At 31.5% G+C, this 141,742-nt stretch overlaps 2 protein-coding genes and 1 pseudogene across 4 annotated transcripts in view; all 3 read left to right on the forward strand.

Moving 5' to 3' along the window:
• Positions 1–4,424, forward strand: part of LOC107444658 (uncharacterized) — a 26,729-nt gene extending 22,305 nt beyond the window's left edge. Inside the window, exons 7-8 of the mRNA XM_071185281.1 lie at positions 3,049–3,081; positions 4,153–4,424. Of these exons, the coding sequence (XP_071041382.1) occupies positions 3,049–3,081; positions 4,153–4,424 (305 nt within the window). The remainder of the gene's footprint in view (positions 1–3,048; positions 3,082–4,152) is intronic.
• Positions 4,425–13,160: 8,736 nt separating this feature from the next.
• LOC107444664 (transcription factor vestigial) lies at positions 13,161–82,836 on the forward strand. 3 transcript variants are annotated; one of them, XM_016058875.3, is made up of 5 exons: positions 13,174–13,449; positions 37,163–37,502; positions 69,943–70,434; positions 72,820–72,885; positions 82,150–82,836. In XM_016058875.3, the coding sequence occupies exons 1-4, from the start codon at positions 13,312–13,314 to the stop codon at positions 72,876–72,878; spliced, it is 1,029 nt and encodes a 342-aa protein (XP_015914361.2). In that variant the 5' UTR covers positions 13,174–13,311; the 3' UTR covers positions 72,879–72,885; positions 82,150–82,836. The 3 variants fall into 3 exon arrangements, 2 of the variants coding, with proteins under 2 accessions (XP_015914362.2, XP_015914361.2); XM_016058876.3 differs by lacking the exon at positions 72,820–72,885 and having other exon boundaries at positions 13,161–13,449; XR_011637666.1 differs by lacking the exons at positions 72,820–72,885; positions 82,150–82,836 and adding an exon at positions 70,752–71,467 and having other exon boundaries at positions 69,943–70,625.
• Positions 82,837–101,256: 18,420 nt separating this feature from the next.
• On the forward strand, positions 101,257–105,326 carry LOC139426423 (cysteine sulfinic acid decarboxylase pseudogene; annotated as a pseudogene).
• Positions 105,327–141,742: the final 36,416 nt, after the last annotated feature.

Here is a 141,742-nt window from a genome sequence, read left to right on the forward strand (position 1 = left end):
ATATATAAGTCGAATTTTATGCAAATTCGAATTTTTCTGAATCATTTGATTCGAATCACGTAATTCGCAATTAAGTCGTTATTCGAATCAGTGATCCAAATTACTAGATTCGAAATGAGATCTGTGTATCTTGATTCGAATTGATCTAATTCATTCGATTCGAATTGATCTGAATTATTTAATTCGAATCAGTGATCCGAATCACATGATTTGAATCATAGATCCAAATCATTTGATTTGAATTGTGATACAAATTGCATGATTCATAACAGTGTTCTGAATCCCTTCATAAGAATCATTTATTCGAATCACATGATTCGAATCACTGATTTGAATCACTTGATTCGAAAAATGATCCGAATTACATGATTTGAATCAGTGATCTGAGTCACTTGATTCGAATTTGTGATTTGAATCTCTTGATTCGAATCACTGATTTGAATAACTTGATATGAATCAGTGATTAAATCAATTGTTTCAAATCAGTGATCAAAATTACTTGATTTTAACAAATAATGCGAATCGCATGATTTGAATCATTGATTCACATCATACAATCAAGGGTTCGAATCATTCATTAATCCAAATCATTTGATTCGCATCACTACTTTGAATCGTTCGATTAGAATGACTGCTCTGAATCCCTCGACTTGAATCACTAATCAAAATCACATGATTCGGATCAGTGATCTGCGTCACTTGATACGAATTCGATCCTCTCACAGCATTACTTTTGTGCAAACGGAGTGTTTCATTGTAATTTGTTTTATGTAACAATTTTGATTGAAAAAAATATATATTAATTGTATAGTCGCAAAACTATTACAGATATGCTAACAGTAGAAACACGTAAATATTTTTTTTTGTAAAATGTGAACCATTAAAGACAGAAGTATAGCTTAAGAACAAAAAATTTTAGTACATAATGAATTAAAGACAAAAAGTACGAATCATCATTTTTTCTTTGTTAAGCAGCGCTTTCAGAAAAAAGAAAAGCAAAACAATTGAAACATGGAAACAGCAATAAAATCTCGACCGTCATTTAAATTAATGCACCCCCCCCCCTTCTTCGAAATTTAATATTCTTGAGAGCTGGGAGGCTGAAGAAAAAGAGGAATATTGATTATTTGTGATAAAAAAAAAGATTGAGAATATGTACTATTAAGTTGGAAACCACACCTTCTTCTGAGGAAAAAAAGATCAATTTTTTTTTCTAAATGATTTACACACGTATTCTAGAGTTTATTTTACTTTATTTTCCTTATTTATTTACTCATTTATTTATTTATTTCACAAAATAGGTGAAAAATAGGTAGTGTTTATTTCCTGTATTGTAATAGTTTGCTTCCTATAGTGTAATTCTGTAGCCAAGTAATTTTGTACTCAACACAAAACAAGGGAGCTCCAGGATCAAACTAGCTTTCGTGGTGAGCGTTTTGTTGAAACTAACCCGTATTTGCGTTACATAGAGGAAAACCACGAAAATCTCCCGTAATTAGCCTAACAGCAAGAGGATTCTAATCCAAAATCAGCCATGCACTGAGGATATTTTACGTCAGCACTGTGGTCGGTGCCTTTTAAGCTATTATTGGTGCTAGGAATGCTTAATTAAATTGTGATTATAGGAAAATAGTGTACTTACACAGGCACTAGAGCAACACGGGAGTTGGTGTACGCTCCAAACAGGGTCTAATCCTAACCTTTTTTGCATTTATTCGTATCAAAATAAAAAAGGTTATTTTGAATCATGCCTTAAACAAAAAGGCAAATACGAGGAATAATTAGAATAGCTTTTTTTGAAAAGACAATAATATGATATTGAGGCAGTACTGCAGAAAAAATTTAAAAATAAAAAATTAAAAAAAATTTAGAATCAATTGTATAATAAATAAATCACTTTCATCTCATTTTTATCAATTTCATTATCGAATCATTCACTGATTCGAATCAACACGCGAATCGAATCTGTAAGTGATTCGAATAATCAAAGTGATCCGAATCACTTTGATGATTCGTTTTGCCCAATTCTACTAGGTAATAGAAAACAAAAGTAATGATATTTATTTGTTTAGAAGAGCCGTAAAAACTCATCATTGGCGACAATGAGGCTTAATTAATGTTGTTAATATGTTAATTGATGTAAAAAAAACTACTGTACTGAAAATCAAAAATAATAGAGGAAAGATAATTATTCAGTTTGAAGAGCCGTAAAATATCTCCATATTATTGTTGATATTAATGCCCTATTAATATTGCTAGTATTAATTGAAATGAAATAAGCTATATGTAAAAAAAAGCAGAATTAAAGGAGAAAAAATATTAATAGAAAATTCGTTTATAAGAACCGTAGAAAATAGCCATTCACAGATGTCGCTTAATTATTGTTCACTACAGACGATAATAAGTACTACTGGTAATTGGTGGGGTTTTTGTAGGAACTCTAACAATGGGTGTTCCGTAGTTTCAGAAAATATTTTTTCAGTGGTAGCAAAGATAGTATATTAATTTTATTTAAATAAATTAGAATTAAAGAACTTTATTTTACTACTATTTATAAATATTTCAACAGTAAATTAAGGTCTGGCAGAGAAATGATCATGCTTCAAAATCCTTATCAAGTTCTAATAGGAATTCCATTTAAAAAAAAATTCGGTTTTAGCTGCCTGACAAATGTAGTTTTCACAAAACTAAAATTTTGAAGGGTTATGTAATGAGTACCAAATATGCTAATGTAAGGTATAAAATATTATATTGATATATTAGGTGATTATTTAAACAGCACCAATACTAAGCAGTTTTAATATCAATATAATATTTTATGGTCCCTCGAAAGGAATATGTACTGGAGAAAATTACTTGATAGTGGCAAATTTTAGCTATCGTGAATTAGCCGTAAGTAATCACATCATGCCAAGTAATGCAAAATCCATTTTATTTTTATTCTAATGGGATAAACTACAAAAAAACGAGCATTGCTTACTTCAATAAATCAAAGCCACTGAAGAGGGCAACAAATAATATTAAATTAAAAATTAGAAATTATTTCAGCTAGATTAATTGAAAACTTGGTGGAAGAATCAGGTAAGTGACATTTTCAGAATGAAAAAGTTTTATCCGAACTGCTTTATTATCAATTTATTAAAAGGTGGAACTAATAATTCTTTGCTTCATTTTATTTACCACTGCCTAATTTGAAATAAAAATCATGCAATGGTACTAAAAACTAATGTGGATTGGTTATGTTAAGATCAGTTCTGTTATATTAAACATACTCATATTGATGCAACTACTTTTTATTATTTTCTCTGATTCATTTATTCTCTTAAAAATTTCACTTACCTGGTTCTTCGATCAAGCTCTTTAATTCTGCCGCTTTTCAGTTTTCAGCTTGATTTCGTAGTATTACTCAGTGCTGATATTTTGATTATTTATTTATTTTTTACTTACCCCATGCAAAGAACGAATTTTCAGCTAGCTCTTAAATAAAAATCTGGCAAAAAAATTTATTTTGAATATATATAACGAAAAAGCAATTAAATAAACTCAAAGTAAAATTTGGAAAAGCGCTAAAGCAGCATTACCCTAACATCTGTTTTCAAATAAACTTATAAAAAGATTTTAAAATTATATTTTTATCGAAAAAGAAAAGTAAATTTTAATAGAACAAAAGAAGTATGAATGCAATACAGGACTTTATCAGGGTACACCCTGAATTCATGCATTTATGTAGGAGCATTAAATAGTTCGCAACTATTTAATGAATCAAAAGCTCTATTCGTGATTTGAAATTTACATCTTCAGCATTTTATGTATTTTTTCGAAATGGAGCTTCTGTACACTAAGTCAAATAACGCGTCTGTTTTATTAAATAGTTATTAACAAAAAAATCTTCAACATGAATGCATGCTGAATGATCCCTGATAAATTCCTGTATTGCATTCATGCTTCTTTCATTTTATTAAAATTTAGTTTCCTCTTTTGATTTGATTATCATCTCTCTCTTCTTCAGAGCAGAGCATTTAATTAGGATAGGACACACATGAATCGCCTTTAAGTTTCATCAAATTGCAACGAAGCAGATGATTTCGGGTCAGATGATAGTAACCTTTCGATTGATTAAACCCATTGATTGATTGTGTGTATTAATTTCAGAGTACACTCTTTGTGTGATGGATGCTCATATACCAGTCATCCTTCTCAAATGTCGCAAACTGCTGGATTCAACTAAGGTGGTAAAGACTGTAAAGGCTACCAGCGAGGATAATAAAAACGCCCTCGTCTTGTGCGGCTCAAAGACGGCCCTCCAGAGGATTGACATGGAAGATGCTGGCGATAGGGTTATCACAAGAGTAAACTTCACATGCGCTGAATTGGACGCTGAAGAACTGGCTGACACGAGCTTGGCTGAAAATGGAGTTGGATAAAACCCTATTCATTCGATGTTCACAAGACCAATTAAATCTTGAGAGAGAAAACTTTGATTTTTAGCAAACCTCATTTTCATTGGCATTCGCAATTTAGAGAATTTTCGCATTATAATATCAGCAGAAACCGCAGCTTGGCAATTTTTTTGAAAAGTGGGAATATTGGGTCGACCAGATAGGTCACGCAAATTCAGTAAATAACTTTACTGAATTTGCCTGATATGCCCTGGGGAAATGTATTCCGCAATTTTCTGCAATCTTTACCTGGCTTGAAAGTAGCATTCTCGATCATTGCGTTATTTCCAACATGAAGATACGATGCATTGCCTGTATACCAGTAAAAATAACAGACTCCGTAAAAAATTTGTTTTATACCTTAAAGCGATGGTAACTGGTGGATGTTAGATCTGTCGGGTCACAAAGTCCTCTATGTTACCATAACAAATTATACCTCTGGGGGTACTGGATTGGAGAGGGATCGTTTTCAGGTTCAGGTCAAAATTACGATCTGTGGATGAATGAATGGATGTATGAATGGGTCTGCCCTATAAACGAGTGTGAAGTATGGGTGTGGCAGAAGTTGAATTATTGGCCATAGATGGCGCTACTGTAAAACACGAACAAATGGTCCCCATGCCTTAATGCCTAATAACCGCAACATACCTTACAACTCAATTGGATGTGCATGACCATGCCTGTATATTAAAACTGTTGAAAATTATGTCATCAACAATGTTATTTTTCTCTCTTTTATCACACAAAACATATTAAAGTCTGTTTCGTAGCTTTTGAGATAGTCGACGAAATCGGAAAATTCTCTTCATTTATAACACCAATGTAATAGTTGGAGTTATTTATAATGCTCCTGTTGCTCTATCTATCGTTTTTTTAAATGGTTATATTTTTTACGCATGTGTTCAATTAACTTATTTAACATAGAGTTGTTTTTTATCGACTGTTTTCGCTTATTTGCAAATGCATATGTAGACTGTAGTTTATTTCATATAATATTATGAAATTATGCATGAAGATATTTATTAAAAGTTTTAAAACAGAAAAACGAATGCTGTTTAACTACCTTTCAAAAACTGCTGATTTCTTAAACAATTTACTTATTTAACATAGAGTTGTTTTTTATAGACTGTTTTCGCTTATTTGTAATATAGACTGCAGTTGGTTTCACATAATATTATGAAATTATACATGAAGATATTTATTAAAAGTTTTATTAAACAGAAACATGAGTGCTATCTAACTACCTTTCAAAAACTACCGATTGTAGAATTGTGATGGTATTATTTTGGCAGCAAAAATTTGATGAGAATCTAAAATTCCGCACATTTTATGTCTCCAACCTTGATAGGATGGCATGTATTTTGCATGCATCGGAAGATATTGATCATTAGAGCAAATATCCACTTTTCTTTCTCAGTATCTTCCAATACATTTCATTTTTTTTTAAAATTTTATAACCGTCGTTGAACAGCCGACGCAATTTTTTGGATTTACAACTACTAATGCTCAACTCCGTAGACTTGTCATTTTAAACCCAATCCAGAAGATAAGGGAACTCCTGGATCAAGTATTGGGAGAAATTTTGCCACAGTGGAGAAATTTTTGGCGAAACTAACCCGCATTTGCGTTACATGGAGCGGAAAACCGCGAAAAAAAACACGGTTAGCCTGATGGCAGGGGGACTCTAATCCATGATCCGTCTACCATTGAGGATATTTCACGTCAGCGCTCTGGTCGGTGCAAGCCCGGTGTGGAATTCGTATCGACCAGCCATCGCTGGGATTCGAACCCGGTTCACCTCATTAGATGGCGAACGCTCTATCCCTGGAGCCGCCGCGGCTCTTTCCCATACATTTGGGAAAATTAAATAAAACAGTTTAAAAAACATAATTAGAATTCCTCCAACAGTAAGATTCCACATTGAAAATTAAATTTTTTCCTGCTGTAATATAATTATAATAGATCTGTGATACCATAGAATGAAACCATTCTAAATAAAAATAAATAAACCAAAATGACTGACTCATTGCGAAATGAAGTCTAGTTTCGTTCCAACATTGAAAACTAAAAAGAAATCAACGCATTGGGAACAAAACGTTAACCGAAACAAATTATAATCGTCTGAAGATTGGTTTGTGTTGCCCATTTTCACCTGTCGCTTATTCTAAGGGAAGAGAAGAATGTCTCCGTTGAAAGGAAAATATTCCAAAAATGCGTGACAGAATACATCAACTAGAAATGCTTTTCCCAAATTTAGAGCCTCTTTCCCGATTAACTTGGCAATAACGCTTAATCTGCTTTAGATGTACGGTTTACCCCATCACTCATACGGCTCTTCATTCCTGGCATTCTGCAGTCCCCTCCTCTTATTGGTTGCATTCAGAAGAATGACGTTCTGATGAGGGCGTGGTCGAAGGATGAAACGGTTACGCCTTACGTAATGTTCATCTATCAACGTAACTAAAGTCGGGTTTGAAATATTTGGCTAGAAAGTGCCTGCTCTCACAATGTTTAAATAAAAATCTTTTATTTATTTTAAACACATTAAGAATCTAGTTACAATGAGAAGAAAAACGTTATTGTAACAATAATACTTATAAACATAATTAAAACAACGAGTAATAAAAACGTATAAAAAACGATGATGAAACGTAAATAAGAGTTATTAGAAACATCAAGATCTTTTCAAGGTTCGATAAAAATGTTGCGTATAAAGAAATTTTTTTTTATTTATTTTATTTATTTGTTTTTGCATATTTACTTACAGTTACTAAATGAGCTTACAAATAATTTTTCACTTTGTCATAATTTTTCACCTTCTTGCAAAGTGTGACTTTTGCAGGAAAGCTGAATCATGCTTAAAATAAAAGAGCAGTCAATATTATTTAGAATTTTATCGAAAAATAATAAACAGGATAAATCTTCTTCGATACAATTTTTTTAATATTATTATAGGAGGAACTGCATATATAATACTTCAATATTCCGAGACAGGGCGAATAAAAGTAGAAGAATTTTTAAGGTATGTTCATTTTTAAAGTCTAAGGTTTTGCATTTAATAAAACAGTTTACGACAAGCCTTGGAAACTAAATTATTAATATGATAGATAAAAAAATTAAATAAATAAATATTAGATTGAAAAGTAACTGAAAGTATAAAATATTTAAAATTAACTTAGTAATAAAATGAAGTCGAAAAATCTTATTCTCATTATCAATGCTATAGAAATAGTAAATCCGTATTTATATATCCTTATTTATATATCCTTATTTATAATCCTTATTTATAATCCTTAATTATATAACAATTGTTATTATGAAGTACATCATACAAAATGACCCAATAAAGTAAAAGACCCATTTTTTTTAAATTATTAATTTCATAAATGCGAAAAATTGCGGAAAAAGATTGCTTTGGGCAGTTTTTGTTTAGCTTTCATTTATAAGTCATTTAAAATATGAAATTGGTAAAATATAAAATATGTGAAAAAGACAACGATGATTTCATTAATACACAGTAAAAACTGTGATGTAATTTCTCTCCGACCTTAAGTTAAACAACTCTTAAAACACCCCTTTTTTCCAAGTTAACGCCAACTTGATCTTTCATATACATTTTAAAGAGTATATGAAAGCTCTAAACACCAAAAATGGTAAAAATTTACACCGAGATAACTCGCTTTTCACCCCATAAATTAAATATTTTCACTTTGGAGATCTCCCGATGTTGGAGCGTTTTTATTTCTATAATAAGTTGACGAGTGTTTGCGACCAATGCTGCTTTCCATCTACTGTTTATATGTTATTAGTTGTGTCATCACGACATTTACATTTTAAAATTTTCAAGTTTTTGTAAAATGCATTAAATAATTTTATAATGCATATTTTCTAACCGCTTCCGCTCCATTAAGTCTATTTCGAATTGGTCTTAATATTCTCTTTGCTGCGCGTATGTTCGATATACAAACTCCTTGTATTTTAAGAATTAGAATGAGTGTATGTATGGCAATCTGAATTGCTGATTTTTACATTATACTGTTATGCAACAGAAAAAAAACTTCACTGATTCTTATGCGCATCTTATTTTACTGCAATTTCTGTAAAATTTTAGAGATAATAAATAACAAACATGGCTGTTGGGGGATACGCCAAGTTGTTTAAAGGAACATTCTAGGTGTTTCATAGTACCTGGAACTATCCTAGGATAGTGGTGTAGTAGAACAATTGTAAAGTAGTTGCCATCATTTTTGGTGTTGAGGTGAATTAAAACTATTTACGGTGCATATAGCCACATTTCTGATTTACTTTTTCAATCTTATAGTTATATTTATTTGTTCATTCTTTTTTTGTTTGTTCGCATACAGGCAACATGTATTTTCATGCTCATTAGAATCCATTGACTGGCTTCTTTGGAAAAACATTTCGCTTAAAAAACGAGCTGATGTTAATATCTGGCTTACGAAGAAAGACAAAATTTCGAATTTAATCTACCCTAAAAATCAAAGGACTTACTAGATTAATATTTTAGTTAAACTGTCTTAATTTACATTTTCTTAATTCATCAAAAACAGTTTTTAATTTAAAGACGCTTATTTGATTAGAAAACTGCGAAATAAAATATTCATTTGAAAGTTTGTAAGAATATGTGTCCATATTACTTGGCAATGTTGATTACTTTCCAATTTATCAGGCACTCTCTTGCCGTTTATGCAAGTTCACAAATTCTTCTCAAAATGAATTGTTAAAAGCTGAATCGAAATTAGAACTCGAAAGGGTTGAACATCGTTCATCGATCCCACTTTTTATTGTTTGATAAAATAACTATCTTTTAGCTATATTATTTATAGTGAGACATTCCTCTCTATTTATTTTTCAGTGCATTTGAATTCCTTTTCAATGTGTCTTATTAACACCAGAGATAATTCGTCTGTCTTATCTCGAAAAAATCTGATATTGAAGAATCTAAAATATTTTATGAATGAACCCTTTTAAAGGGTGTCAATAAATTTTCAAACTTTTATGATGGGAAAAGTTTACACCAATCTTACGCCCTCTTCCACCACACATTAAATACTCTCTTTCGAAAATACGAATGTTGACGCTTTGCCAAACACATAGAGCAAATTGGAGTCAGTAAATTTTTTACACAAATGGACCCAAAGTTTTTAAGGCCAAAAATTTGCCCAAAGATAATTCCATCCCGAAATTAAATTTAAGTAAATTTTTATTATTTTATTTATTAATAGTCAAGAAAAGTTTGAATTGCTGGGTATAATTCTTTTACATCATTTTAGACTATTCAATTTTACATGGCAAAATACAAAATTTGAATGAAATCGGTTGAATAGTTTCTGAGAAATCAAATTTCGAAAAAGTCGTTTATATCAAATTCAATTTCTCAGGATGGAAATATGTCTCTTTTGCCACGTAAAATCTCTTCTGCTGTATGAAATTAAATGCTTTAAAATTATGTTGAAAATTATATACCTTATAATTTAAAATTTTTCGGACTATTATTAAATAAAATAATAAAAAACACCAAATATTTACTAAAATTTATTTTTTACATTCATAAACTTTGCTTTGGTTTAGCAAATTTTATTGTTATGTGCAAAAATGTTTCACTTTTCTTAAAAAGTTCCCCAAATACGGTAAAAAAACGCAAAAAATAAAGCTGACACGCTCTCCTGGCCATACTATTGAAGCTATATTTCCCAGATTGTGGCTGACCCCCATAATTTGGGGGTCAGAAATCCGAATCCGTTGGAAAAAAAAGTATTTTTTTCAATGGTCTCCTGAAACGGATAAGCACTGAATATAAAGTCAGACACCTTTTTTTAAAAAAAAATCTCCGAAAAACACTAGATTTTATAAGAAGGCAATTATGATTTCATTAAAGCCTGTTTTGACTCTGATCTTAAAAAGCACTGATTTTGTAATCCAGTGATTTTCTAAGTACCAACACTGTTCAAAATGTCGCCGTTAGATTAGTATCAATGATCGGTAAAAGTTGCTTAAGACTCGGATGATGTGTTTTTCGTAGTACGGTAAACTGTGGAACGAGTGCAGTATTGCTATGTGTCGAGGAGTGAGAGAATTACGCTTTCGTTGTCATGGTCACCCATGGAGAGGTTCTTAGATGCCGTCGTTCTGTTCGCAGACTGATGCACCCGAACAGAGTTAGGAAGCTGCAATAAGCTGGCTGCTTCGCTCAAGTTCGTGACAGTTACTGGCACTCAACTTTTATCTCAAAGAATTCCGTCTGAATAAATGACAAACACTGAAGCTAGGCGTATAAAAAAAACTGTCAACACTTCATCTGGCTGTATAAATCAACGGCCAACTGTCAGAATTTTACGAAAATTTCTTAGTGAAGGGTTACTAAATTAATTTTCTCTATGGAGGCTTACTCCATATTTAAACTGATCTTAAGAATCTACACATAAGTTGAAGAAAAATATAGAGTATTAGGTAGCAACTGCTCTTAATTTACATTGTTAGGTACCTTTTCAAAAATGAAATCAAAATTGTTAGGGGTCACACATTTAAATAAGGGAACAACGAAAAAGCAAAAACGTTATTAAAATCAGACGAATAACTGTGAATAAAGGTGAAGTTAAAAACATCAAAACAAGTTTGCTTGACGGATTAAATTTCAAAGTGGTTTCTTATAATCGTTTTTCACCATTTCTCACCCTTCACGTTTTTCACCTTCAGTCATCAAACAGTTTTAAATGTTGTCCACTTCTTGAATTGTGGTTTACAAATTAATGTTCGACTCCTAATATGCATTTAAATCTTTTTGGCTAAACCTCTAAATGCATACATTGCAAAGACGGCCATGACGCGACACGTCTTCATAAAATATCATATTTTTCAGATCATAAATCTGTTTCTATTTACAATCTTAAAAAGAGACTTTGCTTGAATAAGTTACAAAGTAATTTATCATCTTAAGAGAGGTTTTAAGAATTAATATGCTATGAAGTTTGAAAACATTGAAATCTTAAGAACTTACACAACATTCGCAAATTCTTAAGTAAATGACAAACGTTACAAAAAAACTGTGCTGTATCGTAATAGAGGCGGCCTAAGAATTATTCTAAAGCACAAAAACCAGTGATTCTGCGTTTTATCCGATACATTTTTTTGAAATTTGTTTTAAGCCCACGTCATTTTACTTTTCTTAAATGTTAATAAAGCTATCTTCATGTACAAATCTTCTACTGATTTCATTTTTGAGACTTCTAAAAACATAGACGAGAAGCGCGCTATTCGTAAAAACATCACTTTCAATCATATAGTTTGAAGTATAATCGTTAGTCATATATAACTGATTAGGAGAATTATTTTGCGAAAACACCGATATTGGCTAGCTTTGAATATCATCTGTAGATTGTTTACATATTTACATTTGAATTCAAGTTGGGGAGAAACAGTAAAAGTTTTCGACGCTGTTACGCACTGATCAAAACAAAAGGTAGCCACAAAAATATGTTTTTAATTGTGTAATAGGGATAATTATTAAATCTCTCTGAACTGCATCATCCATATTTTCTATCCCCTTCTATTAAAACATCTTTGTATTCTCTCTGTGCATATTTGACTTAGAAATTAATTTTATTTTAGGAATTAATCTATATATGCTTTCGAAATTAATGTTTCTTACTTCATATCGTAACATAAAAATAGCTTTAATGTCTCTTATGTGTACCATGTTTTACTGTAATTATAAATATTAGTGTTATTAAATATAAAAAAGAAGGAAAAAAATTATACCCCAAGTAGTGAAAAAGGAATATTCTTGGTGTAATGGAGCATTTCATTGGTGTGAAGCAGTTGCCGCCACTTTTTATGTTAAGATACGCGAAAATTTTTTGCAAGAAATTCTGGTACTAGGAAACTGTTACAAATATGCTGCATAGGCTTGCATAGCTCTTTAATTAACTTTTCAAATGAACTAAATAAATAAGGTTTTATATTTTATTTATTTATTAATTTAATCAAACATAGGCTCAAAAACATTCAAATCGGATGAATTAGATTTGAAGTAGGTATTAATTATCATACTATTCATTTGAATAATATTTTGTTTCCATACCAAATTTGAATAAATTTCTTAAGACCAACAGATTTGTTTCTTCTAACCGATGAGAACAAATTTTTAAGTAACAGAAGTCGGAGTCGAAAAAATTTGCCCATTTTACTGACTCCAACTCGTGCAAAATTTCTCCGATTCTATAGCCTTAATACCGCACAGAAGATTGGACTCAATAATTAATTGCGATTTTTTCTTTTAAATTGGAGCATTTCTCTTTAATAGTTTTAATTATTTTGATCGAATTTTCTGTGTATTAAATATAAATCAACAATTATACAACAATAATGTTGAATCTATTTATTTTGTTCGATCGTAGGGTGGAAATTGAGATACCTTTTTTATTGAAAAAAAACATATTTACGAAACAAAGCATCTAAAGAGTTGAAACGCAACTACTAATCGTTGAATAATTTGCGTCACAAAATTATGCGAAAAATGTCTGTCCTTTCCTCAAAAATGTGTGACACACTGTGATACATTCATTGGATTCCAATTCATCTGTCAAGTTCTGCTCAAGTGACGGAAAAACGATGGCGATAGTTTTCCAACTTTGGCGAGAGTGGTGGCGAAAAGTTTTCTGGTAACCCATTCCTCCATTCTGCGGGATCCGGGGGGCCGTCGTCACCCAAAAATGACTCCCATCCAAACCAAAAACAGAAGTTTAAGGTGCAAGAAGTTTCCGGATCCTGTGGTGTACTCGAATATAGAAAATTTGTGTCGTTTGAATTTTTTGTTCTGTGAAAGATTCTGCATGCATCGAAAGGGTGCACCATGAGTTGCGCGGATGTCATGTATCAGCCGTACTCGCCGTATTTTCCGTATCATCAGAGATCACAAGTTGCCGTGTCGTCCACGGGGGCCGTCGGACCCCTCGCACCCATACCTACTCAAGTGTCTGCGGACTATCGAGTAAGTTAAAGATTCTTTATTCCCAGTGGCAAACTCAAATCTAAACGCAAACCGATGAGGATGACTAGCATAAACAATTATTATAAACTAGACACAAAAAATGCTTACTCATCATGATTTTGAATACACTTTGCAAATTTTTTTATCTTTATTTTCAGAACAAAAAACAGCGTCATAAAGCCTAAATAAAAGGACAGAAATGGACACGTTCTGTTGAATGCTTTCCTCGGTGTTTAATACCAAATGACAGTTTCTTTTATGCTCCTTTTTTTTGGTGCTTTAATGATGTTGTTTTTTGCTTTAGTCTAAGTAGCATTAAGTATACTCTATCCTCCTTTTGGATCAAATAAGTAAATTTTGATGTGCATTTAGAAAATAATAATAATTTTTTTCCTTTTAAAATAAAAGTGTTTTTTTTTCAAGGCTAGCCTTATGCCAATGAGCTAGTTTCGATATATCTTAATACTAATTATTTATTCTATGCTTACCTAATCTTCTCTACTTTGTGAAGTAAATTGAAAATGGATCCAATTTCAGCCTAAGAGAATTTTGTTGATTAAATTTTTTTTACAATATTTACAATAATTTATGTTAAAGCCTAATGAATAATAAACTCATACTTTCCTGCTTTAACGAGAGATTCGCCTTAAATATTTTAATGTGGTAACAAACGTTCAACTTTTTTATTTGTTTTTATATTGAATTTGATTAATTATGATTCGGCCTTCACAACAAATATACAATTTTAACAAGATAAATCTTCCACATAATTATGTTAATTTTGTATCAGGGCTCCGGTACTAAGAAACATTTAACAGTGGTAGCAACCAAAATGCAATAAACTTCGATCATTTATTACATTTGTAACCACCACGTAACATAATTTTGTTAAAGAAATACGTTGTATGAGATTTGCGACCTAACCATACTTTTTATTGGTATTTTTGAACTAAAAAAAAAGAAAAACAACCCATGCTAGGATTAACTTAAATTCACTAATACTCTTAAACTCGCGGCATATTTATGTGTGCTCGTTTACATATTTATACTAGACCCCTGGAGTTAGTTGTTAGATAAAACTCATTAAGTAATAAGCATATTCATTCATAGTTATTGTTAAAAACGATGAATTAAAAACTGTTCTAAAATGGCAATTAAGGAGAATTTGTCTTTCCATTATAAAGACCTAACTTTTTTTTGTTAGTTATCTTATTCACTATCAAGTTTTATGCCGATCTCTAATAAATAACAGTCACCAGAGCAAATAATTTAAGTAGCCTTCATTTGTCTGCAGACAGAAGCATTTCAGTGTATAGCATTTCAGTGTAACTGCTAGCAGGTAATTTTGTTAGAAATCAATAACCGCAACGTTTCCTTAAAAACTTAAAATTCTGAACTGTATTATGAATGCAATCAAAATGCGTAAACAGCCCAGGATTCATTTTTACAAGAAACATTTTCCCGACCTCACCATTAAGTATTTAAATAACGTTTTTAACAAATAAAATGGGTTTACTCAAACCCTAAATTTTGTTATTGAAAAAATGATATCAAATAACATTTATGTTAATTTTATGTTAATCAAGAAACAAAATGTATTCATTTCAAATAAATCTAAAATATTTGTAATTGATGACATTATAATATGAATACGAGAAGCACGTGTTTTGTAAGGTGACTTTGTGAATAATGATGCAGATACGATGTCTTCTATCCTGTTTAAATCGTTAATTTCACCCTATATCAGACATCAAGACTAAGGCGTGTAAAAAAAGGGATTATGATGGAATTAAAAAAAATTTAGCTCTCTGTAAAAATTGTTGAGAAATAAGCATATAAGCCACTCTGCAGGCCGCAAGAATGCAACTGCAGACTAGAAATTTGGCCCTGCTGAAATAGAATGTTTGCTTATGAACTGAATTTAAAGTTTTTTTTTTTTCTTTCTTACGAAATTTCAATTTGTTTGAATGTTTTGCCATTCTAAGTGCTTCTTTCCGAGTTATTTCTCACACATTTTTTTTTTTTTTGTTGCTCAAAACCTATAAAACTTAAAAACTTGAAAGTACGAAGGGGAGTGGGAAAAAGGGATTATGATGGAATAAAAAAAATTCCATTTAACTTTCCAATTAATCTTGTGATTAGAAAACAAAAACATGTTGGTTGTTCCATTGTCTGCTGAAATGCAACAGAGCTGAAATTCGAGGTGCTGATAAGATCATTTTGAATTATTTTTAACGGGAGATTTTTGTTTTTAGAAATTCTATTTATTCCGATTATAAGTACTTTTTCGTGAATTTTTAAAATTTTTTATTTTTATTTTAAGCATTGATTATTTATCTATTGTTGCAGAAAAAATATTTTTCCCTTACGAGATCATAATATTTTTATCTCATAAGCTCGCATTCGAGTAGATATCAATCTTAACATTCATAGAGAAGTAAACTTAATAAATAGCGAGGAAAACCGTTTTCTATTTGAATTGCTCTAAGTCTTCGCATTTATTTTCGTTATTTCCACAATGTGTATTCCTTCAATTGATTTTTTTTATTCAAGTACAGATAATTAGTTTTAAAATCTAGGTCATAGTTCATTGCATTACAATTAACACATTAACGAAATATTCTTACACAAATCTAAAAAAAAAAAATATTTAAAATCGTAATTTTCAGTGTTTTGGATAGAAATATTTACGTTTAAGAAGAAATGAACAATGATAAATGAGAATAAATTATGGGAGTTGAAAAATGGAGCGAGCAAGACAAATTTTTTAAAATAATTAAAAAGAAGTACTGTATTTTGATAATATCTGTTTCACTGCAATTTTCACACTTTCCATTGACTAAAAACTGAAAAGAAAATCAGATGCACGAGTATTTTCTTTTGCTCTCAGTAAGTCATCGTTCATTGCTAATTCTACAATTCATTTTATTTACATTTTCACCTCATTTCATTACAAAAATAAGGAGATCTTTTTTTCTTTTTTTTTTTTCGTCTTGTGCCGATATGACGGACAGCTTTTTTTTTCTTCCAAACATTAGTTGGGTACCAGAAATAGATTATTTTCGATTATTATAAAAAATTACTATATTCAAGTCAATTTTATTTAACACTTAAAACATTTATCTTAGATCTTGTATTACTCTTATGACGTCAACAGCCTCTTATCATTTGATGTTTAGCTTTTTATATCATACTACATTCTTATTACCCTCTGCTTTTATAGCACTCCTATCATATTTTACCCGTATCATTCATAGGACTATTATGCGTTATTCATAGGGTCTCTCTCATATTTTTATCACTCTTTACGTTACATTATTTATACATTTTACAATACTTCACAGGCTCTACCGGTTACTCTTTGCTCTCATATTTCTCTTATAGTATTATTCTTGTATTATCTTCACTATTCGTCTTTCTTGACTCTTCTTATTTTTATCACGTCTATTATTAAATGCGAACTTCTTTGTAATTAGAGAGATTGAAAGTATTCAGGTGGCACTATAAGCAGTGAACACAAAATAAATATGACACTTTCTTCACAAATATCATTAAAAGAAACGTTTCTAAATAGTAACAAATTGTTTGTGATAAAGAAGGGGAAAACGGGAAATGTTGAAGTGGAAAAAAAACTTTATGCTTTGATTAATTATCTAATTTTGAATACTTTACTGCTTCAGTCAAGTTTTTGGTATCACCTTAAATATTTAAGCGAATTTTGCATTATTCTCGCACGATATCCTTTTAATTTTGTTTACTCTTTAGCAGCAGAAAACTTACATAATCAAGAAAATTTCCTTTTTATTTTTGTTCCATTGATGGAAATTTTTAGAAATATCTGTTCTTTAATTCCTTCGCACAAGGTTCTTCTTAATATTGCACTGATAAGGGAAGTGTTGTCATGAAAAGGGTGATAGCGAAATCACACTTTACTCTAGTAGATATTTTCTTATATCAACTGCCGCTCAAGTTATTTAAAAAATTATTTTTTCATGATTATAGATTAAGTTAAAACTCTTATATTACCACGATGAACAGGTGTGTTTTGTTTTGAAATGAATAATTTCACGATTTCTTCTTGAGTCGATTGCCAAACATTGAGTCTTCCCCTCCCCTAGGATTTCTATCTTTGGTCAATTAACACATGATGCTTCCTCACATCCTGTCAATCCTCTTTTGCAATGATCTTCCTCTATGTAGCTTTACCTCGCCTGTCTTAATCTTCCTCTTTTTCTTTTCTCATCATGTGACCATCTACTTTAAACATTTGCAAGATTGGATCTTTTTGCTCTTTGCATATGGCCGAGCCCTTTCCGTCTTTGTTTTTTTTAATTTCTTCCTTATTTGTATGATATTATATTGGGTCAAAGGATTTTTGGTATTATTTTTAGACATTTATTTTGAAATGTTTCTAGTCTTTCTTATACTAATTTCCTGAAGCTCCAGCATTCGTAACCATACAAAAGAATGGAATGCACAATAACCTTGTATGCATTTTCTTATGTAGATATGTATACTTAGTGCTCTTCAAAAGTTGTAGATTTCTAAAAGCATGATCTAGCTTTCATGACCTAATGGGAACACAAATAATTATGCTTTTTGTTTCTATGGTTTGGAAAAATAAGAACTAGCAAATTTTTGTCAAGTTAAAAAGAGCATTTTCAAGACAATTAAAGATCTTTCTGATCAATATTCTTAACGTATTGTTGACCGGTCACGAGTTAACTCGTGTTTTCATAGCAAAACGTTGCCACCTGCTACGAATAAACTCGTGACGTGCGTTTTTTTTCTCCCTCGTCACCGTTGTTTTTTCAGTGCGTTTTTGGAGATCACACAGTATACAATTGTTGGTCAGCAAACCTCAAGCTGTTTCTCTCGGTTATAAGACCTGGCGGAATACAATTAAGCCTACGTGCATATTACAGTACAATAAACACATGAAGGGAATAGATCTTGCCGATCAATATTTGTCTAATTACAGTATTTTATGAAAACGTTTCAAATGGTTAAAAGAAAAAAATTTAGCCTTTTTTTTCTGAAAAACTCAACTTTGTTCAATGCATATGAACTTATGTGTATACATGTAATGTATGAACATATATACAATGAGTTTTGTGCATTATATGTACATATGTACAATGAGTTTTGTGTATTATATGTACATATGTTCAATGTACTTATCTGCCGGAAAATAAAGCGAGAAATTTCTACTGGATGTAACTAGAGAATGGATAACTGTGGATTCCAAAGAGTGCAGTATAGCAACTGACACTTCCTGATTTTCTAAAACAGTTCCTTATGATGATTCACCCTTATAGTAACGAATATGTCTTAATATAATCACTGGCAAAAAAAAAAAAATCAACTACAAAATTAGATATATTTGTAAAAGCTTTCGTGTATCGTTACTCGTAGGAGATTTTTACACAAGAAAAAGAAATATTAAAATTGAATAATGAATACAATTTATTTATGTTGTTTAACTTTCACATCCAATCACGAAATAATATCTGGAGACATGAGATAAATTCTGAGTACAATTGCTGGTCAGCAATGTGTTAAAAAAGAGAAGAAATGGAAATTTTACAACTATTGACCAAAGACAACTGACGAAGTTTTGATTTCAAGAAAAAAGGAGTGCACTTACGATATCTCTCAAGACGAAACTTAATAATAATTCGCCCTTCTGAATTGTCACTTCAAAATTACTATAATTGATAATTTATATTAAAGCTTCATAACTCAAATACAAAGTTTAAATTTTTTTTTCAATTCAGGCTGCGGACATAAAAGTGCTCGAACTCAACTGATTCTAAAACATATCTCTCTCGTACTCCATCGACATAAGTGACCATGGATAATAAACACTCAATTCTTCTCACACTATATTTTTTAATTTCCTCAAGAAATGGAGAATCTGTACTGGAGTTGCCTACTTCATTCCGTTCTTTCAAGAAAGCGTTGTTTTCCGTTTTCAATGGGGATTATTTTTCGTTTTACAAGCTGTTGTTACCGTTTCTAATATGGATATTTTTCGTTTCACGCATGGCTATTTTCAGTTCATGTGATATTACAGTTGTGCAATTCCGTCATGGCGAACGTAACATTCACAGACTCTAAATGCACATGACTAAGTTTAAACTAAAAAATAAAGCTATGAATTTATAATATAGTTTTTGATAATTTACACTTACACTAGTTTTGATTAAATTTGGTTGTTAGCGATATATAATTCATGTGCTGCATCCATAACAGTAATTTGTTTTTTTAAATTTTAGAAAAATATGTTAATCAAGGAAAATTAATGAAAATTGGAATAAAAGTAGATGACACCAACAGTTTTTTAAACATAAAATATTAAAGCTGCTTTGTTTTGAAATTGCACGGATTTGAAATCTACAAACGTTACGATTGTTAGACGGAATTTCCCAGCTTATACTGATCTACGACTTTCTTCTCCGTGCAGTAACTATCTTTCTTTTTTTCTTCTTTTTTTTTAAGTCATGCGCAATCGCAACTTTATAATAAAGCATAGTCGAGATTTATACTTAATTTAAACGCTTGTGTGTTTTAGGATTGAACACTGGGTAACAGAAACCTTTCAATAATTAATAATAAATTCTAATTAATTTGAAAGTTACTAAAAAAATAAGTTACATTATACTTAGTTAATAATCATATGAACTACTTTAGTTGTTTTAAATTTGAAACAAAACATATAGTTTCAGAACATATATTTGGTTATGTGCATATTTTCTTACATTTTACGAAGCTATTAAAAAATAAATAAAACATTATTTAAATTGCGATGTTTATGAAGACAATTTAAATTATCTACCAGGGCAGACATTATAGTAATGGATATCCCTCAAGTATTTCTTTTGAAATTATAGTTATTTATAGATATAATATTTCGGTTTTCAATTTTTTAAAAAAAAAACAGCCATAAGTAATCTAAAATGAATCCTATGCATTAACTTCTTGTCTTAAATTACGGTCTCGGAATATTATTATTATATATATATATATATTATGTGTGTGTATCTGTGGGTGGGTGCAAGCAAACAAATTCTACAGCGGAGCTACTATTCTGTTTTTGAGTCATTAGATTCTCTTAGGAAACTTTCTATTCCTTCGCCAGCAGTGAATGGAAAATTTCAAGTAATGTACCATGTAAAGTTCCATCGAGAATGGAACTAGTACACTGTACCGTAAAATTACAGGTAAACATCAGTCAATAACACAATGCAATTTTACAATACACTCTGTTACAGTACACTATCGCATTAGATTATTTCGTCTCGTTCCACCGTTTGCCTTGATTCGGCAAACAAATTGAATTGTCCGAATTTCAAACAACGTGAAGGACCGAACTAAAGATAACTTATGAGCACAACGTTGATTTACGGTCAGTGGTCATTCAGTTTTTGAGAAAAAATACTATGAATTTATTTATTGTCAGTGACCATAAATTTATTCATGAATTCCAACCATACATTTATTTATTATCAGTGAATGCAATACTTGTTGTTGGTCACTGACCGTAATCTAACGATGAACAACAAGTTCTCTAATAGTTGATAGAGCCAAATGAAATGTATAGCTACTTTCAATCGGTCGAAGAAGCTGTACTATCCATAATATAAATTGCATTAAAACAAGTTGCACTTTTCAGGTCCTTATGCCTCAATTATTAAATTGAGAATTTTATCAAACTGACTTAGTTCCTTTAAGTGTATACATCATCACAGTGATTATAATGAAATATATTTATCCTGTAACAAGAAAGGATACTTAAAATTGTTCACAATGTTTTAATACATATTCTTACCTTACATTAGTCACATATTTTAATAACGTACCTATTTGTCCTATCTTTTAAATTTTACATAATTTTAATAAAATGTTTGGAATCTTGTTTTATTCATATGAATGTTGATTTCCTTGTTAATGACATTAGTTTCTTACCCTCTCTACCTAGCGGGTGTGAATGCATTTTACATTGACTAGCCCCTCTGGGCTACTGCGGTTTTTCTGGTTTTGTTTCTCATTTTTTTTTTACTCTCTCTACTCCAGTCAATTTTTTAGCTTTTTTCTAATCATTATTTTCTCATATTTCGCAACTTTAACCTCTTTCATTTCAAACTACTTTTGTTCTTTCTCATTCACGTCTCGCAAGTCTTGAAAATGTTGGAATATTTTTGAAACGCTTGAAATATGTGGACAATTATTTCCTATTTGTATATTTCTGAAGTGAATGAAGTTTTTAATCAGGTAATATTTCTCCGCTTTCAGTTTCGTGGGATTATTCATTTAACGTATGCATTTATCTTATTTTTATTAATTTTATGAATTTTTTAATCACATTTAAACTATTAATAAAATGCAAAATGTTTTGTAATATTTTTCATTTTATAATTCAGAGATACTAAAAATAATCACACTTTTGAAACTATTACATCAGTTGAATTTTCAACTTGTGACAATTTAAATGTTTTTTTTTTTTTTTTTTTTTTTTTTTTTTTTTTTTTTTTTTATCTTTAACGAATTTGAATGTCATAAAATTGATTTTTAAGTAGAATTATTTCTTGAATAACGTTTTTAACATTTGCTGTTAAATTGTTGTATTTCCTATTATTTATGCATGGAATAATAATCACTCAAAATTATTATGGATTTTATAAAATGAAGTGGGTATTTTGGGATCTATCTATTACTATTCATCATCTCATTAATACATTGTAAATAAGGTTATCGTGTATCATACTTTTAACTGTGCAGACATATTGTTGTTTTCTTTGAACTTGTTGATTAGAGCGTAGATTATTATTTCTGAAGTGAAAATAGGTATTTTTAATATAATAATGTCTCTAAAGATTAAGAACAAAATGCTGACGAATAAAAATCTTCTTTGAGTGAATCATTTTATAAATTTAGATCATGAAATATGAAGTTTGTTGCCTGTTTTGCGTTTTTTTTTTTTATGGAATTTTTTCTTCTTTTCTCTGGGAAGTCTTTTTTAGAAATATTCCTTTTTAGTTAGTCCTCGGTTTTCTTTGAGAGTGGTTTAATTTTAATCGAAGTTATTAGACAAATTTATGATCGAAGACTGAAAAAAGTAGATTTTAGCGGAACTGCACTATGGTTTTCAACCGAATAATTGTATCTAGAACGTGTAGATTTCAGCGGAACTATACTGTGGATTTCAGAAAAAATAATTATATCTAGAACATATATGATTTCAGCGGAACTGTACTGTGGATTTCAAACGATAATTGTATCTAGAACATATAGATTTCAGCCAGTGGAACTGTACTGGGGATTTCAAACGAATAATTTTATCTAGAATATATAGAAGAAAAGTAATCCTAATTTATAAACGTGTTCCTGATTGTAAACGTGCCAAATATGCCTGTGTTTTTATTTTATTTCATTTTTTTACTTACTTTCCGCCATTTTCCCAGAAGAATAAAAATTTTCATGAGAATTTAATTGTCTGAGAACAATTTCTCAAAGCATATAGTAAAATAATTCTCATATCTGATTATCGTAAACTGAATAATGCATTACGAAAAAAAAATTTTTTTTGAACTATATCATAAATGTAAACATAAAAAATGTTTTATAATAATGTAAATAAACATAGATAAATAATAATAGATAAATATGGAAAATATAGTTAATATAGATAAATTATTCAAACATTTTTGATAAATAAAATTAAATGAGGATTTTTTAAATAAATATTAGAAAAATAAATATTGTAAAATAAATATTGATGATTGAAATTTTTTGAAAAAAAAAAATTGTTAAAATATTTTATAATAAATATAAATTATTGAAATATCAAAATTCATAAGACATGAGTTCAAGAAAATTCTAAAAGAAGGTGTAATGAATCTAATTAATTTGACATAAATATAAATTCTTGACGCATTTTATAATCAATGAAAATTGCTGAAATATTTTATGTTAAATGAAATTACTGAGACTTATAAATATAAAATATAATCAGTAATAGATATAAATAATTGAAATTTGGTCGAATATTATACACATTTTATTACGGAAAAGAAGAATAAAAAGTCCTATTTTTTTTCCAGGAAACTAACCGACGGTTGTTGAGAAAAAGGATGGCACAAATCAGAATAGAAAAAAAAATGTAAATAATTGAATTGGAATAAATTGAAATTGAATAAAAATTGAATGATTCGAATCAAATTTAAACATTATATAATAAATATAAATAATTGGAATTGAGCATTGAATAGCTAATGTAAACAATTGAAATTTAATAATTTGAATTGAAATTGAAATATCGTATATCTAATGTTAATACTCAAAACATAATAAGGTGAATTTGAACTGAAATTTAGGAACTGGAATTGAATTAAAAAATTGTGTAATATATAATTGGAATTGAATTGAAATATTGAATAGTTATTAGGATGCCATTAAGCAATATTATTATTGTTTGCAAAAAGAAGAGCGTTATCTTTTATTCTTGTTTTCTCAAAATATTACCGACACATGTTAGCGAGAATGGTATACAGAACCAAAAAGACAAGGTTAAGTATTATTACAAGATAATCACCTTTTGAGTAGAAGCTTGTTTTCTTTTTGAGTTCTCGTTACATCTTAAGAGTTCATCTGGGGTTATCTTTGTGCCGGCATCTTATGAGCTCCTCCCCCCTCCCTCTTTCTTATAACTTATAAATGAGCTCAAATTTGCACCATAATATCGGCACTTAAAACCATGAAACAGTGCAAATTTTATTTAAATTTAATGAAGCATTAAATTCAATCATGTTTCCTAACAATTCAATAATGTTTCCTATAAAATTGTTCATAACTTACCTTTTCTTCAGATTTTCACTCCATAAGCATTTTTAAAAATTTCTTATTTCATGTCTTATATTTTTTTTCTTGCTTAATCTTTAAAAAAACATATCAGAATATAAATTTTCTTTTATCTCATCATCGAGCAAACTTTTATATCCTTTATTTAACGCAGTTGAAGAAACACGAAAAAAAATTATCTATCAGAAAAAAACCTAATTTAAAATTACTAGAAGTTAAATGAAGGGGTCTAAACTGAAGCAATACGCGTTATTTTTTCAGAGAAGAATATAATAGGACTAATGCGCATAAAAATAGTAAGAAATATGAGGCTTAACATGCTTTTTCGATGGCTACAGTTTTAAGATATTGATAGGTTAATAAATAATTATGAATAAGATATTTGTAAGTTAATAAATAATTATAAATAAATTATAATAACAAGCCAACCCCTGTTCACCATAAAACAGCTCTCACAAGGCCTTAGGGATTGTTTTGGTATTCCAGCTTACTTTGTTTGCGCATTTGATAAATATTTTTTTAAATCTAGCTTTGAATAAGTGGTAGCGGTCTCATTAAAATGAATTTTTAAAAAATATCCAATACATGCATCTAGAGCAAGAGATGGCTCAGGTGAAAGAGAGTTCGCCTTCCAATGAGGTGAACCGGGTTCGAATCCCAGCGATGACTGATTGATACGGATCCACATCTGACTTGCACCCACCACAATGCTGGCGTAAAAATATCCTCAGTGGTAGACGGGATCATGGGTTAGAGTCCCCTTGCCATCAGGTTAACCATGAGAGTTTTTCGTGCTTATCCTCTCCATGTAACGCAAATGCGTCCCGTAGTGGACTGATCGTTAAGACACGGTTCCCGCCAGATCACCGAAGTCAAGCATTACTGGCTGCGGTCAGTGTTCGGGTGGGTGACCACTTGGATCAGTCTGCGTAGGGACCGAGGGTGTGCGGTATGGGTCCTCGTTAAACTGTTCTACCGTAAAGTGCTCGACTTCGCGTGCAGGTCGTCGGGCTACCAAAACAGGGGAGCCATCCCCTCTGCAGAGCATCAAAATTGTGATGATATGTTTTCGGATCATCCTCAGGGATGTTTCCCAGACCGTCGCCAATAGCCCATTGTGCAGCTCTAGTGCGACGTAAAGGAACTACAACAAGTAACGCAAATGCTGGTTAGTTCCATCAAAAGGCAAATATCTCCCAATACTTGATCCAGGAGTTCCCTTGTCTTCAGGATCGGGTTCAAAATGAAACAGTTGAACATGAGTAGTCGTGAGCCCAAAATATTGGGTCGGCTGCTTCAACGGCTAGTTCTAAAATATAAAATAAATTCTATGCATCTTTTGAAACTTTTTAGCGACAGACCTTTCTTTCAATTAAAATACGTTACGATTTTAATTGCATGCATTTCCCCGGAACACGGAAATAACATTTGAAAAAAGTAATTCACAGAATGTCCCTACGTATACGAAATTACAAAAATCAATGTTCGGAGACGCAAAACAGTTCGCAATTCAGTTTAACATAACCTCGTAAAATGTATAAAATCAAAAGAAAAGGGTTACAGAAAAAAATGCATATCTGGCTGAGATTTGTTGATAAAAAAATTTTTTCACCTGTGTTAATTATGAAGTATCATTAAATATAAAAAATAAAGGATTAAATTACAAAAGAACCTGCGTACATTGACAAGTAAAATTAAAATAAAAATATTGTTCAGTCTGTTTTATTCATATGAATTGTTCGTTTTTAACCATCCATTTCTGCTCTTCCTAAACCACAGTTTATTTTAGTTTTTCGTTGTCTATGCGAGAAAAGAAGATTCAGAAATTTGCTAACATGTACTTTTAAGCGTTAATTCTTACGACTTCTCACTCACTTGATATTTAATTCTTTGTTGCCTGCAAGAAATCGAAGTATTATTTTTTTACAATCTACACATTATTATTTTGTGTAACTGCTTGCTGTGCTCGCCAACCCCACACATCTCTTACAATTGCTTTGCAACTCATGCTCATTAGATATATGATACATTATTAAACTTAAATGCAGCTCTTAATTATTTTTGAACTATCGGAGCGTAACAAACTAATTAAAACCCAAAATTGCCTGTACTTGTAAGTTTGTTTGCTTTTTTTTAAATTGAAATTATTAAAACTGAAATATAATTGCGAATTATTATTAGAGCAGTTTCTTTATGGAAGCAGTTTTATAATATTTTTGAAGATAAGATAGTTGATGAGCATAATAAAATCAAAGTTATAGCTCTGTTTGTTCGCTTAAAGTTTGCTTAAGCATTGTTCCTTAATATTTTGTTCTCTATTTTCATGTTTATGACTGCTCATTCTCTTGATATTTCAGACTGATACTCTTTTTTAAGCAAAGTTCTAAAAATTAGTTGTGCTTGTATGAGTTATCCGCTTTTTACTCTACACTACAACTCAAATCATAACAAATCAGTTTGTTTTACCCTTTCACATAACATGCAAGATTTTCATCGCAGAGATAAAAAATAAAAAAAACCTGACCACTTTAAATAATTTTTGATCTAATTGGTTGTCCTCAAATAAGCTAATTAATTACAGCAGAGAATATTTTAAACTTCGAAATCAGAAACAAAAACGCTCTTTCTATGAACAAACATGCCTTTTTTTCGACGGATTCGAATTTCTGACCCCCAAAATATAGCCGGTAGCAGCAATCTGGGAAATATTGTCCCAACAGTTTGGTTAATATAATAGGGTTGAAAAGTTTCCCTATAGAGAGGTAAAAAGTTTAGATCCCTTAATGTTAATCTTATTTTTTGCGTATTTCGCTAAATGTCGAGAAATCTTAAAACGTAATGAAAAATTTCTGAACTCAGTTATAAATTTTGTATTTCCGAAGATTATTCCTGAAAAAAATTAACTTTCAGTATCTATAAAGTATTTTTTTTTTTCATTTTATTTAATAATAGTCGACAAAAAATGAATTGTTGAAAGGTATTAAATTTTTTGCATTATTTTAACGAATGTAATTTTTGCAAAGCAAAACACGAATTTTAAGCGAAATCAGTAGAATAAGTCCAGAGAAATCGAATTCAAAGTATCTAATTTGTTTTAAAATTCGAAAAGAAATTTCATTGGCTTTTTTTAACAATCTACCAAGCAATGAAAAATGTAGGGTATTTTATTTGACAAAATGAGTGGTGAATTTGCTTCTAAAAATGGATATCTTATTTGGTGTTATTTTAATCAAATAACACATGGCTCAAATTACACTAAAAAGCACATAACATAATCAAATAACACATACACATAAAATAACTATTTGGCTCAAGGCGCGTTTGAAGGATGACAAAACAAATTAGCAGCTTTGTTAAAATCAAACTTTGGATTTGTCTGCTATTATTAATCATCATTGCTATCATTAATTATCTTACACATTGTTATTGGTTATTAAAACGTTCTTTTACTACTGAATTATTATTTGTAAAGGATTAGCCAAAACGAAGGAAACTCTTACTGTTATATCTAAATTTCATTAGGTTAAGAGAATACACGAATCTGAAAGAGTAAATGAGACATTTAAAAACATAAAGATATTAGAACAATTTTAAAAATATTCCATGGGCAAAAAGGTAACCTTGTTATTTTACAAGTGTCAAACAATTGTCTGAATGTGTTGCTATTAAATTTAAGAAAAGAAGAAAAAAGTAGGGTCAAATGGGTTAATTAATATCCATGGGATAATTATGACCAGAACCATTTTTTAAAAACCCATTAAGGGTTATAATTTTTAAATATATATTTTATGCATACATTTTTTCAAGGAAGCTTTAAGTTGTTCTTAGTTAAAATTATTGAGTTAATATTCAAATTAATCTAAAAGAAACTATCTAAATTTTTGAAAGATACTTTTGGTGCGTATTGATTCATAGTGCTTTCAAACCCCAAAGAAAAACCTGTTTGTATCTAAGCTCAGCAATTTTTTTCTACCTACGATAATTATTTATTTAAGCTTATTACCTGAATGTAAATGGTCATAAGTGTCTCTATTATTTTACCAGAAGCGGGTAATTAATGACAATATTTAAAGTTCAAATTTATTGACCTTTTGTGCTCAGTTGTTGAAAAAAGCAAAAATGTCTAAAGCACACAATTTTCAAGAAAGAAGAAAAAAGAAGAAAAATGAAAGACTGCAGTAGGCTGTTGCGATGTTAACAGAATCAGCATCCAAAATCAGATACAAATTGGTGCGAAACTTAGTTCAGAAAGTCAAGAAGCTGTCTAACTGAGCTGGAACTTGAAAGAAAAACAGGAACTTGAATGTTTGTTGTCAAGAACCAGGTTTGGTGGTGAAAGTAAGAGCTTCTGTTTAAAAAAAAAAGATTCGAATTCTAATGTTTTCAAGGATGGTAAACCTGGGAACATTTTCGCTTGATCCTGAAGAAAGCCGAGCACTTTCAGTAATGGGTCCAAATCTATGTCCAATTTCAGAAAATGATTTAAAGTTTTATAAAGAAAGAAACTAAAAGCAGTACATAAATAGAAAAAGAGGAACTGACATCGTCAGAAAAAGTCTACCTTTGTCTTTAAAGCGGAGATTTCAGTGTGCGCTGAAGATGTGAAAAGCGCTGGTTAGAACTTTTGAAAGTACTGATTATGAGATAACGGCAGTATTAGGAGGATATGCATCAGCTGATAGTCATTTCTCAACATGTGTCTTCTGATTTAACGATAGTTTTCATTTATAAGAGTTTTGATTAAGAGATAAATTATGGCCACCTTTAAAAAGCTTCGGTACGTAAGTTTGATAGTGAAATGCTTTTTCGTTTCTTTACATTCTTAAATAGTGAAAATAAATCTCCTTAAACCATTAAAACAACCTTTTTTTTCTTGTGGAGGTTGTATGAAGTTTAAAATAACAAAAAACGAGTGAAACGTGGTCAATCTGACCCTACACTGAATAGGGTCTAAACTGCCAGAATATGATAAAACTTACCATGATTTTGGGCTCGAAGGGAACACCAAAAGCACGATAATTTCTGAGTCAGTGCATTACTTAGAGATTTTAGTAAAATTAAGAATAAAATGTTGCTTTATAATACGTAATAATATTTGGTAAAATTCGATCATTTTATCATGATATCTTAGAACATGATATAAAACCATTTATTTGGCTAAATTTACTCGTCAATTTTGTATTTGTTACGAAATGTGAACTATTTTGATATTTCGATTTTCTATAATCGTGAAAACCAGAATTTCTGGTAAACCGTTACATTATGAAGGGCTTAAATAGCGTATATTTTGTGATTATTACCAAAGTTATGTCTTTATTTTCCTTTTCGTTCTAGAAATGTCTCTACTATACAGAGACAGAATCTTATACAAAATAGTTCATGTAAGCAGATGATGCATTCTAAACTATTCTTAAATGTCTTAGATATTTTGCTCAAATCAAGATGTTAAGACTATTTCTGTGAGTGTCATTGTTTCAGTTTGTTTTGTGTATCTCTGTAGCAGGAGGTCTTCTACGGCGGCAATGTTTACCGTTCGAAATATCTGTTTAAAAATAAAGAGATGGAGGTGTGCTTGTTAATACCCCTCGCAAACGATGTTCAAAGGAGTCTTCCGTCCCCAGGGATGAGCTGTTTTGATGAGCCGTGACATGTTCATTCCCCTTCTCCCTTTCCATGAGATCGTGTGACCATTTCCGATCAAAGACTTTCAGTGTCTTTGCCCGAAATTACACCATAAGTTACGCCGACTGATGGTCCGTTCTGCTTGCGGCACAAAGCGGTGGCTTTTTCACGTTTTGAAATTAGTAATTTAAGATAAATCTGAGATATAGATGGTTGCATTGTTGGTAGACACTCATTTGTCCTCAAGGCCGATATCTCTATCTCATACCCCAAACAATCGGTTCACAAAGAAGGTTGCTTTATCCCGAAAGCATCATAAATTTCCCTAAATTCATATAACTTTTCAAAATATGTATCTCTTCCTCGCTTTTTTTTCTTATTCCCTTAATGTTATTTCGGATTTATTTTTAATAATTGGGTCTGGAATCACTAAAAAATAAAAATAAAAAATACCCGTGTAAATATCTCCTAAGATCTCAATGCAAAACTGACCCTAAAATGGGTGATGGCATGTTTCCTTTTAGAATTTTATGTGAGGTCAGTGTGGGCAAATTAAATTATATATATGTATGAAATCCGTTATTTTATAATTTTATAGAATGCCTAGTTATTCCATGAAATGACTGATCGTGTCCGCTAAAGTGTAAAACTGTCTTGTATTTCATGGTTTAACTAGTTATTTCATGGAATAACGATCTGCAACCCGTTAAAGTGTAAACAAACAGTATTAAATAATCCCATTACGAAAGTATGTGTTGTCTGTTTAAAGGAATGCAGTGAAGATATAGTTTGCTTCAAATGTATGGAGCCTGTCCANGGGATCACTAAAACATAAAAAAAAATACCCGTGTAAATATCTCCTAAGATCTCAATGCAAAACTGACCCTAAAATGGGTGATGGCATGCTTCCGTGTGGGCAAATTAAATTATATATATATATATATATGTATGTAAAAAAACTCAGATAGATACATCTTAAACAAAAATGAAATTAATTTCAAATTATAACAAATCTTGGCATGTTTTGATTAAAATAATAGTTTATAATGGAGCATTTCTCTACAGTAAAAAAGCCGTTAGAGCACAAATAAATTTATTTAAAAAGATTGATTTATTTGAAAAAAAATTGAAATTTATATCTTTCCTTTTAAAAAAATAAAAATAATTGCTGTAGGATAGTGGCCTGTTTGCTATAAATAGGTATTAAGATGCAGTTCAGGTAGTTATACCAATTATTATCGATGAAAGTTTGGTAACTATTTCTTCTCCTTCATCTGAAAAAAAAAGAAAGAATCTTGAGTAGAAGAAATGTGTACTTTTTATTCTCTGAAGAATAGAACATCTTAGTCTCTCTAGATATAAACAATTTCCACTCTACCAAAATAATGTACAATACTGTTTTTTTCTTCTTGACTGGCAGAAAGTGATAATCTCTCATAGAGTTGTCAATAAGTTTCAGTTTTAATTCTCTCCATCAAATCCTCTGAAAAGAGTGAATTTAGCTACTTTTCGGTTGCGATATGTTTTTGATATCTTATTTCTGCTTCATTGACAATTACAAAATCAATTTTAAATTGAATCACCCATTTTAAGTGGATGATGGACTGTTTCGAACACAAGGAGTGTAGCCTGAGCGGTATTTCCCTCACTGATGCATAGGAGAAGTTTGCTCAGATTTAGTTTAATGAAATACAAAAAATTAATATAATTTAAAATTATGTTTTCTTCTTTAATTCATCTATGATGAATTCAATTGTTTTAACAAACTTGATAAAATATCTTCTTTAAATTTCAAAACCTTTAAAAACTGGATGAATGCTAAGGTTTCGGACTCAATTTTTATTTGAAATTGAAACTAATATTTGCAATTATTCTGCAAAATCATTCTCATTTAGAAAATAAATAATGCTAAATATGTAACCAATTCATATTTCTTTCACTGGAAGTTGAATGGAAATCGATTTGGATACGTCCATGTGTCTATGCTTACTCTTACGGAGACGACACTTTAAGTTTTTGATTGAAATGATACAGAGCAAAAGTTAACTTCAAAATAGGTAAAAACAGTTTGATTTATAACAGAGTATCACATTTTGCTGAATTTCCGAGAATAAAATATGCTAATAGCAGAGTAAAGAGAGCATTTGAAAATTACTTTTGCACCATACAAACCTTTTTTTATTTTTACAAATTGATTGTGATTATGTAACAAATAATTACATGATGCAAGTAATGTGCATATTGCTTCGCAAAATTTAACTACACATGCAAGTGCACAATGAACATTCAAGAAGTCAATCTATGATAAATCACAGATGAGATTTGACAAGTAAATGAAAAAGCTGTTTAAGATGTCGACTTTAGTCCCGTGTCTATGCTACTGTAGTTGTTGTTGCCGTACGCTATTAAGACAAGGGGTATGCTTGTTCTTGTTTTTCAGTGGCGCTATCTATGGCCAAGAATTCGATTTTTACCACACCCATGTGCCACACCCGCTAATGGGTGAACCCTTTCATACATTCATTCATTCGACCACAGATCGTATTTTTGACCAGAATCAGAGAACGATCCATCTCCAATTCAGTACCCCGAGAGGTGTGATTAGTTATGGGAGCATGGAGGACTTTGTGACTCGACAGATTTATCGTGTACCAGTCACTAGAAGTCCTTGACCGGCTGTATTTAAACTACCGTTCTCACGAACGTGAGTCCAGTGTCCAGCCACTCAGACTATCTCGGCTATCTATACTACTGCTACTGTACTATGGAAATAGGTGTTTCATTGTCTAGTGAAAGGGACGAGTACCGATGAAAACTGCTTAATTGTGGTTATCACGAGATGGTCTTTAGCTCATGCCAATTGCTACTGATTACATTATTTTCGTGCGATGAATTTCCAGAAAAGTGTTATGCTTAATTTCATAACGTAAAGCCATCACTAAGAGCAATAAATAAATAAAAATTGGAAAAATTGTATCTTTATTATTGCGTTGGTCTTCCAGTTTGGTGTGTGATTTCAGAGCGTTGAATAGAGCAATGGAGTCGACGGTTACGATATTCGAAACTAACTCCGGACGTTCCCGATTCTAAATTATATTCAATTCCACCAAATTCCTGGAATTGTTACGATATCATCGTTTTGTAATCGTAATTTAATACTATAATTTATCTGATAATTTGATTGATATTCTATTATTCTAACTCCAATAAATCTTTAGTTTATTAGTTAATCATAATAGATTGTTTAAAAGACGACGAATCTGATGAGGATGAAGAAAGGATTACAAAAAACTTTTCTATAGTATTGCAAGTAAAAGTATTATATTTATTGAGTATAACTTAGTAGAATAGATTTTTCAGGTATTATGCTTATTTTACATAAATTTTATGTTAAAATGCATTGTAAGAATTTCTTATAATTTTTTTAGAGAAAGCAGAAAAAAAGTTGGTTTTTTTCGAATAACACTATTAACCTCAAATGAACCGCAGACATTTCATTTGTTTTCTTTAAAAAAGTTGATAAGAAGTTTTTGCCACATATTTTAAGATAAACTTTATATAAGATGAACATAATGCCCGGAAAATGAACTGAGACTATATCAAATTTATTCTAATAAGTTACACTCAATATATATAATTGTTTTATTTTTTCGTGCAAAACCATCGAAATGTTCTTGTTTTTTTTTTGTTTTTTTTTTTTAAATTGAAACTTTTTCATTATAATTAAGCTTATCAATTAATACAGGTTGCATAAGGAGTTAGAGCTTTTAGCTTCAATGATGGCTGATTTTTCTATATAAAACTCTAGTAGTCATTACGAAGTATTATTAAAACTAAAATATAGTTCTGAATCAATAAATGGAAATGGCCTAAATGGAAAAGTTTAGTTAAAATAAAAATCTAGAACAGTTTATTTGTTGATACTTGGTTTTAATATTTTATTTCTGCCCAACTAAGTGCGTTTTAGCTTCCCAAATAAGAAAAAAAAAAATTTTTTCAAAAATTCGTGACTACATATGTTTAAGAGACCATCTTGGATTTTAGGTTAAATTTTATGTGTTTGTTTTCTTTTCTGTACCTGATTTCTATTGATAAATTGCTATTCGAAAGCTACTTAAGAAAGGAGGAAAATAAAAGTGCTGCTTAGATCAGCTTTTCTTAGGGATCAAAAAAAATAGCAATTTTGATCAATTTTGTAATATTTATGGAAATTTCGTAAAACTTAAAATCAGTATGGTTACTCGATTTGTGTTTTTGAATTCATCATTTAAAACTACACTCGTTTGTCAGACTTTATTTTATTTATTTTTCCTTTAATTTAATTTTATTACAGTTTAAACTGACAAAAACTGATTTGGATGATGCTAAAGATTTCGTTAACGAAAAATTGCATTAATGCAAAAATATTTATCAAAAGTCTGAAAGCAGACAACTGTATACTATTGTGACGCTTATCGTCACTCAAAATTAAGGGCAAGAGGAAGGGCTAAATATAGATTTCTAGAACATCTCAAAGTTTTCGATTAAATAAAACTACCGTGGGAAATCTCCATCGGCGAACAGTAACTTAAATACGGATAGAGTAATTCAAGTGAACAATAAGGTTAAAATCTCACAATGGGCCCCCATCATGGGACTCATTCGAAATCACAAATAACTTTTGTGCTCATTCTCTAAAACTTTCCGCAAACTTTTCATCGGGCCAAAAATACTAATATTAAAGCAGCCGAAGGAAAGGAGAGCAATCAAAGTGATTCTACTCTAGACAGATACCGAAAATTAGTAAGTCTCTCCAACTATTCTAAAACAATTTAAGTTATAATGCTAAGTTGATTTAATTGTAAATGGTAAAATGGTTTAATTGTAAGTAAAATATTATTTCCTTAAATTTAAGAGAGACGAGCAAATTTCCTTTATTTAAATTAATTATAATAACTATATGATATGGCCTAAAAGAGCCACACTATTTAACTACTGTTCATGAATTGAGGATTTGGAGAATTGTATTTGTATAACGTCATCAGGTAAAAGTAATAAAGAATCTGAAATACCGCACAATTTATATCTCAAATAGCCTTTTAAATGTTCATGCTCATGACTGCTCACTCGCTTGATATTTCAGTTTTCATATGTTTGTGGCCGACGTGAAAAAGAAATGTCATCCATTTTTTCTTAACAATTTCCACATGAGTGTTTTACAATCTAGATGAGTTGACTTTGAACTATAATAACTACTTTTATTTCATTTAAAAACATTTCAGCACATTTATACAGAAAAAAGAATTAAAAAAGACTTTAAACTGATATTTTATGGATAGTTATCGCATTGATTATGTATACGTATTTCTTTAGAGATATTATAGGCATAATTACAAGATACTGCATAAATTATAAGAATAATTATAACAATATTTATAATAAGATTTGACGATATAAAAGCGAATAAATATTATATTTTAAAAGAACAATGCTGATAAAATAAAGAAAAACTGCACGTAGTCAAATTTTTATTGAATACGAACAAATTGATTTAAAAACGAGAAACTTTCGTATAAGTCGTAGACGAATTTTAATTCGTATTAAGCAGAGTTGAACATGTTTATGGGAATGTTGCAGTCATCCTTTAACTTTAAGCTCTAAAAATCTTTCTCAAAAACAAATTTAAAAAAAAAAAGCATCCACATTAGGGAGGGGCTGTCACAAATTAATATTTTACTGAGGAAGGAAAAAAATTGCTTTCGAAGTCTCTCAAACCCTCATTGAAAAAAGCTAGACAGAAAACATCAAAACCAGTTTGATTGCTTGATGAGTTCAATTAATTACCTTTCAATTCTTCTTTGTTTCCTCCATCTGTCAAACTGATTTTGATGTTTTCAGTCCCGGCTTCCTGAGTACTGATTCCTATGACTTCGATAACATCCTGTATGTCGGTACTATTTAAGATTTAAGAGGTGATGCAAGAGGTGATCGGGAGACTCAAATTTTAACTGAAATTTTAGCTGTCTTGAATCCTTTTTTTGAAACTATAGGAATTGAAAATTGTTGTGGAAGATATTTGTAAATTATTAAAATGTCATATACTCAGTTTTATGAATGATATTTTGCAAATTTTTCAAGTATTATATTTTTCTATCACATATTTCTGAGGAGCCCATTTCTTTCTTCCATTTTTTGACGAATCTTTTGGGATAAATTATATTTTTTGATTGTTACTCTGAATTTTAAAACAGTCTATGCATTCTAGTTCTCAAAATTAGAAGCTAAAATGGAACATCCAATATGAAATACCATCTGACATTTTTACAATAAGAAATTCTTAAATAAAATTCTTTATTAACTGAATCTCCATGTCTATACACTATATAACTTTAAAATAAAATTCTGCATAGAAACAATTCTCTAGCATTTAAACAGGACGAGGTCCATAAATTAAAATACTACATGAATATAAAAAAATTAAAATACTACATGAATAATGGATTTCAACAATTTTTCTTGATTTATGCAAGCATTTTAATTGTTTTTACATGTTTTGAAATATTATTTTTAAGATAGGGAAAGTTTCTGAAAAAATTCCATCTTTATTCAGTTTATTGTTTGCTTAAATACTTAAATTAGCATCACTACTAAATTGTGGCTCATTTAATCGATATCTAATTAATCTGTATTAGTGGAAAACTATTGCCACCCATTAAAATTTATAATTGTTAGTGCAATGCATTATTTTTTTTTGCCATGAATTACTGAAATTTTCAGTGTTTAAAATAGTTTTGATGTTAATAGAATGAATGTCGTATTCTTTCGTGAAACGTACTATATTTTGTTTTTCAGTTTCAGTTTTGGATTCTTAAATAATATTCTCTAAATTATTCTATAAGAGCTCATCTGGCTGAATTATTATTGTGAAAGAAAGTCATTCGATCCTTGCTTCAGATCGATGGGGTACCACTTTATTTGGGAAATAGGGGCGGCTTGTGCGTCATGCTAACCCTATTGTCACCGTCATTCCAATTGTCATGAAACTGTACCAACCTTACCTCCAAGACATCTTGACTTCGAGCAGACATTTTTTGCGGGAATGCTCGATGGTTTTATATTGTCCAATATGAGATTCCCAAAATAAATGAAATTGAACAAATATCTAAATGTAATTATTTTTACAGATATCTCGATACATTTATTATTATTAAAAAAAAATTCATTTATTTATTTTTCGTGGTTCTCTTTTTAGAAATTTACTTCGATCAAATCACACACAGACACCAGTCCGAGCAGCCTCGATCCAACAACACCCGCCGCTTCTCCCATCGATTGTCGTTCTTCTCTTCCATCCGCCGCCTCCATCCGGAGTCCTCCGGCCGCCGCCGCCGCATCTTCATCTGCCGCCAGCAGCACTTCTGAGGGAGAGAAAAATGATAAGGCGGAAGCCCAGTATTTGTCTGCCAATTGTGTCCTCTTCACATACTACAGTGGGGACATATCATCCGTTGTGGACGAACACTTTGCCCGGGCACTCTCACAGGTCACCAGTTATTCACCTCCTGAGACAGCCAAAGCAATACAGGCAAAAGGTAAGCATCATTCGAATCACGGAAAAAAGGCACCTGTAAAAAAAGTAAATGCAAGAACGCACCGAGCGAGAATCTATAAAACGAATTATGAGGGGGACAGGAAAGTAATGTCGTTTCGGTGCATTTGATATGTGTTATCAAGATATAATTTTTAATCAATAATGTATTCACCCTCGCTAGCATCAACCTTTCAATGACGGATCGAAAATGAATCGAAATGGATCGAAAAAGAAAGGAATTGGTCTAATGGATATTTAATGCACCAAAACGACATTTCTCTCCGGTCCCCCTAATAATTTGAAACCCACAGTAATTGAAATAAAAATAATAAGTTATGTATTTAAATGCAAAATGAATAGAGAAAGAGTGCTAATTCGTCTAAGAGAAATGTAAAAAATCGTAATATTTACTTATTGAAGCCGATGATGCTTGATTAAATTTGTTATTGGGTAATAATTTGATTAAAATATAGTTCTGTTCAAGGAAACAAAATGAATAGAGATTATTCTTTTGGGGGAATCCTGAAAAAATCGTCAAACTATTATTGGCTCCAATGAGGCTCAATTAATTTTGGTTATTAGTGCCCATTGAAATAAAAAATAAGCTGTGAGCTCAAAAGAGAAAGTAATGGAGAGATGGTCACTATTATAGGTGTCAAAAACGCTTACATAAATTTGGTACTTAGCGAAATTAAAAAATAGATAGATATTCTATGCACTAAAATGAAAAATTAATAGAAAAAATGTAACAAATTGTTTAGGAAACACGTTAAGTCGCCATTTTATTGTTGGCGCTATGGATACTTATTTAAATCTGATAATAATAATTAAATGAAATTAAAAAATAAGCTATGTTAAAAGCAATATTAATGGAGAAATGATTCTTATCTATTTAAAAGAAGCGTGAAAAATAGCTAAAATATTACTAACACCAATAATGCTTAGTTAATTTTGAAATAAAAACTGAGGAAAAAAATAAGCTATTTGCTCTAATTAAATATCTCTCTAGCAAAATTAATTGCGAAAAGGCTTTGACACTCATTTGTCTAGGAGAGATGTAGAAAATCGTCATATTATTATTGACACCAATAATGCTTAATTCATTTTGGTAATAGGCTCTACTGGTATTATGGTCACCTGTAATAGGTACCAAATGTTAAAATATAGGTACCACACATTATAGTAGTATATTTGATACCTATTGAAACTACATCGATACTGGGAAGTTTTATTATAGATACAGTTTACAGTACCTCTAAAGGGTACAGGAAGTACCCTTTAGAGTATAAGTACAGGAGAAAATTCCGTGATTGTTATAAATTTTGACTATCGTGCGTTGTTTTCGAGCATCTTATCAAATAATTTTGACGTTTGTTAATCCTTATTTTGCTGAGTCTTAAAGCGTGTTGTGTTTACTCTAATAACGTGAAGCCACTGGGAAAGACAAAATATAATAATAAATTTAAAGAAAATGGAATTATTAATTGTACATGTTTGTTAGTTTTGTGGCCGTTCAGACATTTATTGATTGTTCGACGCGAAGAACGAGTATTCAGTTAAAGCAGCAAATTATGAAACTTTACTTAAAAAAATATCTGTATATTTTTGCAGCATAACCGCTTGAATTAGTGAATTATGAAATCATTTTATTCTTTTCCGATGGTCCGCAGAGATAATGATTAGAATCAAACATTGACATCATTTGATCGAAAACTGGTGACTTAAATCAATATATTAAAGATTAGTATTAATTGATTCCTATTTGTAGATTCCAATTAAATTAAATGATTTAGTGCAAGATATCCATACTGCGAACAGTGTGCACTGAATCTGTTAATTCTTATAAGCTCACCCATTTTTAAGTGACTGTTAAATTTTTTTACATGCATGACACCTATAATCGGTTGATTTCAATTACTTAGTCAGTTTGAAAGTGTCGAATTAAAGACTGATATCACTTCATTGGGTTCGTGATTCAACTCCTAGATTTGAATCACTTCAGTGATCTATACATTTGCTTTGAATTATTTAGATAATTTATGTTGTTCTACTCCTATGTTTACAGCGTATTTCTCAAAGATCACCCTTAATCTGTATTTTTTAAATCTTGATTAGGAATGAAAACAGAAAAAAGAAAACTTGCACATTTGAGAGTCTCAAATTAATACTTAAGAGAGCAAAAATCAGGAGCGCTGTTGTTCTATGACGAATAACAGTAAAAGAAGCTGAAAGTAAAAAATATCAAAACAGGGTGAAATTTGAAGTTAATCTGTCTTGTTTTTTATTCAGTTTGCCTCGCTGTCCTGTGATTTTCTAAGTTCAGCAGCGTTTACTTTCCGCCACTTTAATATTAATTTATGACCCTAGATGTGTATTTCTGATAAGGTTTATGAAAAATATAGATTAAGGTCAGAAATACCCTGTATAAATATGAACTTTTTTTTTCTATCGATAATTTATCGCAAGGGCAATCGCTGTACGTCAAAAAGTTATGTGGTCAACTCATGAAATTTTTCTCTAATGGCAACAATCGAGTACAGAAGTATATCAATAGAGCTATCAGAAAATATTACTTGAAAGACAATATTTTTTTTTAAACTGATCGAAAGATATATACAATTATATTGGATTTAAATCATGATATAAGCATAATAAATGATGCAACTTGTTTTCTTTGTCTTCTCGTAAGTCTCACTCATTGAATCGGTACCTTTTTTTTCCCTTCAAAAATAGCTTAATATATTGAAAGAAAACTTATCGGAGTGTTAATATGTATGTAAATGTAATATGTTTTAAAAAGAATAATTTCAGAATTTGAATCAAATGAGGAACATGTCAGATTTTAACAAACACTTGTAAACAATCAAGTTTAAAAGTAATGTTTATATTTTGCTTATTCTTAATGCTAATATTTTTTTATTATTATGATTAATATTTTCCTTTATTTTATGCTATTTGTGCAACTGTTGAGAGTATATAACAGTTATTCATGAATATTACGCTAAATTTTGTCCATCTCTAGACAGCATCCTCTAATCGTCATACTTTGACCCCCTACGTGACAATAAGAAGTATGAAGCCACAGTTCATAAAATTAAAAACATTTCTATAACATTAAAAGCACCTGTAATTAATTCTTTTTCCCTTTTGATATTTAAAACGCTTTTCCTATATTGAAATGTATAAGCTCATAAAAATATTCAAAAAATGAGAAATATTTTTGATTTTCATAATTTTTATTGAGATAGAAAATTTTTTCAAGCGGGTGATTTTTTAAGAAAAATGTTTACATACTTTTTGTAATAATTATATTACAAGTATATGAGTAATTAGTATATGAGCAATAACTATATGTAAGTAATAAGTATATCATTTTAAGTGTAATATTAGTCCGTTTCAGAGGTCTATCCATATAGTTTAACGCTGTTATTGTTTAAAATTAAAGCCTTCTTTCGATAATTTAAAAGTTTGTCCACATGTTATCTTCAATTTTGCCGACATTTTAAAGTACTGTTTTTTATTTTTAATTTTATCTATTTTACTTATTTTTTGAAAAGAAATTAAATAATACCCTTAAATAATAAAACCTTCAATGAATGCTTGACTTTTTGATTTGAAAAAACTCGGAACATTGTTTCGGGGTATGTAAACAATGCAATTTGAAAGTCTTTAACTTTTATTTGAAGTTCGCAGACAAGTTTTAAATAAACAAAAAAGAAGAGTGATTCGAATGAACGCACGTTAAAGAGAGCAGAGTTGCTGTTAAAATAAAAAAGAACAGGATGGGATTTCTCGCATTCAATTCTTTCACGTGCTTTGAAGATTTCACCATCCGACATAAGTTCGTACATTTGCTGAGGGGAGGCGCTGCTTGTATGTTTTTAAAAATATTATGATTTGTGTCGCTTGCTTGTTGAGTTTCTCCTTTTCCATCTCAACTCAAATTCCATTCACATCAGATGAAAAGAAAATGAATTCATCGCACGTCTTCCTTACGAAAATTACCTTTTTTTTCTCAGTTTGATATTCTCTATTCCATAGTTGTAAAGGAATTGGAAAGTTTTTATTTGTCATGTGCGTCTTAATTCGTGTATGTCGTAAGCTAATTGAATAACATTGTTCTTTGTTAAACATTGACGTCATTTTGAAATGCTCCTAGCAAATTGAGAAAGTATCTTCCATTTTCTAATCAGCACGATGTTTTCTAGACTTATTGAAGTGACTACATATCTATATATTTTTAAACAAATTAGAAATTAGCACAATCAGCCTGATTTATTTCTGAAAATTCGTTTTTAACCCAGAGTGGGGAAGAATTGTTATAAATAACCTAATAAGCGGTTTTTGTATGTTTGGTAAAAAAAAGTGTAATTTTGTATACTTTTAAACTAAATATATCATTCATTGCTTAATGATTGATTCAATGCCTGACATTAAATCCAAAGTGGTGAGGTGCATTGTAAATAAACTTATAAAATGTATAATAAGTAATTAGGATTAATTGCAAATTAAGATTAATTAATAAATTTTGCACTCTATTCCTGATTAGTCTACAAGCATATAGGCTGATAATGTAATCCTAAAAGTATAAGGCAAGATAAAAATTTACCTAAGAATTTCCAATGTGTCTAATTGTTTTTCCATAGGCAAATGTAACTTCAGAGTCCGATTCTGAAGATAAATGAGATGAACCCAAAATAAGCATGGAAAGGCAATAATGGCGAGTTTTCTTTTGTCTCGGAATCCACTCTGAATGAAATTTATAGTCACAAACAGATGCTCCTGAAGACAGTGCTAAAGAAGCCTTCTTATCCAGGAAACAGATACTTATTGCATTCCCACAAAGTATGCGAGTCAATAAAGCTGCTCCAGTTACCCTCCCAAAATAGAATCTCCAGAGATTTCGACATGAAATTGCGTCAAAAAAGGGTTGCAAGTAACTGGTATTCGACTTCTCAATATGTTATTGCTTTCAAGTGCCTTGCTAAGAATGATTTTATGACTCTAAATTACCAGCATTCTTTTCTTTAATACAACAGAGGGAAGACTCTGAATATATTTATATCAAGTGTTGATTAAGGTACACTAAGACAAAAGGAGAGAAAGAAAACCTCTTTAAATCGCTTTTCTACTTATTTTCTAGATGTTCACATTTTAAAATCAAATCTGTTCACTCCGGATGAGATATTACTGAGATAATTATGAAATGACGCGCGTTGCATAAGGTCATCTTATTAAAAGTCCAATTCGGAAATTTCTTAAAAAGCGAAAGAAATTCGGAGTTCTCTTGTAGTGTTAGTTTGATTGGCAAATTTTCACTATAGTCCGTTATAATGGCCCTCAATAGACAGTTTTAGATTTCTTAATAATTCTAAATCAGAATATCGTCGGTGCTAACTATTTAGTATATTTGAGGTCACCATTAAGATTGAGTTCTGAATCGTGAATATCCGATCATTAAATCAAAAGTTATTCCGGGTGGTCCCTTTTTTGCGCATCGCACAAACTGTAAGGGTTGAAATATTTTTATTCTAGGGAGGGGGGCAGTGTGACTGAAAGATCTTTTATCTATAATTTTGTTTGTATTTGTATCTTCTCTGTTAGTTTATTTTCTTTCAAAAATTATTTTTCAAGTAATTCTTGAAGTACAGCTTGATCCGAGAAGGGGAAAAAATGTAGAAGATTGCGAAAATGCTGAAAAATGTTGAAAAAAGTGAATCCTAAAACTTATTTCTTATGGATCTTCCACAATTTTTTTCAAATTCAGGCAATTTAGAGTTTTATTTCACGAAAAAAAAATCAGCTACTACTCACAACACATCTACTACACTTTAAATCTTTGCAAAAATAAATAAAATATACTTCTACACCAAGCATTAAAAACGTGACAAGGCAGTTATACCACCGGACGTTTTAAAGAAGACGGTGGCTGTAAAATACTATATTAAAAACTTTTCTTCTTAAGTTAAGCTTTCATCTTCCCTTATCACGCTTCAGCAAATCAAATTTAGTGCAATTAATTTATCATGTATTGAATAATTGTCTTCAAAATTTGCTAACCTACCAAGTGCAATATTTGAGTGCTAATATTTTTCCGACGCTTTGCAGCCAGATTTTAGGCTTTGCAGATAGATACTGAGGTTCTGCTTTGGGATTTTATCTGAATTTTAATATTGAAAATGATTTCTTTCTCAGCTGTAGCGCTTAGTTCCATAAAGAAAAAGAAATCTAAGAAATGAAATAAAAAGTGCATAATATTTCAGAAATTTCAATTAAAAATACTATCGTATCATTATTTATAAACAAAATTAAAACAATTATTAAAACAAAAATTCCAATCTCTAAGAGATTTACAAAATATTTTTACGTTAATTATAATCAAAACAATATTTCAACATATATCTAATAATGTTTTATGCAAGCTCTTATTTATAAATAAAATTTAAAAAAAATTCTGGAATCTGGAAGAACATGAATATTTTAGAATGGAAGCTTTGTTTGTTTACATCCAGAAAATTTTGTAAGGGTGAAGACCATACAACTAGAGAATATCAAAAGAAATGAATCACTTATAGCTTATATGGAGGAACCCATAAAAATTTAAATTTCAAAGCAAAACCTAAAATAAAACTAATTGGATGCCTACATCGCGGGAATGGATCCTAATTTGCTGTCTGTTAAAACCTGTTTCTTGTTTATTTTAGCAGCTATTCTTTCCATTCTATTTCGAGTACGCCTAGTCCTACAAATATGTATTCTCTTGTGACACATTCTATATTCTTCAGCAAAGAAAGATTTTTTTGTTTCTTATTTAAGACAAAAACTGGCAGGACGCCATATAGAGCTTAAGTGAGTTAATTATGCAACAAAAATGCCAGTTACACAAAACAAAAATAATCACGATTATGATAAAATGCAAATTATAATTCTAGGTTAAATTAAAGACTTAGATCAGGAGGGGTTTTATTTTAATCAATTCTATATGTGATAAGTCGTTCTATTAAAGTAACATCGCGACAATCTAACTTTTAAATTTAGCTCAATCTGACCCAAGTCAAAAATTTTTATGATTTTCCATTGATGGACCAACATAATCTTGATGGTAACCATCAATAACTTCCATCATGAACCATTATACTTTTAATGGTAACCAACATAAGTAACCATCATCCCAATGTAGGAATTCGGACTGATTTATGATGGTTCAACATATGAATAGCAGCTTGTTTTGATGGTTTGTTCCTGTTAAACCATCAGAAATTTCCATTATAGTTTCTTAAAAATCAGATGTTAGAACGATCATGAGCAACCATCATCCCACTCTAGGAATTTGGACTGATTTTTAATGGGCCAAAATAAGAATAGCAGCTTGTTTTGATGGTTTGCTCGTGTTAAACCATCACAAATGTCCATCATAGTTTCTTGAAAATTGAAAGTTGGAACGATCTTGAACAACCATCATCCGAGTGTAAGAATTCGGACTGGTTTATGATAGACCAACATAAAAAAAACTAAATTGTTTTGAAGGTATATTTCTGAGAACCAACGGGAATTCCCATTAAACCATCACGGAAATGTATAGTTGGAACCATCATGGATCATCATGGTCCATGAGAATCAAACTTCTCTTGATGAAGAACCATCATAGTGTATTAAAGTAGCATCATGGGATGTTGAAAGTTTGTTGGCATATGAGAAACCACGAACTAATAATGGAAAATGTTAGATGATGGTGGGCATCAAAAGATGTTGGACCATCATGAATCGCACTGAAACCAACATAAACCACCAAAATGATTTGATGGGACCACCAAGAATTTTGACATCAAAAAGGTAGACAGAATTTTAGAACGATATATTTTTTTATAAACAACTAGCTGATGCTGTATTGGTTGTCTTTTGCTTCCCGAGTATCCATAGTGTGACATCACAATTTCTTATTTAAATGCATTGTTCCATTAGCCAATAAAGAACAAAAATCTATTCTAGAATGGACGATCGATGTGACAATTTCTCTCGGAGACAGAGAATCTTATTTAGAGAGAGAGATAGAGAGTAGATATCGCATCAACGAAAGAAGAAAAAAAAGAATGAGTTGACGTATTAGTGATCTCTACAAAAATGTCTCATTCGGGGTCTTCTTTTTCGATGACATCGCTTCATTTGTCAAAATGTCTCTTCTTCAGTCCCCTCCCCCTATATTTAGAAACAATGGTGGGGGGGAAGGGGTTCTCGACAATTGTCTGGTGCCCTCCGCATGAAAGGAGATTCCATCTATAATTAGTAAGAAAGTAGAGCATTTCTACTGTTCTTTCTTTTCTTTTTCTTTTTTTTTACTATTATTTCATTAAAATTCTTTTTCAAGAGTGGTAGTTAATAAAAATATAAAAAGGATGGGGGATGAGTTAGTGATGGTTGCCATGAATTTAAATCCAAAAAAATGACGTGCATGTTATGGTTCGAATGATTAATTATCCATTTTGCATAATCACTCTTCATAACCACATAATAATCACATTAGCTGGACAAAGTAAGTAGTCATTGTCTAGACCTTGAGCGTAGCCGGCCTCAGCCTCAAACGTGATCATGAGTGATCAATGAACTGAACTCTGCCTTACGATCAAAAATGAATTTCAAAAACTACATGACGATGGTGAGAAATTTTACAAATGTTTTTCAAGCTAATTCTAAACAACTGAATTAACTGAAAAGAGAATCTTAAAATTCTAAAATGTAGAGGTAATAATGCAAAGTGCAATTGTTTGACATTTTGATTCCATTTTGAGAAAATTTTATTTACCTAAAGATGTTCGAAAGTAACCAAAAACAGACGCATAAAGAGTATATATTATTTTAGTACCACACTTCTCTCAGCTAAAGGTAGTTCTTACGTAGCTCTAAATGCTTCATAACTTATTCAACAAATTTTATTTACAGTAATCATAGATGCATGCTTCTTTATTTGAATTGATGTCTTCTCTTAAATCTTCTCTTTCTTCAAATTCTTCCGATGCGTCTTTTAATATTTTGGATTCTTCCTAATAAGTTCAAAATTATTGACAATACCAACTAAATTCTCGTAAACTTCTCTTCATTAAAAAATGATAAGCTCTGTTCTGGGTGTTTAACTTCAAAACTTGAAAGAAATTTCAAAGGTGGATAAAAAAAAATTTTAAGAAATCTACAGGGAGTACGATGAATTTAAAAAATTTAGCGTTCGAGAATTAGTTTGAAAATTTTTATCTGTTCAATTTGCGAAAAATACTGCCACTCTACGGGGCAGCAGAAATGTAACTTCATAGTAGATCATAATTGTAGAAATTTGAGATGTTGAAAATGCCATATTTGTTTTTTCAAAATTCCAATTTATTCAAAAGTTATTGCAATTTTTAGTTCCTTTTATAGCGATATTTTTTCTGATTTTTTTTCTTCATGCTACATTTGTTTTGATGCGCAGAAACTATACAACTTGAAATTGTGGTGAAATATAGAAAATAATTACAGTGCGCATAACGGAATAAATAAATTTTTCTTTTGGTTAATACTACTTCGAAAATTACGTACTGTTAAACAAATAATAAAAAATAATGTGAGAAGCGATTAACTATGATTTTGAAATTTGAGATGCTGAAAGAGCCATTTTTATTTGTAAACTTAAAGAGTGTTCTTTTTTGCGAAATTTGAATTTGTTTGGAAGTTATTGAAATTTTCCGAGTTTTTGCTGTAATTTTTCGAATTTCGTCGGTGAGCTTTTAAATTTGGACATAGCTGGAAATGAGCGTTTTCATAGATAATAACAAAAATGGACATAGCATTTAATTCCGCTCTTTAGACCAGAGTTGGGCTTCGATTAAAGTATCGATTACATCCGTAAATAATTTGAGATAATTATTACTGTATAATTTACTAATTTGTAATTACAATTATAGGTTATCGTAATTACGGGTAACTACGGTTACAAGTAATCATGGATCTAGTGATCAGTACAAGTAATCTGAATACATATGGTCATAAATAGTTGCAATCACATCAAGAAACGATTACAGGTAATCATGATTGCAAGTAATTATAATATATGATTACAGGTAATCAAAACTACACGCAATCTTGATTACAAGTAATCAAAGTATACAAATTATGAATTCCAATTGTGAGATGTATGATAGGACATACATTAAAAGAATGTATAAACATTGCACGCATGTACAGAGTGCAAAAAAACGGAATATCCAAAATAACTTTTGATGTAATAATCAGATCTGCACGTTCTAGTACTCGACCTTAATGGTTCGAGGTGTTAACATCAAATAAGCAAATTTATTTATGCATACCATATTTTAAGTTACGAAATCAGACAGAAATACATACTTTCTCTGAACAAACATAAATTCTTGTTGTTGACGGATTTAGATTTCTGACTCCCAAGATGGCTGCAGTCTAGGGAATATGGTCCTCATACAGTTTGATCAGGAGAGATTTCCAAAGTTTAGACACCTTGACGTTTACTTTATTTTTTGCCTGTTGAGCATCTCGAGAACTGTTTAAGCTAATTAACAAATTTTTGCATCCAAATGTAAAATTTTTTATTCAAAATTAATTTCATGCAAAGAAATAGCTTTTAATAAATATTTATTATTTCTTATTATTTTACATATTGACTAAGTATCTAAAAAATTTTAAACTTAAATACGCAAATTTTTATATTATTTTAAGAACCATTAAGATTGAGGCCTATAACGTGAAGATCCGATCATTAGATCTAAAGTTATGCAGGGTGGTCCACTTTTTATTTTTCACACTGTACATATGCACTATATATGTATTTCCACTATATATATTAGCACTATATGTATATATATATATATACACACATTTACAATATAAGTAAATATATTTTATGAACATTCTATCTACACCATATTACGTACATACTTTGCATGCATGTGTATGTACATACGTGAATATTGTATACAGATACATTCGCATATAGCTTTTAGGTACTACATAAAATATACATATATTTTAGGTAAATGCATATCTTTACACCTAGACACATCCTTACGTATGTTGTGTTTAAATACGTATAAAATTTATCATTATACAAAATGTATTGTATGATACACGCAATATGCAGTCGCATTTACTTGTAATTGTATATTTTGATTGCTTGTAATCTTTTGGCAAGTAAGGATTATTACAGGTATCATGATTACTTGTATTTAGATGACTTGTAATCGCTGTCACAGTAGTAATAAAAATTATGCGTAGTTGTAGTCAAGTTACAAGTAATTCGTTATTGTAATTCATCTGGTGTAATCATGATTACAGTTTTAATCAAAACTGTTTTGAGTTGTAATCATGATTACGAGTGAATGATTAATGTAATCAATTGAGATAATCGATTACATTTTTAAAATCTGTTTAATATTAGTACCATTAATCATTAAGAATTCCTTATTGTCATTTAAAATCCACTTATTATATCAAGTTATTACGGCCTTCCGATTCTTTTTATTTTGCCTAATGTATAATATATATTAAAATTTTAAAGTTATATAATAATTATGTATGAAATTAGTAGTAGCCTAATATTCAAAAGATTTAGTATTTAAATTGTAAATGACAATTTATGCATATTAAAACATAAAAATTTAAAACTTCACTCACAGCTTTTTCTTTGATGCGTTACGGGTTTTGTTACAGCATCACAATTCTGAACTTATTGGTTAACATTGTAAGAGCGCGTTTAGAGCCTTGTCCATTTTCCTAAACACTTATTGTGAGCTGTGTCCATTTTCGTAAACACTCATTGTGAGCTGTGTCCATTTTCGTAAACACTCATTGTGAGCTGTGTCTATTTTCGTAAATGAGCATTTCTAGCTATGTTCATTTTTGTAAAGGCGCATTTCGAGCTATAGTAATTTTTTTAAACGCACATTTCGAGCTATGTCCATTTTCGAAAACGCGAATTGCGAGATATGTCTATTTTCGAAAACGCTCATTTTGAGCCATGTTCATTTTCGTAAACACGCATTTTGAGCCTTGTCCATTCTCGTAAACGCGCATTTCTAGCTATGCCTATTTTCGAAAACGCACATTTCGAGCTATGTCCATTTTTCTAAAAAGCGCATTTTGAGTTATGTCCCAATTTAACAGCCCGCCGACGATTGTTTTTTGCTTAAAGGATTGATTTTTGAGCCATTGTGGAAAAAAAAATTTTTTTTTTTCTTTCGAGATCTTTATTTTATAAGTTTGCTCTTGAGTTGATGTCAATCGAAAATAATTAAAAGGGAGAGAAATTAGATGCGACCAGTTCAAATTTTTATGCGACCAGTTCAAGATTCAATTAGATGCGACCAGTTCAAATTAATTTCAAATTTTTAAATCAATAACCGAAGACATGCCATCACACACGAGATAAAATCCGTTCTCTATTTAACAGCCGCGTTAACGAGTAAAATTACTACTCATTTATTTCTTCTCCTAATGAATCACACAATCTTTAAATCAATTTTGTTTTCAAGCATAGTTAATTGATTTTCTTATCCAGGTAGTATTCCTTCATTTTATTACGATTAATTTTCTTACATAGGTTAACATAGGCATAATAAAGGTTTTCTAGTTTGGTGTAAAAGTTAGACTTTTCAGAAGAAAAAATGATTAAAAGAGAAAAAAATACGGGAGTTGTTGAGTGAAGAGATGCGAAGAGTCAGCTTTTCATTTAAATTCATTGAATTAGAAATCCATTAATCAATTTTATGCGCCGATCTCTTATGCGCCGATTCAATGATTCTTTTTTTTCCTTAAAAAATATTCAAAATAAGTTTTTAAGATGATGGGTAGGAACTTTATTTACCTCACACTAGAGTTGCACAATGAGCTATTGGCGATGGTTAGGGAAACATCTCTGAGGATAATCCGAAGAGCTGCCATCACAATTTTGATCCTCTGCAGAGGGGATGGCTCCCCTGCTTCGGAAGCCCGATGACCTGCGCACAAAGTCGAGCACTTTACGATAGAACAGTTTAACGTGGACCGATAAGGCACACCTTCGGTTCCTACGCAGGCTAATCAAAGTGGTCACCCACCCGCTTACTGACCGTAGTCAGTGATGCTTGACTTCGGTGTTCTACTGAGAACCGCGTCTTTGCGGGACAAGTTTTAAGAACTGGAATACAAGAAAGCATTTAAAAAATTTTAGAGATAATAATTATTATTACTGTTACTCGTAGCAAAACGAACCTTTCAAAGCATTGCTTATAGAATAATATGTGATGCTCAAAGACTAATATCATTCTTTGCCTTCAGGTCGTCGGGCTACTGAAGCGGGGGTGCCATCTCCTCTGCAGAGGATCAAAATCATCCTCAGAGATGCTTCCCAGACCGTCGCCAATAGCCCATTGTGCAGCTCTAGTGCGACGTAAATGAACTACTACAACAACAACTAATAGCATTCAAACAGTATTTGTCTTAAGTCGGTTAGGTGGCAGAGCGGTTAGCGTACCTGCCTGCGAAATCAATTTGTTGCGGGTTCGAATTCCGCTCAGGGCATGGATGTTTGTCTCTGTGTGTTGTGGTGTGTGACGTGTGAATGCGGCCTACCCTATGAATGGGTATCTGTGGCGTGGGTAATGCTACTCGCCTCCATAACTTTGGTTCACATGCGTCCACCGGGTAACGTTATATGAACTACACTTTCGGCATCTTCCGAGGGGGAAAACGATAGCTGCCGTAATACATATAAAAAAGATGTATTTGCCTTAAATCCGGCACAACGAAAAAATAATAAAATGAGTTTTAAAATTCGAAAAACTTGTCGTTAGAAAAGTCTCAAACAATATTGACCGGATTGTGTTTTGTCAAACTATAAACTGGTTATGAACCTAGGATAGAGTGTAAACTTGAGCATTCATTTTGTCAGTTTTATCGGTACCTTAGTATGATACAAATTCTCTGCAATCCTAATAAGGAGTTAATTGAGGCAGGTTATACGTATTGTGTAATTATGTTTAAGAAGTACGATCATAGGGTTCAACTTGAAGGCGATGTTAAGATTGCAGCCTATTTGATTGATATTATGGTTTTATTTTTAATATTGTACGTAGTTTCTAAATAATAAAATAATAAATCAATGCAAAAAAAATATGAATATTTAAGTCTTATTTGTGGCAATTAAGATTGCATCACAAAAAAATANTGGACCGATACCGCCCACCTTCGGTTCCTACGCAGTTAGAAAAGTTAAGTCTCAAACAATATTGACCGGATTGTGTTTTGTCAAACTATAAACTGGTGATGAACCTAGGATAGAGTGTAAACTTGAGCATTCATTTTGTCAGTTTTATCGGTACCTCAATATGATACAAATTCTCTTTCAATCCCAATGAGGAGTTAATTGAGGCAGGTTATACGTATTGTGTAATTATGTTTAAGAAGTGCGATCATAGGGTTCAACTTGAAGGCGATATAAGATTGCAGCCAATTTTATTGATATTATGGTTTTATTTTCAATATTGTACGTAGTTTCTGAATAATAAAATAATAAATCAATGCAAAAAAAATTATATAAATATTTAAGTCTTATTTGTGGCAATTAGGATTGCATCACAAAAAAATATAAATAAAAATTGTGCATGCTTGGAGGTATGCATGTACTACAGTTTGAAGAGCCCGATAACGCAGTTGAGGAAGGCGTCACTTACACTGCTGGTGGCAAGCTACAAGTCGTGAGTTCGACCCTACAAAACAAAGTATATGCAGCAACGTGACCGTCAAGTCTGTCGTGACTGAAAGTTCTGTCGTTGATTGAGGTGTGAAAGATTAAAGAAGGCGCTGTACCGGCTAAGGCGCTGTCCCCGTCGTCTTACCAGAGACAAAATTACGTGGTCATCATTCCATAGTTGTTGAAAAAGATCTGGAAAACAAGGATAGGTGCTTGGGCATGGTTTGGTGTTGTGTTCTATAGTTTGAAAAATTGCAGAGTGAAGAACAGAGAAATTTCTTTACAGCAAAAACTGTAAATGAACATATTTACAGCAACTGCTTTGAGTTTTAAAGGGAGAGGCAAACAAATCTCTTTGAGTAATTTTTATACATTGCTTTTCAATTTATACGCATTAAACCAATATACACTTCTTAAAATATAAATTTTACCACCACTTTAAAAATTTTATGAATGGGCGTAGGAGAGTTTCCCGAGTGCTTAGGATGAGATATTAAGGAAAATTACCCACCATTTTTACTTTTTAAAACTCCAGGAACGTCAAAAATATCCACACTCACTTGATAAATTCACCCCCTCGTCATACAAGGCACAGTAGAAAATGAAACGATGGGGAAAAAAAGAGGGAGGACGGAGAAAGAAAAAAAAATATTCAAAATACTTCATTCGCATTTTTGTGAACTGTGAAGAAGCAAAGCTCTTCTCTAATTGGCCATTAATCTTTTCATTCCTCCGCGATAAGATGTCACAGGTGATGACGAAGCTCTTCGTGGGCGAGCATCTACTCAACTCTACACAAACGAAATGGCGTAGAAAAAGAGTTCCACTTTAAAAACCATATTGGCGCGCCATCTTGAACTGAAACAATAGTCGACATTGTTTCTCACTTATGGGGGCCCAATAGCGAAACAACTCACCTGGAAAACCAAACGAGCGGATGTGTCGTTGCCATTTCTTAAATTAGAAACTTGGTGTAAGGAATTAAAAAAAGAAGTGTATCTCCGACGGAATGTGGTCTTTATTAGAAAGACGTCTTTTCAGCACTGTTTGTCTACTCTTCTCCACTCTTTGTTGCTTTTCAGTGGCTCTTTCAAGAAGTCATATTTACTTTTCTCCCTCCCCCCTCCTGTTGTTCATTCAAATGGAATTATGAATACCCATCTTTCCTTCATCCGAAGAATGAAGCATTTGACGGGAAGAGACTGTACCCGTAATGTTTCGAACATTATTTTAGAACAGTTCTTCTTTGCTTGTTGTTTGAAGCTAACAATTTTCATACACTTTACAAAATACGCGATTAAAGCGTAAGATATCTCTGTATTTAAAACCATACATTCTTAAAATAAAAATCAGTTTTATGTTAGAGAGTAATATGGTTACCTTCAATGATACAAACGAATTTGCTGCTTTATATGTAAGGCTTGTTCCCATTCAAGTTGGAACCATACACTATCGTTACATAGAGTTTAAGAATCGCCATGCTCAAATTTGCCCCTTATTTAAATTGCAGCGAATTCGAGCGATGTTTTTGCTCAGCATGCAACAAAATTCAGTGTACATACTCAAGCATTCGTGCCTTTTTTTTTTTTGCTGATGTTACGAAGATTTCTGATTATGTGTTAATAATTTTCCTGCACGAAAAATGGCATGCTTTCAAAATACGTTTGGTCTAAGTCGTAGACACTATAATATCTGCAGCTTGAACCGCAATAGTTCAACTGAAAAGAAGGAGAAACGGAGTCATTTTTAGTTATCTTTTATTATTGACTAGCTGAATAACAGTATTCAACACGGGGTGTTAAAAAAAAGAAGAAGAAAAATTCAATAAATCAGTACTAAACGACACTACGAAATCATGCACATAACTGTCAGATAAATACAGACACAAATAATGAAACTATAATAATTCCGATATTTTTTATGTATTACTACTTTTTGCCTTCTCAGTGGCTTTACGTTATTAGATTAAGTAGAACACGTACTTATTCATTCATCCCATGAAAATAAGATTAACTGTATTCGGTATTAACCGGTATAATGCTGTTGTTCGAGGCAACTCGTGATATTTACCACAATCAAGCTACTTACTTTCTCTTGTACTTATGTCTTCTAGGAGCCGTAAAAATGTAAAGTATTGGTGCATCCCAATTAAATCTTTACGACAAATAATTCTTGCGCATCTGCTGTGCCTACTATGCTGAAATGTCTCGAACTCACACTTACAGCGATTCTTGTAAAGTAATAGCAGCAGGGCAGATTTTAATTAATTATTAAAATTCAATACAAAAAGAACTGTGACACTATCGTGGACATATTAGACAGTGAAAAATTCTGGTTAACAGTAACGTAAATAATACCCCAGGATTCAAAATTAATACACTACATGTTACAGGGAGGAATGTACAACATGCGGCCAGCGTAAACATCTGAACATAATAAAAAAACTATTCGAATTCTTTTTTCTAAGAAAAAAGAAACCAAAAAATTTTGAATAGCGCAAAGTTTTTGAACGCGCCAAATCTAAATCAGGGCAGTTTCTTGATCGTTTTTTTCGGTGGTTATCACTACGAATTTCCAAAGTTTTAAAAATCCCGACAATTTTAAAACGACACAATGATGATGCGTGAATTCCGAATTTTACTTATCACTTTTAAAGCTCTTTGAGTTCATTTCATAGTGAATCCAAGTGATTTTTCGATAGCGTTTTCGGGATTTCCACGTGTTTCTTAAAATCCTGACCTTTTGAATCGTGCAAATAGTCATCACCTTTGACGTCCTTTATTTGTGTCAATTTTATCCGAAATCTAAGCTATTTTTCTATCATTTGTTTTCGGCACTGCGCATTTCCTCATGGTTTTGAAAATACCGATATTTTTAATATGTATTCATACGACTCTCGAATCGTGGATTTAAATGCATGCGCTTTATTTGTGCCAATTTTGTCATAAATCTAACAGATTTTTTTATCGTTTTTTTTCAACAGTTATTGCTGTATTTTCTACACGGTTTCAAAAATCCTGATATTTTTAATCCGGTATTAAAACGACTCACGATTTTTAATCACGCATTTTAATCATTCATTTTTCTTCTGATTTCATTGTTATTTTACAATCCTTTTTTTCACGTCTCAATTTTTTTAACACTATAATATAATTACGAAATGCAAAATTCAACTTTGAGTTTTAAACTGCTATCTATATTTTTAGTTTTGTTTCTAATTTTTGGTAGTTTAAAAAAAAGTAATTAAAAAGAAGGTTTAAGACTTAACATTCATAAATTATATTATAATTCACTAAATATCAATGTCCCAAGGTTAAAAATAGAGTGAACTTTATTTCAACTAAAAGTTGAATCTTATTTTGAGCTATAATGCTTCGTTTTATTTAAAACATTTTAGATTCCTAATGATTTCTTTCATTAAAATATTTAATTTGCAGTTTTGTTGTTCAATAAAACGTTTATCCTTTTTTATTTTTGCTTTCATTCATGAACATTGCAGTTAATTTATTTCAAAATACACTTTTGTGTTTGCGTGATGTGATAAAAAAAACTCTCCTTTTTTCCCCATATTTATATTTTTCGAAAAATCTTTTTTTCTTTAAAAAGGAAATATTTTTATTTCGAAGAGTATCAGTTTTGTTTTCGTCAATTTTGAATGTATATGTTTAAAAGAATTTAATTTTATGCAAATATATTACTAAGTTAACTGATAAAAGGAATTAATTAAAAGAATTCAGATAATTAAAAAAAGAATCATAATTATTTAAAAGGATTTAACAAATAAATCACTAAGCTGAAAAGAACAGCGTCTAAAACACTAATGTTTACATTATAATTATCATAATTGCCGTCAACATATCTAAATACGTAGTCCTTCATTTAAAAAGGTTGTGCATCACCTTACTATATGAATTTCAATAAAAATATTTTATAAGATATTTTAATTTACTTTATAAATAAAAACAAATCTTAACTAAACTTTGGATATAATTATTATAAAATAGTGAGTTATTTCCTTGTATCAAAGTTTTTACTCAATAAGTGTACACAATGTTCCAATTTATTACTTTCTGCAAATTCCACCTTTTCATCGCGAATATTAATTCTTTAATAAATTATATTAAAATAATTTAAATTAAAATCTGTATATTAATTAAAATGAATGATTATAAAATGTCTCTTTATAGTGTTCTTGTCTCATATTATTATTATTTTAAAGAAAATTGTGTTATGTCTAAGATGGGGCACATTTAAAATTCTTGTAGGGGGCGCGCCTAAGTTAAGGTACACCCCTGCTGGTTAATACATTTTTTAAAACTAATTAAGGTGTTAGGATTGGAGGAAGGGTTGAAGAATTAGAATAATTAAATACAGTAGTGCTGCGCATTCGGCTTGGTTACCATTAAAGTTTATAAGTTGCGCAAGATGATTTTAAAAGGTTACCAAATGGGTCACCAAAGATAACTAGTAATATTAAGAATTTCATAGAAAAATAATAAACAAGACCTACGATATTCCAATGATAAAAAATACATCGCAATGTTGAAAAATTATGAGATAATGCATAGTTATTATCTGATGTCGAAAATTATTTTTTACTCTTTCAATGCAATGCTTGTTGTTGTTGTCGTCTGACAATAAGGCAGAGAGAGTACACGATTGTTCTTGTATTCCAGTGGAACCATCTATGGCTAAGAGGTCTACTTCTGCCACATCCATGCGTCACACCCGTTTATAGAGAGGGCCCATTCATACATTTATTCATTCATCGCAATTTTGACCGGAACCAGAGAACAATTCATCTCCAATTCAGTACTCTCAGAGGTATTGATTTGTTATGGGAACATGGAGGACTTTGCTACTCGACAGATTTAACGTGCATCATGCACCATTTTACTAAACGAAATGTCTTCAGTTGGCAGGATTTGAATTCCAACGCCCTGCCAACCAAGCTATCCCTGCCAATACAATGTTTTTTACTACTATTTTAGAAACTCCCGATAGTACAACAATCTTCTAAAGTAGAATGTTATAAAAAAAGTTTTGTGTTTATTTGTGAAGTCTTTAGAGTTTGGCGTATTATACAACTTCGGATATTCTTGAGACTTCGTTTGAAACTTCGGAATACGGATTCGTTTGAGATATTTATTCGATTATCGTCACATCGGTTTTGCAAAATGCAGAATGTCTGAAAATTGCATCAAGTGTTAGAGGTACTGGATAACATCCAGAGGCTCCCGATATGTGAGCAATGGGGGGCGTTTATCCTTCGTTCGGTAAACCAGGCACTCTTAACTAATTAAGTTAGCACAAAGTGACAGATGCTCGGGCATCCCTCCAGAAGTGTATCCAACTTTTGGTGTGCGAAACAATCATTCCCCGAATAACAATGGAGTTTTAACACTGAAAGAAAGCAACAGAATTCATTTTGGTGATGTGAAATAGCAAAACTAATGGGAAAATGATTGTTTTAGTCGATAAACATCCCATTGTTCAGACAATTCGAATTTTTAAACAGACTAAATGAGAAAAGACAATGAAATTGTTCTGCGATGAGTGCGTTCGTTAGAAAGCATGCATTTAAATTTTAATCTAAAAATTGTGGCGTATTTTACCTGAAACGCATTCATCAGACATTGACTCATCGGAACACTTAGGAGTTTTGAGAGAAGAAAGTTTTACTTTACAAAATTATAAAAAGAGTGCTGTAAGCGGGGTAATTTTATAATTAAAAAAAATGATGTCGAATAATCAAATAAAAAATGTTGCGTCCTAATAAACAATGCTTCAACTAAACCATTCAAATTTTGATTTATCCCTAGCAGCAAAATAACGTGGGAACTTATTGGGCCAATATTGCACCGATATAGAAATGTACGATTCACCCGATATTTTATAGTCACTATTCAGTCAATGTTTACCCTACATAAAATTGTCACATTTTATTGCCCTTATTTACCCAATATTGGAACCTATACAGAAGTTCACCCGATATTTTATAGCCGTTATTCTGCCTATGTCTGTTTGATACATTGATCTTAGAATGACTTTCAATAATGGACCCATATCATTTTCTATGCAGGACCCTTATACCCTACAAACAAAATAACTTGGGCCCTCATTCAGGAATCTTGACTCAATAATTGTTCAAAGCGCCGTTATATTCCGATATTGGCCCTACATGGAATTTTCCGATTCACCCGATATTTTACATCCATTATTTAGCCAATATAGGTTTTATACTGGTCAATGTAGGCCATTCTAGGATTCATATTAAAAAATATAGACATTCCAATAGAGGTCCCTCGGTGCATGTTCTTATATAACTCACATTGAGCCAATTTTGAAATCAACTGGGGACAAGGTAAAATTGTTGTTAGAGGGGTGACCGCTACAGTGTACTCAAACTGAAGTTCTAATCTTACGAGGACACCATACCGCCAGAGAAACTTTTTTTTTTCGCAAATTCTCTTTCATCTCTATAACTAATTTAAAATTTAAAGTGAAGAAAAAGTGAGTTCAGAAAAGCATAGAATAAGTCATAAAGTTTCAATCACTGAAAAATTTTTTCTAAATATCAAAATGCAAACAAATTATTGGAAAAGAATTTTTTCATTGACTAATCCTAAATTATCTTCTCACGTTATATTTTATTTTGATATTTTAAAAATTTCTTACCAGTATTTGAAATTTTATGGCTTACTCTAGGTGAGTCTGAACTCAACTTTTTCTTTACTTTAAGTTAGTTATTGAGTTGAAAGAGAATTTGCGACGAAAAGTTTTGGTATGGCGAAAAAGGTGAAATTTTTCCTGATAAAGTGTTGCACTGCGTCAGTGTGTCATAATTTGCTTTCAATGTAATATTTTTTTTAAAACTTTTCAGCATTAGAACTTCATGGTTTATCTAAAGTTTAAATTACTAACGGAAGTGAGTGAGAATTTGCCATGAAGAATTTCTCTCGAAGTCATAACGTCCTCTTAAAAATTAAAATTAATTTTTTCCGGTATTAAAAGAACTATCAGTATCCGGTATAAAACGATTCGTTGCTAAACCAATCAAGTGTCTGAGGTAAAATTTCTTATAAAGAATGAATAGAGATTTCCCTCCAGCCATGTTGACGAGTGCTCCTTAATTGAATGAGCAACATCTCCTCATTCATTCATTCAGTTATGACTTTCCTTAACTTCATTTGATTTTTCATTCAAGTGTGACATTCAATCAGTTCATCGAAGTTCTCTTCAATTATGACGTTCATTCAATTTATCTAAAATTTCAGTCGATTGTAGTGTTCATTAAAATCATTCAAAGTGACGCTTATTTGAGTGTTTTAAAATAACACTTACTAAATCATTCAAAACAAATTGGACGTTTTTCAGATTCATTCAAAATTTAATTTTATTCTGATGTTCATTCAAAACGCCAAAAATTATTCAAAACGTTATTCAATTGTGACGTTCATTTCATTAAGACAAGAAAAATTTCAATCCATTCAATTTATTCACTTGTGACGTTCATTCTGTTAATGTATTTCATTCAATCGGAACATCTATTCAATTTATTCAACTTTGACGTATATTTAATTCTTTCTATTGTGACATTGATTCCATTCATTCAAAACATCATTCAATAATGTCGGTCATTCAATGCATTCGTAATTCCATTCAATTGTGGCATTTATTCGAAACTTCATTCTACGGGGACGTTTATTTCATTCATTCCCAACTTAATTAGTTCATTTTTTCAATTCACACCAAAATTTATTCAGTTGTGGTGTGTTCATTCCAAATTTCATTCAATTCTGACGTCTTTGTAGTTCGACCTATTTATGGGAAGAGATATCTTCTTATAGGAAAATGTTTTCTTCCCGGTGGAACTGCGACGACCCGTTGCCACAATACCTAATGAAACTACTGAATTCTGACTACAATGCTCGGGTGCATTGTTGTGAAATATACTTTTTTTTCTTCTCTTTGACAATTGCGTTTGAAACGCTTTTCTTTTCTTTTTATTTATTTACTTAAAATGAAGAAAAAATTAACCATTAAGCGGGACTCAGACAGAGAGAAGGAGAATTTAAGAGTCTAGATTAGCCAGGTGATGACGTTTGATTGGCGATAAATTAAAAACAAGAAAAAGAAGAGAGAGAGAGATAACAGCTTTGGCAGTGTTTCATTTTGGCGCTCTCTCAAAAATGTGGTTCCTTGTCTTTCCAACTTGATTCGAGTCTGAGTTTCTGATGAATTGGTTATGGCATATCATCTTCACTTTCTGAAATCGAGAATGTTTCCTGCAGGAAAGTCAACCTTAAGTTCTTTTTTTTTTCGCTGAAAAGAGATGAAATGTATAAAGGCATTTTCTTGTCTCTAAACATCCATGTATTTCGTTAGTAAGTGAAAGTTTATTTTATGATGCTTTTTTTTTTCTTCTCAAAAACGCAATTTAATGCTAACAACAGCTGAATCTTTTAGACGCTCACTACAATAAATAGTTTTATTGATGCATCAGATTATCTTCAATTATCAATTTATGAGAAGTAATATCATCATTGCGTACGTTACATCATTTAGACGTTTTCACTAGGGGGACCGGAAAGTAATGTCGTTTCGGCGCATTAAATATTTGTTTGTCTTAAAAACAAATTCATTTTTTTCGATCCATTTCCATTCATTTTCTATTTGGCATTGAAAGGCTGTTGCTAACGTGGGTGATTACATTATTGATTAAAAATAAATTCTTGATAACAAATATCAAATGCACCGAAACGACATTACTTTCCAGTCCCCCAAATATATTTCAAATGCAAGAAAATGGCATTTTACTGTAAAGAAATATTTCTTATCGTAACTCTTTTGCCAAGGAAAAAAGTCACAGTTTAAGTACCTTGCGCTTGAAGCAAAGCTATAATTTTAAACTGCATATGCCATCTTACTGTAAAAAAAATTACTTAGGCTCTCGAACGTACAAGTAACTAAAATATTTTAAAAGTTATTAACTTTCTTAAAACTCACCAATTTGGCGACATTTATTCATCTAGATGAAATTTTATCAAAATGAATGTTTCATTCCCGTTTTTTACAAATTTTTATGAGCATTAAAGTAAAAGTAAGTTTGTAATTAGTGAAAAATTAGACAGCAAAGTGCTTTTTATTTACACAAAACTGTTGCTTTCTCCATATTGACGTTCTGCTGCTCCATATTCAGAATAAACATAGAATGAGCTGTCTAAAAACAGGCTGAACTTGACCACGAGTAACTGTTTCAAACTCACATCAGTTATGAAAATAGCAAATTATTCACATACACACACACACACACACAAAAAAAAAAAAAAAAAAAAAAAAAAAAAAAAAAAAAAAAAAAAACATAATTTCATGCGACTACAGAGCCTTCGAATGACAGTCTTAAAATATTCGCATAAATTATTTTAGAAATAGAAAAATAAGTTTAAAATGCTAATTTTAATCTATTTTCTGTGAAAATACTTGCGAGGTTTTGTACGTTACCTTTTTAGACAAGCACGAAAATACTGTTTAAAAAATCTTTCCTGAAAATAAAATTTATTAGTGTGACATTCGAAATCAGCGTTGTGCAAATAAGTTAATTCACTTCACGTTACTATAAATTCACTCAATTTTTATTACTTATTGAATTAAAACATATTTGTAGTCAGAGTTAATTATACTTATTCAGGCAAAAGTAATTGCTATTTTTAAACTTAATTCCTAATAATTAAAGTGAGTGATTTTAAACTTATACTATAACCAATTTTATTTAAATGCAGAAGAACAGTATTAACATATTTTAGCATTAAATTATTTTGTTTTTCCACGTAAATATATTAATGAAAGACTCTCCCCTGTTTTCGGAGTTTTTCTGTTTTCAAACAAGCACGGTTTTTATAAAAATTTTTGTCCAATAATATACGACACAAGGGAACGCAATTTCCCTATTCTCCGCACTTTTCCCCTCTCTGTTAACATGGTATCCGCAAATTTCACTTTTTCCCACACCAGTACATTCTCACTTCTTCCTGAAATCCACTGCCGTGAGGGGAAAACACGATTTTCCGCAACCATAGTAACAGAGAGGGGGAAAGTGTGCAAATTGTGTAACTTTGAAAGGCCAGTTTTACTTATAAAAATTCAAGTTTAATACTTATGATTTTAATTTTTTGCATTCTAAGGAAGACTTAGAATTTAATTCTAATTGTTTCTTTGATTTTTTTTCTCTATCCGAATTCAAGTTATTACTTACTGGGGAAAATACAACTCAGTTTTCATAATTCTATAAAAAAGACATAATCGAGACATTTCATTTATGTATGATTTCATATTGAGAATTTCGTATTTTTCTCTCGTAAATCTAGTTTTGTTTTACAGTTAGCATCACCCAATTATCGTCACTCTTTTTTTTAATTTTACAAATGTTAGGTGACTTTTCACTTCCATTTCATACTGCTTTATGTAACTTGTTGTAAAACAATTTGAAGCTTCGAGAGGTTAGAGACAGGTAAAAATTCTATAACTATATTGATAATGCATAGGAGGTTGAGATTAAAATTTGACTTAAAATAGACCGTATAGCATATTGACTTGTTTGTGACATAGATTCGATGTGTGACTTTTTCAAAGGGAACTCACAAGGCATATTTTTCTAATTTTAATCTAGTTTACAAAATCAATGTCTCATTGAGATTATTATTCTGATTTGAATTATTAATCAATATCATTAAAGCAGTATATTTATATGTATGTTTGTGTGTATGTGCATCATACAAATCCTCTATTCTGAACCAATTTGCACCAAATTTGGAGAACTAATGCTCGATAACGCATCACTGTCTGTGGTCAGTAAGCGGGTGAGTGACCACTTTGATAAGCCTGCGTAGAGAACGAAGGTGCGCGGTATCGGTCCACGTTAAACTGTTCAACAGTAAAAAGTTTGACTTCGCGCGCAGGTCATCTGGATACCAAAGTAGGGAAGCCATCCCCTCTACAGAGGATCAAAATTGCCATGGCATGTCTTCGGATCATCCTCAGGGATGTTTCCCAGACCGACGCCAATAGCCCATTGTGCTGCTCTTGTGTGACGTAGATAAAGTATCTACCATAAGATTTAATAAATATTTTACAATATGAGCGATTGGGTAGCTTACAATACTTATTATTTAAAAGTTAGTTTTATCGCATTTTCATGAATTATTTGTCTCTGGTTTCCTTATTTAAAGTAATCATATCACAAGTAAAATTAACGTTAATAGTTTGTGACGCATAGTTAATCCGTCAATGTTTGTGACTCATTATCCATGCGTCAGTGAAGCCAATATCAGTAGTATTACATACACATTTAATTAAGCACTTATGTCATTAGTAATGGGGTTTCGCAATTTTTTTCGTCTTCCTACCAAACATCAATATTATTTTGAAAATTATAATAGAAATATCAGTTTCATTACTTTTACGCTTTGTTGTAGGCAAAATTCATGGAAAAAATGTACTTATTCGTTTATTATAACCGTTAGAAATTGCCGTACTCTTATTGTCGCTAATGATATTACGTTTAGGTAATTTTGATAATAGGTACAAATTGAAATAAAGACATTAAGTTTTGTACAAAGAAGATAAATTAATGAAATAGGTACATATTTGTATGGGGGGAAATCATATAATTATTAATACCAATCTTGCTTTATTAATTTTGGTAATAAGCACTATTAATATTATGTTAATTGATGCTTTTAATAGATAATAAATGTGTTAATTTGGCTTTTTTACGGCCGACAGCAAGGATTATAAGTTCCAGAGGAGATTAGGGTAAGGAGTCACATTCGAGCATTAGCATTATGTCAAATGATACTTAATATAGTTATTTTTATCCTGATGGAAAACATTACTAAAAATGAGTTTTGTTCAATCTTATAGACACCGAGAAGAGCAACAAATAATAATAAATATAAAAAAAACTGAAATTGTTTTAGCTTAACTATTATTTTATAAGCTTCGTTGACCAGCTGACCCAATTTTGGGTTTCCGACTACTAAGGTTTAAATCTGTAGCTTTGTAATTTTGAGCCCAATCCAGAAAACATGGCAACTCCTGGATCAAGTTTTGGGAGAAATTTGCCTTCGTGGAGAATTTTTTGATGGAACTATTTGCGTTACATGGAGAGGGAAATCACGAAAACCTTCCATGGTTAGCCTGACGGCAAGGGGACTCTAACCCATAATCCGTCTATCACTGAGGGTATTTTACGTTAATAATGTGGTCGGTGAACGCCGGATGCGGAATTCGTATCGACCATCCATGGTTGGGACTCGAACCCGTTTCACCTCTTTTGCAGGCGAACGCTCTATCTCTATCACTGCTCTATCTCAACTAATTGTGACGGTATATGTTTTTCAGTTTTGTGCGTTATTTCAGAAAGTTACCCAATGATTACTGATCATTTACTTCTATTTTACCACGTATGAAGAATGGATACTCTGCTAGTATTATAATAGTGTTGACGAATGAATTTACTTTTGTGGTTTGTAAATTATCCTATTTACAAGTAATGTCATTTAAATTTACTGTTCTGAATTAAGATTGTAGCATTCACATTAAAAAAGGAGAGAGAAAAAAATTGCGTTGGCTTTGAAAGATATTTTTTGAAAGGCAAGCCATGGTAAATAAGTTTAATAGGTTGTTATTAAGTTGAAAATGAGTTTAGTGCATAGCTGGTAGAGACAAGCGTTTATAACAGTCATTTTTAAAATTTTAAATTTCGTATTCGTTAACACTTTTATTGTGTCCCCAATTCAGATTACTAGACCATTTCATTTACCGTGTATTCGATCCCTGACAGCCGAAGTCTCCCCATGACTGGTGAGCGTTAAATCTATCTGGTCACAAAGTCCTCCATGTTTCCATAGCACATCATACCTCTGGAGGTACTGAATTGGAGATGGATCGTTCTCCGGTTCAGGTCAACATTACGATCTGTAAATGAATGAAAGGATGTATGAATGGATTCTCCCGGTAAACGGGCTGTGACATGTGTGTGGCTGAAGTCTTATTCTTAGCCATAGATTTACGCCGCAGGAAAACAAAAAACGTGCCCTCTGCCTTAAATTCACTTGGTTTCAGAAAACATTCTTGCTGGTTGCAAGTTACATTAGAAACAACAACAACAGTTGCCGAGTCATGTTAATTGGATAGACACTACAAAAGAATGACCAAAATGGCTGTCTACAACTTACGCAAATATTGTGTACATATACTATTTACGATAAAATAAAACGTATTGAATCAGCTTTGAAAGAGTAAAACAATTCGTTTCTCTATTTCTACTTGCCATGATTTACTGCAATATCATCTCATTATAGTATAACCCCTCCACCCACTTGCCATCTCTTGTCAATCACGGTTACCGTTAAGCATTTCTCACACTTCTCATCTCTCCATCTTAACAATAATTTCAAATAGGATACTTCCCTTCCTTAGAGAAGCATCCATTTTTTTCTTCTTCTTTGAGCATCGTCTGGTGCATCCCTCATTACCTACCACCGCCCTTCTTTCATTCGATAATGAGAAGGAAGGGATCGTTTTCTTCTGCAGCCACGTGATACCTCGTTGCAAAGATCTTCTTCCTCCTTATCTTCTTTGGATGAGAATGGTGCTCTTCTTTATCATCCCCTTCAACGAGACGAATCACTTTGCAGTTACTAAGCACTTTCTTCCTACCATTCCTTCCTGTTTTTTTGTTCCTTCAAAAATGAGTTAAAAATTTAAATAACCTCTACACTCATATGCTTTTCAATAACACATTGAAAGCATTTTTATTCTGTAAAATAATTTAAACTTCATCAATAAAATATAATATGAACATTGCCTAATCACGTCAAAGCACTTTCTATCTTTTTTTCAGAGCTCTATCTTTTTAAAGCGAGGGTTTTAGGGCCAAATATTTGTGATATCAGTCACATGACGTATGGAATACCTGAACTGGGGCGTTTCTTTCCATATTTCATTAATGACATGACTTTAATCCACGGCAAAGTTCAGATTTCAGCGCCACACACGATTAACTGAACTTTCAGGAACGAAATCTCCAGCTTTCCAACAATAACATGAACGAAATTTTTGTTGTTTTGAAATTGTTTCAAGTAGCTATCAGTCAAGTGCTACAGCTATTAGTTAAGGAAACAATCAGTAACTATCAGATTTATTAAAGGTAACAATAGGGTAATGTTAAATTAAACTGAGAGATGAACAAGTGACTGATACAGACTTAAAATTAGCCTTTAAATGTATGCGACTGACAGCTATCATTTACTGTCAGGTCCATGATAACATCAAATGAAAATAATCTTACTAACATTATTAGTTCGCCTCCAATGCTATGATCTTGAAAGGAAACAATAGGCTGCAAGGAAACAATAGGCTGCTGTTATAACACGCAGTCGAAATTTACGGTTCAATATATATTCGTAGTAAATCATGAAATTGACGATCTATAGAAATTGGTAACTGAAAGTGATAATCAATCATGTCCATGAAAATTACCGTATTATAAAGATTGATTTAACATAATTAATTTGCTTTGAACGGAGCCGTGGCTCCGGGATAGAGCGTTCTACTTGCAATGTGGCGAACTGGGTTCGAATCCCAGCGATGGGTGGTTGATACGAATTCCACACCCGGTTCGGACAGACCATAGTGTGACGTAAAATATTCTCTGTTTTAGATGGATCATGGGTTAGAGTTTCCTTACCTTCAAGCTAACCATTGGAGGTTGTCTTTGTTTTCTTCTCCATGTAACGCATATGCAGGTTAGTTCCATTAAAAAAAAAGTGTGCTCCATTCCACGAATGTAAAATTTCTCCCAATACTTGATCCAGGAGATTGCTTGTCTTCTGGATTGGGTTCAAAATTACGAGGCTACGGAGTTGTACACTGGCAGTCGTAAACCCAAAATTAAGTCTGGTGTTCAACGACGGTTATAAAATAAACTAAATTTTGGTTTTGACATGCTATTTTTTGAATGCTACTTTTTGCATGGAAGCTATGGAATGTAATCGCAACCCGTTATTGTTTTCGACGCAATATTGCGAGATATGGTTGCGTGCACCCTAACATTGCGTTCCGAATTAGTCTTTCCATTTCTTCTTGTTATTGATTAATCATTTTGTTTTCTACGCATTGCCTACAAGGAAAGATAAAAAAAAAAAAAGGAAAGCATTAAAAGGGGCTAAACATGAGCGTGACATTAAAAATTATCTTCCAATATGCATGCAATAAATAGACATGTACATATTTAATAAACTATCTTTTACTTGTTACAGTCGTTCTATTTGAGTCATTTAATATCTATTTCAACCACAGTGAAAGTAATCATTATTAGCAGACCTTCATTGAAATCCCTTTCGATGCGTGATTTATTTCTTTAGCATTTCTGTTGTCTGTTTTTCTTTTTTAAATTGCTTTTTAACTTACATGAAATATTAACTATGATGAACATAATTAACTATCTTTCAGCATTAGTATGGCTAATATGTCATGTCATGCCATTGACAAAAAAAAACTGTTATTTGCATAAAACAGCTACTTAAAGAAGTATATGGAAGGAAACCATTAGAGTACAGTTAACAAACCTCAGCGGACACTCTATCAACTCGTTTGATGTCACTCGACGAATGTCTTCAAGTTCGTCAATCCGTGAGATTCGAATACCATTCGTGTTTCTTCGATATTCGAGAATGCCGCGGTTTGGATTCTCTCCAACCCTCGTGGGTCTCATTTGAAATTTAAAAGGAGAGACGCGAGCATTCCAGAACCTCTCTCTCTCTCTCAACTTGTCTCAGAAAGAATCGAGTGATAAATAACTTCCATTCGTTTTCGAATGTTCCTGTGCTCTTGCGGACGTTCTGTCATTCGTGTCTCTCACTCCTGGCATTCTCGAATGCGAGAGAGGACGCGATGTTGCATAGCTGTCTTCGGCATTTTAATTGGAGAGACGTTCCACTTGCTTTTATTCTCTCTCACAAAGACGTGTCTTTCATAGATAATGACGATGTGAGGCAGTCTTATCGAAGTTAAATTTAATTGCCTCTCTTTTGTTGCGGAGATCTTATCACCGAAAGACACCCACAATTCTCGAAGTTTAGAAAAAGTGCAAACATTGTATAATAAGCTCCTCAGAATTATTCATTCCCCTCATTTAATTGCAATGATCGAGTAGCGTTTCATTTCGAACTAAGATGAGAGCACAATGTATTATTCAAATGGCGAAATATACAGAACCTTCTTTTAGTACTAAATGTCGACTCTGGGTGATGGAACGATTTTAGTTCGATATTTTCAGCGCATAAGATAGGCAACTTGAATTCTTTTTAAACTGATTGTTTCATCATTATAACTGATAAATGCACGCAATTAATTTTAATATTGCCAACATTGAGACTTAAAATATTTTAATGAAATCTTTGACAGTATTTGAGTCCTCCAAATGGTTGAAATCAAGGCCTGAAGAATTCTCATTAGATTTTTGTCATAGATTTTTGATGATACCGATTATTTCGACTTAAGTTAATTCGACATCAGGACAATTACTTGGAATAAATGCACAATTCGGATGATTCATCATCGGTCTGATTCGTTGCGATTTCCAAGCAGATTTCTATTACCAAAATCTGCACAACACTTCTCTCTCTATATATATATATATCTAGACACACATATTTTAACAATGGCGCTACGTATAAACAGAACACATTTAATAACTTTTGATTTAAAGATTATCACAATAGTTCAATATTCTCTCAAAATATGAGGTTTTCTGAAATATAGGAATTATATTCCTACTAGTTTAGTTAGGAGAGTGCTGTTTCACTTCTTTATTTTACAACATTTTTTAAGCCATTTAAGCGTATTAGTCAACTTTTATCCTCAATTATTACATTTGTTTATTCTAAGGTTTGATATTAATTCAAATTTTTCTATATTTTAATTATAATTTGCGAAAAATGGCTCAGATTAACCTTGTAATTATTTGTGCTACATAAGAAGTAATGATATGAACTTCAAAACTAATTTTTGAACATAGTTTTTGAGGCTGGAATCAGCAAATTGAAAATCCTAAAATAAATAATAAAAATAAAATATAAAAAATTAAGAGTTGGTTTCTTAAATCAGAAAGGTGTAGGAATTATAAATTATTTCGATACCTAAACACTTTAGTATTATTTAAATAAAACTTCAAAGGATTAATGAAATATTTGAATAGATAAATATAGGTTGATACATAAATTACTTTAATTAATATTGTTAATGCATAAATTATTATTTGAATGGATACGTACGCATAATTTATTTCAGTTGATACGCAAGGTTAATACATAAGCCATTTGAGTTGATTTTTGTGATTAATACATAAACTATCTGAAAAATATGTATGGCGAATACATAAAATATTTGAGTTGATGCGTATGGTGAATACATAAATTATTTGACTTGATACGTATTTTGAATACATAAATTATTTAAGTTGATGCGTGTGATTAATATCTAAATTATTTGGGTTGAAACGTATGGTGAATACATAAACTACTTAAGTTGATACGTGTGGTTAATATCTAAATTATTTGAGCTGAAACGTATGGGGAATAGATAAATTAGAATTGATATGTGTAGTTAATACATAAACTGTTCGGATCGATACATAATTTTTTTCTTCTTTCAGATGGTCCACCCATGTCCCACAGAAACTTTCCTCCTTCCTTTTGGAACAGCAATTACCAGCCGATGACCACTTCCAACATAGGGGCCATGACACCAGCTGGACTGGGCGGCCTTCCACCAGATCTCACTTATGGTGGTGACCCTTATCATCATCATCCCGGTACTCTACACGCGACCCTCCACCATCAAAATGACCCGTGGCACTATACGCTGACAGGACAACCCGGACATTTTGGTCACCACAGGTCACACGAACTCACTTCCTATCACCCCAGTATGTCAACCGTAGCCGGGGCTTCTAGGTTCACGCCCCAGTACGGATCTCTCCTTTTGCAGCCCTCAGTTCGATCTGCTGCCCGATTAGGACCCGCAGCGGCTGCGGCCTGCGCTAGTTTGGAGAAGTCGGCGGCAGAAAGCTGGGGCACTTCCAGGTATCATGATCCGATTGGGCACATGGATTCCAACTATGGCGCCGCCTACGGACCCATGACTGGTAAGTTCATCAACATGTTGTTAGTTATGGACGCTAATTATTAATAAACCTGTTAGTTTAGGGAGTGAACCAGGTTAATTGACAGTGTGTAATCAACGTGTTAGTTTTGTGAAGGAAATTTTTTAGGAACACACTAATAGCATGAGTAAACTTTTTAGATTGATAGTGTTAATGAACATATAGTTAACACGGTAATTTCGTGAGTTCGTTAACAGCGTGAGTGAGCATCTTATCAACATCTTAATTTTGTGAGTGAAAATTGTTAGTCATGTGAAATTTGTATCATGTATTTTTTTTTAAACACGTTAGCTAATAAGGTAATTTCGTGAGTTCATTATCAGTGTGAGTGAGCATCTTATCAGCATGTTAATTTTGTGAGTGAAAATTGTTAGTCACCTGAGCATTTTCTTTTTTTTTAAACAAGTTAGTTGCATGAGTGAACCTCGAGTAAATCTTGCGTAAGTGAATTTTTGAAAAATGTATTAGTTAAGGGCGTGTAACTTTTAAATATGTTGAATTATCTTGAATCGCACTCATGATTATAGTTAGTGAGAAAATTTTATAAATTGATAAAACAATAGAGAAAATCCTCATTTTTTGCTTTACTCATTTCAGTTCAAAAAATATACCTCAGAAATGCAATGTACCTACTTTGCAAGGTACGGAGTAAACTTAAATGTGCTACTATCTTAAAGCAGCATTTTGAAAATGCAATATAATGGTTGTTTTCATTGCAACACCGTTTTAAAAATGACCCATTTGTTTTCCTAAACATATTGAAACAATTTTTTGGTAGGTTCTAAATATATTTTTTATGAAAAATCTACTAGACTAAGATCTTTCCAATTCGTCTATTTTCAATTTCAGAAAAAGATTTTGAAGTATGTTATTTTTACATGAGGTTGGTGTTGCATATGCTCTTAGAATATCAAGAAGGCAAAATAGACAAAAAGTAATTAAAATTGTTTTCAGTAAATAAATTAAAAAACACTATTTTACTTAAAACACATTACATTACATTAAAAAACAAAAATATTTTACATTAAAACATTAAAAAACACTATTTAGCACTATTTTACTTAAAACAACCTAACAAAATAAATAATTACAGATATTTACCAATTTAAATAGGCAAAGAATCGCGTTTTTGTACCACGTGAAAGAAAGAAATATATAAATAAACTATTTTTCAATTCTTTTGCAAAATTTGATTTTCACAATACGCAAAAATTTCTCAACATATTTAAGATTAGAATCAAAATTCTAAAATTAAGTAAAATATAGATTGCAAAAATTAAACACAAATATGAACACTATTTAAAATATTCCGGAGGTGTTCAAAAGTATCATTTTATAATCTAAAAAAATCAAATTTTATTTGTCATTCAGAATTCGGGAATAATTCCTAAAATAGTTATTTTTCTATGAATTAAACTTTGTTTTCGGATTCTTATGTCATATATGTAAACATGTAATGATGCTTGCCATGAAACTCCACAATTTACTCTAAAGTCCCCTTTACATACACATTAAGAATATATACTACGTATTTGGCGCACTTCATGCTTTGTCAATACCAGTTAAACCTGAGACCCGGAGTCCAACATATTGAACATATTTTGTTCTATTTTATCTGTTAAAAAAATTATACCTTATGATTTCTGTTGACATAACTTCACAAAGCCCATTGATTGTGTAAAAAAGCAAATAGATCTCGTACGTGGGAAATACAATGAAGTATTCTAAGAAAGGTAAGAAATTCTGTTCAAGAAATATTTTTCATAGCATATAAATATCCTATTATTTAGAGTCTAATTGGCTTTTGCTTCACGACGAACATGATGAAATGCAATATCCTACATAAATCCTATAGTATGCAAAAAAAATGATAAAATTAAAAGTTATCCTTTTTTAATCCATCTATTAAAAATATCAAAAAAAATTAATTAAGTTTGTTTAATTATTTAAGAAAACGTGAAGTATTTTATTGCAGTTATGATATTACTTACTTCTAAATTAGCATTTTCTGAAAATTATTTAAGCCGTGGGTCTCAGGATCTAAAATAATCAGACGAAATTTCTTCAAATATTTAGATTAGAATAAACTGTTTCGAAAGGCAGATTAAAATAAACAAATTTTATTTGAAATTGAAATCAATGCATTAAAATAAACAGATTAGGAGTTTATTCATCCAAATCAGAGTCAATATAATATACTAAAAAGAAGGGGAAAAAAAGAATATTTTAATGATTCGATTCATCCCTCAAATTGAGTACATATTAGTTTTAAAACTTTTTATCGTATCATATCCGAGTGATTAGAATTTTTTAAAAAAATATTTTTTTTATTTTTTTTTATTTCTCTTTCTCTCTCTCACCCAACAGAGGCTGGTTTTACGAGTGTTTACAACGTGTTACACAGCATGCAGATGTCATACAGGTGACAACACAGTACGTGACACCTTTTTTTATAATTTGTTTTCTGGTGGTGGTGGCCTTTTTTTTTCTTCTTCTTTTCTTTTACTTTATTATTTTACCAGCTTTTATGTTATTCATGACTTTAAATCATCGCTTTTTATATTTCAATAAATTACTTGTTCATGAAACAATATAAAAAGAAAATAAGTAGACATTCGTAAAAATGGAATTTGTGCAGATACACTTTAAGCATTTATTTTTAAAACCTTAAACTCGAATTATTTAATTTTTAATGGGGGGATAGATCTGTCTACCAGCATACAATTTATGTTAAAATGGCTTGAATTCTTGATAGCTTTCTGAAGATTTAATTGCAGAATGTATCTTCAAGATGTTTTTTTTTCTTCTGTGTCCTTTAATTTTCTTGAATGTTTTAACTAAAAGTTATTTTGAAATAAGAAAATGTTCAATTTGACAATAAAACTGTTAGTTCCAAAATGATTTTACTAAGCGGGGGAAGAAAATTTTTTTTTTGGAACAGGGCCGCAAGGAAAAAAAAACCTTGCAACTTATTCAGTTTTTACATTAATTGTTTAGTTAACATTAATTGTTTATTAGAGTAACAAGGAAATTAGCTTGTTTTAAAAATCAAGAGAGAAATAATAACGAATTACTTGTAATATTTACAATTTATATTATTTTGAATTAAAACAAATTACATTTGAGGCATTTTTTTCCTCTTTAAAAAAATGAAACTATAGCAGTCTTTGACTTTTCTCTGAAGGAAACTCAATTTCATATTATTTAATAAATTAATTCATAATTATTTAAACAAGAAAAGTTATTGAAAATTTAGAATCTCTTGCAGTTTGAAAAATACGAAACTCAATCTTACCTCATGTTCGAATTCAAATATAAGCATTCTTTTTCTTTCATTATACGAGAAAGAACCAATAGCATTATTTTCTTTTTATTAAAAAAAATACCCGTTCTTTGCACGGGGTGAAAAAAAAATGAACAACGCTTCAGAACCATGCACAAAACTGTAAGACAAATACAGACGAAATAATAAAATAAAATAATTCTAATATTTTTATTATTATTAATTGCCCTTCTCGGTAGTTTTGCGTTATTAGAAAAAGCAAAAACACTTCTTAGTCGTTCATCCCATCAAGATAAAGCTTAACTGCATTCGGTTGCATCTGCACAACACTGTTCCTCTTGCAACTCATGATATTTCAAATTTGCTGCAATCAAGCTATTTCTTCGTGTTCTCGAAGGACCGTAAAAGCCTATTTCTTCAGTAATGTACAGTGTAGCTGTAGTCGTCACCGAATTTATTCTTTAAGTACTTTGTACCTATATAGGAGTATATTTGGCACACATTAAAACTGCACCAATTATGGGAGTAGTGCCTGCTACCAAAATTAAGCATTATTGGGGTCAATAACAGCATGGCTACTTTTTACTGTTCTCCATAACTATTAATTACATTTTCTCCATTTACTTTGTATTTCAGTACTTAAGTTTCAATAAGCAACGACAACGAAAATTTAATTAAGGCATCATTGAATTCAACAATTGTCGATTTTTTAAGCCTCTTTAACGTATTTAGTGCCGCTTCTCCATTCATTTTACCTTTTAGTAAATAGCTTACTACCTTGCTTGACAATTGCTAAGGAACAGTTAGTATTTCCGGTATAATTCATAATAGACATTATTTTAAGTAATGAAACAACTTAAGTAATGAAATGTGCAAACTTAGTGGAGGCAATGTGCATTTATTAATATGCAAAATGGTACAAATATTTTTCCATCTAAAAATAAGAAAATTAAATATAATATTCTCCTTATATAATTTTCAAATAGCTACGAAAAATGGTTCTTATTGTTAGAATGAAACAGGAATGAGTATCTCACAAAGATGTAATTATTACCTCAGACAATAATGAACGTTTTGCATGTTATTTATGCTCTCCACTAAACGGTGCCCTTTGGGGGTCTCACTCCTCTTTCAAGGTGATCCAAGTCAGGTTTCTTTTTTTATTTATTTATATCCGTTGATGAACAGTCGACCCAATTTTAAGTTTGCGGCTACTAATGTTCGACTCCGAAGCCTTGTAATTTTGAACTAATCCAGAAGGCAAGACAACTCCTGGATCAGTACCCCCAGAGATATTGATTTGTTATAGGAACAAGGAGGACTTTGCAACTCGACCGATTTAACGTGCATCAGTCACCATTTACTACACGGGGAGTCTTCGGCCGGCGGGGATCGAACCCCCGAACTCTTGGACATGAGCCCAGTGCCCTACCCACAGGCTATCCTGGCCTGCAAGGCAGGTTTGGTATGATTCAGGTCCAGAGAGTACGCAGACCATTGCACAATACTTTTACTTTCCAGTGTGTCCTATACCTCAGCGCTCTTGTGTGGCCGTCGTTTATGAACATAAATTCTGAACCTGCCACACCCCTAAATGGACGAACATGGTTCGGAACAATCTCTCTGCAATACCGCTGAGATGTAGTGCTATCTCTCTCAAAGATTTGAAACGGTGTTCTGCCATTGTGCATGATGCCTGAACACACGCATGAATCACACCGATCACGTTCATGAACTTACTGTTGCGCATAACGTGTTCCCCATCTCTCTCCACACTAGCTGGTGACCAGAATAACTTGTCACATTGAATATCCCTCTGGATCACTGTTGGTGAACCAGATCCCAACCAATGTGTTTTTTACACCAACGTAATCCTTCTCGACGATAGCGTGATTGGAGCGAAAAGCATCGAACAGGCTTCCGTGTATGCAAATTTGTTTTAATCTCCGTAAGTTTGTTTTGACAGAAACCTTTGTACCGGTAGTGGTTGCAAGGTGACATATTTCTGTTCCTTTTTGCCACTAGGGATACATATCGATCTTCTTAAGGTGTGGCCACGACCACCGGCATGCTTTTGCATAACGTTTTGCATGGAGAGGACATTTTTGGACTCTCCCATTGCTGTGGCCACAGTGGTGACACTTTAACCTTCTTCCAGGAGTGAAACTGCTCGTCCGCTATCGTCAAATGATGTCTTGCTGATATTATGCACTTAATTAATGCAACACCTCTTTGAATTTCACAGAAATAAGTTCAACAATCTAAGATGCTACATTGTTAAACCTTATCATGAGTTTTTTTATTGAATGAATAGATAGTATACACTGCTTTTTATACGTAAGACTGGTCTTGCTCTACATCGCCCTCTGTGTTTGACTTTACAGTTACTGGTGGGCTGTAGGGAATGCTACTCTACATAAATCAGTTGTTCCTCAGTAATTGTCAAGCAGTGTATTTCACTTCAATTAGTAACTATTAAAAAATAAATTAACTAAAATTATTTTAGTACATAGCTTATTTTACTTCAATTAATAACCATTACCAAAATTAATTACCATTGGCATCAATAATATTATTGGCAGTTTTTACATTTATCCTCAACAAATTAGAACCATTTTTCCATTAATTCTGATTTTCAGAGCAAAATTTTTTTTTCCAATTCAGTTACTGTAGATTTTAAATTATTTACTTTTAAAACACGTTTCAAAAGCATAAATATCAACAAAATAAAGACGTATTTTCAGGTAACCTTAAAAATACTAATTTGGTCTCGTAGTCTGTCTACGGCACAGCAATTACGTTGATTATTCAGATAACCTGTCATAAAGACGAATAAAAAATAATTAAGTATTATGGAGCACACTTTTTTGATTAGCGCTATATGCTAGCAAACATATTATTTACTTTAAAGCAATGTGGGTTCCACAAAACCAAGAATACCATTGCGGAAATACTATTTTTCAACTACCTTTGAATCAAAAATATAATTAAAAAATGGAAAATCGGGTTTCGTAATTTGTTTGCAAATGTACTCATTTAGCTACATATTGAATGTAGTTGTTGCTATTGTTGTCGTTGAAGATTAAGGCAGAGGGGGTGTGATTGATGTTGTTTTCCAATGGTGCCATCTTTGTCCAAGAATTCGAGTTCTGCCACAAGCATACGTCACACCCCTTTATATCGTTGACCCATTCATCCATCCACAGATCGTAACTATGACCTGAACCAGAGAACTATCAATCTCCAAATTAGTATCCCCAGAGATATTGATTTGTTATAGAGGACTTTGTGGTACGACAGATTTAACGTGCACCAGTCACCATTTACTACACGAGGAGTTTTCATCCGGCTCCCGTTCTCACGAACGGGAGTTCATAACCCTACCAACAAGGCTATCCCAATCTTTGAATCAAAAATATAATTAAAAAATTAAAAATCGGGTTTTGTAATTTGTTTAGAAATGTACTCATTTAGCTTCAAAGCAAATGTAGTATTTTTAGAGTTTACTAAGTACCCACTTATCGGCATACAGACACACAGGCACAAATTATTTTATTACATGCATAAATTTCTCAAACTTATCAGCATTCATTCATCCACATTACAACTTCAGAATATATTCAAAAGTTGACATTAAAAATAATCCAAAATCCTTTTTGCTAGACATCTCATCTCTCTCTCATACACACACACCGAACGAATATACTTTTTTTGTGTCACGTTTCATTGTTTTTTCCATCACTTCATTTTCTAATTCTCTCGATTCCACGTCACTCAGTGTTTCAGATTGAGGACACATTCTTCCAATAATTAAGAATTCGCTTCTCTCTCATCCGATGCACAGTAATTGGCAGATGTTGAACTGTAATTATCCTTATGACACGACTGAAAACATACAAACATTTTGATCATCCTCTCTCGTGAACAAACGATTATCGATATTCCACATACGGTAAAATCGGTGCTTTTGGAAGCGAAAATAATTTACGACTGGATGGAAGAAAAATGCACGAGAGTGTAAGAATTTAAAGTGTAAATGAACGCTTTATATAGAGTTGAAATAACGTCCTCCATCCCATTTTTTTATTGGGTTATTCAACACCAAATTCGGCGAGAGATTACACTAGAGATGGATGATATAAGGCTTCTAGAAATGTTTAACTTGCATCATTTGCTCATCGTAACTAAACGTTGTTTTAAATATCTTTCCAAACAATAATTGATGTGACGTAACATGAGGAGCAATCGAACAGCACAAAAGTAGCAAGAACATACGCTAGAATCACGAGTCAGCCACAGGATATTAAAACATCCAAAAGTCGGTGAAAGATCCGGGGAGTCCATGCCCACAAAAATACGGAATTGAGCAGAATGCCTAAGTTGAAATATTATAATTTCATCCTTTTTAACACAAACCTATGTCTTGCTTTTACTGTCGTTAAATTAGATTTGTTTGTTTTTTCTTCTTTTTTTTTTGTTTAGTAGTTTGTTTGTTTTTTCTTCTTTTTCTTGTTTAGTAGTTTGTTTGTTTTTTCTTCTTTTTTTTGTTTAGTAGTTTGTTTGTTTTTCACATTGACCTTACATTGCTCCATTTATAGTTTATATCTCTTGTGGCATATGTTTTACTCCCATTTATATTTTACTTTATAATCGTCGTTGAACAGCTGATCCAATTTTTCGGGTTTACGCCTACCAAAGTTCAACTTCGTAGTCTTCTCATTTTGAAACCAATCTAGAAGACAAGGAAACTCCTGGATCCAGTATTGGGAGAAATTTGCCTTCGTGGAGGACTTCTTCATGAAACTAAACCCGCATTTGCGGTACATGGAGAGGAGGACCACGACAGCCTCCCACGGTTAGCCTGACGACAAATGGACTACCCATGATCCATCTTCCACTGAGGATATTTTACGTCAGCACTGTAGTCTGTGCAAGTTAGATGCGGAATTCATGTCGACCAGCTATTTCTGGGATTCGAACCCNTCAAATATAAACTTATTTTATTTCAAATTATTTATTCGAAATACGTCACAATTATTATGTGTGGTTATGATGCATAGGGTGTTTCTAAATAACCACTCATAATATATATTAATTAGATTACGAATGAGTTTCAGATTAATTGTAATTTCTATATGTGGTAATGATATATAGGGTGTTCCCTAATCGCTACTCTAAATATACATTAATTAGATTGCAAATTAGTTCAATTATTTTCAACTTAAACTTGTTTAATGTGTGTAGTAACGATATGTAGGTGTTCCTTCAACGGTATATATATATATATATATATTATTTTATTATTTCCAAAAACATCTCAACACCTTCATCTCTTCCCCCTCTAAACTTAACTCTTCCCCAAACACAGCATTTCCTCTTTTGGATGTGATATCAGTCAACACCCCACCCCCCTACACTATTCGCTCTAATTCAATTTCTTCCCCCCTCCCCTTCCGCTCATCTTCTATTTTATGGGGAAGGAGAGAGAGAGACCACCGTCCGACGCTGCGATTGGAGGATGATAGGGGCGAGAAAATCTAACATTCCGCAATCCCCCCCCCACTCCCGTTATTGATCCCGCATTCCTAAATTCCATTCTTGATACCTTCCCTCCACTCCCACCCTATGCGTAATCCTGAAGCGCATCCTTTGCCCATAATGCGCAATTTATTCCCCTCCACCCTCCCACACGTTTCGTTTTCTGCTCGAATTCTTGCACACACCCCCTTTTGCTTCGATGCCACCACCACATTCTACGCCCTCCTCACTTAATATTCTTTTTTCATACGCTTTGTTATTTTTATTTTATTTATTCAATTCCGCGTATTGTTGTTGTTGAAGAGGTTTCTTATTTGAGAAGCACTGAGAATTGATATTGCGGTGATTCTCAACTTTCGCTTTTTATGAAAAAGGAAAATCTTTTACATTTTTTTGTTTATTTATTTTTTCACCTCTTTTTACTGCTGTTTGTTTAAGAGAGACACTCCCTATTTCATATAATTTTGCATTCAAAAACTTTTAGAAAAACTCGATGGATTTAATGCGACGAAATAATTCAAGAAAACTTTAGAGATGAATGATACTATAAAACACTTTCTCAACGGTAATATCCAATTTTTTAGCAAATGATACCGTAAAATGTTTTTTCACAGTATTCATCAAATTTTAGCTGTAAAATGCCAGTATTATTCAACTTTTAGAGAAAAACTTAATAAGCATAATGTTTTGTCTACCCTGAGACAAAATTCTTGATCGTCCCATCAAAACATTTTGATGGTTTATGTTGATTTCAGTGCGATTCATGATATTCGAACATCATTGGATGGTCACCATCATCCAACATTCTCCATTACGCGTTCGTGGTTTTTGATATGCCAACAAACTTCCATCGTTCCATGATTCTACTTTAATATTATGATGGTTAACCATCAAGAGAAGTTTGATTGTCGTGGAACAGCAATCCATGATAGTTCCAAATATACATTTCCATGATTGTTTAATGGGAATTCTTGTTGGTTCTCAGGAATATATCATCAAAACAAATTGTGTTTTTTTATATTGGACCATCATAAATCTGTCCAAATTCCTACATTGGGATGATGATTGATCATGATCATTCCAACATTTGATTTCTAAGATACTATGATGGAAATTCGTGATGACCCATGATAGTACAACAAAGCATTTCTATGATGGTTTAATAATAATTATTGTTGGTTCCTCAGCAATGAACCATCATAGCATTTTTTTTTATATGTTGGCCCATCAAAAATCAGTCCGAATGCCTACATAGGGGTGATGGTTACTTATGTTGGTTACCATCAAAGATATAATGGTTTATGATGAATTATTGATCAAGATTATGTTGGTCTATCAATGGAAAACCATCAAAAATTTTGACTTCATACAGTGCTACTCAACTTTTACAATAAATGACACTTCACAGGTTAGTTTCCACAGCACTTTTCATTTTTCACAGTATAAGATTCGGTTCTATAGAACTGCTTAACTTTTACAGTAAAGTATACGGTAGTATATTCTAGATTGATACCACTAAGCTATTTTTTAAAACGAATACTTTTTTACTGTTCGTACGCCTGGAAAATATTAAATGTTCATATAATTCCTGTGGAATTACGCAGGGCTATCTCCGAGAAACGAGATGGCGTCATTGTTGTCCAGAGATTAACCGTCGCTATTTCCTAATCGAAAAGCAAATATTTAAAATGATATATTCATACCAATGTTTAGAATCTTATTAAACTGATCCAAATTTCATTTCCTACACAATATAAAAGTCTTGCTTAACCGTCAGAACGAGTCCTTTCGTTGTGAAATCAAAACAGAAAATATGTACGTTTATATTTAAGAGCGATTGAAGAACGTCATGGATTTCTGCCGAATCACTATTGAGAAAAGAGAGAGGAATGAAAAACTTTAGAGCCAGTGATCATTTTTAATGCGTGATGAATCTTCGAGTTGTTTCCCTTTTTCGATTCATTTCTGTTTTAATAGCGCCTTCCTCAGTAGTGACTCGTTAGTTTTTGATGTCTTTTTTTTTCTCGCTTAATTTGTGCCTTTAAATGAGCATATTTTCTGACTGTTGCAAATCTATATTTTAGAAAGTAAGCATTATGGAGAGTATCTTGTATAACCAAGTCAAAATGTTTGACGGTCTTCCATTGATGGACCAACATAATCTTGATGGTAACCATCAATAATTGCATTATAAACCATTATATTTTTTGATGGTAACTAACATAAGTAACCATCACCTCAATATCGGACTGATTTATGATGTTCCAACATAAGAATTGCAACTTGTTTTAATTTTTTGTTCATTTTAAACCATCGGAAATTTCCATCATAGTTTCTCTTAGAAATCAAATGCTGAAACGATCATGAACAACCCTCATCCCAACGTAGGAATTCGTACTGATTAATAAATTGTTCTGACGGTACATTCCTGAGAACCAACAAGAATTCCCATTAAACCATCATGCAATTGTATAGTTTGAACCATCATAAACTGTCACGAATCATCATGGATCGCTGGTCCATGAGAGTCAAACTTCTCTTGATGATTAACCATCATAGCATTGAAGTAGCATTTTCCATCATGGAGCGATGAAAGTTTGAACGATGGAACACGTAATGAAAAATGTTGGATGATGGTGATCATCAAATGATATCGAACTATCATGAATCGCACTGAAACCAACATGAACCATCAAAATTTTTTCATGGGACCATCAAGAATTTTAATTAGTATAAAAGGATACTCTAAATTTTGTTGACTTTCAAATGTCTTTTCCGTACCAATTATGCAAATTTCTTACTTATTTATTTCCATCAAATGTAATTCTTTAGAATGGTACTATTATTCAAATTTGTACTCTTTTTATTTTTTCCAGGTTTGGAGGGTCAGCCCCAAGAAAGTAAGGAAATCTACTGGTTCTGATAAAGCCAAAATAAGTGATATTTTCTTCCCCTTTAGACAGTTTCAAGATGTGGCAGCGACCCAAGTCATGTGATTGCCCGGTTGTGAAAAGAAATCATCAGCACCTCAGGAGCCTTCTTCTGTTCTTAAATTCGATTTATTTCATTGCAACTGTTTATCAGCAGTGATGAGCAAACCTTTGTTCGGAATCTTAACTGGACACGACAGCATATGTACTTCTTTATTGTGTATATAAAAGAAAAGAAAAGTACATATTTTCATGAATAATTTATAGGTCCTTCCCACATCTGAGAATCGAACAGCGTATACTCACCCAATTAAAATTATTCAACATTAAAAAAAAATTATTTTGAAAATACTCCGATTTCCACGGTTCTATGCAAATATATAAGCATTTACATAGTTAACTTAACATAAAAGGTTAACATAAACATTTATATAGTCAACATAACAAGTTAACGTAAGCGTTTACATAGTTAAAAGCAAAACGTGTTACAAAGAAAAGGTTAAGCAAAAAGTGAGAAAGTTGAGGATAACGAAAGTTTACGATAAGTTAAGCAAAACGTGAACATAAGTGATTCCCTTGTGTGATTCAAAAATCAATATATCTGAAATAATTTTGACAAATCAAAAAAAGAAATTGAATCTCTAACTAGAATGAGTGCTAAAATTATTATTAAACATCATTAATTTTTCTAAACCATTTAATTCAAGATTGATTTTTAATAGAAATAGATCGTAGGAGAACTTTTAATTTTAAGACTTACATTATTGCAATGTAAGTCTTATACATTATTTTTTTTATTAAACGTTATATTTATTAAACATTATTTAAGACTCACATAATTTTTTTATAATAAAAATTAGACAGCCCAAAATGTAGGAAAAGGATTATAGGAAAAAGATATGATAAATAAAAGCACACTTGAAAAAAATTGAAATGTCTGAAAATTTTAAGGAATGTTAAACAATAAATCTAAATTTTTAGTCGGTGTGTTGCAAATCAATAAGAATATTCATATTTTCAATTCACTATAAATAATCAGCTTTTACTAAAAAATAATTCAAAAATGCAATAGTCATACATAATAGTTATTTGAAAAACCAGAATCGAACCAGAATCCATTTCTTTAAAATAAAATAAAAACCTTTATTCATTTTCTTAATTGTGCATTTTGTGCGATGTATATTATTTCAATCGCACTTTTCAAGGAATATCATCATTTTTTATGAGGTTGTTTATTGATTTCTGTCGTCATTTCGAAATAACGTTATTTTCATGAATTGTATAATATTTTCATAACTACTGAGAATTTGCAACAATAACTTCATAACTGTTGCCGACAGATCCGTATTTAAAATTGCTGCAAGCAACTGTTATGATGTTGAAAAACAGTTTTTAGCCCCCTTTTAGATTGTAACGGATCTAAAACTTCGAAATAAAAAAGTCGGGCAAAATTTGGGAAATTTTCTAAACAAGCTATCCAGAAGGAGCATTGAAAAAAAATCTCTTATTTATTTATTTATTTTATTATTTTACTACTACAGAGGATATTAATTATTCTGTTAAAATACCAATTTATTTTTGAAATGCGTTTTACATCTGAAAGTGCCAAATTCCCTAACCATTTTAGTGCCAACTAAACTTCGGAGCAATATTAACTGTTGTTGATTCGAGAACTCAATTGATAAAATATGCATTACGTTTTATATGTATATGTTTAAACAATAGAAACCTTAATTTGAAAATGTCTATTTATTCTACGTTTAAAAGTGTTTTATTAATCAAAAGAGAAGATTCACACAGTGTGAATTAAAACTACGTAAAGAGAACAGGATTAAATGCTCTTGTGTAATGGAATGAAGGACTTTTTTCCGTTTCCAAAATGAAAGTGAGTTGCGGAAAACATTATAAGGCTGACCTGGCTGACTCTCAAAAGGCTGACCTGGGTTCGAATCCCAGCGATGACTGTCAATTCGAATTCCGCACCCAGCTCGCAGCAACCACAGAGTTTTAGTGAAATATCATCAGTGGTAAACGGATCATTGGTTCGTAATTTCAAGAAGAAAAAAAATTTAAATAAAAATCTATTGAATAAATTGCTAAATGATATGCATTCATAGTTTCTAATTCTTGAATCAGTATTTCTCATCAAATTTTAAAATTTGAAATAAAGTAACCAAATTCAAGAATAAAGAATTATTTTTCTATGATAACCTTTATCTCAATTTATAACATTTTTTTTTTTAAAATGATAATTCAACTTATTTTACTCAATGTCAACTTAAACGGGAAAAACTACTAGACTTATACAATAAAAAACGTTAGCCTCTGCAGTCTTGGGAATTCAATTGCCTAACATAAAACCTAATTTTAAGACCTATTGGTGAACAATGAGCAAATTTCATTTTCATTAAATGCTTCTAAATTAATTTGTTTTCGTATTATGAACGTTTTTTAAAAGTCAGTATTCCAAAAATAATAATTTTGATCGTTAAGGATAGAAGAAAAAAGGTTTTTTTTTCTGGTTGTACCTTCTTTGTAATGTTTTCTGAATTTGTGTTATTCTGTGTATTGACATTGAAGAGATTTTTTTTTTTTGCATGAAATAATCGTTCATACCATTGAATTTTCTTATTGATGCTTCATATATTGCTTAAAAATGCTGTGTTATTTATTTACTTACTGGCAAATACTTATTATTTGACATATTATTATTATTATTGTAACGAGAAAATTAAAAGTATCTGTTGGAAGGCTGTGCTTCTAGTCTTGTTAAATTTTGCTAGCTTTCCAAATTTCAAAATATATTTTGATAACAGTAAATGCACGGTGCAACGGCAACATTTTGCTGCATGAGAAAAAGAAACTGATAAAAAAGCGACGCAAACACTCTTTATTGCGATAGGATTTACAGGTGCGAGCGTTATTGAGTGATAAATTCGATTAATTGGTTCAAATTTATTTTCAAAAATTTTATTTCTGAGATTCCAATATTGAGTTTTATCCATTTCATTCATTTATAATGATTCATTTTAACAGCAACACTTGAGAGTAACGTTTTATTTAAATAAGATTCTCAAATTTATTTTTTTACTGAAAGTGCCAAATTTTATGATATTTTATGAATGCAGATTGCAATTGCATAGAAATGTGAAATGTTATTTAACTGAATGTTAAACAACGTGCTAAAAAATCTTTAAAGAAATCATTTAAAATTTATATGTACACTATCGTATATAATTTCAATACACTTATTTTTTCTGTTTTTATTAGAAATTCTGATAAATTCTTTCTTGAATATAATTTTTATTGAAGCAAATTGACGACATATTTCATTACGCTATTAAAGAAGTTGTCATAATAACAAATGTAGTCAAAATATCAACTGTTTTCCAAAGTTTCGGTGAAGACTTTGCCAAATTTTGTATCCAATATTATTCCAAGCGCATTGAATCATCTCCCATAGGATATTCCGAGTTATTTATGTGATATACTTACCTATTTGATATTTATATTTTTGACCAATGTCAGATATAATCAGATATACAAATATCAATATTTATCTATCTAATGAATCTTTTTAAATGATACCAAAGTAGTTTAATGAGGTTGAAATATAGACTCTGAAACGAACAAATAATATTTGGCTCTCGTGTGTATTTTGTATGGTGGACGGAAGAACAAAGAAGCACATGGGAAAAAAAACTCATTAGATTTTAATGTAACGACCGATTCGATTTGGGCTGCTAAACCCGAATTTAATGAAGTTAAATAATTATTCGTACGTATTAAGATATTTCTTAAAAAAATTAATTATTTCCTAAGGATTAATTTATAGTTTACGGAAAGGAAACTTTCCTACTTAATTCTACTTGACAAAATGATTAGGATTCCTAAGCAGTTCTTAAATTGTTCAAATTTTCAATTACTTATTGCACTGTTACATAATAATATGCAAATAATGCTTTTTCAACTAATCATATTAAATTGAAACACTTTATAATTTCGTTAATACAGTAGAATACCGATTATCCAGTTTAATGTGAACCACTACAAACTTGCTAAACCGGAAAACTCGGTTAAAGCGAAGAGTATAAAAAAGGAAAAAGTAGCTATAAATGTAAAATATTTAACAAATACAAAATTTATACGAGACATACAATTCATTATTATAATAAAAGAGCTAACTTTACGAGAATGAAAGAGTTTTTACTTAAAAAAGTCCTTAATTGATTTTTTGTTTTACATTACTTTGGCGCTTTTCTACAGCAATGTTACGCCATTTTTTGGAGATGACAGGAAGGCTGGTATCGCATCCATCCTCTCGTTGTTCTGCATATTCAATTGCACTTTCGATAGCTTTTAGTTCATCCGCATGAGAGATTTTTATAGGAGGATTTTCATCGTCACTGTCTTCATCATCTTCGCTAGATTCATTTTCATTATTGACGATTATTTCATCGGATCAAGTTGTTGCATTTCGTTTTCCAGACTGTTTGGAAGATAAAATTCGGATTTTTTTTTATCAGCGGTAGTTTTAAAAATAAACTAGAACAAAAAAGAAATTCTTGAAATGTTTGATAGCTCGTTTGAAGCGGAAACTCTCGAATCATCAGGGATATGATAATCGAGACTCTACTGTAACTTTAACTCATCAAAAGATTTACCCTCCCTGAGAGAAACTACTGCTAATTAATAAATTATTTATAATAATACTATTTGTACTATTCATATAACTGTATTTACAATTAAAACTATTTAAAATATTTCGTTCAGTCAGCTTCAAATTAAGGAGTATACTATAATTAATTTTTTCAAAAATAGCAAATTTTGAATAGTTATTTTATTAATATTTCGATCGAATATTTATTTAATTATATTAAATTTGGATTCCATGGCCCAAATCGAATCAGGCACTACATTTATATTAATGAGATTTTTTTTCCAGCTCTCATTTTACCGATGCTTTATTTTTTGGTGATTCTTTTGCCGTGATTTATTTTACATAGTAGAATCCTGAACATTTACTGAGCTATAAATTTTTCGCTTTTGTTCAACAATAAATTTCACTTTTGAGCGTAAAAAGCGCATGTACCTTTTTTGTTTTGCAAAAGTGAATTAAAATAGCTTCTTAAACAAGAGCTAACTAAACATTACATTGAAAACTGTATTTTATGCAACAAAAAAAAAGAGACGTATTGAAATGGAGCTGTAGTTTTCCTACTGCTGTGTTTATAATTATTATTGGTATAACTTTTTATGTGTGAATTGACAACGTGTCTTCCTATCAATAAACTATCCTGTGCTAAATTATAAACTTTTTATATCCTATGCATGATGCTTAGGAGAAAGTAGAATTGCAGTTCGAAATAATATTATTAGTGTACATATTGTACGGAATCATTTTTGTTCAATTATTTGTTTACTACTTTGAATGAAAAGGTTGTGTATATGAAGTGTATAAATTTAAATAAAGCAAATGTGATCTTTTATGTGTCATGTTTATAACTATTAAATGTAAAAATAAGTTCATTTTCTAATTCAACTCATAACTTGTAAAAGCAGGAGTAGCTTAATACTTTAAGCTGTAAAGAAAACTATTCTAGAAAACAAACACACATTTTAAAATGAAAATATTTTCTCGTATATATTATATATACAAGAAAATATTTTCTTTAAAAACAAGAAATGAACTTTTGGAAATTTACTCAACAATAATTTAAAATCTACCCATATTATAATAATGAGTATTCAAATGTATGTTTATTTAAACGCAAGTTTTTCACAAAAATGAAACATTAGTTTTTTAAAACAAATGAAAAACATTGCAGTCATTTAGGAATTACGCTATAATAATTTAAATAAATATTTCATTCATTAAATAGTTTTAAAATTAATTTCTAAAACATATATTTTCACATTACTCAAACTTTAAACCTTGATTCTAATTTCAAATGTGTTGACTTAATTGCTCATCATGTAACTTTAATTTTACAATGCTTTTTTTAAAAATATAGTCGATCTTAAATAATGAAAACAAACAAAATAACATGATTTAGCAAAAATACGATTAATTTACCGCTTTTTTACAGAGAAGAAAAATGAAGGCCTGCATATTATAATTTCTTATGACAATTTATCTCTGCACTTTTCAATCAAAAGTTAACAAAAACGTATAAAAGTGCCAAGGTATAGAATAAATATTGCGTAAAGGAACAAAAAATAATAATCTAATAGAACATACGCGATATAAATTTTATAATCAAAAATGTTATATAATAATTTTCCTCAATTCTTTCGTAAGTACTCACGTGAGAATTAATAATAAACATTATAAATTCAAGCATAATTGCTAAGAGAAGAACTGAGCAAAAACATTACTGAACTTTTATTTACAATTTGAAAAGAATGTTACTAAAGCCTGAAATATAAAAAATGAATTGTTATCAGAACACTACCTAAAAAGATCTGTAAATAAAAGGTATACATTTTCGGTTCTTTTACCCCTCCCCCCCCCTATCACGCTACTTAGGCGATACCAGTTAAGATCTCTTGCGCAGATTTCTAGAGATTGCAATATCGGAAGAGCAACGGAAAAAAGAAAGAAAAGCACTAATTATTATAATAATGGATAGAGAGTTCGCCTTCCAATGAGGTGAACCGGGTGGAATCCCAGCGATGGCTGGTCGACACGAATTCTGCATCCGGCTCTCACCGACCTCAGTGCTGATGTAAAATATCCTCAGTGGTAGACGGATCATGGGTCAGAATCCCATCGCAGTCAGGTTAACTGTGGGAGGCTCTCGTGGTCTTCCTCTCCGTGTAACGCAAATGTGAATTAGTTCCATCAAAAGAGTCCTCCAAAGAAGACAAATTTCTCCCAATACTTGATTCAGGAGTTCCCCTGTCTTCTGGATTGGGTTCAAAATGACAGGGGTACGTAGCTAAACATTAGAAGTCGTAAACCCAAAAATTGGGTCGGCTGTTCAACGACGGTTATAAAATAAAATATATATAATGTGTAACGATCGATTATATTTGAGCCGTTGTACCCGAATTTAATTTAATTAAATAATTATTCGATCCTAATTTTATATTTTTTTTAACAAAAATAACTAATATACAAGGATAAGTTTAAATTTTACTTCCTCACTTCACACACACACTATTTNTTAATAATAATCTAATAGAACATACGCGATATAAATTTTATAATCAAAAAAGTTAAATAATAATTTTCCTCAGTTCTTTCGTAAGTACTCACGTGAGAATTAATAATAAACATTATAAATTCAAGCATAATTGCTAAGAGAAGAACTGAGCAAAAACGTTATTGAACTTTTATTTACAATTTGAAAAGAATGTTACTGAAGCTTGAAATATAAAAAGTGAATTGTTATCAGAACACTGCCTAAAATGATCTGTAAATGAAGGCATACATTTTCGTTTCTCCCCCTCCCCCCGCTACTTAGGCGATACCAGTTAAGATCTCTTGCGCAGATTCCTAGTGATTATAATATCGGAAGAGCAACGGAAAAAAAGAAAGTTAAGTACTAATTATTATATTAATGGATAGAGAGTTCGCCTTCCAATGAGGTTGAATGACAACGATGGCTGGTCGATACAAATTCCGCACCCGGCTCTCACCGATCTCAGTGCTGATGTAAAATATCCTCAGTGGTAGACGGATCATGGGTTAGAATCCCTTCGCAGTCAGGTTAGCCGTGGGAGACTCTCGTTGTCTTCCTCTCCATGTAACGCAAATATGGATTAGTTCCATCAAAAAAGTCCTCCAAAGAAGATAATTTTCTCCCAATACTTGATCCAGGAGTTCCCTTATCCTCTGGATTGGGTTCAAAATGACAAGGCTACGAAGTTAAACATTAGAAGTCGTAAACCCAAAGATTGGGTCGGCTGTTCAACGACGGTTATAAAATAAAATATATATAATGTGCAACGATCGATTCCATTTGAGCCGTTGTACCCGAATTTAATTTAATTAAATAATTATTCGATCCTAATTTTATATTTTTTTTAACAAAAATAACTAATATACAAGGATAAGTTTAAATTTTACTTCCTCACTTCACACACACACTATTTCACAAATTAATTTGGATCCTAAGTTTCAATCAGCCGACTTCAAATTAAATTTTGTATCATTTTTTTTTCCCTCTTCTTTTTTAAGAAGAATTGAAACTATCTTTGCATTTAATTCGATTTCAATGGCTCTAATTGAATCTGACGTTACATTTATACAATGGATAATGAGGTGCTCTTTTTCGAGTGATTCTACTAGCTCAACGTCTTACCCAAGTGACTGCTATATCGAATATCTCATTACAACGACCCTGCTGCTTGACGCTGCGAACGACTCGTTTGTAGTTAAGGCAATGCGTTTTCCACTAATGTGTTCTATTTCAAGTTCTGCTGTGTACGATAGATTTCGAATACACGTTACGCTCTCTCCCGCGAATTAATAAACGTTTTCTCGGTAATTGGATTCCCCCTCTTTCGTTAACGAAAAGAAAACAAAGGTAGAACGAAATAAAGACAGTGATTCATATGTGTTTGTCTAAATCAGAGTGAAAATGAAGGTAATCAGATCTCTAGAAAACACACCGTTTTCATTCGAAAAAGAGAATCTTTTACTTGATGAATGGGCCGCACTCATCTTCCTGTGCTGCACATGGGATAATTAGTTCCTGCACGTTAGGCATGCAACTTCCGGTGTGACGTCATAGGACTACCACCAATAAACGCTTGAGGCTTCATCCATCATATTTTGGGCATGTCACATCGGTTAAGAAAAGAAGTGCGTACAAGAGGTTTGTCGTTTCTCACGCTGTGTTCTAATACAATTTTTTTTTTCTTTCTTTCTTTCTCTTAATTAGAGTTTCGGATATCCAGACTTCTTTCTTTTTTGAAACGAAATTTATTTTAGTTATTTTACTATTTTTCTGGATGGATTACTGTGGTGAAAGGATTATGATGCTTTTTTCTTTGCTCATAAATAGGTAACCCTTAAACCTGAATTACCATAAATAGAGCTGGAAATTGCAATTCCGTCTATTTTTTGCGGTTTGCCATATTCATTTTATGCGAAAAATTTGAAAGCCACGAAGCAATGGCACAAAAGCAACTCAAGTGTTTTCGTCGATACATTTGCACATTTTAAAAATCGCGACGTTTAGCATGACTGGACCCCTATAAATGGACGGGTTGAAAATATTTGAGAAAAATTGTGACTTGAGAAAAATTAAAAACCAACACTGTAAAAAATAACTGTAAATTCCATAGGAGAAAAACACATCTTTCACAGAAAAAAACTATTTAAAAAAATACAGATTTTTTTACCAGTTATCCGTGCGTTGCAAAACATTTCCGTTTCTTTTATTTATTTATTTATTTTTATTGCGAACTTTCTCTTTATATTTCATGCTTTGAATCTTCTCTGTTGACAAGACGGTTTTTCTTTGTTTTCCATCCTAATCATAAATTGATTAAAATCATAAATGATTCTAGTTTTGCGACGAGGTTTTGCTTACCATACGATAACTCTATTTTTTTAAAAGTCAGTTTACGATTATTTTCTACACTTATTTTTCAGCAATTATTTTATGGTTTTAAACATAGTATATATAAAACTGTGAATTGATTCTCTACCTGATTATTATATGCATTTCCCTAGAATAAAATACATTTTTGATAATTTAAGATCCAGGCATTTTAATACGGGTCTGCCACTATAGTTTTAAACGTTTCTGTGCTTAAATATNGTATGTATTTTAAAGTTAGTAATGCATAGTTACTCCTGTAATTTTATTAGAATTAATTTTCCCTTATTATGTTATATATTTACAAGAAAAGTTTGAAGACACCATAGGTTAAAGGTTCTAGAGATTTGCCCATATATATATATATTTATATATATAAAATAACAGAGGTTTTTTTCTGAAATAAAAGTACTTGTCTGCCTAAACAGGCGTCAGTTTTTAAATAACATATTTTTTCTGCAATCAGTTTCATACTGGTACACCAGCTGACAACTTTCCTTTCGTAAATTGAAAAATTTTTTTTCAGTGAATGAACTCAATAGACTTAGCTTAAAATGCGTATTTTAGAAAATGGACTCAACAAAAAGAACTGAAGCACCGTTTCAGTTTTTAAACCTTATTGAACAATTAAGCGAGGAATTTCGTACATGCTTTTCCTTACTTTTTAAACGCTAATCATATAATCATTACGAAGCAATGTCTTTGGTTTTGGGGCGGATGGGTATATTACAGGAATCATTAAAAAAAAGCACCTGAAAACAAAGAACCTGAAAAAAAACACCTGGAAAGAGTCCATGTAATACCACAAAAAAAATTATTATTAATTTTTGATGTGAAGAATTTAAAAAAAATTACGACTGTTTAAGGAAATAAGAATTTAATGATCGATTAATAGTCATGGCATGACTTTACGATCGATATACCGATATGCGTGCATTTTTAGATTTTTGATCGAATGTAAATAAGGAGGTAAACGTAAACGAGTTATTAAATTGATTATTTAAACTATTGTTGCTTTTAAAAAGAGCAAGTATAATTAAAATGGAACTGATTTTAACCTGAAAATACAGTCTGAAATAAATAATGTTAATACTTTTTGTTCTAATTACTGTTAAGATATAATAAGTATTAATTTAGAATTAACAAGTGAACTTCAATTCAAACTTAGTTAAAAAAACTGCTTCAATGACTAGTTTATTTTAAATAAATTTTTTTATTAAATCGATAACTATATTTTTCAACTATACTTTGCAAATTGATATTAAATGTCTCTGAGAAGCCATAATGGTTCGTCGGAAATACCCATATTGTAAATACAAAACTAAGAAAATAAGTAAATAAAAATACACGGGTAATTATTCTTTTGAATTATTATTATTAAAATGTGCTGTGTAATTTTTTTAAATCTTTCATTGCACAAGCATTAATTTATTTTTTAAAGTATGAAAGAAAATTACAAAGAAATTCTGTACGTAAACAAAATTAATATAGTTTATTAATTTAGTAATGATATTCGTTAAGAATAGATTTTCAGGACTTTTTTGCTCGTGCTCCGTTTTCGGTTCTCTTTTTTCACCTACCATTCTAGAGATAAAATGTTTCCAGTGATCTCTTCGTTTTCACAATTCCAAACGTTTTAATGGTTTTTAAAAATCTAAATTATCTAAATCTAATCTAAATTAACGTTCATTTATATGATTCGTGACAACATTGTAAAAACATTTTTTAACTTTTAATATCTCTTTAAAAAAAAGTCTAATTTAAAAAAATGGACTAAATTACTTAGACAAATGGATGATATCATATTACGAATTTGTTTGGATTCATTATTTTATTGTTTTTCTTTATTTCATTTTCATTTCAAAGAAGAAGAAAAACACTCAAAAAGGAAGTTTGAAAACGGAATTAAAACTATGTCAGTTATATTTTATTAAATGCACGGAATAAAAATTATGTCCGTATTATTTTATTAAATACGCATCTGGAGCCAAGGTCATTTTTTTAAATACACGGAAAGAGGGCAGTGTTCATTCTCTTAAATATCAATTTTTAGCTGTTTTACCTGACGACAATGTAAGTTTGAATCGTTTTATAGTCTTAAAAAATAAAAGTATTGCCATATTATTGATGCTGGGCGTTAATAATGAATGAAGGTTTCGATCACAATCCAGGTAGTGCTCGAATTTTAACAAAATTCTCGCTAAATAGTGAAAAAAATTTTCACATCTTGAAGAAGTGATGTATTCTACGTTTTGTTTTACAGAGATAATTTCTTCTTTTTTTTTATAGTCTCAATAAAGAACGTAGTTCTGCTATTTTAATTTTATTTTATGGTACTTAGATTAAGGAACTGTATTGATTCTTCCATAATCAGTTTGAAATTTAGACGAACACATTTCAATTTGGATTTCCTTTTTAAATATGCAAATATTATTTTTTTAATATTTTCCTCTTTCTATCTCTCATGTGAGGAGTAAGGAAACCATTTGTCATGAATGGGAGCTGCTTTGTTGGGTGATGAGAGAATAATATTTAATCTTTTCAGGAGGAAAAAACAACCTCACATAAATGAATGAACTTTTCCAACAGTCTATCTTATCTCTGAATTAAAAATTACACAGTTTGTTGCTGAAATACATTTTATTTTACTGAAATTCTCTGAGCACGTTGAATTTTATTTGTTGAATAATTTACTAATTTGCAGTTTGTTTATTTTTAGGGTTGGTATACTGGTTAGGCAGGGTTAGTATACGCGTCACGTTCTAGGACTCAATCTTAATGGCTCGAGGGGGTGACCTCAAATTAGCTAATGAATAAGTGCAGACAATATTTGAAGTTACGAAATCAGACCCAAAAACTTACTTTCTGTGAAAAAATATGCTTTTTTTTATCTTATTTTTTACGGATTCAAATTTCTGATCCCCAAAATATAGGGAGGAGGAGCAGCAATCTAGGAAAGAGGGTCCCAATAGTTTGGTCAGGAGAACACTCCAAAATTTGGACCCTTTCGTGTTAATTTTAATTTTTGCATATTCTGCTTTATCTCGAATACATTTTAAGTGAACTGAATAATCTCTGTGCGAAATTGTAAAATTCGTTTATCCGAAGATAATTTAATGCAAAAAATAAATTTTAGTAAATATTTATTTTTTTTTATCATTTTATTTAATAATAGTCGAAAAACTTTATACTGTGAATCTTTTACTGAAAAACTTTTTTCTGTGCGTTACTGTGAGACTACTGTGAATCGATACATAATTTATAACAATACTTTTATGCATTAAATATTCGCATTTAAAATTAAAAATGTATAAAGTATTAAAAGTTCCATTTAGTCAAGTTCAAACTTTATATCTTAATTTAATTTTTTTCACCAAAATATCTAATTCTGTTCAATTATGTATTTGATAAAATTGCATTCGGGTAAAGGGATAAACTGACCCAAACCGAATTAAAGTCTAATTACTTGTCAATGAGTGTCTTTTTTCCGGTGCTTTTGCTTCTGGTGCTTCTTTTATCCCGTGTTCCGTGGCAAATTCTGTCTTTACTTCAAATGAAATAATTTACTTGAACCAATTTGATGTTCATGAAAAGGAATTATAATATTTTGTACATACTTTTTATTCAACAACCCCATGTAATTACATTAGCATAGATTGTGTATCAATTCATAATATTTTCTCTGATTAATTAATTTAGTTATAAGTAAAAAAAGTTAACAAATATAATAAAGAGTTTCTTTTAAATACAATTTTTTAAAAAAAACTCTATTTGATAGCTGAAGTAACTATTTTTATACGATTTTTATATCACAGGATGATAAGTTTCTTGAAATTTAGTAATCTTTTAGCAATCTTTTTTCTTAAAATTCATGATCATTTAGTTAAAAAATATTATTTGTGAAAAGTTTCCTTTAATAAATTTCAAATTAATCTTTGTATATTATTTGGTTTTATTTATTTATGTTCACACATTTACTTTTCGTAGTAGCTAGTTTAAATATTAGTTGTACATGATTTTAAACACGTCATTTCCGTTAACATTCAGCTGCAGTCTAAAGGATGATTTTCATTGCATTCATTGGCGGATACACGCATCCAATTCGAAATATGAGTTGCTTTAGATCCGTCTTTATTTTCTAAACTAACATTAAAAGTAGTTGCCAGGAATCGCTACAAACTACCGTTTTTTGGATCGTACTACTCACTCTACACTACATTTTCTTTTGTGGAAAAAAGTAGCACACTACACTACAAACTATGAAAAAATATAGCGACTACAGTAGTTTCACTACCTGTAGTGTGCTACTTCCGACAACTGGATCTGACACGTAGAAAAATGTATATCTTCTTCGAACTGTAAAAGCGTTTCACTGCTGGAATGGATTGCATTGTAGAAAACAAACAATACACTGTTTCTTTTTTTCGTCTTTTAAATAAATATAACGGTTAGAGAGAATATGTATTATTGTTTAAAAAGATTTTTTTTTTTAGGTTTAAAAAATAATGCTTTCCTTTAGATAGGATAATTTTGTCGTGATAAAGATGAGTCTTTTTGATGAATTTCTCATCATTTCAACAAGATAAAACCAAAAGAAAAGAAATAAAATAATTTTAAGAACGATGTTTTTCAAGTAAACTTAAGGAAAGAAAATAATTTTACTTTTGTAAAACCTTCGTTATTTACATCACCATCCTCATAAATTTCTGTCGAAGCCCCTCCCCTTTCTCTTTTTTGTCCGAAAAAAAAATCAAATTTAATGCAAAATAAATTATTATTTTGAAAATAAATTTTATTTTTATTCAGTTCAAACACGAAGCTTACGAAATTTTTCTTTTATTTTTATTAAAAACATAAAAATAAATCACCCCCCCCCCCCAAAAAAAAATGCAAATGATCTTTTCTGTGGAATTGTATCAATTGAGCAGAAAGAATATTCTATAAGAAGAGAACATAAAACGGAGGGGTGAGGATGGATACAAAAAAGGCTTAATGCAAGATTAAAATGACGCGCAAGATGTTAATGACTCCATAAAATGCCGTCGTTCTCCAGACCCCCCTTTTGAAAGCGTGTTTCTTTTTTTTTTCCCGGGAAATTCCTAAATTTCTCTTTCTTTCCTCTTTTGTTGTGCCAAGGCATGTGTAACGTAATTTACCGCCATGCTAGCCTTTCTTAGAAAAACACGGAAGACCAAAGCATAAAGGAGAACTTCTGTGGATAACTAACAGGCTGGAAAGTTATGAACCCGAGCCCATCTCTTTTTTTTATTTTTAAAATAAGGGGCTCTTTATTAAAAAGAATCCCCCCTCCCTTCGCTAACAAAGTGCAACGGAGCTCTAAAAGACGTACGCACATGGTGCTACTTCTCGAAAATGAGTTTCAAACCAAAAAATGTGACTCTTTCCCTCCTTAAATGGGAACTTGGTTTTGTTTTGTTTTGTCTTGTCCCCGACATCTTTTAAACAAAAAAATTTAACTATTTTGTTGAAGAGCATTGAATATTGTTAAGCAGGTTGTGTACCTTAGTGGGCACTTCTCAAAATGTGTCAGCCATACTGTTTAACAGCCAACTCATTCTGATTTCTTTTATGCATTCGCTATTTATGAAACACATGTTTTCGTTTCAATAACATTAGAATCCTATTTTTTCATCAAATCCTCGGATTATTTTAAACAATACATTTATAGAAAAAACTGATGGGTTATTGCGTTCATTACATGATTCTGACTATCTACTATTTCCCGTAGGAGGAAAATGACATTTTTAGGCAGAAATATTTCATAAAAACGCAACAAAACATTTCAGTCCTACAAAAACTATTTTAAGGTTAGATAACTATGCATAATTTAATCCATTTTCAGTTAAAATAACAGCGTCATTTAATGTGTTCCATTTTTGGTTCCAAAGTATTTTTTTTCTTCTAAAAATCTTTCACTCGGTCAAATAAAACTTGTCTATTGCTGTCCTTTTTTGAATAACATTTTAACTGTTTAAACTTTTTATTCTGAGTTTAGATCTGTGCCCACCTTTTGAGAACTATCCAAATAGTTCTTTGACCACCGAAGCTGTTAAAAATAATATCATTAAAAATCTTAATACAACTCAAAATTCAACTCGATTCCAACTTAAAGCTGCATTTGAAATATATAGTATCCATTTTAAAAAGTTTAATGGTTTGCATCACTCTAAAAAGTAAAGAAGATATGTTTCGAACATATTTTGAATAATTCTATGACATTCTAGAAAGCTCTCATATTCTTTACTAGAATATTTTTTTGAAAACTGAATATTCATGGATGACAACATTACAATCCACTCATTTTTCATAACCCATGCATGGTTAAATGCCCATTTAATTATCAATATGGACAAGCCTTGTCTTTAGACTTTGCAAAATATATGTTTACTCGACTCAATAAAATAAAGTGTCTTAACAAAATTATCCATGCAAATCCACTCCGGGAATTTAAAACTGCTTAAAAAATATTGAATTCAGAACATGGGTATAACAATTTCAGAATTTATATTTTTTGATTTTTATTAAATTAAAAGAAATAAAATTATCTACTATGTAGTTACAATTGCGTGGAAGAATTTTTTTTCCCTTTTCTATTATTATAATATCTTTGTCACAAAATATACTTCATTCAAAGACGGATAGTATTAAATTGAGTGCATAATAGTAGAATAAAAAATTTTGAGGAAATAAATATCGATAGAAGTATTGTATTTGCTTTAAATTAAGGAAAATTTAGGTGTAGTTATAATTTTGCGAAATACTAGATAACTCAAATTATTTGACGTCCTGATTATGACTTTTTTGTCATCACTCATTTCAATTTTACTTTTAAAAGAAAATTAAAATTGAAATTATTAAAACATTAGAAAAATTGAATATTTAAATAAAGTAAAAATAATCTACTTTTTCTGTCTTCAATATCAGCTTAAATCAATATTATTACTGATCATTTGCTTAGCATTTTCAATCAAGTTCATTTTCAGACACTTTTCTGCACACAAAAATGCGGTAAAGTACCGTCACTTTGGATGCACTATCCATTAAATTCATTTTTAGAGTAAAATATTATTACGCAATTTTTATCCCAGTATTTATTTATTTAGAGTGATTCAGTGATTTCACTATTATTACTATAAAAATTACGGTACATCACATTTTTAAAAGATTTGTGATCAAATTTATGTTTTATCAGATTGTTGCAGAACATGTTACGGGGAAAATTGATTTTACGGTAAAAAGTATCGGCACCTTGAGAGCAGTTATTTATTTTTTTTACCATTATTTGGACCAGAATTTTTAACAGTACAATTGCTAACTAATGCACAACGCAAATCTCAACGTAATCTCAAATGTTTTTATTATTATTACTTTTTTTTATAGTAAAGATTGAATTAAAATTCGAAAATGTTTTTCTTTTAATAAAAAGTGAATTAAAATTGGAAAATGCTTTTTTTTTAAAAAAAAAAATAATAATTAAAATTAAAAAATGCTTTCCTTAGCAGCATTTAACTTGTTATATAAATACACGGATATTATATAAAAATCCCTTCTTTGTAAGTGAAAATCTCTAAAGTTATGGTTGAATAAGGGGAGGGATGTGTTCATGGGTGTTGTGTCATCATTATGAGGGAACTTGACGTAAGAGTTGGAGGGTTTCGCCTTTCAGCAAAAAGATGAGGTGAAAAAAAGGGGGATGAGCATGGATTGCAGGTGCTCCTTCCGCTCCACGGGACTTGGGGGAGTAGAAAAAAGGGGATGCTTGGGGGGGGGGAAGAAAGAACGAAATAGAATGCAAGTGCACGTGTTTCTCTAAACATGAAATTCAATGATCTGTTAAAAGTGAGGAATGATCCCGAGGATCAAATCTCGTTGTCATTAAACGGTTAAAAAAGGCTTTCATCTGTCCTCAAGATACAGTTCTGCCAATGAATTGTAATTTTAAAAAAATTTAAATTGAGAGAAAAAACAGGGGAAAATGAGTCTGCTTTCAGATTGCAATATAGACTAAAATGGTAATGAGCTGCTCATTTTATATTATGCGTTACTTAATAACTGATTCAAACCCTTGAGCCGAAATGAAATTTAATTGAACATTTTCAGAATGCAACTCGATATTTTCTTTAAAAGTTAAATTACGTACAAGGACGTATTTTTCGTGTGAAAATAACTCTTAACGTTTTATACTTTTCATATTTTAAGATAAATTCCCTCGACAGCTAGTGGGCCATGGCAATTTTTCCCAGTCCGTCTTCATTTCAGAAATTGATCTCCATTTTTTTATTAGAGCACGGTAATGGGGCGTTTTTATTAAATTAAATAAAGAAATAATATAAGTCTTAGATTTTAAACAAATAACATTTTATTTACAATGAAACTATTTTAGTATCCACTTTAGCAATACAACATTAATGTAAGCATTAATTTAGAATAGATGGAGAGAGAGAGACTTACCAAGTTTACTCACGGTTTCGGTATCAGCCTTTGACTGATACTCTGACTGATTGTTCGCTCTGATAGCTCTTCTAACCCCTTCCTTCGGGTGCTTTTATATCGTATTTTTTGAGCGATAAAAAGTTACAAATTTGAGGAAAGGTCAAGTCCAAACGTTATTGTTGTTTTCGAGTTTGCCCCATGATGGGGGTGACATTATAAGATTTTAACCTAATTATTTATTTGAATTACTTTATCCGTATTTAATTTACTATTTGCCGATGGAGATTTCCCACGGTAGTTTTATTTATTCGAAGACTTTGAAATGTTCTAGAAATCTAATTTTAGCCCTTTCTCCTAATTTTAATTTTGAGTGACGATAAGCGTCACGTCTTCCTCAAAAGCCGAGAAAGAAAAAGAGAGAGAAAAAAAATTCATGCTTAACCAGTTAAACTCAGAAGGAAAGTCTCTCTCTTATTCAACACGTTACATAGTTTTCATTGTATTTAAAACTTTAAGTAAACAATCATCATAAGCACGATTAAAGTGATGTGCAAAACAATATAAACAATATGCAAGAAAAGAAATAGATATATACATAACAATGGAATTAAGATACACATGAAAATCTTATCATTTACAGGAATAAAATATTATGTAGAAGAAAGCTTTTTCCAAATTTGACAAAAGAATCCTAACATTGCAGATGATACATACATTTTGCAAAATAAATTGGTAAATTATTATTATTACATTTTATAAAAAATTTGAAAATTATATGTATATATGAAAAAATGATTTGTGCTTAAAAGAGTTTAAAATATATGGGATTTATAGAAATTTTGTTTGATTAAGAGAAAAGGAAAGTTCAATACGTTCTATGAATAATCTCATGTATCGTTATGTACCATTAAAAAAAAATTTCGCAAGAAATATAAAATATATATAGAGAGAGGAAAAATAAAAATAATTTTATAAAAAATATCCAAAATAATAGAAAATAAAAATTACAACTCATCGTTTACAACAAGTAATGCAAGTTGAGAAGATGGTAATGCTTAAACAAATAATAATAAGAAAAGCTCCAAGCATTTTGAAACCAAAAAATACATTACTCAATGTAGAAAAAGATAAAAAGTTAAAGAAACCTGAGCCAGAAGAATCAGAACACGATATCACTTTAGTGTACGAGGAATTAAAATTCAGGAGATTTATACTAGGCTCAGTTAAACAAAAGGAAAGTAGCTTGTAATGCTTCATTTCTCTTGCTACGAGGCATAATTTTTCTTGATAACATTTTTGTTCAGCCTGAAATTTAGTAACGAATTCTCGTGGCTCAGTCTCCAATATAAATGACTGAGTGTATAAAACATTTTTTTGAAGTTCAACAGATACTGTTCCAAACTGGCAACTGGAATGAGCAGTAAACTTCAGCTCACTTAAAATCTGGCAAGAATAACAGCCTTTTGCAGTTACCTCGCTTTCCATAATTTTGGGGCAAATTTGTGACGTGTCTTTTCTTGCATTATCTTAAAATCACTAAAACTAATTGAGAGTTTAACAGAAGCAGTTGCCAAGAGTTGTGATACTAGGGAACCCGTGTCCATAGAAAATAAGTGCAAGTCTCTGGCCAGTGGAAGGGCTTTTTCCTTTGAGTCGGTTATTAGGGTGAGGCCATCTGGTTTCGTTGTACACCTCAATGTTGCCTCGAAGAAATCACACTTAGTGATGTCGGGATCAAATATGAAACTTTTGGTGAAGCTTTCAATGGCCTGAATCTGACCCACCAAACCAGTCATAGGAACATGTTGAGGGCTAGCTGGCGTCAGATAAGCCTCTGATGGATTTCCAACTCAAACAACGAGGGATTTAGCGAACCTTGAATTTCCATAAAAATTCCATCTTTTGTTTGGGCTGTTAAAGGGAATGTCGGTACTTCCGACGTACCATTTTCCGATCGTTCAACCTCTACTGTATATGAACACTGATGACCTACAATTGAACGTACTTCATAGGAATGTATGAGATCAGGAATGTAGAATACACGGTAAAATAAACATCCCATCCGGGAAATAATAGTGCAGCCGCTACCCACGCTTGAAGGGTAGCGGCTATAATAATAGTTCTGGGGACAAGCCAACTGACTGATGGTCTTTTCTTGCACTGGAAATGTAAAATATAACCGTTTGGATGAAAATTTGCGTTGTGCTGAAATTAGTTTAAATTTTAGATGAAATCAATTATTTCTGTGGGTGTCTTGAAACCATAAACATGTTTGGTACTCCAGATTCTTTCATGTAGTTTCCGCCGTCGTAAAAATCGCACATTTTTGATGACCGTCAAATGTTTGACAGTTTTGAAGGTCGGAAGTAATAATCGAGTGGCTTGTGCAATCGCTAGTTACTGTTGCTAAGAGTGTTAAGAGTACCAGCAAGGGCAATGTGTCACGTCTGATTTGTTGGTTCACATGATTTTCGAGAAATTGGTTAAAATTGAAAAATTGGCGCCGAGCTGAGTTGCCAACTATCGCTCCTCCTAACAGTGAAATGTTGAGAATACCTCTGATGAATTTAAAGGAAAATATAAATATATAACATAATGTTTTTCGAAAAACGTTGTTTCTTTGAAAATAAGTTGTAAAAAGAATAAAATTAAAATAACTATTACAGAAATAGCATCATAAACTAGATAAGCAATATGACGAGGCCAGCATTTGATTTGATATAAAAATTCCTTACAAAGAATACAGTAGTTTGGTGACTTTTTTCCGTCGACATTTACAGATAAATAAAGCGATGGAGGGTCTACTTCTTCGAGAAGTTACTAAGTTGATCCTTGACTCTAAAATTATTGAGGATCCCAAAATAGTTTCAGCAAAGCATAAAGTTACTGAGTTTCAGCACCCCAAGGAGTTGGAGGAAATTTTCGATTTGAACCTCGGTGATGAACCGTCATCTCTCGATACTATGGTGAAACTTTGTCAGGATGTTCTTAAATACAGTGTTAAAACTTGTCATCCTATGTTTGTGAGCCGACTCTACCAGGGCGTTAACGGATTCGGACTGTCAGGGGCGTGGCTTGCAGAATCATTTAACACTAATCAGACAACATATGAAGAGGCTCCTGTGTTTGTTTTATTAGAAAATGCATTATTGGAAAAAATGATTAAGTTAGTTGGATGGGAAGACAGCGAAGGTATATTTTACTTAGGTGGGTCAATGGCAAATATGTATGGAATGTCAGTTGGGGACTTTCATGCTGATCCTTCAGTAAAAACTAAAGGCATACGGGAGTTACCTCCTTTAGTGTTATTTATATCTGATCAGGCTCATTACTCAGTCAAGAAAGGAGCTTTATTCTTAGGGTTTAGAACAAATAATGTGATTGAAATATCTACTGATTCACAAGGTTGAATGATACCTGAAGAACTTGAAAAAGCTGTATTGAAAACTAAAAGTGAAGGAAAAATTCCATTTTTCGTTTGTGCCACAAATGGAACCACAGTAAATGGAGCTTTAGATCCCTTAAAACCGTTATCTGATGTGTGTAAACGTCATAACTTACGGCTACACGTGAACGGAGCTAGGGGAGGTTCAACTACATAACTCATAAGAATCTAATGGTCGATTCCATAACCATCGATTTACATAAGATGAGTGGTGTATCATTTCAGTGCACAGTATTTCTTACTCGCCATAAGGGTATCCTCTACAAATGTAACGCACTGCACGCGGAATACTTATTTCAACCTGATGCTTACTACGACACACACTAGGCGATGAGAGTATACGATGCTCACGAAAAGTCGATTGCTTAAAGCTGTGGATTGTTTGGAAAGCCAGGGGTGGTTTGGGTTTAGAAAAGCAAGTTGATACAGCATTTACTATGACTAAATACTTAGATAAGGAAGTGAGGCAAACTGAAGGTTTCATTCCAGTTCTTGATAAGTTTGAGTGCACGAATATCTGCTTTTGGTATGCGCCTCCTAGTCTTCGATTTAAAGAAAAGGAACCAGATTTCTGGGAAAAGATTGCAAAGATAGCTCCAATTATTAAAGGAAGAGCTGTGAAGGACGGAACTATGATTATACGCTACCAACCATTAAAATCCAAAAATTGGGTCAATTTCTTCTTCTCATGTAAGGTATATTTCAGGTTTTGCCTAAAAACATCTTTCGGTCATTCATATTTTATTTGACACTCTTCTCTGAATTTTGTTCATTTCACTTGACGTTACTTTACATCTTCGAAAATGTTAAGTTATAAGTTTATACTTAATACTATTTTCAAATCAAAAATTGATATAAAAATTAAAATGAGTGAGCGGCACGATAAACATTTTTTCAAACAATTGCTCTTACAAACGCAAGCTCTTTGTATACTGTCAGCCATGAAAAAGTTATATTTGCATTACTTCTATTTTATCTTTCCAATTTTGTATTTCAGAAACATCAGTTCTGCACAATCAGAAACAAATATTAAGACTTCCTAGTTATCTCTCTAATATGAATCTTCCATAGGTTTTGGACTCATTATACTTTGAATGTCCCTTCACTACTTTTTTATTGTGAGCTTTCCTTTTATATTCCAATTTTACTTGATGTAGAATAAACAACGCGAAACTTGTTCCTTAGATGTCAAATTGGTTCTAGTAATATGATGCGTCATATACACAATCAGGTATATATATATATATATATATATATACACAAATTAACATGAAAAACATGAATAAAATAAAAATAAAAAACTAAATGGTAGAGAAACAAGAATGGTAAAAGCAAATAGTCGTTGTCAAGACACATCTAACATATATATATATATATATATATATATATATACATATATACTTCTTCCCTTCGTTGAAACTGTACGAATGAAATGTAAAAATGACGACAAAAAAGTTATGGTATCATTTTATTTAATTATTTTTTATTTTATTTATCTATTTATTTATTTAATATTCTGACAGGAATATCTTCAAAACGTCAAGAAAGAAACGTCTAATTTCCCTTTTTTAGCTTATGACAGAACATTTCGTGGTAAATTCAAATCTTTACCTTCTTTGACATTATTACGCATTGATTTGGAACACAGAAAGAATATATTCGCCAATTAGACAAGACAAGAATACACCAACGTTAATGTAAACCTTTCTCGAAAGTTGCACCTACAGAAACTATTATTACTACACTTTGTCCCCATGTCGAAATTTTTGATGGTTTTCCATTGATGGACCAACATAATCTTGATGGTATGGTTGCCATCAATAATTCCATCATGAACCATTATGTTTCTTGATGATAACCAGTATAAGTAACCATCACCCCTATGTAGGAATTCCGACTAATTTATGATGGTCCATCATAAAAATATCAACTTATTTTGAAGGTTTGTTCATGTTAAATCATCAGATAATCATAGCTTCTTAGAAATCAAATGTTGGATCGATAATGGACAACCATCTTCCCAATGTATAAATTCAAACTGATTTATGATGGGCAAATTATTTTGATGGTATATTCCTGAGAACCAACAGGAATTCCTATTAAACCATGATGGAAATGTATAGTTGGAACCATCACGGTTCATCATGAATTGTTGGTCCATGAGAATCAAACTTTTCTTAATGGTTAACCATCATAGTATTAAATTAGCATTTTCAATCATGGAATGATGGAAGTTTGCTGGCATACAAAGGACCATGAACACATAATGGAAAATGTTGGATGAGGGTGACCATCAAATAATGTTGGACCATCATGAATCGCATTGAAACCAACATAAACCATCAAAATGATTTGATGGGATCATCAAGAATTTAGACTTGAGTCTTCATATGAAAACAATGAATAAGATTATTTTTTGAAGTAAAAGGGGGATTATTAATGAATCGCAATAATTTATATTATTTATATTTGCCCTTATTCATAATACTAAATCCATGTGCTAGAATATTTTAAAAGATGGATAAACTGTCATCATTTTAAGCTAAACAAGTAAAAAAAAATTCTTGCAAAAATCACTTAAAATTGCAATAATTTTTTTGACATGCTAAAGAAAAAAGAAAATCAAGTAAAAAGTTACGTGCGGAAGATGTGAAATAAAAATGATATCTTGCGCACGTAAAATTTCAACTCCATAGACAACAACATTTCTGTGGGGTTCAGCACATTATGGTATTTTTTACTACAAGGTTTAACAATTAGTTCCCGAATTAATTGTCAAACTTCAAACTTTTTTTTACATTTTATGTTGCATGAAAATCATTCTCCTCATCATTTCAAATTTTTAAGCCTCCTAGTTTTGGCAGAGAAAAACATAATTGTAATATGAAGTTGAACACAAAAGCAAGGGTGGCGCCACTAGCAGCTCGTACGTTTCTTTCATATCGAGAAGAAATATTTTTATAAGAAAATAGTTAAATGAAATAGAACCTCTCTTTCTCTCTCTGACAAGGAAGCAAAATAATTGAGGATGGAGGTTAAGAGTCACTGAAAAAAAAAATTTTTTGTCTCAGACTTGTTCCATCTCCAACTACAAAATCATTGATGAACTGATTTATTAATAATTACACTTTTCTCGTTTGCCGTTTTGAGATTTGGAGCGAAAATGAAAGTCATTAACATTTGTGCAAATTTTTCTGTTCTCTCCCCCCTCCCGCTATGCACCTGCACACTCTAAATGAAAGATCTTCGTAGAATGTATTTCTCCGAAACTACGGGATCTATCCTAGATCTCTCAGACGATCTTTTGGTGCGTGAGAAACACGACTCAAATCAAAATATTCATTCCAAATATTTCTATTTTAAAAGAAGACACATTCATACTGAGAAGGGGAAGAGAATACTCAGGTTTGAAAGGATCAAATAAAGGAACACAATTATTCCATCCAACCCTCAGGAATGTCGGTTCCGGTAAGAATAAATGTTTCGAATATCTCCCTCTATCTGTTCGACCATTCATAACTATCTGGGATGGAACAATTTTCGAGAATGGCACCCGAAGAAGGATGTGCCAAACGATTCCTGATGACTCGCACCCCCACTTTGGGTAGTATCAAATTCTGGAAGAAATTAAGATGTGACACTCAGATAAATAAATCCGGCGGTTTTTCTTCATTTGAAATTCTGCCGCTCTTCATTAAAGGGAGCGTCTGAACAGATTCGAAATCGCTACTAATCTGCGTAAGACGGTTACCGTTTAGAATTATGGGGATCTTTCAGAAATTGCGATGTTCTCTCAATGTTTCTCGAAACTATTCAATGAATACTGCAAATGAATCACTGAAAAAAGCAATTGGAAAAAAAGCAAGTAAAGCACTGCAAAACGTATTCGGTCGTTTTACCCAAACTTGATGAAATTAAAAATTATTCAAAGTAATTAGATTTCTTAACTAATAAATTAATATCGAAACTTTAATTTGAAGTTAATTGAAAGGAACTTCATATATTTTTATTATAATTATATATGACGTAATAGAATTACTGAGTTATTATCAATTAACATTAGTCTCTCAGGGACTTAAGATAAGTTAAAAATATGAACAAAAATAATGAATTATTTAATATTTTTTTAAGAAAATAAAAAGTTAAAAAAAGCATTATATCACAATAACTAATTGAAATGTGATACAATTTAAAAATCCTAATAATTTATTTTTAAATAGTTATGAAGCTCCTTCAAATTAATTTTTAGATATTATTTAAAACTTCCAATGAATCAATATTCAATTTACAGAATATTCTCAGTCGAAGGCCCGAATCGAATTAAATGTTCAATTCATGAGGAACTTATACACTTTTTTTCCAATGCTTTTTTTTCCCATACTATAGAATGCCTCACTTGTCTAGGTAGAAAAGTGAAATGGATAAATGCAAGTACCGTATGGTACACTTTATATTTGAAACGATTATAACACTTAAAATTCTTAAACTCTTAGTTGGTGATTTTATTAGATACGAATTTATAGAATGATTTGGAAAGGAGAAATTCATCATCGAATTTTAGTTTTCGCTGCTTACTAGAGAGAATGTTTTTAATCACACAGCTGTATATCGAAATTTGGTATGATTTCTTATTTTGAATAATTTCACCCCACTAACCTTAGTTTTTGCGCCTTCATTTATGTCGTTCTTTGGAGTTCATATCAGAAAAGTTCATTAATAGGGTTGAATTTTAAAGAGTTTTCATTATATTTCCAGCACTTGTAAAAATATAGTTTTTATTTTTAATTTATTCCTTTTGTGTATTTTCAAAGGACGTATAATGACGAAATGGGGTGCGGTCGGATTTGCAGAGCTCGAAATACAAAATTAAAAGTATATTTTGTCCATTTACCCGACTGTAAAAGCAGAAAAAGAGATGGATCCATTGCGTTCCGCCATGTTTTATTCACTCATGTTGCTATTCCAAAATTAATAAATGGTAATAGAGTATAGTTAATAGGATAGCAAAAAATAACTTTTACTCATGTCGCTATTCCAAAATCAATAAATGCTATTAGAGTATAGTTAATAGGATAGCAAAAAATAATTTTTACTCATGTCGCTATTCCAAAATTAATAAATGGTATTAGAGTATAGTTAATAGGATAGCAAAAAATGATTTTTACTCATGTCGCTTTTCCAAAATTAATAAATGGTATTAGAGTATAGTTAATAGGATAGAGCAAAAAAAAAAAAAACTCGGTATCTTTTACATTTCAAAGTTTGGTTTAAGTGAATAAATTTCGTTCTAGTGGGGCTAAAGGACGACATATTTCGGTGAGAAAAGAAGCGGCAGTAAAAGTATTCTCATAAAATTCGATATCTGCCCATTTTACGACAGCTTCTTACTTTTTAGGAGAGTTCGGAGCGTTGCCATGGTGACCTCACCGTTTCATTTCATCCTTCTCATCTTCCATAAAAAACAAATGATGCCGATATCCTTAAAGTCGATGCCGAAGAGCAGATCCTCACCGTCTCTTCTCCCCCCTATCTTCTTCAAGTGTCATTGAGAGACACGGGGAAGGGGAGGGAGCGGCGTGTATCAAAAGGTCACGTGTCTCAGCTTTCCGGCTAAACGTTGCTTTCCGATCTCTCCCCGATCCTTCAAAAAGGGCTGAGTGGAAAAGAAGGTTACTCTAACATTGGAAAGATCCCACATTTGGCGGTGAAAATTGCATTTGGATGAAACTTGTTGATCATAAGTCGGTTTGATTTCAGTCGGGATACAATGTTTCGTCAGTTGTTGACAGAAAATGCTGACTGATAATATTTTAAGGACTTCCAAAATGGGTCGCATTTTTTAAATGCAATTGAACTCTCTTATAACAAGTTCTTATTTAATGAAGAACATAAGTTTAAAAAAGAAATTGGAAACACTTGGCTGGTACAAGGTTAGGTCCATTGAAGCATAACTCGCTTCTTACATGCAAATATCGGTTTCCCGTATAAATAAATAGTGACCGGTGCAAGTTGAATTTGTCGAGTCACAAAGTCCTCCATGTTCCCAAAACAAATTGTATTTCTGGGAGATTGAATTGGAGATGGATCGTTCTCTGGTTCAGGTCAAAATTATGTTTTGTGGATGAATGAATGGATGTATGAATGGGTCCACCCTCTAAAACAGGTGTCACGCATAGGTGTATCTCAGAACTGGAATTCTTGGCCATAGATGGTGCCACTGGAAAACAAGAACAATCGCACCCCCTCTTCCTTAATGACCGATGACAACAACAAGCAATATTTTGTGACAATACCTACTCTCAGAGTCGCGATGGCTCAGGGAATAGAGCGTTCGTCTTTCAATGAGGCGAACCGGGTTCGAATCCCAGTCGATACGAATTCCGAATCCGGCTTGTACCGACCACAGTGCTAAAGTGAAATATCCTCAGTGGTAGACGGATCATGGGCTAGAGTCCCTTTGCCGACAGGCTAACCGTGGTAGGTTCTCGTGGTTTTCCTCTCTATGTAACCCAAATGCGGGTTAGCTCCATCAAAAAGTTCGCCACGAAGGCAAATTTCTCGCAAAACTCGATCCAGAAGTTCCATTGTCTTCTGGATTGGGTTCAAAATGACAAGGCTACGGAGTTGAACATTAGTAGTCGTAAATCCATAAAATTGGGTCGGCTGTTCAACGACAGTAATAAAATAAAATAAAATACCGACTCTCAAAGATATTTTATATTGAAATTCAAGCAAAAACAAAACAATGAAAGTAATCTCNAGTTGAACATTAGTAGTCGTAAACCCATAAAATTGGGTCGGCTGTTCATCGACGGTTATAAAATAAAATAAAATACCGACTCTCAAAGATATTTTATATAGAAATTCAAGCTAAAGCAAAACAATGAAAGTCATCTCGGTTTTGTAGAATTTCAAACTGAACTGCCTTCAACATACTCAATAGCTTTTGAATGCACAAATATCAATGTTTTATCAGATCATGAGTCTTACAGCTTATGTCATTTTCTTTATATGAACTCATTTTATACACTCGGTTATGAAGAACAAAAATCATTGTTATCATTGTTTGCGCTAGTTAAGTGATTTCGAATTCACAGTGTCTACCGTCTGAAACAAAAATTTCTTTTACTGGATCGCTAACGAACACTTTTTTTAAAAACTTATTCCTATTCCTTAAAATCTCATTTGTTTGAAAAAATGTATCTGAAAATTGCTAGTTCAACAGTCATTGAAAAGTTGGAATGAAGGTCAAGTAAAAAGGTCATGACCAGTAAATAACCTTGGATTTATAGATTAATAGGACAACTGGCTTAATGTTTTTATATAATTTCAAGGATTTTCTAAATATATATTGATGATAATTTTAAGAATTTATATTCTAGACGACTAAATAATTTACTTTTGCTTGACTTTCGTTATTTTTTAATATTTCATCAGTTGCTGACTACTTTGTCAATTAATATCGATATTGCTCTGAAGAAAGCTGTGGTGGCTCAGGTGATAGAGAATCCCAATTTAGGCGACCCATGTTCGAATCTCAGCGATGGCTGATCGATGCGAATTCAGCTTTCGACTTGCATCGTTGTCAGTGCTGATGTAAAATATCTTTAGTTGTAGATGATTCGTGGGTAAGAATTACCTTGTCGTTGGGCTAACTATAGAAATGTTTTCTAGGTTTTCTTCATCATGTAACGTGAATGGTATTTAATTCAATCGAAACGTCCTACAATAAGTCTAGCTTATCCCAATGTTTGATCCAGGATTGAGCATTGATTGTGGTAAGCTCACAAAAATGAGTAGGCTATTCAACGCTGGTAAAAATAAATATTTTAAGGACTTTCGAAATAAGTCATTAGCGCTTAACGTCTTTTTAAATATGAATTAACCATTCTATAAAGATCGTTGACAAAATCATTTCGATATCATTTCAATGATTTTCTGACTACGTATTGATGATATTTATGTGAATTTGAATTCACTTATTTGGGATGCAATAATCTGTAGATGGATTTGCTAAAAATATATATTGGTAATGTTGAAAAAGCTTTCGAAACACTCTTTAGGTTATTTTAAGTATCTAATTACAAATTAACGAAAGCAGGATAAATATTTCGATATCATTACTAAATTATTTTGTCAATAATTAGCGTAGTTAGCTAGCATGGGGTCCCATATTAGTTCAAAGTGGGAGTTTTCTGCAGAATAGGTTGTAATCAGAAGAGATTTTGGTGACGTAACATCGTGGGTATTTTGTCGATTATCTGATCAGATTTACTATATTAAAAGAAAGGAATAACGATATTCTTTAAACCAAACACTTATTTCGATATGAATTCTCCAGTTTGAAATTACAATCGAATTGCATTTACGATGAACTCGAACTTGAGTTTTGCATTGCAATCTTAAATAGGCTCTTTTCTACCCTAACAGAAGAGCAGTTTAACGAGGACTGATACCGCGCACCCTCTGTCCCTACGCAGGCTTATCAAAGTAATCACCCATCCGCCTAGTGACCGCAACCAGTGATGCCGTGTCTTTACGATCCATCCACTGCGGGATGGATAATGTCTCAAATTGAATAGTTGGATCAGTGATGATAAAATATTCTAATATATTTGTGTTACGTTTGGAAAAAAAAACTTTCTCTTATTCGCTCGCCAAAATAGCAGCCAAATTTTTCCCACGGTTTTTTGATAAACGTCACACCGGACATCCGATACACCATGTGTGAAAAAAGGAGGTTCAATATAAAATTAATTAACGGCCGACCTCCTCCTCCTCCTTCAGCAACATCCCTGCTGTCCCCACTCCCCTCATCTTGGAAGCATTCATTTTATTGCGTGTATCAATCCTAACTTCACTTGTAAGCTTGTCTTTCATTTTATTACGTATCGTGTCCTGAAAATTTCAGATGTCATTTGGTAATGTATACCACCCTCATGTTTTCTTTTTTCTTTTGAGTGTGTATATGTCTGAATGAATTTTATTTCGTCCCTTGTTATGCCAAATATGTTAATTGATATGAAGTCATTCTTCAACTGTGACTGTCGCCGATGATGTAAGGATGAGAATTTTTTGAATGCGTGACATTCACTCCTGTCGCTCACTCATCACACGATTGAAGGAAGAGAAATCTTTTGCATAACTCTTTCCTTTTTATCTCATTCAAACTCTTTTTCAAAACATTCTTCTTAAAAGTCGCGCTTTTCTTGGCGAAAGATAGAATAAAGAGAACTGCAAGAATAGCATCTCGTTAGTAATGACATAAATGTAGCAAACCATTCAACTCAGGCTGCATAAATATATATATATATATATGTATATATATATAGGTAGATATAGATATATATAGATATATATATATATATACAGTTCAGAAGGATTCTAAAAATACATATTGAGAGAGGTCATTACAAAACATCTGGTAACACTCCTGGAGAAATATCGGGACTCACGGCTTCGTTACTTTTGTTCAAAACAAGATTTCTGGCAAAATGAAGCAACTTTTTAAAATTTTCTGTGTCAAAACTGGTATTGCATTTTGAAATTTCTATTTTCAGTAAACGCTTCATTATTTTTTCAGAATATTTTAAATTCGAATGCTTTTTTTTTTTAATAACGGCAGGCACTGAACATTTCGTTCTTCCTCTTAGAAGATACCGGAAGTGTTGCTCATTTATCGTTACCCAGTGGGCACCTGTGAACCAAAGTCACGGAGGCGAGCAACATTACCCACGCCACACTGCCACAAATACCCGTTCATAGGGTGGGCCACATTCATACATTCACACATCAGAAGACAACAGAGAGAGAGAGAAACATCCATGCCCAGAGCGGGATTCGAACCCGCAGCCATTAGCTTCGCAGTCCGGCACGCTAACCACTCGGCCACCTGGCCGACAAATTCGAATGCTTAGATCACACATTTCTCTCATGGTCATAAAGAAAAATATTGGGCCTTGCCAAATCAAATGATTGAGACCTTGCCACATCAAAGCAAAAATACACCCAAAAAATAAATATATATGCCATTTACTGTTATTCTATGTATAATTCTCAGAATACCTGATATTTCCAATAACGATCGACGATTTAAAGAGCCAGTTAAATACAAACAAAAAAAGAGAGAAATATACCATTTGCATATTTTCTACTGGGGAACTAAAGAATTTTATATAAAGTTTGAAAAGTTAGTTGAAATAAAACAACTGAAACATTTTCACGGACAATTAAAAATTCTATCATGAATCGAAGCCACTTTGTTATGACAGCAGATAAACATTTGACTGTGACTTTCGTAAACATTTTGACACAAAAGCGACATCTACAAATGTTTTTATGCTTAATTTTGGAACTAAGTGAATTTCAAATATCCAGTTTTCTAAACAGTCTAAACACCCAAATTTATATTTCCTCGTTGGTGTTCACTGTCGCAGCAGAGGTTATTGAACCGTAACAGAATAGTGATATTATTGGACTAAATTCCTACTGTTTGAGGTATGAATTTTCAGTAATCGTATAATAACCTGAACTATAATTAATTTTCGCAATGACCAATAAATATGGCTAGTTTTATTTTATTTTATAACCGTCGTTGAGAAGCCTACTCAATTTTTAGTTTAGGACTACTAATGTTCGACGCCGTAGCCTTGTAATTTTCAACATAATCCAGAAGACAAGCGAACTCCTGGATCACGTATTGAGAGAAATTTGTCTTCGTAAAGTACTTTTTGATGGAACTAACCCGCATTTGAGTTACATTTAGAGGAAAACCGCGAAAAGTCCCTAGGTTAACCTAACTGCAAAGAGACTCTAACCCATGATCCCTCTACCACTGAAGATGTTTTACGTCAGCGCTCTAGTCGGTGCAAGCTGGATGCGAATTTCGTATCAACCATCCATCGCTGGGATTCGAATGCTCTATACCCTGAGCCATCACTGACATAGTGACTTATCAACACAGACGTCAACTAACAAAGACCACTAATATATCAGGTGCTGACTAATAATATTATCATTCAAGGTTTGTTTGTTGTCCACGCAATCCGGTATCACTCACTAAAAGCATAACAAGACTGTCGTTCGCTAATTACTCGAGAACCAAAATAAAGATTTTGTTTTTCCTATACAGTTTGCAAATTTTTATGGGATAGTTTGTAAACGTTTATCACTTTTCTACGACACATTGTTGGAGCGCAATATCAGCTAAATAATCCCATTGCTGAAAACCACTTTNAAAACATTGCCATTTGTGCATTCAAAAGCTATTGAGTATGTTGAAGGCAGTTCAGTTTGAAATTCTACAAAACCGAGATTACTTTCATTATTTTGTTTTTGCTTGAATTTCTATATAAAATATCTTTGAGAGTCGGTATTTTATTTTATTTTATAACCGTCGTTGAACAGCCGACTCAATTTTATGGGTTTACGACTACTAATGTTCAACTCCGTAGCCTTGTCATTTTGAACCCAATCCAGATGACAATGGAACTTCTGGATCACGTATTGAGAGAAATTTGTCCTCGTAAAGTACTTTTTGATGAAACTAACCCACATTTGAGTTACATTTAGAGGAAAACCGCGAAAAGTTCCAAGGTTAACCTAACTGCAAAGAGACTCTAACCCATGATCCCTCTACCACTGAAGATATTTTACGTCAGCGCTCTAGTCGGAACAAGCTGGATGCGAAATTCATATCAACCATCCATCGCTGGGATTCGAACCCGGTTCACTTCATTGGAAGACGAATGCTCTATACCCTGAGCCATCACTGAAGCAAACTTATCAACACAGAGGCCGTGAATTAGTCAACTAACAAAGACCACTAATATATCAGGTCCTGACAAATGATATTATCATTCAGAGTTTGTCTGCTGTCCACGCAATCCGGTATCACTCACTAAAAGCATAACAAGACTGCCGTTCGCTAATTACTCGAGAACCAAAATAACGATCTCGTTTTTCCTAAACAGTTTGCAAATTTTCATGGGATAGTTAGTAAACATTTAGCACTTTTCTACGACACTTTGTTGGAGCGCAATATCAGCTAAATAATCCCATTGCTGAAAACCACTTTAACAGATAAATCTTTCCCTAATTTCTTTTGAACTGTTTCGCCGATTATCTTGACTTTTTTTGTTACAGATTCCTAATTTCTTCGGGATCATTTGGCGATAGTTTCTTTTCCTCTACTTTGAGATGCAATCATGAAGAATGTTTTTCCTCATTTTTTCAATGTTGCATTCTCATAGAAACCATATCATATAAAAAAACAGAATAAAAAGAAGCTGAAAAATCTCGAAAAAAAATGAAATACAAAACCAAAGTTTACTTAGCTCATAGTTTCAATTCTAAAGTAAAAACGCGGACCAGCATAAGTTATCAAAACGTAAAGTAATGAACTCTCAGGAGTAATTTCAAACATATATATTCTCAATTTTTATCGTCTAAGCTGTATTTCAGTTTCAAGACGTATAAAATTATTGAATATAACTATAATTCTGAAACTTTTTGTTGTCAAATATTAGAAACATTATTATTTTCGACTTCTTTTTTAAACTCAAATTTTCAATGGATAAAAGTCGGGCCCCAACGGCGGTTAGACGTATTAAACGTAAAATTATATCTACTCACATTTAAGGCCTGGATCAGTTAAGTCTTACATCCCGAGTTTAAATATTAAGGAGAAATAAAATTTTAAGCAGCAAAAATTAGTTCGCCTAAGCTTAAAAAGTAAATTGGAACTAATTGGCTATCAAAAATCTATTTTAATTAAATAATTTATAGATATCAACGTGTGTTTCGCTTCTTGATTGGCTGCTGAAACGTGACATTTGTTGATGTTATCACCTATTCTTTTCAATCTATTTCGAGTAAGTCTAGCCTGTCTAAAATGAATTCCTTTAATTGACGTGTTTTACATTCTTTCACTAAAAAATATTCGGTTTATTTCTTACTTCACACAAAGTACATTATATCCTGCATCTGAGCCCTGATGGCTCAGGGAAGTGTTCGCCTTCCAATGAGGTGAACCGGGTTCGAATCCCAACTATAGCTGGTCGATAAGAATCCGCATCTGCTTTGCATCGACTAAAGTGCTGACTTGAAATATTCATTCTCGGTGGTAGAGGGATCATGGGCTAGAGTCCTTTTGCAATCAGGCTAACCGTGGGAGGCTCTCGTTGTCTTCCTCTGCATGTAACGCAAATGCGGGTTAATTCCATCAAAAAGTCATCCACGAAGGCAAATTTCTCTCAATACTTAATCCAGGAGTTCCCTTGTCTTCTGGATTGGGTTCAAAATGACATGGCTACGTAGTTAAACATTAGTAGTTGTAAACCCAAAAATTGGGTAGACTATTCAACGACGGTTATAAAATGAAATATATATTGTATTTTCAATTTAAAAAATATAGAGTGTTACAAGTTCAGTTCTGACAACATCAAAATAAATTTTGTATTGAGGTAATTAATTTAATAAGGTATTCATTTTTTAAAAAATTTCCAATTATGATCGAATTATTATTTAAATACATTGAATTCGGATTTAATGGCCTAAATCTAATCGGATGCTACATTTATATAATAATTAATTGGTGCTTTTTTCCGGTGCCCTTTTTTTTCGTGATTCGTTCAAATCCTACTCAATTCGTTTTTTGAAGGTCTCGTCAAAAAAGCATGAATGGTGTCGTAAATTATGGTAGCTGTAGATTGTAACGGTTAGTGTTTAAAGTTTACGAAGTTCACAACAACTGATACATTAACTTTTCACACCCAGTTCTTGAAAAACGAGGTGAAAAAAAAAACACATTCGAGTAAGGAAAAAAAAATTATTTTTTCTTGCACTTTCTCATTCTGAAAACTTTGTGAGGAGAACGGCTGAGAAAGGGAGTATTACATCATTTCCAAAGGGTCATTAATTTTCAACACGAGCTCTAAAAAAAAATTAGCGGAATAAAAATTCTGAAGCAAGCCAACGTTGCAGGAAAAGACGCTCGCTTAGTCTGCTCCTTGGAAGGATAAACAATCTCCCGGGAAAAGGTTGCCAAATTGAAAAAAAAAAATTCGTATTAAAAAGCTCCCCTTTTAAGTTTTTATCCTTTCCTGCTTGTAGAATAAGAATTTTGAAAATGTTGTTAATATGATTATAAAGTGGAGATTTTTAGAAACGCTACCACCTGTTCCTTTAAAAAGTTATTCTTCTTTACATTCCTTATTTACCACGATATTGTAGAATTTAAGTACTTGTGGGATATATTTATAGATGACAACATCATACAAAAAAAAAGAGGAAAAAAATATGAGTTAAAGCTTACTCTCAGTTTCGAATGCTTAAAAATGAATGCTAGAGACGAGATGTGATTTATGCACTCTATACTAAACCTGCATACATAAGTGTGGGTATCAAATTCGGTACATCATTAAAAAGAACACAGTTACAATGACATTATCCTATACAATGACAATTCAAGAAAGCAGGTTTGGAACAATGACAATTCACACTATTGGTCTTGTTATATAACATAATTAACTGTTAAAATACACATATACTACTTTTTCTTTTACTTTGAAGAACTATATTGATTTAAAATACGTATCTGCAGAGTAGACTGTCTACAGATCGGAATTTTTTTAAGGAAAAAAAATGAAGTGTTTTTGTCGTCGTTAGTAACAATGAATATTGAATTGAATATTAAGATGTCAAAAAGGAAAACCCTGTGGTCAACAAAAGGCTTTCAATTTTGAACAAGCAAAAAATGTTTATGGTTTGTAGGGAGGAAAGAACCTCCTTCCAATGTTGAGTGTAATATGTAGTTTTAACATGAAAAGAGATTAAGAAATGGTCTCTTCTCCCGTGTCTTAAGAGTTTATATGGCGTAGAAGTACTTTGCATGCATATACTTTCCTTTCGATTGTTGTTGTCGTTTGGGTTGCGATTGCTCTTGTTTTCCAGTGGTGCCATCTATGGTCAAGAATTATATTTTTGCCACACCCATACGTCACATCCGTTTATAAGACTAACTCATTAATACATCCATTCATTCATCCACAAATTATAATTTTGACCTGAACCAGAGAACGATGCATCTCCAACGGTATTGATTTGTTACGGGGACAGGGTGGACTTTGTGAGCTGACAGATTTAACGTGCAGCCTTCAGCATTCACTAAACGGGGATTCTTCGGCCGCCTGGATTCACAGTCCAGCGTCCTGCACACCTGGCTTTCCCGGCTTAATATTACTTGTTAAAAGCGATATTTGCTTGTAAGTAGCGACCTATACTAGAAGATAAATAATAGGTGAGTTTACTCAATTATTTACATTATTTTTGCTTGAATATGAGCTTTTTTCATTTTTGATCTGTGATAATGGATATCGAAGATATTGACCCCAGTACTTATAGAAGATCATAGTCGATTTTTTTCCTAAGAATTTCGGTATTTTTGTCAGATTGTGTTGACAAACTGTTCATGTAAACTGTTATAAAAGACAGGTATGTTCTTAGTTTTATAATAAAGATGTTTATGTTTATCCATATTATTTATATAAATCTGCCGATTGTATTAAATAATCTTTTATTGCACTTCTATTTGTTAAGACTAGTTCAAATTTATATTCCTATTCTCACTGTATTGTGGGTTTGTTTGAATAAACATTAATTTTAATAAAAGTGGTGTATGTGAATCATTAAAATAAGTATTCTAGCTTTATATTATATCATAAAAATAACTTTACTGACTCTTACGCGTATTTTATCTCACTGTAATTGTAAATATTAGTGTTACTGAATAAAAAAAAATAGTGGTGTCTGCTTTACAGCTGTGATGCTTGATGTAGTAGAGCATTGAGGGAAAGACCATTTGTGTGTAGATACTCTGAAATGTTTTAGAGTGTAGGGATTCATTTTGTTAATATTAACAAAGTGATTCTTTTAATGCAATTTTTATAAGAACTCACGAGTTGAATAAAGATTATTGTATCAAAGTGCAATTATTGAAACTGACGAAATTCTTCAATCTTTTAAAGAGTCATTAATTGTGTAATTTAGAAATTATGGAAAATAAGAAGTTCCGTAAACCAAACTTAATTGCATATTGATTAATTTTCAAAATAATATTTAATTGCATTCGAACGACTATTACTTTCAATTCGGCTAAGTTTTGGATTGCGGTCTTGAAAAAAAGCGTTTGTATATTTTTTTTTTCTGTCGATAACAATGTTGGACTTCGAGCCGTGGAGGCTCAGGAGATAGAGCGTTCGCCTTCCAATGAGGTGACTCGGCTCGCACCGACCACTGTGTTGACGTAAAATATTGTCAGTGAGAGACGGATCATGGGTTAGAGTCCCCTTGTCGTCAGGCTAACCATGGGATGTTTGCGTGGTTTTCTCTACATTAACGCGAATGCAGGTTAGTTCCATAAAAATTTCCTTAACGCAGGCAAATTTCTCCCAATGTTTTATCCAGGAGTTACCTTGTCTTCTGAGACGGGATAAAAATTTCAAGGTTACGGAGTTAAACATCGGTAGTCATAAACTCAAAAAATTGGGCCCGCTATTCAATGAAAGTGTTAAAATAAAAATGATGGACATGATTTCAGGAAATACGACATAGCCATATGAATGTTTAAATGCTTTTAAAAATAAAAGAAAGAGGACGCTATATTGCGGGAGAAATCCATCAAAGCAAATTTATTCTAACATAATTCGATGTATTTTTCTCCAAAGAAAATAAATGCGCCTAAATCATTTTTTTTTTCTTTTTTGTCTGCACAAAATATTTTAACTTCTTACAGCCGTTAACTATTTCTAGGTTCCAATTTTGACACTATTCGTTAAATTGTACAAAAATAATACAATAAAATGAAGGAATTTTGAATTGTACTGAAATAAGCCATTTCAAGATTTTGATCAATCTTTCCAGCTCAGCCTAAATTAAGTTCACTTTTAATATTAATTGTAATACAGTCAACGTTAAAAAATGGTGTCAACTACTTTAAACCAAAATGGTATCTTGGATACACCAAGAATGTTCTTTTACAGTACTCTCCATGTTTTTAGTATTCAGTAATACTAAGTAAGATATGATACAAGTTATTTTTGTGATGCAATAGAAAGCAAGAATCATTAATTTAGAATATATTAATTCGTTATTTCTAAAAATAGAATTAGTTCGTTAATTAAAGACATACACTTCACAATAAGATTATTTATACAAATTCGAAAAAGGCGTAACAAAACCAACCGAAGCGGATATAATTTATCTATTTCGAAAATTTCAATACAGTTACAGATATTTAAAAATTAAAATATAATTATCCTTATAAAGCAACTGAATATATGTGTGCCTTTTCATGACAACTTACGTGAACAGAATTTTGAGCATTTTGTAACAGTCGCTGAACAGCCGACCCAAGTTTTGGGTTTACGACTACTTATGTTCAACTTCGTAACCTTGTCATTTTGAACCCAAGCCAGAAGACAAGAGAACCCTTGGATAAAATATTTGAAAAATTTGCCTTCGTGAAGGACTTTATGATGGAACTAACCCTCCTTTGAGTTACATGGAAAGGAAAACCTCTCACGGTTAGCCTGATTTTTAAGGGAATTCTAACCCATGATCCGTCTACAACTGAGGATCTTTTACGTCATCACTGTGAGAACTGGATGCGAAATTCGTATCGACCAAGATTGAGAAATATAATTGATGAATAGAGTAGAAGCATGAGGTAAGCTTTATCCTCATTTACTGAAGTTCAGATTTATCTCAACTCCTTTAAATGTACATGAACGCTCTATTCAGCATGAAATTAAAACACATTTTTTGAGTATTTAAATATTTTCGAATAAGTATTAATTTACGTTGAAATCGAGCTCAAGACCGTGAATGAACATGACCGTAAAAATTTATGCAATTTTTAAATTGAACTGCAATTATATTTGAGTTTTACATTAGCCATTTTAAAATTTTTTCAGGAACTATTTTCGGTTCTTGTTTTTCCCTCTGTTTTGATGAGAATGACTAACACAGTGCTGACGTTAAATATCCTCTGTGGTATACGGATCATGGGTTAGAGTCCCTTTGCCATCAGGCTGACAGTGGTAGGTTTTCGTGGTTTTCCTCTCCGTGTGACGCAAATACGGGTTAGTTTCATCAAAAAGTTCTTCACAAAGGCAAACTTTCCCCCAATATTTAAAAAAATCGGTAAAAAAAAACATATTTCACCATATAATTATAAATTCAAAAGAATTTAGGCTGGCATCCACTTTATAACAATTTCGTTTATTCATTAATTGAATCAACGCCAAATTCAAGGATAATTTTATTTCCATTGTTAAAAAAATGAGGAAATGGTAAAAAAACATTAATTATATTTTTTTATTTGTTTCAAGTAAAAAATATTCATTATAAAATTTCTATTAAAATGCATCAGAATTCTTTATGCAATTAACACTTTTTTTCAATTCTACTTTCTGTTTTGCTTTAACCAGAATAAGTCGAATAAAGCTCGAAAGCATTCTTATGTTACATTATCATTCGAACAAGTATAAAATGAGAGAAAGTATACCGTATACCTTTAGTTACTTTTTAGACATTTCGGTTTCTCATTCCTTTTTATTGTAACTAAGACAGCTCTTTGTATTTAAAAATGTCATTTATTTTTTAACTTTGGAGGGAAAAAAAAGAATTTTGTCATTAGAATATGGAGAGAAAAAAAATTTTTTCCTCATTATTTTCTGCAGTTTATGTATGAAGATCATTCCAAGCAAGAATCCTTCACGAAAAAATTCTTCACTTTGACCGAAATTAACTTTTTTCACAACTCATTTTTCATAGGTTGAAGTTTCATTTTTTTCCTTTCTTTCCTGAGTACAATAATTCTTTAAACAAAGAACAAAACCCATTTTCCATTTACCTAGATCTTCATCTGTTTTTTTTTTTTTTNNNTTCATCATCTCCCCCCCCCCCCCTCTTTGTCATCGCTCCCCATCTCCACGAATGTCAACTGCTGTCGTCTCTTGGCCACGCCCACCCCTATAAAAGATCGCCCAATTACACGGCAGAAAGCGAGACCATCCAATTTATTATGGGGTCTAAAGGAAGAATGTTCATTTACTTCATTTCCTCCCCCTCCCCCCTCTTCAGTGAAGAGAGAGAAACAAAGATGAGCACCAATATAGATGATGTAGAAGAGAGAGGAAGCGTTGTCATGGAAACGGAGGCCCAGGAGCAAAGAGAATCGATCGTTTAAGAGCGTCCTTCTGACCTCTTTCGAGGAAAATAACTAAAGAGAAAGTAAGACGAATCTCCTTATCATTGAAGTGCATTGTGGGAACGCGTCCCTAGTTATTATTATTTGATTCAGTTAAAACTATTTTCATTCGAAAAGTTAATGATTTATAGACAGTTTTTGATTTTATTGTCATGAAATACCATACCATGTTAATCAGAAAAAAAACAAATAAAACTATTTAATAATTGAGCTTACTTGCTTACTATGAAATCTGTTTAACTGATATCCTTTGTTGAATCAGGAATTTTTTTAATAATAAAATCGTAATAATAATAATAATGTTTAATAATAAAAATCGTCAATAAATCCGTACGAATTTAACTCGGATTTAAAGATAAGTACTTCCTAAACTTCTTAAAAATCATTTTATGGAAGAAACCGTCTTCATTTAATTGTAAAGGATTTTAAAACCACCATTGCTTAAAAAATTGAACAATAAAAAGAAACAATGAGGAATTTCGCGTCAGTTTTACATCGCAGTCATCACACAATTGCAGCAACTTACAGCTCTTACAAAAAAAAAACAAGATGTTTTTGAGGTTGTTTTGAGATTGACAGGTGTAAAAAATACACCTAAGGCGAAAATAAGGTTATGTTTTACGCCAAAAGTAACCTCATCAGTAAACCTTAATTTATACCTCGTTTACAACTCGGGTAATCAACCTCATATGCAGCTCAACAATATTTTTAGTTGAAATCGGTTGAAATTATTACTACCTCAAATATACTTATTTACTGGAAGTGTAGAAAAAATGGCATGTGTACCTCAAAAACAAACTCTCTAAGCTGGTTGATCTGAAGTAAATTTCTGTCAACCTCAAAACAACCTCAAGTGCGAATGAAACAACTGCTTTGACTTAGATTATAGATTAATTTAAGATTGGTTTTGAAGTTTACTTGAAATAAAGCGCAAATCAACCGTAGGGAGCCGCGAAGGCGCAGAGAATTGAGCGTTCGCTTTCCAATGAGGTAAACCGGGTTCAAATCTCAGCGACGGCTGGTCGATACGAATCGAATTCCGCGTCTGGTATGCAGCGACCACATGGCTGACATGAAAATATCCTCAGCGGCAGACACATCATGGGTTAGAGTTTCCTTGCCGTCAGGCTTACGATGGGAGGTTCTCGTGGTGCTGCTCTCCACGTAACCCAAATGAGGGCTAGTTACATCAAAAATTCCTCCATGAAGACAAATTTCCCCCAATATTTGATCCAGGAGTTCCTTGCCTTCTGGATTATGTTCAAAATGACAAGGCTACGGAGTTGAACAGTAGTGGTGGTCGAAACTCAAAAGTTGGGTTGGCTGTTCAACGACTGTTATTTTAAAAAAATCCACCCTAGGACCTCCAAATAACCATGAATGAACCTTAAGAACACCTTAAATTTCTATAAAGGAGGAGACATTGTTATGCAATCCATAGAGTAGATTATATACTAACTTTTGCCGAAGAGCATGTTTCCGAACCAAACCTAGAATTTATTAGTAATGGCAGCAGTCATCCTTATTGGAAGACAATATCTATGGCAATTTTTTATATATTCAATATCAAAATGTATTTATGGTGTTCATGTCCTGTCACAGTTTGATGATAAAAAAATAAGAAATAAAATAAGAATGAATGTTTTTAAAATTAGAGTAAATAAAAATTTATTCAAAGTAATCCGGAATTATCCATTTCATTCACACTGAATCATTTTTATACATTAAAGCTTTCATAATTCAGTTCGATTCGGTTTACTCGAGTTCATAAACTATCGACCTTAGAACTCTCAGTATCGTTCAGCATCACTCAATTAAGATAGCATTCTGCAGTTAAACCATAGACGTTGAATTATTATTAAACGTATTTTCATACTTTTTTTCTTGTATTCATTGAGGTTAGAAAAATATTGTATTTAGCCTTTTAGTAATTTATATTTATGAAATACAACATGAAACACAGTTGTCTTTTTCCGCGTTAAAATTAAAGTTTACCAAATAAAACTTTTTTTTAAAAATTTGAAGTTATTTATACCTAAAAGGAACAGTTTTTCATCATAAATTTCTTCAGCTTACAAAATCAATATTAATAAAACTATTATATAATAAAACTTTTTATAATTAGAAAATGCCAAAATATATTTTTGCTTGGAATTAGAAACAAAATATACAAAAGGGACACCGTCATCTTTTTTTATATAAAAGGGCAGTCACGGACGATAATCACAATCGTATAATTGGACTATAAATAATTTTGTTGAAGCTAGGACAAATCTATACCAGTTGCAGAGCTATATTTATTAATCAGATGAATGTTCATAATGATTATGAAATGTATTTTAAGCATCAAATAATAGATGACGCAGTATTCAGTCACAATGGTTGGTAACAAAATCAAAGGGAATAAAAAAAAGTTTATGTAGTTTCCATCCAATCTGTTTACCTCACATGATATGGTTACCGAATCACGGGGGAAAAAAGCAACGGAAAAAAACACTCATTATCTATTATCTAAATTTAAAGGGAAATTAAACCTTTTGATAGGTTGAAAATACCGACAAAAATTATAAAATTTTTCATTTGGTTTTCAAAAAAAATAACTAGTTGAAAAAGTATTACTGAAATCTCATTAATTTATCACAATACCATGTCAGTTTGTAAAAATCCAATGAAATAGTATGAAGTTCCTTTCCATATACTTCAAATTAATTCTTATGTTATACAAATTAATGTCTAAAATGCCTAATTTCATTTAAGTACGGATTTAATTAAATTTTACTCAATGTTCCGAATTGCATCTGTTGATATATTCAATAATTAGTAACGAAGTATTTATATATTTTTTTTAAAGTACTCTTATTATCCATTCTCCCATGTCATCATGTGTACCCGATTCCTGATCTTATCAAAACCTCTCTGCTGTCCACCCTCAAAATTGAATTAAGACAAACCTCTGAAAATCTGCAAACTTCTGTCTGCTACACTTTTAACTCTAAGAAATATTTCTAAAGCGTATATATATATATATATGAATAATTCAAAATGTAGAGAAAACAAGGGAAAAATTACAGAGCAATGAAGAAAGGGGGAAAAAAGAAAAACAATAATAAAAATGAAAATAACAAAAAACCGGAAAAAAGGACAAAAAATCCTTAAATCCTTAAAATAAAAGATCTTTTCATCAGCTCACACGATTATATCCGCAAATAAGTGCTTTCTAATATTGCATGAGTATAGCCAAAGCAAAATATGTCAATACCATAGTGTGAGAAGCACTAAAAAAATTTACAAAAAAATTACTACAAATTAAATAGAACACAATAAGTAAAAATATCACGTAAAAACGGAAAATGAAATATAAAGAAAAAGCAGAATAAAACGTGAAACGAAATCTATAAAGCGAGTAGCGAATTCAAATGAACTTACATGAACGGGAAATTTTTCAAGAATGATTTAAAATATTTTCGTTACGAGATCGCCAGATTGCAAAAAATGAAAACAAAAGCGTAAATTGAACTGAAAGCGTAACTAGGGGAGTTTTGTATTAAAGTGCGTTCTTGCTGCAGTACTGAAGTGCGTTTGATTTGTTAGCAACCAAGGATGGGCCCGAAAATGGATTTGCGGAAGGTAATGTTATACTGGATAATACAAAGAAGTTGACACTAAGGAATTTTAAAAAATAATTATTTATTAAAGAAAAAATATATATATGTATATAAAATAGAAAAGAGAAAGAAACATGAATTGCCTGTTTTCCGCATAATTTTAGCCACGGATTTGACCGAAATGGATTANTATATATATAACAAACTTCAGATAATTCGACAGCAAATACTTTTTCATAAAAGATAGGGAATAAAGAGGTCGCTTCATTAGGCAATGGCGTGTCATTATTTTTAGAACTTCTCTGGAATTTTCCTAAAAAAAAAAAAAGCAATATAAATATGCGATATTAATTGGTTTTGTGTCATTCATTAAAAACTACACATTCGTCAATTTTCGGATTTTTTTAAAAAAAAATTAATTTTATTGCATTTGAAACTGAAGAAAACCGATTTGAAATGGTGGAAAAAATCTCCTTTTACGTAAATTGCGCATAAAATGTATATTTGACAAAACTGCTAAAGCGGGCAAGTGTATAACTATTTAAAGAAAACTTTCAAAAACTGATGATGACAGATCTGAATCGGTTCAATTCTGTTGGAAAAAATTAAAAGAGAATATGTAATATTGCGCACTTTCTATCTAAAATTTGATTGGGTGAGGGCTTTGTGGGGATGATGAATTGAAAAATACTGCTGAAAATATCCGCCATCAATTTATGAGTGAAAATTAAATAAAAAGCATGTTTAAAATTTTTCCACCTCGTCTCCCTTCATTTTATGTATTTCCATATCAATTGTGAAAAAAACAATTTCCTTAAATGGAAAAATTGTTCACTGGAAACACTTCTCAATCAACGGATTCGTAAGAAACGATTCGTGAGAAGTACGAATCAACTATAAATGAGACTTTTTTTAAGAATTAAATATTAAATTTTAGTTTCAAATTAATACTTATGTTGGTTATCATCAAATTTATAATGGTTCATGATGGTAATATTGATGGTTACCATCAAGATTATGTTGGTCCATCAATGGAAAACCATCAAAAATTTTGACTTGGATAATCAACCTGCGTACCAATTCATTGCAGTACAAAGAAGTGCAAACCTATCTCTTCCACTAATTCAAACCTCTTTTAATTGCGAATTTTCTGTGCTAAGATTATGTTACATAAAATATATTAATTAACATTATGTTTCTCGTGCAATTAAGCATGTGAAACGTTAAAACTATGAACAAACACGACAAAATGTTTCATTTTAATGCAGTTTGAAAAAAAAAAAAGAAAGCTTCCACCTATTAGAAAAGTGTTTTATGCAATTATTGGCTCTAAATGCGATATCAAAATAAACATTTACAATATTGATGTTTAGAAAATTTTAGTTCTGCTCCGCTTAATTGGGAAAAGCTCTTTCTGGGTAAGGTCTCAAAGTAAAGTAGGAAAAATAAAGGAAATTCTGAAATGAAGTACCTTTTCGTAAACTTTTATGGTCCATTATTATTTTTCTGGGTAGTCCTTTTTCGTTGTTTGCTTCCGATTTTTTTTCTTTCTTTTTGATCTCTTTTTTTCGTTTACTTGCGTAAACATTTAACTTGAATCATCAATGCAGGAGTCACTGAAATAGATCGAGTTAACGCCGGAACGTGAATGACTCTTAAAATGAAATGCGTCTTACAATGCTTATTGAAGCGACAGAAACGAATATTTACAAAGTAATTTATAAATGATTGACACTCGCTCTCAAAAGAAGAAAAAAAACTAGGAATTTAAATTATATTCCCTTCAAATTAGGGAAGAAATACAGTGATTAAAAAAAAAAAAAACTCTTACTAGTTAGAAAAATATTTTTCGCTCCAAACATTCTGAAAGTCGAGTCGAAAAGGAGATGCGACAATAGTTTATTAACCTTAAATCATCCTCTTCTAAGAGTTGAGGATGAGAGAGAAAATGTTCTATTGCATCCGGCTGTTGGCGCGTCCTTTTAATTCCTCCGCTCCAAGAAATAAATGTCTTAATCATTGTGAAAAATAAAGTTCCGCCACCAGAAGAAAGCACGCTGGAATGAAAATTTCGTTTTCTTTCTCAAATGCTTTGGAATGTCTGGATTGTTCACCTTTTATATGATTTCCTGTAATTATATACTGACTCGCGCTCTTCAAAAATACTGATAGTCGACAAAAGTAAGAAAGTACGTCCGATAGATTTTCATTTTTTAAAAAATCTGTTTTGGGCGAATTTTAATGAAACTAGTATTAAAATGAGAGAAAAATGGATTCAAAAGTTCGTTATTGCTTTGAAATCTCTTCGCAATTACTTTAAATAAACGGGTCTTTCCTCATGGAGAATAGCTTTTTAATATTTCAGGAAAATCCTATTTATAAGCAGTGAAGGAGTTTTATCCATTAGAACTAACTCAGCTTTTTATTATTAATCTTTCTCCATAGTTGGTATATTTTTATCACTTTAGAAAATTCGATTTATGTGCACTGGAAGAATTCAAGGCATTAGAACTAATTCAACTTCCCGTCATTATTCTTTCATTATTAACGATAGAAATTTATCAAGTAAGAAATTTATCACTTTATGAAAACTTTATACACACAGAAAGAGTTTTATCCATTAGAAGTACTTCAACTTTTTATCATACTCTTTCATCATTGGTAATAGATTTTTATCCCATCTGGTAAATACCATTTATATACAAAGGAAAGGTTTTATCCATTAGAACTAACTCAACTTTCTATCATTTCTCTCTCACTATTGACGATAGCTTTTCCTCATGTCAGGAAAATTCCATTTATGCATATAGGAAGAGTTTTATCCAACTCAGCTTTTTATCATTACTCATTATTAACAGAAGCTTTTTATAACTTTATTAAAACTTTACTTGTAAGCCCAGGAAGTGTTTTATCCAGTAAAAGCAATTTCTATCATACTCTTTAATCATTGATAATAGTTTTTTTCTAATCACATCTGATAAGCGCTATTTATATACCCAGGAAGGGTTTGAACTAACTGAACTTTCTATCTTGATTTTTCTTTCATTATTCACGATAGCCTTCTATTAAGACAAGAAAATTCTATTACTATACACGGGAAGAGTTTTTGCATTTAGAGCTAGTACCAGTGTTAAAATTCTGGCAAATAATTCGCTCTAAAAAATAATAATTTTATTTTTAATAATAACATTTTAACCATTTTTTTTAAACTGATGAAAACATTTACCAATATCATTTATGAAATTTCCGCACTTTAGTAGTTTAAGAAAATTCTGCCTTTACCATACGCATGTATGAAAGAAAAATCTGTAAAAACATTAAACCTAAGTTTATCATTGGAATCATTATTGAATGAAGATGGGCAAAATCTGCACAAGAAGAGTTTCTTATTTCAGCAGAAAATAAATATAAATAAATAATAAAAAGAAAATGATAAAATATAACTTAAAGAATAAGTGGCATTAAATGAAGTGTTAGTTAAGCATTTATCAAATTAATTAAACATTGTCTTTATTTAAAATTGCCTTAATATTTTAAAATAATTGCTTCTTATTTAAATTAAAAACGTTTATTTTGGAAAATATGTTATTTTATGTATTTAAACCCTATTCAAATGGCACTTTAATCGTTAAAATTAATCATTTTTCACGTTTTAATTTTTTTTCCTGTTTTTTTTCTTTCCTTTGCTTTAATTTCTTTTCTCTTTTTCTTTCCTTTTTGTTTCTTTCGTTCCTATCCTAATGTTTAGTGTGTTCCTATTACAATTTAGGCAGATTAAATAACTCATTTTGAAACACGTGTTTTAAAATGAAATAAATGCATTTTCTACTTTTGTTTTTCATGGATAAAATAATACTTTGTTTCAAAATACTTTTATTTCTAATACAGTTTCTTGAAGTTCTTTCACTCGCACATCCCCCCTCCTCTTGGAATTAAACAAACACTGCGCGGCTTTCGAAAAATGCATCGTTTAAGAAGCCAAAGAAGCTTCTTAACAAAAACAGTGGAATAGGGCGGATGGTGATTTACGGGAAGATGGAAATGACTTTTGTGATGATCCCTCCAAGAAAGGTTTCAGATAAAAAAGGGATGCCGCCCCTCAGCTTTCGAAATTGTCACCAAATTTATGGGTGTCGAAAGGAACAGTGATTTGTGATTAAGGGTTCAACCCACCTTCAAAACGGGCAGCTCGACCCCCCTATAAATTTACGGCTCTGTTGAGACAAAAGAGGCCGCCCCCTTTTCATCCAGTATTTACAAAAAGAGACATCAGCTCATAGCGGAAACATTATTTTTTATTTGAAAAGGAATAACACTCTTATCTTTGGGAAAATTAGAAAAAGTTTGCTTCTCCACGTGTTTTTTAGGGGACACTATATTTCCCTTGCTCCTTCCTTGCCCTCACCAGGAATAGCGGAGGAAAAAATCACCGATGAAAAGAAACTATTTTATAATTATCCGATTCGATTCCTGCCACTGAACTCGAATTTAATGCAATTTAATAAATATTCGTTCATAACATTGATAAATAAGCTATTGATATCTGGCAATGTGTTTTTCTCTTCTAACGTAGTTTTTTTATGCTGATTTTAAATCTGAAAACCGTTTTGTTCTATCACGTCAAGTTTTTCTAGTTATTAATAAAAACTACTTTTCTTGGAACACTGATACCGTTTAGCTTTCATAAAATATTATTTAAATTTTGGTAAATTTAATGAGATACTGTTTGAATTTTGTTAATTGGAATGAAATACAGTTAAAATCGTATTATTATTAAACTGACAGTGTTTAAATTTTGTTAATTTTATGTTCGTTTAAATTTTATTAATTTTAATGGAGTTCGCTTGTATCGAGTAGAACTACACATTTTCGTCTCAGACACTTCATGAATTTCGTTTCAATAAGTGATATTTTTTATTTGAATCATCGATAGAAATCTTTCAGGAAAAAAATTATCTCTGAAAGAAAAAGCAAAGAAAAAGAGCATTGGAGAAAAAGCACTGCTTTAACAATTACATGAATATTGATTCAGATTGTTGAACATGAATTTAATATTTATTTGAATGTAAATATGTATACTTTCCTAAAAACTTATTAATATACAAAGTTTAATAGGAAGTTTACGGAAACCCACTTCGGACCCCTTAATGCAATTTCCCTTTTTGCGTTTTTAGTCATATTTTTAAAACTAATTGAGCAATTTAAAAAAAAATGCTCCCGCTTATAAAACCCACTTACCTAAAGATAATTTCATGCAAAAAGTAACTTTTAGTAATTATTTAGTATTTTTTAGCATGTTTCTAATAGAATGTGATTATGCATCAGCTGTTTTTAATTTTATTTTTCAGTTTGTTCTTTCAGTAATTGATACGATATCAATAATATTCAAAAGCAAAAAATATGTTTATCAATTATTTCTCAACTTTAGAGCAATTCAAAAAAATATTGCTATATCAGAAAAAGGCTCGATATGCATTGTTTTCTTGAACAGCTACTAAAATAAAAAATTGTAGAAAGATTCGCAAAACCGTGCTATTTTTAGAATCATCATCGCAAAAATGATTCTTTTACTAACATTAAGCTTTTTTCTACTTAAATAACCTATAATAATTGTTTTGACTCACGTTTTGAAGAAATTATGAATACAAATTTCTTCTAACATTTCGTAATCAGGAAACAAGAATATTAATGATTCATTGAACCGGAGAAGTTAATTTTTTTCGAAATTATCACTCTTGTAACTATTTAACTTTAATTCTTTGGGCTAGTAGTCATTTCGTGCATGTCTTTCGAATTTGAAATTTGAAATATAAAATTAAAAATTAGAAGAATGCGTAAGCTGGCTTTAACTAATAATGATAAAAAAAGGGACAGAATCTCATGCTCATCTCAATCAAAAGTTATCTCATGAGAGGAATGTCAGAGTTAAAAAAGTATTGTAAGAAACTGCAACAATTGTTATTCTTGCTTAATTAGGGTTATTATAAACCTAAATTTTCCTTTCTTTTAATTTTTTGAATTATATTTTTTAATAAACTAAAGAAAAAATTTAATTTAAAGTTTGATGCATTTATATATTTTTAAAGCAATTATATAATAGTATGGTTATGGATAATGTGTCGACACTAGTCTCTGACGAGGAAAATCTTTTGATACATTAAAGGCAGTAAAAAATTACTTGTTGAACAATTGTTATTTAAATATTATTATTCTATTACGATATAATAAGTGTGATTATTGAAACTTAAAACAATTTTGCAATTACCTCTGAATTAAGTTTTTTATATAGTACATAGTGAAGAAAGTTCCTTTCCGCAAATTAATCCCTGTATATTAAAGATTCTTTTTTGAAAACAAAATACCCAATTTCATTCGAATAAATATTTAATTACATTCAATTCTGGTTCAACGACCTGAATTAAATTGGTTGTTAAATTCATGTAATTATTGCTTTTTTCTAGTGCTTGTTTTTCCGGTACTTCTATTCTCTGGTTCTCGTTTTTCTGTCCACCCTGTTCTTTTGTTTTTAATTTTCAGCTTTAAAAATTATGTTGAGATTTACAAGCTTTAAATCTTCTGCAATCTTCTGATCTTTTATTCTTCTGCAATTTTTCTTACATACAATAAAAATACAATATTAATCAATTATTAAAAGTATTTTCTAATAACAATCATAGAAAAATTTAATTCTATTAAATTCAGGTTCAACGATTCAACTCAAATCGATTGTTTAAATCACGTCACCATTTAAAGTCCCATTGTCGAGAGGGAGGAGACTTGGCCGGGAATTATAAGTGAGATTTTCATCCTTTTAATTTAATTTTCACAAACAAATTGATGGAGGATATTTATTCTAATTTCTAATTGGGGAGCCGCGGTGGCTCAGGGGATAGAGCGTTCGCCTTCCAATGTGGTGAACCGAGTTCGAATCCCAACGATGACTTGCCGATTCCGCACCCAGCTCGCACCGACCACAGTGCTGACATAATATGCCCTTCAGTGGGAGACGGATCAGGGGTTAGAGTTCTTTTGCCACCAGCTAACCGTAGGAGGCTTTCGTGGTTTTCATCTCTCCGTAACGCAAATATTACAGGGAGAGGAAAACGCCCTTTAACTCCCAGAAACGCCTTGTAGTTCCATCAAAAAGTCCTCCACGAAAGCAAATTTCTCTCGATACTTGATCCAGGAGTTACCTTGTCTTCTGGATTGTGTTCAAATTTACAGGGCTACGAAATTGAACATCAATAGTCGTAAACTCAAAATTGGATTGCCTGTGCAACGTCGGTTATATCTTTCGATGCATGTGAAATAAAAGGCCGTCACATAATCAAAACTTGAGATACAATGAGTGCGTTCATTTAGATTATCTTCGTTCATTTCGTACAAGAGTGCGTTCATTTAGATAATTTTTTCAGACAAAATTATACCAATACAGTTTTACAATCAGCACTTTTTGAAAGTTAGCTAAACAGTATACATTTGCCTGTTTATAAATTGTTGATAAATACCTTCGTTTTCGTCCTAGTTACGTTATAGGAATGATCCGCTTCTGTTTTCATCTGTTTTAACTGTAAGGAAATTAAATTTTAAAAAATCTGAAAACTGAAAAATGTGTTGTATTAAATAAGTTATTCAAAATCACGAATTGCAATTTTTTATCGCTTTAAAGTTTTGATGTAAATCTCATAGAAAGTAGGTAATTTACTATGTGGTAAATCTCATAGTAAATCAATTTATCAAGTTCTTATTTCTCTTCTTCTAATAAAGTGATTCCCTTCATTTTCTACCTCTTTTGAAAAATATTGTGCTGCCGAAAAGAAACAAAAATTCTTAAAAAGAGAAGCGATGTGAGAAAAAATACATTATTACTACTACGTTTTCACGATATATATACGAAGGTTTACCATATAAAATATGCATTTTTGCACGCCTATGTTATAAAAGGGAAATTTAAAAAAGCATTTTTTTGAAATTTCCGTCTATCATTTTCATCTTCCATACTACTTCCCTCTTTAGAATACAATGTGAAATACAAAAATACTCGGCTCTTAGTACCATGAAACATGGTACTGAAAATAAAAATTAAAAAACACTCTCTGAAATCTCTAGGCAAAACTGTCACTGTAATTTTGCCGTTAGTATACATTACTAGTCAAAGGTTATCCTTAACACCTTGAGTGGGATAGTTCTCACCGTTTGACCAGGTACATAAATAGCATCACCCCAAACAGGTGTTCCAAAAACAGGGTATGACAGGAAATACATTTGATCTGAAATCTCTACTTTAAGTTAAGAAAAAGACAATTAAACAAACTGTAGAATGCGAATAGATATTAATTATAAGAGCTAAATGTTAATTAAAATATTGAATTAAAAGTTACTCTCCGTTTATAAACCGCTTCTCTGACCAAACTATTGGAACCACATTTCCAAAATTGAGGCTACACCCCTATATTTTGAGGGTCGCACATCCAAATCCTTCAACAACAAAGAAATTTATCTTTATTCTGAGAAAGTACGTTTTAGTGTCTGATTTCGTAATTTAAAATAGTATCAGCGCTAATTAATTTACATATTTGAGGTCACCTCCTCAAACCATTACGATTGAGTTTTAGTACGTGAAAATACGATTATTAGATTAAAAGTCATAGAGTCTATTTGGTTTAATTTTTTGCACACCCTCATTTTATCACTTAGTAAGTACAAAAATTTTCAAAATTACCACCTCAATAATATATTGTTTATAACTTATTTTTTATATTATCCATTACTTGCTGTACTCATAAGTTAAGAAAATCATCCAAATTTTCTGTTTTATTTTTCTCAAACGAAATCATTGTAGCTTTCGTTGCTCAGATAATTTTTTTTTAAAATAAATTTTTTAGTGAAATGGTTGTGTTTTGAAGAAAAAAAAATGAACCGATCATCTAAAATCAGTTACGTTTTCTTGGATAACTTAAAACCATTCAAACCAAGTAAAACAAATTCCTTTGTTCAACGAGAACTATATTCATTGTGAATATAGTGTCAAAATTTGAACTAAATAGTACCAGTGAGAAAAACTCACTTCCGACTAAATTGCGCTTAAAGTTTCGTCATGTTGTTGTTGTCGTCAGCCATTAAAGCAGAGGGGGTGGGATTGTTCTTGTTCTCCGGTGGCGCGATCTCTGGTCAAAAATTAAACTTCTGCCACACCCATACGTCACACCCGTTTACAGGGCGAACCCATTCATATATCCATTCATTCGCTCACAGATCGTAATTTTGACCTGAGCCAGAGAGCGAACCATCTCCCATTCAGTACCGATGGAGGTATTCATTTGTTATAGGTACATGGAGGATTTTGTGACCCGATAGATTTAACGTGCATCAGTCACCATTTACTACAAGGGAAGTCTTCGGCCGGCTGGATTCGAACTCCCGTTCTCACGAACGTGAGTCCTGTGCCCTGCCCACAAGACTATCCCGGCACAAAGTTTTGCGATCAATAGTCCATATAAATATACAAAATTTTGCAACTGACTTTAATGCAAAGGCTCCGTATCTTCCTAATTTATAACAGTATTATTTCTCTTTTCTTGTTCGCCTTTCTATGCTTTTAGATTAGCAGTCGAAATTCTGCAGCTCATTTTAAGCATATTCTTCGGCTGCTATCTATTTTTAAGTGTACCAAACCGCACTTTTTAACCTTCATTAAAAATTTTCACAGTTATATTAAGTTGCATCTATTTATAGTGAAAGTATCGTTCATTCTTTTTCTTACATAATTTAAAAAATGATTTCAATAAAATAGCTCAAATGATAGTTTTTTACTAAAGTGAGCGAATCTATTAATAATTTGAGTGCACAAGTTAACTTTTTCAGACATGTAGTAAGCGTGATAAATGTCCTTTTTTAATTTGTGATGATTCTTTACATTTCGTTAGGACATTTTTTCGCTTGAATAATAATTTTAGACCCCTAATGTGTATACTTTTTTGCGCATATATATATANTATATATATATACTGTCACGAGTTGTTTTTATAGAACACACTACTTATGAATAAAGTCGGGATCAATTTAAATTTTTAAATCATTTTGCGTTTTTCTAGCTCCAAACTAGGAAAATGGTAACCTCATTCAGCTCTTAATAAATAGAAACAATTTATCAAACTAGCATAGAAAAGCTTTTGCAATAAACAGAGATAAATCCCCTCTCTTCTGCTGCAGTATTCATAGCCATGAAACGTATGGCGTTTAATAAAATTCAGAGGCGACTTACAACAATAAGATGAAAAGTAATTTGCCAAAAACCGCTTATATATGACCTCTCCTTCCCCCTCGGCATGTGACTTGTTGATCGAATAAATCCCCCCCCGCACGCCTCCCTAATCGTCCCTTACACAAGACACCCATACTGTAGGAGTCGATATATATTAAAAAAGGGTCTCTCATCACGACACCCCCGCATCGAACTGGAGAGGGTCCTAAGCATGAGGATAATATTCCATAGAACATTCACGCTTATGCCCCTCTTGTCATCGCAACGGGGCGTATGAAGCATATTAAATTCCTCCCCAAACCATGACACAGTCACCGAAATGTCATGAATAGATGATATCGAGTAGAAAGAGAACATTTCTCGCTTCATGATACCCGGGTAATGTGGTCAGTGGGAGGCCGGGCTTTGTTTGGAAAGGTGTAGTCAGGGAAAGAAGAAAAAAAGGTAGCAGAACGAAAAGGACGTGAAATTGCGATTCGAATTTTCCACGTGTTCGATGCACGTGCGACTTTTTTCTTTGTCCCCTTCCCCGGTGCTCTTCGGCTAAAGAATGATGCAATTTTGCGGTATTTAATTTTGACGCTTATATTGTTATCTTTTAAACAAAAAAAAAACAGTAAAATGCTATGAGCAATCTTCAGAATAAAATCTGGGTAGTTAATGCGAGTTGCTCATATCTGTACTACAAAATAATTATTTTTCTATTGTTTCTTTTTATGTGATACAAAATGAATAAATGTGGTGAACATTGAGAAATATAACTAGCTTAAAAATAGCTTTTAAAAAAATGGTAAAATAATCAATTAATTTACTAAAAAGAAATTTAATCTTGAAAATATATAATTTCTTCCTCAAACCACGCTGCTATATCAACACTATACATTTTTCGATAGCCAAGAAAAATATATTAAAGCAATAAGGTGAGGAGCGACAAAATTCGATAACTTAATCAAGTAAAAACAATTCTCACACAAGTGGCAAAATTCTTCCTCCTACTGACAAACATTTCTTCTTCAATTAGGACAATTTTTAATGAGAAAACAATTTATTTATGACCCATTGGCCAAATGGTTGTTGTTTTGAGTTTGATGGCGTGCGCAGCTTATTTGGACGTCATCACACTTTTCAACTGAGTTTAAGAGTAATAGTAAACAGTGCACATGCGTCGTCATTGCATGCGTTGCTATGGCGACCCCTGCTGTTTGATAATTTTTTTAGAATTCTTTTTTTTTTCACTTTTAATTTTGTTATGCATTGAGTTGGTGAGTTTATTTTTGTGATATGGGACCAAAGAGATCCCATAAANACCTAAAGAAAAGGTAGAAGAACTTGAAAAAAATCATATATATATGACAATTTTTTTATCGTGTTATTTTTTTTGTTTCTTATTTTATTTATTTATTTTATTTATTCTTTTTTATTTACTTGTTTTTTTGCGAATACTATAAAATTTGTGAGATCGCCGATTTCAAGAATCCATTGACTCTCGTTCATCAGGGTTAAACTGCCTGCTGCTTAAATTTTGAAAAAATTTATAGATAATATTGGAATGAAAAAAATAATTGTTGATATATAGTTGTAAATATGAAATAATTCTTTTTTCATCCTGGGAGACCTAATGTATTTCAAAATTAGAATATTTTCTATAGGCCAGTTGTAGCCTTTTTATCAGTAGCCATTTTTTAAAACAAGTAGCTTCCTTTTCAAAAATTAGAAATTTTAAATATTAAAAAAACTTTTGATTGTGGGATGGATCCCTGGCTGCGCCGTGCTCAAAACTAGGTTAAAATTCAAACAACTAGATTAAAATGAGCAACTTGTCCAAAATTAAAATAATTAGTTCAAACTGTGTCAACACGTTTATATCTAGAACTCGATCAAATTGTAAAACCCGATATGTTTAGAGTAGAGTTATTAAGTTTGGATGAGGTGAAAAAATGATAAAGTCTGGAAGTCGCAGTTAAAGTAGTGCCGTCTTTCAGATTTAAATTTCAATTTTTTATAGCATCGATACAGCTTTTTGAATCAGAAAAGATTTATAAAAATTTGATATTAATAATGAAAGGCATTTCTCGAAATATGGAAACACTGAAAGGTTTATTTCTAAAATGAAAAAAGAATCGAGGAATAATAATAAAATTTTGAGAATCATTAATTTATGTTTATTAAAAAAATCGGATGGCAACTGATAAAAAAGTCGCCATGGTGGTGACCATTCATTTTGCCTCGTCATTTAAATCTACACAAGACTGCAGCAAAGAACAATGCCAATCTCCGTTGTACAATTTTGAATGGTCTTGTTTTATTCATGACAACAGATTTTTTCTTGGTCATTCATAAACAAGTGGTGAGATCACTTAAAATCTGATGAATGTTTCGATTCAAGTAAAGGATTGAAGAATGTCGGCCGCTTGAAGTTTCTAAAATGGAATCTTGTGAGGTCTCCCACCGTTTATGACTTGTGGCATGCCACTTATGAAAAACTTTCAGGAAATTTCTGGAATTCGAAAGCTTCTTTCTTCTACGCCTCTCTCCCTTCCCTTTTAACAAATATTCATTTCACTCGATATCAGAAGACACTGTCTCGAAGTTGGCGGAATTCCCAGAATGCCAACATTTTTGTCCTCATTTTGAACTTCAGTTTATGCTCGCGTTAAACGATTGTTCTTTTTCTTTTTTTTCTTCTTCTTTCAATCAGGGTCAAGAAGCCAATTTTTGGTTTTCCCTCTGAAATATGGCAACTCGCGTCGTCTCTAACATTGTCGAAAGTTTCGTGCTGTCAAAAACGCCAATTGTTAAAATATGTCACGCTTAACCCTTTTACTTAGCTTCACTTACATTTTACCTTAGCTTTACCTTAAGCCACATACAAGTGGATTTTCATCAGCAATCGCCGATTTTACCCCACACAAATAATTTAAAAAATTGCTAATTTAGTTAAGTCTTTGCGGCCATATAAAGCTTATCATCGGTGAGCTTTTTATTCTGGACACAAATCGAGATGAGCGTTTAAGCAAATGGACATAAGTCGAAATACGTGTTTAAGAACATGAACACAAATCGAAACGCGTCTTTACAAAAATGGACACAAACCGAAAGGCTTTAATCAATAGTGCACAGATCGAAATGCTCCTTTAAGAAAATGGCCAGAAATCGAAATGCATATTTAAGAAAATGGACACAACTTAAAATGCGTGTATAATAAAATGAATATAGGTATTTGAGAAGAGGAACATAGCTTTTGATTCTGTTTTCCAAACTTTTTTTATGAAAATTGTTCTTGCTTTTTTTAATTAATAAATAAATAAGCAAAATAAAATAAACTAGTGAATCTAAATAAATTCATAATGAATTGCCGAAATAACTTCAGTACATATTTATAAATTAGTGGTTTTTGAAAAAATATTGGAAGTCAGCAGTTCTTTTTAGAAGGTTGTTCTATAAATTCATAATAGTGATGTCAAATTGTCTTTGTACTAAAGTATAGTTTTTAAAACTACTTTATTGTTTAGTGCAATAGTTCCCAATGATTTAGACTACGGAATTTTAAATAATCAACCTTCTTTCTATAAAACCCCATTTTAATAGAGATTATAGAGTAAAAGCCCGAAGTCTGGTAAATCTTAGATTTTACTGGTAAAATCTAGAATTTATCAAAGTTGCTTGATGAAAGTCCAAATTATGCATTGATATGATTTTATATCGGACTTATATCAAGCATTTGCGGTAAAACCTACGAGTTACCAACACCTTCCTGTAAAACTACGAAACGAGAAATTACTTTTAATAGGATTTGCTGTTTGAAGATATATTATATACAGCGTGTTTCAAAAAGGGTAAAAAACCACTTTAATATATCTAATTGAAAACATAAATTGAAAAAGTTATAAAAAATAAGGCATGAATTAGGATTATGTCGATGCAACTGTCTTCCAATTTGCAATTGTAACGCTCGAGTACGCCCTCCAGCGGGAGCCTGAAACTATCAGGCATTAGTTCCAGCATAACCATTGGCAATGACGGACGCCATTTTCATAGAAGCAAAATTTCCCTAAGGAAAAGGTAGAAGAACTTGAAAAAAATCATCAGACCATGCCAAACATTGAAGCAGAATACGCCAATCATTTGAAAAACAATTTCTCAATAATTTTTACCTTTCTATTACCAACAACATAAATTCTAATTTCATGATCACTTGCTATTATAGATGAGTGTATTCGCGATCGCAACGCTCGAGTACCCCCTCTAGCGGGAGCCAGTAAATATCAGACATTAATTTATCACGTTTTCATTTAGTTCCATCAAAATCATTGGCAGAGTCAGACGCCATTTTCTTAGCAAACAATAAAAATAAAAATTTCCCTAAGGAAAAGCCGAAGAACTTGAGAAAAATCTCCAAAATATTGAGATATCTTTCAGACCCAGAACACGCCGAACATTTGAAGAAAAATTTCTCAATAATTTTAAAGTTCTATTATCAACAAACTTGCAACTGATAACTTCCGATTTCGCTATCACATACTGTTACAGATGTGTGTATTAAGGTAAAATGCATTTCTTCTGTCTTCAATTCATTACAAATTAAAGTGACGTCCATATTGCTTTCGTCATTCCAATAAATAAATGTGAATTCAGAGCGTACAGAACTGTAATAGTTATAGAGTATTCTTCTTCGGTATAGAATAGTATATATTTCTGTAGGGGAGAGTGGAGTCAATTGTAACAGGGTACGATTGTAACAGAGCAAAAATTTCGAGTGTCGGGTTCTAGATTTGGTTCCTAGGTGGCGCATAAGGTGTATTTAATAAATCTACGTGCACACCCCTGCTGGCCACCATTTTTATGTACTTTTGAAAGAGTTGCATCCCAAAAGATATTTTCACGCTACGTAAGTACTTTTTTTGGTATTAGAATATTATATTGTAACAAAGTAATTTTGTTTAAACA

The sequence above is a fragment of the Parasteatoda tepidariorum genome, chromosome 9 (assembly GCF_043381705.1).
Source record: "Parasteatoda tepidariorum isolate YZ-2023 chromosome 9, CAS_Ptep_4.0, whole genome shotgun sequence".
In the NCBI taxonomy this organism is placed as follows: domain Eukaryota; kingdom Metazoa; phylum Arthropoda; class Arachnida; order Araneae; family Theridiidae; genus Parasteatoda; species Parasteatoda tepidariorum.

Coding starts and splice junctions, on each gene's coding strand:
- LOC107444664 (XM_016058875.3), top strand. CDS start 13,312: ATGAGTTGCGCGGATGTCATGTATCAGCCGTACTCGCCGTATTTTCCG. Junction 13,450..37,162: donor AAGTGTCTGCGGACTATCGA/GTAAGTTAAAGA, acceptor TTCTCTTTTTAG/AAATTTACTTCGATCAAATC. Junction 37,503..69,942: donor CAAAGCAATACAGGCAAAAG/GTAAGCATCATT, acceptor TTCTTCTTTCAG/ATGGTCCACCCATGTCCCAC.